At 45.9% G+C, this 144,179-nt stretch overlaps 1 protein-coding gene across 1 annotated transcript; it reads left to right on the forward strand.

Moving 5' to 3' along the window:
• The first annotated feature begins 25,499 nt into the window (after positions 1-25,499).
• Positions 25,500-96,025, forward strand: LOC138514511 (olfactory receptor 13G1-like). The gene is made up of 3 exons (XM_069629984.1): positions 25,500-25,668; positions 71,569-71,649; positions 95,052-96,025. The coding sequence occupies exons 1-3, from the start codon at positions 25,500-25,502 to the stop codon at positions 96,023-96,025; spliced, it is 1,224 nt and encodes a 407-aa protein (XP_069486085.1).
• The last annotated feature ends 48,154 nt before the right edge of the window (positions 96,026-144,179 follow it).

The raw sequence follows: 144,179 nt of genomic DNA on the forward strand, positions 1-144,179 counted from the left end.
TAGCTCTATATGCGTGCTAACCCATCAGTTATTGCTTCTTCACCTATTGTGTCTCTCCTTGTCCCTTAGGACTGTTAGAGATTCCATCTCTCTTAGTATCCTATTTGTAACACACTAGCTTTAAGGGAGACTTTAAAATCATCATTATGAAACAGCATCACTGTGGGGACTTTAATCTTATTCTCACAGAACATCTTTGGGAGAAGCTGAAATTCAGTGTCATGCCACATAACCTCTATTGGGACTGTAACATCACCAACATCACACAACATCTCTATGGGGACATTATTATCATTATCACACACCATCTCTGTGGGGACTATAACATGTACATCACACACCATCTCTGTGGGGACTATAACATGTACATTACACAGCATCTCTATGAGGACCTGCACATTAGTATCATGACATACAATATATATTGGTACTTCAGCATCACCAACATAGAACACCATCTCTCTGGGACTTTACAATCATGATAATCACACACTGGGCCTCATTCCGAGTACGGCGCTAACCAATGGCGCTATTAACGCCTTGGTTGACGCCGTACCCGGACCGGCAGCGCCTTGGTGGATGGCGGAATTACTGCCCCATTCCAAGGTTGGCGGGGCGGTAATTCCCCATTCACCAAGGCTCTTCCCCATTCCCAAATGAGCCCCCATAGGGCTCAATTGGAATGGGGAAGATGCAAATAACGGTGACCGTTCATTACGGTCACCGTTATTGGCTTGGAGGCCCCTTTGCGCCCTCGACTTTAACACCTGCTCAAAGCAGGCGTTAAGGGCGAGGGCGCAAAGGGAACTCGGAGTATGGCGGTAAGGGATCACCGCCACCGGTCTCATTACCGGTGGCCGCTATCCCTTACCGCCATACTCGGAATGAGGCCCACTATCTCTCTGGGGACTTTAATGTAATTATTATCACATACAATCTATATGGGGACTTTACCATCAAGATAATCACACACCATCTCTCTGGGGAGTTTAACATCAAGATAATCACACACTAGCCCTCATTACAGGGTTGCCGGTTAAAGCCGCTGGTAGGTGGCGGTTTACCGGCAACCCTGTAACAACATTGCTAACAGCGTCTGCGCTTCAGTGAGAGACAAGCCGGTAGTGGCCTGAAAACCCGGCAGGACAGGCCTGCCAGGAGTTCCATGGCCCCTACCGGCATTCTCATAGTTTGGCGGTATGGAAAGGGTGGCGGTATGTTGCTACTGGCACCCTTATTTTCTGACCATCAAACTTGTAATGAAGCGCCTTATCTCTGTGGGGACTTTAATATCATTGTTATCACATACCATCACTCTGGGGAGGTTATTATTAACACACACCATCTCTCTAGGGACTTTAACATCAAGATAATCACACACTATCTATCTGGGGACTTTAATATCATTATTATCACATAACTCTAGGGACTTTAAAGTTATTATTAACACACACCACCTCTGTGGGGACTTTAACATAAAGATAATCACACACTGGGCCTCATTACGATTGTGGCGGTACAGTGACAACGGCGCCGGTAGTGCTGCTGGCGCCGTTGTCACTGTACCGCCACATTACGAGTTCTGCTCATGGGTGCCGCTCTGCATGCCTGGTCAGAACAGGCGTGCAGAGCGGCACCCGCAAGCAGAACTGGATGGTTGCAGTGGTACCGTTATGAACAGTACCGCTGCTACTATCCTCCCCATTCCCATTGAGCCCATTGAGCCCTATGGGGGCTCAAATGGGAATGGGGACGTACCGGCTCCGGCGCAAGGGGAATTACCGGGCCCGCCGAAGTCGGAATGGCCCGGTAATTCCCCTTTCACGGGACCCCGAGCCGGACCCGAGTTTGGGGGTAGCCATGCCAGTAAAAAGGCATGCCTACCTCCAACCTCGTAAGGAGACCCACTATCTCTCTGGGGACTTTGATATCATTATTATCACATACCATCACTCTGGGGACTTTAAAGTTATTATTAATACACACTAGCTCTGTGGGGACACAAACATGCTCGCGGCCCCTAGAGTCAAAAGAGCCAGAGCAGGTGGGGCCAGCTTCCCATACCTAGCTGCACTACACTGGAATGCCCTACCACCACCCCTGCGAGCAGAAGTCTCTCACCTAGCATTCCGAAAATCTTTGAAAACCATGCTCTTCAACTGACGATTGACGATATAAATATAGCCCGCACCCCACCTTCACTGGAACGCTTGAAGGTGCCCCAAACATAAAATCGTTTTGAATGATTGTGTAACAAATACTGTGCAACAAATTCTCAATGTACAACAATTTACTGTCTTCTGACATTTAACCTATGTATGTAACCCTGCGTAACTAAGTCTGCCACAAGTAACAGTGCCATAATGCCTTTGGGCTGTATGTGCGCTATACAAATGTAAAAATAAATAAATAAATAAACATCAAGATAATCACACCCTATCTCTCTGGGGACTTTAATATCATTATTATCACATACCATCACTCTGGGGACTTTAAAGTTATTATTAACACACACCAGCTCTGTGGGGACTTTAACATCAAGATAATCACACACTATCTCTCTGGGGACTTTAATATCATTATTATCACATACCATCACTCTGGGGACTTTAAAATTATTAACACACACCAGCTCTGTGGGGACCGTAACATAATCATCACACACCATCATTGTGAGGATCTGGATATAATTATCATGACATACAATCTCTTTTGGTACTTCATCATCACCAACATCAAACAACATATCAATGGGTACTTTATCATTATATTAATCATGCATTATCTCTGTGTGGTTTATAAAACAACATAGGTGTAGGGTCTTTAACATGATTATTCATGCACACTATCTTCGTGAGGACCTGAAACCAGTATCATGGCATACAATCTCTATTGGGACTTCAACATCACCAACATCAAATACCATTTCAATGAGGACTGTAACATCTTCGTCATCAGACCAATCATAGAGCGTAGATGTGTTTCGGTGGACAATATGGTGACTGTGAAACAATGACACCTGTATTCAAATCACGTATTCCTTACCTGCCCACAGTGTGTGATCCTGAGCCCTTCACCTAATCATTCTGTGCCCAGTTCTCTTTTCTGACACATTTGGAGTGTTTTATAATATGGTATAATGCCTGATTGAGCATGTTTTTAAGTGTATTACCTATGGAAAATACAACACCATTACCATCCATCTATTGTGTATTCCTCTGGTGCGGGCAGGTACTCATATTTAGAAATAGAACTGTGTATCTTACAAAGGTGTCTATGAAACAAACATTTAGCTATTTGCATAGGGAAAGATTCAATTCTAAATAAGAATAATGAAGTCCTCACAAGGATGGTAACACGCGTTCAAGTCCCCGCAAAGATGGTACCGTACACGCGAGTAAAAATAAGCATTTTTGCAAATATGAAGTTGGATCCTGTATTATGAATTTTTTCTGAACATAGTTCTGCTATTAGCCAATTTCTAAAACATTGGGAAAGGATAGTCCCCACAAGGCAGGTCCCCACACATAGTCCCCACAAGGTAGGTAAAACGTGTGTGTGTGTGTGTGTGTGTGATAATTCTGAGTGCATGATTCACTGTGTGTATTGAATGAGTCCTTCTATTCGAGGTTCTCAATGTGAGACTCTAAGAGTCTGAATCCATCTTGCCAATTGGGTATCCTCTCCGATTCACTGCAGCTGCATCAGTATCCCTTTGTGTGTCTCCCCTTCTTCCCTCAGAGGCAGTGTGCATCCATTCATTGTTTTCCATGGTCCCAGTAATTGAACCTCTGAATTTTCGGGTCTGTCAATACCTTAAAACTCACCTCCCCGGCTTATGAACAATCAGGGTGCTCCCTTTCATTCCCCTGTATGTAATCACCACCCTTCCACACATCACCCCTACATTTACTACTTCAAGCCACAGGCCTTTCTCTTCCTTGCTCCCATCATCAACGGCAGCTTCACCATTATCCACCGGACCCATGCATCCATCACTCCAGACAACATCCTTATGTGTATGCCGTACACATTCTGCATACACAGTGGGCCAAAGTACATGCTTTCTATCTGTGCAGCAGTGCTGTTATTCACCAGTGTTGTTGTCCAATGCTGTTCAAATGTAATGAATGCCCTCACAGTTGCATCAGTTAAAGTGAGCAAACCAATGTTTAGACTTTATTCTGTTAAAGTGTCTGGTTATCTGAAAGAGCAGGGATCACAATATTCCATATCATCAGGCATCTGATGAGAACATCTGGTTGTAAGCTCGTGAATTAGTGCTTTAAGGTCAGCAGGAATTACTGCATCCTGGGGAGTGAATCATGTATATCAGTCTGGTCATATCATGCAATAGTGTATTATTTGAGCTGTGTCTGTAAATGACTGTTAGGGTGAATTCTCACCCAAGTGCTAAATTCCCTCTACCTTAGAGCCCTCCAGCTCTTTTACTATATTTTGGGACTTTGATCTTTTCATTTTCAATGTGTTTTACCTTTGTGTTCTTTGGATATGGAGTATTAAAACAACTCCATAGCATCATCCTGTTCTTGTGTATCACACAGCACCTTCAGTGCAGTGGCACAGGTATGTCTTTCAGACTTCCCAAGGTTTAAATACCTTCTGTGGGACTGACTACTGTCTCCCAGAGCATGTAAAGTTAAATTGACTTTATTAGTCTTTTTAAATGTACAGACCCAGCACACACTATCTTCCTATAGAGTGCTGGAGGGGTTGCCTAGCATCCACTGAGTCTAAATACTCATGTAACAGTGAAATGTTACCCTTTCCCTCTTGAAATCGCTGTTGGCAGTGGTTTAGAACAAACTACCATGATTGTTCCCAACCGCGAACACCGGTAGCTAAAAATCGAGGCAGCCATGTTTTTCAATAAGGCGCCCAAGACCTATCTGTTAAAACCGACTGTGGTCAACTTTTTTTGCTGTTTATTTTTGGAAAGGTCCTTCTAGTGTTTGTCTCTGCACGCCAAACCAGGTTTAGTCCCTTTGTTCAATGGCCTTTAGCGGGCTTCTGTGCTGAGCCCTCCTCTGGCGGCTGAGTGTCTGGGGTGGATAGGATGTGAGGGAGGTGCCCGAAACTCCATGTGCTTAGTCTCCTAGGAGACATGAATGCACTCTGGCGTGATTGGCCGGCTGGCTGTCCAGCAAGGACAGCCACCCTGCTGGGTGAATGACAGCTAGGCTGGAATGAATGGGGGAAAACTGTTTAAAAGCAGGCCTCTGGGACTTGGAAAGCAGAGTCGACTAATGGAACGAAAGAACCGAAGACGAGCCAAAGGAAGGAGACTGCTGCAACTCCTGGTCCACCGGTGAAGCCCTGCTGCAGGTCCAAATTGCCTGAAACTCCATCAACAGAGAAGCCCTTCAAGGTTAACTTCTTCCCTTGAGTTTGGTGGGAACAACCAACTAGCAAGTCCCCTGGACAGCGCCTCTATACTGGTCGAATTTTCTTAAGGATGCCGTTGAAAACTGGATAGGCAGTGAGAAGGATACCAGTTTGTGGTCTTTAAGGCACACACACCTTAAACCGACATTTTGCCAAGCTTGTGTCCTCTTACCTGGGCAGTGCAGGGACCTCCCGATGTCCTCGTTCTTGTCCCCACAACTGAAGCTCAGGAACAACGAGATCTGCAGGAACTGCCAGGAACAACTGCCTCAGCAACAGCTCTTCTTCATTAAAAAGGTACTGTGCAAGTGCGGTCAAGAAGTCCTTTCTGCCGCTGTGAAGGTTTGTGAAACTTTCCCAACTTTGAAGACTTGTCCTTCCCTAAACCGACATATAACTTTTCCTCTGACCAACTACTTCTAAAAACCGTTGCAAAGACTTAACCGTTTACTACCAGAACTGTGCTATCCTATCCAAGACTCTGAACGATTGACTTTGGGCCAGGCCTATTGAATTGAATTGCTGGTTGTAGTGAACTGAAACTATTTGCCCTAACTCTGAAAGTATTCGTGCTTTGATTCTTTTAACCTTGTCTTTTTACCCCTTTTTAAGTAACTGAAGTGCAATTTTGCTCCCACTTCAGGGGAGCTAAACTTGTTCAGAGATTGATTGGTTGTGTATTGTAGTATATTAGATTGCGATATTGAGCTGCTCTTACTAGTGGAATGTTTTCCAACTGACTGTGTAAATAAATGTATATTATTTTACCAAGAAACCTTGAGTGTTTGTTTGAACCACTGTGATTGCTGCCCCTTTGTGTAACCTCTTGTACTGCTCACTTTACTCTTGAGATAAGTCTGACTGCTAAGCCACTGCTATCACATTACTGTGTAGTGTAGGCTTGTACCAAAGGTGAATTTGTATTGTCACTTGTAGTCTTAATTGTGTATAGTGTTCCCAAAGCGTACTGCATGTCATTCTGCCTAACAATGGCCCTCATTAGGACCCTGGCGCTAAGTGTTTAACGGCGCTGTAAAAGGCTGCGGCGCCGTTAAACACTTAGGGGCCGATTCATGGAACAAACGTGCGCCGAAAATCTACGCGCAAGCAGGCGCAAGCAGGCGCAAGCGGAAAAAAAGAGGCGCACGCGCACGCGTGCGATTCATGGAAGTCCCTGCGCGTGTCTTCCTCGGGATGTGCGCCAAACCCGTGCATGGCGCACACGTCACTGCAACATCCCGAAAGACGTGCGCGACACGCACAGTGAAAGCGCACAACCTCTGCGCATACACTAGAAAGTGGGCGGAACACGGGCGTAACGCGCGGAATGGGGAACAACTTGCGAAAACAAGGGCGTAACTGGGGATGTACTGCAGGGAAGCAGAGGGAACGCCCACACGCACCCGAACCACACGTATTCATGGAACCGAATAGGGCAAAGCCACGCACAGCGAAAGACACGCACAAGCCGATACACGTCCGCCACACGAAGGCAGGCGGTAGCGTCCCTGCGCATTACAAAAGTGGCAACATACAGCAATAGTGCCTGTGCGAGCGGGGCACGTGTATTTCGGGGTTGCGCGGGAAGTTACACACACGATTGAGCGGGGTATGTGTATTTCAGGGGTTCGCGTGAAGTTTCTCACGCGATCGGGCCTGGGGGAGCGGTCTACGTGTATTTCAGGGGTTCGCGTGAAGTTTCTCACGCAATTGGGCCTGGGAGAGCGGGCTACGTGTATTTCAGGGGTTCGCGTGAAGTTTTACACGCGAATAGCCTGGGCGCGTGTATTTCAGGGGTGCGCGGGAAGTTTTACACGCGAATAGCCTGGGCGCGTGTATTTCAGGGGTACGCGTGAAGTTTTACACGCGAATAGCCTGGGCGCGTGTATTTCAGGGGTACGCGTGAAGTTTTACACGCGAATAGCCTGGGCGCGTGTATTTCAGGGGTTCGCGTGAAGTTTTACACGCGAATAGCCTGGGCGCGTGTATTTCACGGGTGCGCGGGAATAGCCTGGGCGCGTGTATTTCAGGGGTGCGCGGGAAGTTTCTCACGCGATCGGGCCTGGGGGAGCGGGGTACCACTCACCGTCTGCCTTGCGTGTAGTAGAACGCGTAGCCAACACCCGCTGTGAAGTAATAGCGTGTGAACCCCAACGGATGGAAAACACACGCACCGCACGAAAAGCACGTACAGAACATAAAGGCACGCGGGATCTCCAAGCCCTGCCAGGGCAACGCCCGTGCGCGAAACGTCACAGACGCGCTTACGCTGTAAGGGCCTTTGGTCCAATGAAATCGCGTATGCGTGCTGACGCGCTTACGCGCTAAGGGCCTTTCCTCGAATTACACGCTGACGTGCAGATTTTTCACGTGCCAAATCACTCCGTATCAAGCTGGCCACGCGAAAACACACGGAAGACCACGCTCCTGCACAGAAGGCCGAATCACTGCCCCCCAGTGCCCCGAGCAGCCACCCACGTGCCATCTGCTGCTGCCTGCCTGCCTGCCTGCCTGCTGCCACCGTGCCCTGCCATTTGGTGCCTGCACATCAGCCATCTGCAGGGGTCCAGTTGCTGTGTCCACCCCTGCTGGTACAGAAGACTCCCGACTCGAATAACATCGCTCCACAGCCCAGCCCCAGGACCCAGTTGCCCACCCACTCCTGCCCCTGGGGTTGCCATGTCGGGCACATCCACATCTGACCCCAGTGGCAACCCCCGGCCAGAGGGGCAGAGGGGCACCAGCTTCACTGCCACCGAAGTTGGTGTCCTGGTGGAGCAAGTCCTGGGGCAGTATGATGCCCTCTTCGGATCGTCCCGCGCCAACAGGGAAGGACGGGATAGGATCTGGGCCGACTGTGTGGTTGCCATCAACGCGGAGGGGGTGGCAACCCGCACCATCCAGAAGGTCAAGAAGCGCTGGGAGGACTTGAGGTCCAGGACCCTCATGAAGGCCCGGCGCCTCGTGGAGGGGGGCCGGGGCCGCATGAGTTCCATCCAGTTGAGGGTCCTGGAACGCGCACACCCAGCGCTCCACGCCCAGGTCCTTGAGAGGGAGACCCGTCTGGAGTTGAGCGGTAAGTGGCCAAGCATTGCTGTGTGAGACAGGGCATGTTGCAGTGTGCTGGTTGTCTGATACTTGCCTGCATGTGTGACATAGGCCATGTACGCATGTATGTGTGCAGGGACATCATGGGAATGCATGTGCGACCTGTAATGTGTGAACCGCACGGTTGTTGCATGTGTTTGAATGCGACATGGAGAGCCCTGTGCAGATTGCACACATGAGAGCATGGCGGTCTCTGTTCCTGGACCTGGGTGGGGGCGAGGGATGGGTGCTGATGCCAGATACATATGTGGTATCCATGTCTGTGTGCCTGACCTGCGTGTCTGTGACTTGTGAGTGCCATGGATGCATGACACATGTCTGTGACAATGTACAGATTCACTGATGCAGCCTAGTCATCCTTGTATGCACTGTGATTGGGGTGTACGGGGCCAGATGGATGTGACTGAGGTGAAGTGTGTGCATGTGATAGGCATGACCCATGATGCATGTGAGTCCCATTACATTGTATGATTCGAGAGTCCATTGGACATGCATTGAAATGTCCATGGCACGCACCATGACTGTCACTGTGTGTGTTTTGCCTGGACTGACACATGTGTTGTGGTGTGACATGATGGAAGTGTACTTTGACAGTGGCACTCATCTGCTATTGCTTCCTGTCTAGGGGACCATTGTACAGTGCCCTGATGCTTGTGTTCTATGTCTCCCTCTACGCAGCGGCTAGTGAAGGAGAGGGCGGAGACGGCGCTGTGGAGCAAGGCGGCGGGGATGCCCCCACGGCTGCAGCGGAAGGGGTGGGTGAGCCCCCACAGGGGCCTGCTACGGCGGTAGACGGCGAGGAGCCATCCAGGTTGGTGGTTTCCACAGAGGAGGAGTAGGCCGCCACTGAGGCGCACATGGGGCCTGGTGGGGGCATCCCTGCTGGTGCAAGTGGTGCAGTCCAGGGGCAGGGGCAGGAGACAGCACAGGTCACCGTGGAGGGGCCTGTGCATGTTGCTGTCCCTGAACCTGTGGGTGCACCACCTTGCACCAGCAGGGATGCCCCGTCCCAGGCCCGTCCGCAGGTAGAGGGGATGTCCATGTCATCTGACTCCCCTCCACCTGCGGACGAGGGGACCCCTGGCCGTGTGGAGAAGGTCCTGATTGGGGTCGCGATGCGCACGGCTGTGATTCGTGATGCCGTGCGTGCTTTCCAGGAGGAGCACGCACGTCATCACGAAGAGCACCGTGCCGACGTGGCCCAATTGGGATCGGCCCTGTTCGGGGGTTTCCTGCATGTGTCGGCCAATCTGGCGGCCCTCTCCTCCTCTGTGGAGACTATACGCCAGTCGTTCTCCTTGCCGTCTTCTGGCCCAGATGCCACCAGGGCCCCCTGTGAACCTGCCCTGACCAATGCAGCCAGCTCGGTGGGGATCCCATCCCTGCCACAGTCGGGAGTCAGAGGTCCAGCAAGGGTGGACAACACAGCAACTGGACCCCAGCAGATGGAGGATGTGACGGCATCATCGGGCAGGGCACGTGCACGACGGCGTCGGTGGTTTCCATCATCCTGGATGCCGTCGTGCTGGCAGAGGCAGTGGCGTCGGAGGCAGCAGCAGGCTCGACGTGGGAGGCATCATGGCTCGGGGCCATCAAGATCAGAGGGGCAGGCATCGGCCGGAGGGCAGGAGAAACCTGGGATGGTAGTGTCTTCCGTGTGGGAGCAGTTGGTCCAGCGGATAGGTGCGGAGCGGGCGGAAGAGGAGCGGCTCACCATGGTCAGGGCGGAGTTCTCCATGCGTCGGGCGTTGAGGCGGGCTGAGTGCCTCGAGGAAGCTCGCAGGGAGTTTGAGCTGGACATGGGGTTATCCCTGCGAGACCTCGGGGCCAGGACAGAGTCCCGCCTCCAGGACATCGACATGGAGTTCGATGATGCCCTGGCCGGCAACATCACAGAGTGAGCCGCAGGACTTGCCCGCTGCCATTCTATATAGTTATATAGTTAGTGGTAGGTTTCCTTTGAATTGTTTATTTTTTTTATTTGGTTGCGATTGGACAATGCGCAACTTTTTTGTATATAGTTCAGTTTTTAGTTAGTTGACATAGTTAGGTTTCATTTGGTTGGGCTCATGGACCCGGGATTGTCTTGTATATAGTTCTTCTATGGATTTTTGGATTTATTGGATTTTTTTCATGGACATTCAACTTCTTTTTGTTGTTTTGCTTTGTGGTTTTTCTTATTTCATTTCCATTCTTGTTGATTTTCAATACATTTTTATTTTCATCCTTCAATGTGTCGTATCATCTCATTACTTTCATGCATGTCATGTTGGGTGTTTTAACATTCACTTGCAGCCATTGTGTGTGACAGACATGTGTTCATTTGCATTATTTACATTGGGTGTGTAACATGTAATTGCCTTTGATATGTGGGTGGATGTGATAGTTGGTTGGGCCTTTTGGCAGGGGAGGATGGCCATTACGGACATGATTGGGGATTGTTGGGACCCAGGTGCAGGGGGGCATGGATGGGACATGGGTGGGGGCCTGCTGGCAGGTGCCCCACAGTGCTAGGGGGTGGGGGTGGTGGGGGACATGAGTTGGACATGGGTGGGGGCCTGCTGGCAGGTGCCCCACAGTGCTGGGGGGTGGGGGTGGTGGAGGACATGAGTTGGACATGGGTGGGGGCCTGCTGGCAGGTGCCCCACAGTGCTGGGGGTGGGGGTGGTGGGGGACATGAGTTGGACATGGGTGGGGGCCTGCTGGCAGGTGCCCCACAGTGCTGGGGTGGGGGTGGTGGGGGACATGAGTTGGACATGGGTGGGGGCCTGCTGGCAGGTGCCCCACAGTGCTGGGGGGTGGGGGTGGTGGGGGACATGAGTTGGACATGGGTGGGGGCCTGCTGGCAGGTGCCCCACAGTGCTGGGGGGTGGGGGTGGTGGGGGACATGAGTTGGACATGGGTGGGGGCCTGCTGGCAGGTGCCCCACAGTGCTGGGGGGTGGGGGTGGTGGGGGACATGAGTTGGACATGGGTGGGGGCCTGCTGGCAGGTGCCCCACAGTGCTGGGGGGTGGGGGTGGTGGGGGACATGAGTTGGACATGGGTGGGGGCCTGCTGGCAGGTGCCCCACAGTGCTGGGGGGTGGGGGTGGTGGGGGACATGGGTGGGGGCCTGGTGGAGGCTGCCCCTGGTGACTGGGGGGATGGGGGTGCTGGGAGACATGGGTGGGGGCCTGGTGGTGGGTGCCCCTGCACTGCTGGGGGGTGGGGGTGGTGGGGGACATGGGTGGGGGCCTGGTGGAGGCTGCCCCTGGTGACTGGGGGGTGGGGGTGCTGGGAGACATGGGTGGGGGCCTGGTGGTCGGTGCCCCTGCACTGCTGGGGGGTGGGGGTGGTGGGGGACATGGGTGGGGGCCTGGTGGAGGCTGCCCCTGGTGACTGGGGGGGTGGGGGTGCTGGGAGACATGGGTGGGGGCCTGGTGGTGGGTGCCCCTGCACTGCTGGGGGGTGGGGGTGGTGGGGGACATGGGTGGGGGCCTGGTGGAGGCTGCCCCTGGTGACTGGGGGGGTGGGGGTGCTGGGAGACATGGGTGGGGGCCTGGTGGAGGCTGCCCCTGGTGACTGGGGGGGTGGGGGTGCTGGGAGACATGGGTGGGGGCCTGGTGGAGGCTGCCCCTGGTGACTGGGGGGGGTGGGGGTGCTGGGAGACATGGGTGGGGGCCTGCTGGCAGGTGCCCCGCTCTGCTGGGGGTGGGGGTGCAAGGGGACATGAGTTGGTGATCATTGGTGCAAGGAGACATGTGCCTTTGCTGGGGGGCATGCCCATGTTGGGTGGGCTGCCCGCGGGACATGACCAGGGATGCAGGGTAGTCCCCTGTGGTGTGGGCTGCCTGCAGGGGCCGTAGAGGGTGTACAGGGAACACCTGGGAGGACCCACACTGGCAAATCACATGTAGGACTCCCTGGCACCCCTGAAATACACGTACCCTGCTGGAATCGCGTGTAAAACTTCGTGTGCACCCCTGAAATACACGCGCCCAGGCCAATCGCGTGTGGAACTTCCCGCGCACCCCTGAAATACACGCGCCCAGGCCAATCGCGTGTGGAACTTCCCGCGCACCCCTGAAATACACGCGCCCAGGCCAATCACGTGTGGAACTTCCCGCGCACCCCTGAAATACACGCAGCCAGGACAATCGCGTGTGGAACTTCCTGCGCACCCCTGAAATACACGCGCCCAGGACAATCGCGTGTGGAACTTCCCGCGCAACCCTGAAATACATGCGGCCAGGCCAATCGCGTGTGGAACTTCCCGTGCACCCCTGAAATACACGCGCCCAGGACAATCGCGTGTGGAACTTCCCGCGCACCCCTGAAATACACGCGCCCAGGCCAATCGCGTGTGGAACTTCTCACGCACCCCTGAAATACACGTAGCCCGCTCCCCCAGGCCCGATCGCGTGAGTAAGTTCACGCGTAGGCCCGATCGTGTGAGAAAGTTCACGCGAACCCCTGAAATACACATAGCACGCTCCCCCAGGCCCGATCGCGTGAGAAAGTTCGCGTGAGAAAGTTCACGCGAACCCCTGAAATACACGTAGCACGCTCCCCCAGGCCCGATCGCGTGAGAAAGTTCACGCGAACCCCTGAAATACACGTAGCACGCTCCCTCAGGCCCGATCGCGTGAGAAAGTTCACGCGAACCCCTGAAATACACGTAGCCCGCTCCCCCAGGCCCGATCGCGTGAGTAAGTTCACGCGAACCCCTGAAATACACGTAGCCCGCTCCCCCAGGCCCGATCGCGTGAGAAACTTCACGTGAACCCCTGAAATACACGTAGCCCGCTTGCCGTGCTGGTACAGGGTTAGCGCAGCCCTTTGCACTGGATTGGGGATTTTGATGGCTTTTCCCTGCGCGGAAGGCGTTCTTGGGGGCGTAACTGGCGCTGCTGCAAGGTCGCTGCGCCACTGTGCGCCACGGCTGGTTTTGGTGGCTGGAATCCATGAATACGCTGTGCGCGGAAATGGGTTTTGGCGCACGCGGCTGGCGCAGGAATTCGCACGCGCACACTGTGCGCCAGCCGCGTGCGCCACTTGTGCGCTTAATTCTATGAATTACCACCTTAGCGCCTTACTACGAGGTCCCTTTGCAGGACCCGACCTGAACGGCTGGTCTAGACGGTACCGTACTTAGCGCCTTCCCCAGTCCCATTGAGCCCTATGGGGCAAAAATGGGAATGGGGAAGGGCCAATGTTCAATGGGGAATTACCGCCCTGCCAACCTTGGAATGGGGTGGTAATTCCCCATTGAACATTGGCGGACTGATTATGATACTGGCACCAACCATGGTGCTAATAGCACCATGGTTTAGCGCCAGTATCGTAATGAGGGCCAATGTCTTTTAGTATAATTCTAAGATATACAAGATAGCAGAACAAGCTCAAAGTTGTTCATGAAAAGGTAAACATCCAACAGATATTGCTTACTGAGATCAATTACTTTGAGTTCTAGGACCATGACCCTGGCAGCCTTCTCTTTCATGCCTTTTGGCTAATTAATGAACGTCTCCCATGTTAGATATTAGAGCACCTTTTAATTACCTATTTTCTAATTGACTTAAACAGTAATAACAAAAGTACTGTATCTGCTGGAGCTTTACTTCTGGGACCACAACCTTCCCTTGCACTACTATAAAAATAATCTACAAAGTTTACTCGGTGAGATGCAGTGGAGGGAATACAGTGTTGGGGAAAGATCACTACAGGTGAGTAAATCTTCCTCTAATTGTTCATGTAGATTCCATCTGTCAAGCTTGACTCCTTCCACCAGGGCACTTATGACAACATGTTCAGATTTAAGCAATGGAAAGTGCTAAGCTTTCCCTTGCCTGAATGGCCCGACGTGATTGAAAATTGCACCCTTTACCCAATTATCTTAAGTCACAAATGATCTAACACATCACTGGGATGCATATGTTTGCACTGTTTAACAGCTGAAACACAGATATGAGCAGGCTAGTGTACATGTTTTTCTTAAAGTTGCTGAATAATAATAATGTTGTTTTAGGTTTTAGCTAGGGGTGCCTCCAAGGGACACCCAGTTTAAAGAGAAAGCTAATATTAAGAGAGTATGGCCTTTCCGAATGTGTCCATTATGTTGGTGATTGTCCCACACTCTCCACCCTCATGCTTTTTTTATTTTTGCATTTTCTATTTTTGCATTTTTGCTTTGAACGGATGACGGGGGCAGCTTCACAAGAGAGCATGCCATTCACTCTATATTCTGTTATGCAGATCTACAGTGAGTGATGTTTTGAAGACAGCTGTCTTTATGGACCTCAGCTTGTAAACAAACTGAGCTGTTTTGTTATCCCTACTCATCCTGCTGGTGGACTACAGACGATTTAAAGTTGACTTGATGGTGGGTGATGACAATTATTTGAAATGTAATAAATCTATTGTTGTATTGCTAAATGCATTGATCTCTGAGGATACTGCTCTGTCAGCAGTTAGTGAAAGGAAAGGAAACCTTAGACTTAGAAGGATTGTGTGAAAAAGTACATTTGCATCAGTTCTCCTACAACACAAATTCAAAGCCCCTCTAAATAGAGCGTAGCACTTCCACCACAACTCTTCCAGCTCACACTGGTTCATCCAAGCCACATACTTTTTAAAAGAAATTGCTTGAAGAAATTAGCACGATGGAAGCAACCTGAAATCACATGGTAGTAAAAAAAAACAACGTTTGCCTGCACGAATGCTGGAGGTTTTGTGTGATGTAGAGGAAGGGGCTAGTGCAAACACAAAACGCGTTCCACTCCTCCAAAATGAGGTGTGACGCTAATGGAAGGCATAACATCCTTAAGCAAGGCTTTTACACCTTCCATTACCAGTACGGAATCATCATCCAAAATGAGCCCCAAAGTCTCAAGCGAGAGGATGGTGCAGTCGCAGTATTTTATGCTGTACTTGCAATTCATAAGGGCACTTCAATGCTCAAACCCCTATCCAAATTGCAAGATGTCTACCTTAAACATTTTATCACACGTATACTATCATAGCTAAAACCTACCCCTCACACCATCACTATTGTAGAGAACAGCTATTTCACAAGAGACTATTACTTGGGTGTAATTAATGTAATTTGTCGATGCATGTCATAACATGAAAGAATCAGGTGAGATACATGTAGTAAAGTCAGGCTGCACACACCAAACAAAAACTAGTAACAGTGTCAACAAAGAAACGGTTGGACATGAAAGGGACAATATTAGTACCCTAACTATGTCGGAGGGACTGATAATGGGGTTAAGACATAAACACATTTGCAGTTGCAAGAAGCTAGAGCTGCATTTGAGACACAGAAGAGATAGATCTGCTATCATACCCTCAGTATGATACACACATTCTAGCCAGAAAGGGTCATCAGTCAACATTTTAAAGTTTTAGTGAGTAACAATTAGTGTGGCAATGCAGTGCCGCAGAGCATTTGCTGTACATGTTCCAACAGTGGTCATAACTTTGAGCGTCAGGTTTAAAGCATTTCATTTACTTATGACTACCCTTTTCTTAAATATGATACTCACCCACCAGCTGTGTTCAGATAAAGGGCGTTGTTTAAATTGCTTTAATTGATTGAACAGCTTCATTTATTAAACCTAAGCATGATCATTATATTCACAGAACAGCACTAAAATGTGCTAATATAACGTGGCAGCGCAATATATCCAACTTACCCGTCAGTGTTGCAACACTTTAAATCAACATGGGTCTCTTTATCACACCATCAGGATGTAATATATCAATACAATGGTCAGATCAGTTTCCTTTACAACCTGTCAACCTGCCATATTACCTATTTCCCGATACAGCCTTCTATATATGAAGTTATGATCTTTTGTCAATAAAGGCTCGTTGTTGTTCACTTGTGATCGCATATTATATACAGAGAATATATCCCAAATGCCTCTTGCAGTAGTTCTTGTAGATAGGATGATGCAATAGTGCCTATTAATCTCCTGAATGTGCATCATGGGCCAGATTCTCAAAACCTTTTTGGCGTAATTGATGATATGGGCGAGCTAATCTCTCATGCCAATAAAAGGAGCAGGCCTATTCTCAAAGATACATTTTTCACCCCTTTGCACGTGTGCGCATATACAGCAGCATTTATGCACATTTAAAAGCATAGTGAAAATGTATTCATATACGCAAAAATGAGTGTCATCCCATATGCCTGTTGGGAACAGGTGCAGAGGGAGGAGCAAATCAATGCAGGGTCATTTCCCATCCCGCCATGATTGTTTCTACAAGTGTTTGAACCATGGCTGTCACACTTGCATATCCGTCCACCAAGCAGATGGAAATTATTTTTTTCTGAGCATTTCAGAGAGACAGGCCTTTAGGTGCACATCTCTGTATGATGTGCTCCCAGTAGCCACGTGGTTGCTGTAAGCTTGTCATACTTCAGTGTCAGGAACAGGCTGCTGACATTGATGTATCCAAGGGGGCAGGAGAGCACGTCTTTGTGCCGCTGTATTTCCCCTCCTGAAATGTGCAGGTCACCTTTGGGAAGAAGCAATGCATGTAAATAAAAAAAAGTGCATCCTCTCTGTTTTTTTCATTTGCACTCCTTTTTAGAATCTGGACCAAGTCATTTAACCGATTATCCAGTGATGGCAGTTTACATTGCATCCAGTGCATAAGTGCTGGGCAATGCCGTAGGGCCGCCCAAGGCGAGGCAGAGTAAATTATGTTACCATCCGGCAGACTAGGAGAGGGGCAGCTCCTACCCCCATGCCTGCTTCTCTCCCCCACAAGCACAGAGACATGCAGTCTCTGTCACACAAAGCCAAGGAAGGGTGAGGTGTGAACAAGTCCCTCACCCTTCCTCCAAGCAACAAGGTGCTAAGCACCTACGGAAAACCAACAGTCACGCAGGGCCCAGGTTCAAAGTCCTGCCCCCTCCTCAGGGGGCCAGACATGTCAGCTATCCGGCCGGGGGCTGGAGCACAGCCCCCACTACTATACACATCAAAGCCCCAGGGCTTCCCCGGGTTTTATAAATAAGAGCAGCATGCTCTAAGAAAACACAATCTGTTTGTGGACCCCGAACGGGGACCCAAACTGACAGGAGCTTCGCTGTTCACTCAGCGTCTTCCACACTTTGCTTCCTTAGCAATCTTTAAAAAAAGTTCACTGCTTACGCAGCGTCTTTTCTCCCCTCCTTTGAACATTGTACTGTTCAGAAACTTTTAACTACAGGCGAACGGCGAGAAACCGCGCTGAAACAGAAGACACCCCGGGGAGTACGGATGTAGAAGCAAGATCCAAGGCCGGCACGAACAAGCATGGAGGAAAAATAAACAAAGCACCCAGACGCAGGTGGCTGTGTCAATTTCAGCTTTACAGACCTAAAAAAGCATTGGTCCCAAGCGAAAATCACGGGAACCTCCAACACGTCCCAGAAACCGAAATCACCCCACTTGCTAGCAGCCATGGAGGCAGCGGAGCACTATGGCTGGGCCTGGGTCAGAGAAAATATGTACGGCTTACCAAAAGAAGGGGTCCCCATACCAACCAGTCAAGAGGACGAGACAACACCGGCAAAGAGAAGGAAGTCTAAAGAAGGCATGGTAAAAGGTAACAAAAAACTGTCATTTCGGGTGAGGGTGGGGGTCGGCCTACAATTATGCATGCATATGGGTTCATCAGTTAATAGTAGTATGCCGTTGACCAACAGGAGTGTCACTCTTGAAAATAAGGAATTGTAAAATCTGTTCTCAGCATCGAATGCCAGCAGATAGCCTGACATAGCTAGTACCCTATTCACAATCAATATTTCACCAGCTCTTCAATAACCTCACCCCAGGGTTGAGCAATTTCACCACATTTCTACATAATTTGTGTAACATTATTGGAGGCATTTCCACATTTAGGGCACTCGTCTGATTTGGTGAGATTGTATTTTGTATGTTGAACCAGCATACTTTACAGCTTATGCATAATCCTATAGTATATCAATGCCAGTGTGGCGCTTATTCAAACATTTCTAGTCAGACCACAAATCTCTTTCCCTTGATCCTCTTCCAACACTTGCTGCAGGTCCTGATTCTGGAATTCTGGGAATTGCAGTGCCTGTTCCGCCATTTTGCTTGGTGACATAGGACTCAGCAGGTCCATTGCTAAATGTACTGACATGAAGAACCATCCTGACATCTAGGGACCAGCTAGTGGTTATTGTTAAGAGGCTCCGTGGGGCCTGTGCTTTTGTGTGCACTTTTTGCAGGGCTGGTGGCACCTAAACTGGATACCAGGTTAGGTATTTGGGGCAAACTAAAGGTTATGACATGTTATTATTTATTTGTTTGACAGTTGGCTTTTATGGGACATGTTAGGACATGCATGTCACATTGCAAAAAAGGCATTGAATGAGACGTTTGCAAACCGTTCCCTGTGCTGTTCTTTTTAGAAAGTCAAGTACTCAAACCTCTACACTACCAATGTCATATTCAGGAAATGGATGCATACAATGAGATATAGGAGCTGTGAAGGAATGCATCTTTTCAATGTTTTTTCTTACACTGACCTCCTCGTCTGTTTTACTGGAGGTGTGTTCTCAGCGTTTAAAAGCCTGGCAGGCATGGTACGTGCTGCGCAGTGAAGGAGAGAGGAACTCTGTTTCTTTTCAACGTTTGTTCTCCCACAGACCTGCTCAGCTGTTTTACTGGAGGAGTGTTCTCAGTGTTTAAAAGCCTGGCAGGCACGGTACGTGCTACGCGGTGAAGGAGAGAGGAACACTGTTTCTTTTCAACGTTTGTTCTCACACAGACCTGCCAGCTGTTTCTCAGTGTTCAAAAGCCTGGCAGGCACGGTCAATGCAGCAAGGAAGTGCACAGTCTACTAGAGTCCACCGAGGTTCAACAACACTCAAATTGTTCCTGGGGATATCGTCCAACAACCTGCAGTTTTACAAGTGGATAGTGCTGAATTCCATTGGAGATTGTAGCCTCATATTTGCTGTGGTTGCTGCGGAGGGTCATGGATGTACGAAGAAGGGTTGCAGGCTCGGGTTCATCCTTATCTACAGAGCTGGGAATCAGAAGAATATTCCAGGAGTTCATGAAACCAGTTTTAGTTACCAGTTGTAGTGCGAGCCAAGTGCGAGAAGTGCAGTTGGCAGTTCGAGAGTGAGGATGGAGCCTGCAGTAAGTTTGGAGTGTTATCTGGGAAGTAGTGTCTGTCTGATATTTGAAAAATGTTCACGTAAAACAGGATAAATGTCCCTTTTAAAATCTGAGCAGAGTGCAATGGTCAGTTGACCCAACAGTGTTGGAGGAAATTCTTCAGAGTCAGAGTGATTTATTTCCTGACATTGGAGAATATGGGGCAGGCTGACAAGATCCCTGTTGAACAAGTACTGCAAATGCAACCATCAATGGAGATTGTAACTATCCACTACAGCTTAGAGGAAAGCCGCTCCACACCCAGGAAATCTATGACTGGCCTGAGGAAAATAACAGGTTACTTTGCAGCTATGGCAACAATGTTGAAATCAGTTGTAGCCATGGAGCAGGCAGGTGCCAATATTGTGGAGTTACTTGTGCCTGAGGGCAGAGCCCTGGACGAGCTGGAAGAATTGTTTTTAAATGTGTGCAATAGTACTGAAAAGCAGACAGAGTCTCGTAAAAAGAGATCTATGTCAAAATGTCCTCAACTTTCCTCCTTTGCACAGACGCAAGCTAATGGTATAATGACAAACAGATCAGTTGCTACAGGTGCTACTAGGTAAACAAAATAAGTGTTGCATGCAAAGAAATGACTCAAATGTATCCATTTTGTACCCATTGTACTCTTTGCCAACTCTGCAAAGCAGTTTGTTGCCTGCTATACATCTGGTCCTACAATCTCTACTGTGCTTCTATGACTTAAAGTCGAATTGCACAAAAACTCAGCCATGATAAAAGAGCACATCAATAGATTGAGGCCCCAATTCATGGAATCCAGTGCAGAAGTAGCGCAAGCGCCGCATTCCAAGAAGGAGCGTGCGCCAGCCATAGTGCAAACCAGCAATTGCGTGGCACGTGTATTCATGGATTTTCCGAGGCATCAGTACCCGTGGCGCTATGAACATCAAGCAGTGTCAGTAACGCCCCCAACACTGAACCGTGAGCAGGAACAAGCCAGTGTACTGCCTAATACGGTGCAAGGCCCCGTGCCATCCGTGGGCCAGCACACTGCCCCCATCACAATCGCGTGAAAAATCAGCATGTACCCCGGTCGCACCAGCCAAATCGCATGGAAAGTGCCGTGTGTACCCCATCTACACCCTAGCAAAATAGCGTACCCCGGTCACACCAGCCAAATCGTGTGCAAAGGATCACATGTACCCCAGTCGCACCGGCGAAATTGCGTGGAAAGGCCCGCACGTACCCCGTCCGCACCCCAGTGACATCGCGTAACCTGGTTGCACCAGCGAAATTGTGTGGAAAGGCCTGCGCATAGCCCTTCCGCACACCAGCGTAATCGGTACCCCGGTCGCACCAGCCAAATCGCGTGGAAAAGCCTGCACGTACCCCGGTCGCACCAGCCAAATTGCATGGGAAGGGCCGCGCATACCCCATCTGCACCCTAGCATAGTCACATACCCCGGTCGCACTAGCCAAATTGCATGGGAAGGGCCACGCGTACCCCATCCGCATCCCACTGTAATTGCGTACCCCGGTCGCACAAGCCAAAACATGTGCAAAGGCCCTGCGCGTACCCCGGTTGCACCCCAGCGTAATTGCATACCCCGGTCACACCAGCCAAATCGCATTGACCCCGCCATCACCCGTGACCATACCCGCAGGCAGCCCACACCACATGTCCCCGCATCACCTGTGACCATACCCAGCAGGCATCCCGCACCACATGGTCCCCCCATCACCCATGACCATACCCCGCAGGCAGCCCACACCACATGGAGCCCCCCATCACCCGTGACCATACCCCGCAGGCAGCCCACACCACATGGGACCCCCATCACCCGTGACCATATGCTGCAGGCAGCCCACACCACATGGGCCCCCATCACCCGTGACCATACCCCACAGGCAGCCCACACCACATGCCCCCCCATCACCTGTGACCATACCCCGCAGGCAGCCCACACCACATGGGATCCCCTCATCACCCGTGACCCTACCCCGCAGGCAGCCCACACCACATGGGTCCCCCACCACCCGTGACCATACCCTGCAGGCAGCCCACACCACATGGGACCCCCCATCACACGTGACCATACCCCGCAGGCAGCCCACACCATACCCCGCAGGCAGCCCACACCACATAGGCGCCCCATAACCTGTCACCATACCCCGCAGGCAGCCCACAACACATGGAACCCCCCCATCACCCACGACCATACCCCGCAGGCAGCCCACACCACATGGGACCCCCCGTGACATACCCCGCAGGCAGCCCACACCACATGGGTCCCCCCATCACCCGTGCCCATACCCCACAGGCAGCCCACACCACATGGGACCCCCCAATCACCCGTGATGGCAACCTGCAGGCAGGCCCCCGCCTCATGTCCCCCCACCAACACCTGTGATGGCAACCTGCAGGCAGACCCTGCCTCATGTCCCCCCATCCCACCAGTGATGGCAACCTGCAGGCAGGCCCTGCCTCATGTCCCCCCACCAATACCTGTGACGGCAACCTGCAGGCAGGCCCTGCCTCATGTCCCCCCTCCCGACCAGTGATGGCAACCTGCAGGCTGGCCCCACCTCGTGTACCCCCACCAACACTTGTGACGGCAAACTGCAGGCAGGCCCTGCCTCATGTTCCCCCACCAATACCTGTGACGGCAACCTGCAGGCAGGCCTCGCCTCATGTCCCCCACCCGACCAGTGATGGCAACCTGCAGGGAGGCCCCGTCTCATGTCCCCCCACCCCACCAGTGATGGCAACCTTCAGGCAGGCCCTGCCTCATGTCCCCCCACCTCACCAGTGATGGCAACCTGCAGGCTGGCCCCACCGCTTGTACCCCCACCAACACCTGTGACACCCCCGACCCCAAAACACTTTGGGCTAATATACATTAAAGCAGCACATGTGAAATCAAATGCCACCACATGCTGCACACTTCCAGTGCACCTCAACACCCATCCATTGGTCATGCTCCCCAGTACATGCCCCATGGCATCGGAATCCTAAAATCACACATGCATGCATGTGTGCACATTCATGAACAACATTGGTCAACAGCAGGGACACAGAACTGAGTCAAGTAAGAGTGAAACATGCACTAAACCATCGAGACCAGACACCACTTTGATTCCAACCGGTAAAAATATATTAAAAAAATCAGTATTAAAATCATACAAAGTAAAAACAACATATAAAACCAGCATTAATTAAATTAAAAATCCAAAGAGCGTGGAAACTGAAATAAAATTGATGTTGAAAATGAAAAACTCAAACATGTGGTCCATGGCCATTAATGCAAGTCCAAATAAAAACACAAATGAAAAGAAAACCATTCCTCCATGGTGAACTAAAATTAATCCCAGAAAAATACAACTATTTACAAACAACCAGGGTCCATTGCCCCCAAAACATGTCTTAAAATCCTAAAATATGTACTTTAAAAAGAACTATGCACAGAATGTGGAGCAAAGTCCAGGAACTCCAAAAATGAAAAATAAATGAAACCTACAACTAAAGAACTATATACAATGGCAGCGGGCTAGTCCTCCTCCACGCCGTGCTCCCTCCCAGCCTCTGCCACGGCATCATCGAACACTGTGTCCACTTCCACTAGGCAGGCCTCCGCTTCCCCCTCGAGGGCTTGCAGGGATTCCACCATGCTCCTCTCGAACTCCCTGCAAGTCTCCTCGAGGACCTCCGCCCGCCTCTCTGCTCGACACAGTGAATTCTCCGCCCTTGCCATGGCGAGTCGTGCCTCCTGTGCCCGCTTGTTAGGCAGAATCACATGCAGTACCCTTTGGGAACACTACATGTAATTAAGACTACACATGTCAGTACAATTTCACCTTTGGTACAAGCCTGTACTACACAGTAATGTGGTAGCAGTGGCTGAGTAGCAGGACTTATCTCAAGAGTTGAGTGAGCAGTAGCACAAGTTACACAAAGGGCCAACCAATACAGTGATTCAAACACTTACTCAAGGTTTCTTGGTAAAAGAATATACATTTATTTACACAGTCAGTTTGAAAACATTACACTCAATTTCTCTGAGTTTAAGTTCTTGATGTTTGCTTTCAGTTTGAGCTTGGATTCTTTAAAATTCTAACTCGTCTCATTCTTTGCAAAAAGACACACTCAGGGCTTAGTGTTGGACCTGATGGGGTCCCTGTGGTCAAAGGTTGAGGCCCATGAGCAGGAAGAGGTAAAACTGCCTACATTGTGAGACTCGTCTGCCTCATCTAACTTATCCATAACATTAGATAAGACATAACATTACATAACATAACATTAGGCTTCAGCACTGAAGCCCGCCAAAGGCCAACGAACAAAGGGACCAAACCTGGTTTGGCGTGCAGAGACAAACACAAGAAGGACCTTTCCTAAAAGAAATGGCGAAGAAAGTTGACCAGAGTCTATTTTTACAGATAGGTCTTGGGCGCCATATTGAAAAACATGGCTGACACGATTTTTAGCTACCGTTATTCGTGGTTCGGAAAAATCATGGTAGTTTGATCTAAACCACTGCCACCAGCCATTTAAAGTAGGAAAGGGTAACACTTGACTGTTACATGTGTGTTTTGACTCAGGGGATGCTAGGCAACCCCTCCAGCACTCCATAGGAAGATGTGTGTGCTGGGTCTGTAAATTTAAAGAGACTAGGAAAGTCAATTTAACTCTACATGCTCTGGGAGACAGTAGTCAGTCCCAGAGAAGGTATTTAAACCTTGGGGAGTCTGAAAGACACGCCTGTGTCCCTGCACTGAAGGTGCTGTGTGACAAACAGAAAAAGATGATGCCTTTGGAGTTGTGTTAAAACTCCAAAGCCAAAGAACACAAAAGAAAAACACACATCAAAATACATGGAAGAGTGGGAAAAAAAGGCTTGCACATGTCCCAGGTAAAAAATCAAATCCTAGAAATCCAGCAAAGTTGCTGGGGTCCCAAAAGGTAAGGGAAATTAGCACATTTTGAGAATTCCCCCTAACACTGCTCTACCCCGATCTGCTGGCCCAAATGCTCCAACACGGAAGACATCCTTGTCGTAAGGTCCACGTTTGCCTCCTGCCTAATGGTCGGTACCGGCCCCTCTGCTGTTGAAAGCCCTGAGTTCTGTCGCCTCGTACTCTGAGCCTGCTGCTACCAATATGCCTGGTGCCTGTGCATCAAGGATAGCCTCTTGGATGATGACAACCCCTGGGGCTGTCGTGCACGTGCCTTTCTGCTTGGTGCCTGCTCTTCCTCCATTGCAATAGCTCCTGTTTCTGTGGTGACTACATCTGCTTATTCCACCTCGACTCCCGACTGTGGCAGGGATGTGATCTCCACCAGAGTGGCCGACGGGTTTGGTACAGATATACAGAGGGCCCTGGTGGTATCTGGGCCGGAAGACGGCAGGGAGGAGGGGGTCACATAAGTGGGCAGCCCACGGACCCATTGCAAGACCATGAACTGTGCTAGCCAGTTGATGAGACGACAGACCTCATTGTGATGACGTGCATGCCCCCGAGTGGAAGCCTGCACGTCATCACGGATGTTGCCTGTATGCCTCATGAGACCAACTAGCAACGGTTCCACCCGGTCCCGAATGGCTTCATCCACAGGTATTGGTGTATCCGTTTGCGTGGATACATCTGCCACCTGCGGAGGGGCCGGCCTGAGGCATGCCCGCAGGTGCATACAGATGCAGTCCCAGTCCCAAGGGCAGGAATTAGCATAGGCACCTCCACGGTGACCTGCGCTGCCTCCGGCCCCTGAGACTGGACTGCAGCAGTCACACCTAGGTCATCACCCCGCCGGGACCCATGGACTGGGCTGATGTGGCCTCCTCCTCCTCCACATCCCCCGCCAACATGGATGCATCCGCACCATCTTCCACAGTGTCTTGCCCCTGTGTGGGCTCATCTGTCCCTACCACTGCTGAGGAGTCCTCCAACACCTTCACCCTCTTGGACCTACCCACAGCAGCTCCGGCTGGTTACTCTGACATGGTAGCAACCTCCTCGCTCCCGGAAGATGACAGTACCTGGAAGGACGATTGGGCCTTGCATCTGTGGCTGGTGGAGGCATCCCTGCTGCCTTGCTCTACAGCACCTTTTCTGCCCTCTTCTCCCACCGTCGCTGTGGATGTGAAAACAGAGAACACAAACATCAGGGGACTGAAAATATGTGTGTTTGGCACAATGCAAATGTACATCAGTGGCACTGTCAAAGGTCAAAACCATCACCACTGTCCACTACACACTGGGAAGTGGCATTCACACTCATGCACAATCATGTATGTCATGCGCAACAGACATTCATATCCATGTACAAGGCACTGTGAACACTTCAGAATCATGTGCCCACCTCTCTTGCATCATGGTACTTGCACATCTCATTCACACACATCACCTGACAGTCATGCAACAGCCCATGCAGCTATCACGTCAGAGTGCACATGAGGCCAATTTGGCTGCATGAGTCAATCACACATTCAAATGCGCATGTGTCATACATCCAGGAGTGTTGGACAGTAACACACTCACTTCCCTGACACATGCACATGTACACCATGCATGGCCGTGATGTTGAGGAAAGCACACATGTGTAACACCACTCACTTTCCCTCAGTACAGACACATGTTTGTTTGTTTGTTTGTTTATTTATTTATAGCGCGCGCCAGACCCGGAGGTATCCGGGTGCGTGTTCAAGAACACTTTAAGCTTACAGGTTACAGTTGCAAATTCAAAGTAGTTACAGGATGCATTGCCAGCAAAAGAATGACAATATACATGGTTATATACACAGGTATTTGTACACAGAGGTGTATACACAGTATACACTGAAAGTCAAAGCATGCAGGCTTTAGGAAGAAATACATGCATGCAAACATGTGCATGTCGCTACATGCTTGCGCGTATCACGCATTGAAACCCAAAAACCATTGCTGTCACACATGTTTGAATGGACTCACATGCAGCACTGTCTGGGACATGTACACAGACATCTGTACAAAAGGCATGCCAGACATGAGGCCAAGGTGCACACTGCAACCACACATCAACATGCACATGCACCATGGTGTACGAGAACACATGGACACTTACCAGTCGACTCCAGACAGAGCTCCAAATCCCGGACCTGGGTGTACAGCACTGGATAGAACCTCTCCAGGACCGGATAGTTGTTGTTGGTCAACCGGCCCGGTGCCTCACTTGGTCCTCACCAGCCTTGAGGAAGCGCCAGGCCTTGTTGTGGGTCCTGGCCTTGAAGTCCTTCCAGCACTTGTGCACATGTCTGTAGTCGTGGGATGGCACCCACGATGTCCGCCCAGATCCTCCTCCGTCCTTCATTGCCGACATGCGATGGTCCGTGGAAGAGGGCATCATAATGCCCCAGGACTTGCTCCACCAGAATGTCAACTTCCCTGGCTAAGAAGCTGACAGCCCTGTGCCTTGCTGCCGGGGGGTTGCCACTTGCCTCAGGTGATGTTGGGTCAGACATGGCAACCCCTGAGGCAGATGTGGGTGGTCAAGGTGGTCCTGGGGCAGGGCTGTGGAGCAGTGGTATGGCACATCATCGTGAATCTTCAGGATCAGCAGATGTGGTCACAGTGACAGGAGCACTGGCAATGGCTGTACAGCAGGAATCAAATTGCAGGGCACGTGGGCAGCAGGCACAAAGAGTGGGCTGACAGCAGCAGATGGCTCGTAGGAGCCAGCTCGTGGCACTTGGAGGCAGGTAAATTGGCTGGTAGGCAGGAGCGTGTGTCTTCCATGCTACCCGCGTGGCCAGCCAGAAACAGAGTGACACTGCACGTGCGGAACCAGCGTGTTAGCGTGGATTCAGAGGAAAGGCCCTAAGCGTGTAACTTATGTGACATGCGCTGAACGTTGGGCGTGGCATTCAGGATTGGAATAAAGCAGTGCATAGGAGAGCATCATACGCTTGCCGAGTTATTGCGGACGGATGTATGGACTTCGTTTCCACGCAATCTCTTCTCTGCGTACAAGCCTCTTCTTTTGGTGGGGGATTGCCTCCACACACATGCGCGTGTACTTTTGAGGCTGGCGGTGAGTTGCTTATGCATTTTACAATCTGTGGGTGCCCCTGTGTGTCGCATAACCCCTTATTTAACATCACTGTAGTTTACGTGTCGTTTGTGTACATATTTTTTGTGTTGCTGGGTGACACAGCGTTCTGCGTTAGGTTATTTCTTTACACTTGGGCTGCAGAGGTGTCACATACACATTTTTTTCATATTTGGGGTGCCTGTGCGGTATGCAGCCCATTCATTTTTTTCCCAGGGGTTACATTGAGCCTTGCTGAGGCACACTTGTATGTTTGACATCACGTACACTGCCCCCTCACACAAATTGCCCAGGACAATTGATAGCTGCACCTCCCATTGCACCAATCATCTGTGCCATGACTGGGAGGCAACTAGTGGGAAGGGAGGCAAAGGTGGCCGGGGTGGTGGAGGTCTGCGAGGTGGCGAGGCGCCCGAGGTGATGGAGGAGTCCGGCCCTGTTCAGGGAGAGCCATGCCCCCCACCCAACAGGTTCAGGAAGCTGCAGGGGCAGCTGTAGCAACCACCACCCAGCCTCCAGGTCAGGCAGCCATTCCTGTGGTTCTCACCCCAGTCCACGGAGACGCTGGGGTAGATGCTATCCATGCATTGAAGGGGAAGGGACATGCTGTGCCGCATCATGGCACTGGCACCCAGCACCCAGGGTCCAGATGCAGCAGCACCCAGGATCCAGATGCAGCAGTATCACCTGCTGTACACACCCGCAAGGGTCAGGTAGCTGCAAGGGCAGCTGTAGCAACCACCAGCCAGCCTCCAGGTCAGACTATACTCTAGTAAAATAGTGTAAATTAAAGGGTTGGAAAAAATAGTTTCTATCATTTAAAGTTCCCTGATTGGATAACTCGGCCCACATACATGACGTGATCTCTACTCATAAGGGCGAAGCGCCTTACCATGGTAACGGTCGCCGATGCCTCAACGCGGAGCTTGAACTACTTTCTCAATCACACAGCAACAGGTAAGAGCGATCGCTCCTGCACTAGATAGAGAGCTCCGTTAGGGACGTTTCACAAAATAACTCCTTTATTCTATACGCTTGTTTATAGCATGCTTCTACTTACCTCTTACAATTTGGATACCGTAGAACTGTTTGATAACTGTGCCTATCCATTGATGAATTCTTGCCTCGCATCTATAACATGGCTTTCCCGGCTTTTACACCGGAATTTGGTTTAAACATGCTTGTTTCATCTTTCTGCACTATCTAGGTACGTACTCTATCTAGCCACTCTCACTCATCAATATAATCTCTCCTTACTCCTGCCCATTTACCTTTTCCACCACATTTATATTTCTATATTTCGTTTACAGAACCTTTGTTTTGAAGCTACTGTGGAAATTCAGTGTTAGCTGAATGGACGTCTACGACCATTCGGGATTAGCAAACGTTTTTCAAAATATAGTGTTCATTTCAGAAAGGATTTCTACAATGTAAGCTTCATATACTAGAGGGTTTTGCCATATTAGATGTAGAATTACTCCGTACCCATATATTGACCACGCTGTCCCCCGATTGGAGGACATGATGGCCATCCCTTATTTAAACTTTATGTGGAGTTATGATTGGACACTATAGGATATCTCTCACTATGCTAAATTATAGGGTGCATGCCAGGATCCTTTGACACCCGTTTACCACTATATCTTCATATTTTTCAGACTGAGCTAGCCGATGTTGTTGACTTGGTTGACCGCTACTGCGCCTATTGGGAAGCAGCTTTCCGCATCTCGATATACGCACTGACACCCCCCTTCCTTGAGGTGTTAGACATTGTACTCACATCATCATTTTCTTTAGAGTATCAGGTAAACAAGATTATTGTATTCTATTTATTTTCCACTTGCATGCTATTCTTTCATTACAATTTGGTTTGATGATCAGGGGTGATTTTTGGACCTCTATCCACACAGGCCTTGGGCCCATCCGATGAGCCACTACTGGCTGTTTATAAATCCAATCATTGCAAGATTGACTTTGTTCATTTGAACTATAGGTGACACAAACTAATGTGAATGTAAATACACTAACATGTTTATTATTCATATTTTGTAAATAGTACTATGATTTAACTGTTTTCTCTAACCTGTTAACTTTACAATCTTTCTATCATGAATGTACAAATACAATGTCTTATACACCATTTGTCTATTTCTTATACATTTGTTTAAAGTCTGTTTAGGCCTGAGAAGAAGGGGTTTTCAACCTCGAAATGTGTCGCCAAATGAAAAACAGACTACTAGCAACACTTCTTCAAATTGTTCCTTCTTTTGCAAGAATATTGTGACTGCTTTTGCCTTCAAGACTGTTTTTGCCTTCAAAAACATTTTTTTTGTAACCCTAAAACAAAATATACACATTTTTGTGTTTTACAAAATTTGCATTTGGTCTATTATTATTACCTACAAACTGAATTAATCATTTTGAGTTTACAGTAGTTGGTTTAGCCAACACACAACAGTGTGCAGGGGATGGGAGGGTTCAAAGCTATTTGCACAGACTGGCCATCTAAAAGCAAACTCAAATGCAAATCCAAGTTCAATCCATTAAGTGCTCAGAATGTCCACATCGAAGTTTTCTCCAATGATGTGATTGATGACTTCAAACAAGAAAGAAGGAGAAATAATAAACGCATCAAAAGTAATCTTTCCTGGAAACAATGAAATGCTTTGTCAGACATATGTAAAATGGACAAATATATAGTTAAACCTGCGGACAAAGGCTGCAATATAGTCCTAATGAACAAGCAGGACTAGATAAAAGAAGCTTATATACAGCTCAACGATGTCAAATGCTATGAAAAACTTGCGAGAAATCTCATCAAACAAATGGAAAGTATAATTTGGGATTTCTTAACAAAATGGAAAAACGTAGGTATTCTGGAGGAAGAAATGGTGAAAATGTTATTCACAAAATATTCAGTTACCCCCACAATATACTTCCTGCCAAAAATTCACAAAAACTCCACTAGACCTCCAGGGAGACCCATAGTGACATTGTGTGGCTCACTCCTCGAAAATATGTCCAAATTTGTGGACGAAATACTCTGGACCTTTTTTTCCACACTACCCTCATATATCAGAGACACCACAGATTTGTTATGGAAAATTGATGACTTGCCATGGGAACCAACATATTTATTGGCTACCATGGATGTGGTGCCACTGTATACATCAATCCAACATGAGGATGGCATAAAAGTTTGGGAAACCTTTTTGAAAACGCGATCCCTCAACTACTTCGATCATTCTACCATGATTCTTGAAATGGTGAGACTTTGTTTGGAAAACCATGTTTCTCTTTTCAATGATGAGTTGTTTCGTCAAATTAAGGGCACCGCGATGGGCACTAGATTTGCGCCTAAGTGTGCGAATCTCATGATGGGTAATTGGGAAAAATCAGTGGTATGGGCACAAGAAAATGAGATCTTCACAATATTGTGGCTACGCTACATAGACAATCTATTCATCGTGTGGAATGGCACAGCACAATCTTGGTGAGAGATTGTTAAACTCCTGATCATCAACAACCTGAATCTACAATTTACGGAACAACACAGCGTACATTCCATTGCATTTCTCGATGTAAAAGTTAAAATTGTAGAACAGAAAATTGGGTGTGAGCTCCATAGAAAAACAACATGAGCAAATATTCCTCTTCACGCAAACAGTGCACACCCTAAAAGCCTTTTGTGGAGAATTTATTTGCATAAGATGGAACTGTAGCGATGTCAAAGACTTTGACCGAGCAAGCCAAATTACTGCCCATAACTTTTTACAACAGAGATATCCCAAAAACGTCATTGAAAGATCTTACCTCAAAGTCTGGGATATGAACAGACCTGACCTGTTGATGACATCTAAATTTGATTCTCGGGATATAACAGAAGAGACTACTACCAGATTGATACTAACTTTTGGAAGCCATTCACCTACTATACGAAACATCATTACCAAATACTGGAAAGTTTTGAAGGTGGACAAATATCTAGGCAATGTGTTAAAAGAACGGGCTGATAAAACCTTCCACAAAATTATGTCTACAAAAGATCTGGTAGTTCAAAGTTATATGGTTTCAGACAGTACTCACAGAGGTAGTAACTGGCTCTTAGGGGGACGAAATGGCTTTTTTAAGTGCAGCAAATGCAAAGTGTGTAAATATGCAGTAGCTACATTCATGCCATTCTAAAGACACTGATACAAATTTAGGGCAAAATTACTTGTGAGACTGAATTAGTTTTACATGTCCTGATGTGCCCATGCCTCAAGTGGTATGTTGGCAGCACTAAATGTAAATTAAAAGTACGAATTATACAACATATCAGAGCTATTGTCAACAAGGATCATACATATCCCATGGCGGCAAAACACTTTTCTGAGTTCCATGATGGATACCCTAAGACTTTTACATTCTTTGGTGCCCACAAAGTTGCAACAGGCCCAAGAGGAGGTGACCCCGAAAAACTGTTGCGACAAGAAGAAACGAAATACATAATTGATTTTGAAAGTAAAAACCAGACAGGCCATAATATAGATGAGGAGTTATACACCTTTTTGGGAATGTAGGCAATGTATACTTGTTTCCCCCGTTTCCTCTCTCTTCTCCCTTCACCACTCTCCTTTGTTTTGTTCTGTGACATCATTCACTTACTTTCCTTGGAAAAATAATCCATTGATTAATTTCTCATTTGCTTTTTTTCTCTTCTCTTCTCTTTCCTCCCCCACTTTATTTACGTTCTCTTGCTTTTTTCTTTTTTTGCTCTTTTTGGTGGAGGCGTTCAAGTAAATTTTTAATTCTATCTTCTTATCACTAATTGGTGACACATACCCATACAGATATAGGTGACTTGGACTTAAAGTATAAATACACTACCATGTAGGCCACAAAGATCAAGAGGTGAGGACAATATTATCACCACCATATGTGAATATACATAGGCTTCCTTAAGAGGCATGCAACTAATCACTGAGCAAATATGTGGTATTGTTTTTTAGATGGTGCAATTTGACCTACATTTATTGAATATCCTTTACTATTGTATTGATTTATTGTATAGACTGTATAAGCTCCTTATTAGGGGTCATGGATATATAATTTGCATGACCGTCATTGGTTTTTTAAGGTATTTCTAAGGTATTTGTACCTCAATACATAACGGATGCACATGGCATCTGCCACAAAATAACGTAGTAGTACTTTGCTTGCACTATGCACTGATACTTTTCTTTTTGAACATATTGTGTTATTGGTTCCAAATATATTGAACAACTATTATGTTTGGGCCGATTGGTTATAGATGGTATCAATATGTAAGCATGAGTGAAACATATGTTGTGTACAATCATTGGTTTTATCTGAAGCACTTGCACTTTAATAAATGGCGGATATATTAGGATCCAGTCATACAATCATGCTGCTTATTATTCTTGCACTATGCATTAGCACTTTATCAATATTGTACCACACAAAATCATGTCACTATACATAACCATGCTGTCCATTACTTTAGGCACTATACATGGCCATTTTAACTATCTGGGACCAACATACATAGATATGCCAATATGCGAGCATGGTCACGGCATACAAGGTACAAAAAGTATGGAATAAATGCCTTAAGAACAGCAGATAAATCAGTATGTGTACGCATATTGGATAAATATCAGCAAAGTGCACCACAGCATTATAAATTGCATGACTCTCCAATTGTGGATTGAGGCCAATAATGGGAACAAGGTAAAATGTCAATTTGTGCAATGTTACAATTAATGGTGCAGACTCAGGCATTTCTACACAGAGAATATTTAAATTCTATGCATTTGACATTTATATATGCTGGACTAAATTTCAATCTTGTAGAAACTGTAACATGAGAGTAATATGACTCCTCTCAAAGATGGCCGACAGAAATAGTAGAAGTCATTTAAGTCACCTTTTTACTGTTTGTTATTATGTATATGGTTTAAAATAGGCTCCCATTACAGGGCAGAGTTACTGTGAGCAAGCCACAGGAGTGTGGCGAAACGTGTCAGTTAGCCTCTCGAGGCATTGGGAAGCCTTTTAAAACTGCAATTTGCTAATAAAAGTTTTTTGCGTTATACAATTTATTTTTTAGCAGTTTGTTGGTGTTTTGTTTCCCAACTATTAGAGTTTTTTCGGCAATTCGTGCCGTACTTTGGTGGAATTCAACGCAGATGCGAGTGCTGCTTCAAAGAATAAAGGCTTTGCAGTCTTTCTCTTGGCAAATATATATATATATATTACATGGCCACAGTAGTTATGGTTAAGTTGCTGTTTCCATAGGAAGAGCACTTTTTGGGCGGCTTATAACTATGCTCCCCGTGGACGAATCCTCACCAAACTTTGCAAGAAAAGTATATGGCCCCAATTGTTTTGTAAAGTTTGGTGAGAAATCGTCCAGGGGAGGGGAGTTATAGGGGGGGGTCCCAAAACATATTTTTTTCCCATAGACTGAATGGTGGAAAATCTTTGCGCACGGCTACAGGTGAAACTGCTGGACGGATTTTGACGAAATCTGGGGCAGGTACAGGGGCTTGGTCCAGAAAGCGTGCTTTTATAAATTTTGTCACCATACATGCAGTACGTTCATTTAAAATTATGAAAAAGTAGGTCTGAAATAATTAGTGATATCGATGTTCGCTCCGTGGTCACACTTCCCTGTTCGGTCGACGAACAAGAAACCGATTGGCTAAGGGGCTGCTGTCATGACCGCGTACACGCAACGTCTCTGTCCATTGGCTGCTGCGAGACGTCTTCTCCGTCAGATGGTTTGGATGCGTCTGACATCTTGGATCCACGGAAAGCGGAGTAACAAACGGCGGACATTATTTTCATTACCCTATTTTGCTGTGGGACAGAGCATTGGGAAAGGTTAACACAGTAGGAAATGGGTGATCTGTGCATTTGTTCCCCGGCCGTCATGATGTCATTTCTATGGACACCTTGTACGTACAGTAAATGTGGGGGATAATAACGATAGCATTTCAGTCCATATAGTGGGCAGAACATTTGTAACACTTGACTGCATGTAGGGGATAGGAAATGTGTACCTCTTGAAAGCACGCGGGTATAGGTATTATTACTTACCGAAGGTCTTACTTCCAAGACTCTAGGCCCTGGCCACAACCACCGTAGAATGTGCCAACCATGCATACACCCCTTGTGTTGCATTTTCATTGGCAAGTTGTGGAGAGTGTGTGCAAAACAAAGAGGTGGTGTGGGAACATCGTGCACTCTTGGGTACAAGGCCAAAGGCCATGCACCCAATAATACACTTATACATACTTTATGACGTATGTTCTGTGCCCTCCTTGTACGCACAGAAAATGAGGGGTCCAATAGGTCCAATGTTTCAGCCCGTGCAATGCATGGGGGAGTTGTAAGATTTGTAGGGACACGTGCATTACTGTTTCCAGTGGCTATTATTATATTCATTAGTACGCTGCCATGGTTGGCACATGCTACGGTGGTTGTGGCCAGGGCCTAGAGTCTTGGATGCATGGCTATCGGCCGAAGGCCGAAGGCCTTACTTCCAAGACTCTAGGCCCTGGCCACAAACACAGCTGCATGTGGCAACCATGCATACACCCCTTGTGTTGCATTTTCATTGGCAAGTTGTGGGGAGTGCGTGCAGTGTTGGGTCCAAGGCCAAAGCCCATGCCCCCAACAAGAAAGTGGTAAGTACTACACTTGGAAAACACTGCACACCCATCCCATATACGATCTACAGACATACACCTAGGAGGGAAGCCTCTGGGCAGAGGTACAGCAGGATAACACACCTATAGAATAACCCCCACTACCACACATCACCGAGGTGGTTGTGGGGAGACCCTGCAGTCATGGGTGCATGGCTAAAGCCCATGCATGCAATACTGAAGTCATAAGCAGTGGAGTTACAAGTTAATATGGGTGTGGTGGATTGTGCTCGTTGTTTTGATGCCCTAGTTTCTTCACTTCATGGCTGCAGACGATGGTCCGAAAAGTAAATTTATAAGCAGCTAATTTATAAAGACCATGTTTCAGATATGCAGTGATGGTTGTGGATAGGACCTGCACTCCTTGCAACTTGTTTGTAAGGCGTAGGTGGTAGGTTACTCATCGCATACGAAAGGCGAGCCTACAGGCACTGCAGCATATTACTACCACACATTAGGCGAGTACATTCACATGTGTAGAAAATGCCTGCCAATATACTTACTCCTTACTCTGTTCAGAATCCAGAACGTTTTTTTATGTTTGGTTTTCATACTTGGCGAAAGTATCACTTTTTCCATTTCTGTGATGAAAGAAAAAGGTGTGTTAAAGCTTTGAAGATTTTCCACATTTACCACATTGCTTAATAGACAGTACATTTTTTTTTAGACCCTCATTTTTACTTTACAAACCAGTGTACTGTACATTGCGCTCAGTTTCTGTGTTTGCTTTTCTAATCCTTGGGTCTGGGGAAAAAAATCCTTGTCGGATTAAAAAAAACCTTCATTTCTTATGCAACTAAGTACTTCATTTTTTCCTTTCAGTGTTTTCTTCATTTTCCTGATCAATGTTATGTTTGTTGCCTTCCTGCCCATTTTTATCAGCAGTTAGATACCTGTAGGCGTATTCAAACTGTGCATTTGTTCCTACACATTTTCGATACTCATTCATTTGTTTCGTTGTTACATCCTGTTTCCTTCATCTTTCCCATTAATGTTTTCTTTGTTGCCTTCCTGCCGATTTTAACAACACTTAGATACCGATAGGCATATTCTACCTGTGAATTTGTTTCCAACAATCTGTGATAATCATTTATTTGTGTCATTCTTCCATCCTGTTGGGTAGTTAGATACCTGTAGGCATATTCTAACTGTGCATGTGTACCTACAGATTTGTGATACTCATTCATTTGTGTCGTTGACATATCCTGTTTCCTGTATCTTTCCCATTAATGTTTTCTTTGTTGCCTTCCTGCCCATTTTCAACTACAGTTGGATACGTATAGGCGTATTCTGCCTGTACATTGGTTTCCAACAATCTGTGACAATCATTTATTTGTGTCATTCTTCCATCATGTTGGGTAGTTAGATACCTGGGGGCGTATTCTAACTGTTTGTAGTCTTTCACTTACTTTGTTCACAATTTTGAAGTGCACATTATTTCGTAAATTTTGGCTTCAAGAACATTAAATACCATTTGTTAGGTTAGCTGGCAACCTCTGCTTTAGAGTAATGGTGCTATCATTACATTCAAACCATCCACAATTCTTTTTAATGTATTCAGTGTAGTGACCTGCATTGGTGGTAACTCCTGCATGGTAGATTATTCCTACTGTTGTAAAGGTTTTCTTTCCAAGTGACACTTGACCGTGTGTAAATCCAGTTAGTTTGCAGTTGTTTTTGGTGCCATCTGCATTATAACGTAGAAGCATAAGTATTATGTAGGCATTATGTGATTGTATCAGTAAAGTAGAGTGATTGTCTGAATTGCAAATACTATATAATCTGCCATGGTTTGCATTTTGTACAAGTTGCTGAAAAGGAATGCTCTCACAATTTGGTATGGAAATATACACAAATCGTTCATTTGGGATTTCTTCCTGTATCACTTTGTTACAGAGAGTGCATGTATGTTTCCACATGTGCGAAATTTGGAAAATGTCATTTACAGGTATACTTTTGTTTTCCAATACTAATAGTATGTACATTAGAAATTCTTGTGGATCTTCTTGTGAGTTCTTAGTGAATCTCACCATTCCAGCACAGTCATCCAATTGTTGCCTTACTCCATAAACACTGTATGTGTTGTCAGGATTGCTTGTTGCATTTCTATGCAGTACTAACATTTGCAAACACAATTGGTCTGTGCTGTGCAGGTAAATATTGTTCACAATTGGTGGCAATTGAAATAGAATATTCATTGCTACATTTGCATAGCAACTTACCCCACTTTCATTTGTACATTTTAATGGGCCAGCAAGTTCTGTATCTGAGTGCAGTCGGTTTTTCTGTTGCTTCTTTGTGACGTGCCTGGTTTACATTCCCTAATAGGTTCTTCTATGTTTGCGGCAATAGCTTCTTTTCTTTTCTTTGCGGAATTTGCTGTTGCATTCTGTTGCATTTCTGTTTCATTTACTTTTCTTTTAACACGTTTCACTTTATCTGGAACAGGGTATTGTTTCAGATGAGGGGTGTACAGTGAAAGTCAATTATTGTATTCTAGAATGCAAGGAATATCAGCTTTGACTTTACTTGAATCAAAGTTTATTAACAAAAGACGGTCAAGTGTACGTAAGCGTGATAATGCTATGTAGCTCATGCCTTCCTTAAACACTGTCTTTCCTATATCTATCAATGCTTTAACTAGGGTAAGACCTTGGGATTTATGAATGATAACTGCATATACAAGAGTTAGAGAAAATTGCTCTTTACGTACATACATGTCTTTGAAGAGAAGGAATCAAGCCATTGAGTGCCCTATCCTTTTTACTCCTGAAACTTTATCAAAGCAAATATTTACAAACTGAATGCTGTTATCACGTGGGTATGATTGAAAGCCAACAACTGTGCCCAGTGCTCCATTAACTAGCCCTTGCTCTATGTCAAGGTTACGTTTAATTACTATGCAATTTAATGATAATTTCAATACTTTTTCTAACCCAGCTGTGTTGGAGATTGAATGTTCTAAACTATTTAGGGGCCAATTCATAGAATTCGGCGCACAAGTGGCGCACGCAGCTGGCGCACAGTGTGCGCGTGCGGTAGTCTGCGCCAGCCGCGTGCGCCGAAACACATTCAGGCGCACAGCGTATTCATGGATTCCAACATCCACAACCAGCTGTGGCGCAGAGTGGCGCAGCGACCCTGCAGCAGCGTCAGTTACGCCCCCAAGAACGCCCCTTGCGCAGGGAAAAGCCATCAAAATCCCCAATCCAGCGCAAAGGGCAGCAGCAAACGCAGAGCGGGGAGCGTGTATTTCAGGGGTGTGCGGGTGTCCCCACACGCGATAGGCCTGGGTACGTGTATTACAGGGGTGCGCGAGAAAATCTACACGGGATTGGGCTGGGTACGTGGATTTCAGGGGTGCGCGAGAAAATCTACACGCGATTGGCCTGGGTACGTGTATTACAGGGGTGCGCGAGAAAATCTACACGCGATTGGGCTGGGTACGTGGATTTCAGGGGTGCGCGAGAAAATCTACACGCGATTGGGCTGGGTACGTGGATTTCAGGGGTGCGCGAGAAATTCTACACGCGATTGGCCTGGGTACGTGGATTTCAGGGGTGCGCGAGAAAATCTACACGCGATTGGGCTGGGTACGTGGATTTCAGGGGTGCGCGAGAAATTCTACACGCGATTGGCCTGGGTACGTGGATTTCAGGGGTGCGCGAGAAAATCTACACGCGATTGGGCTGGGTACGTGGATTTCAGGGGTGCGCGAGAAAATCTACACGCGATTGGGCTGGGTACGTGGATTTCAGGGGTGCGCGAGAAATTCTACACGCGATTGGGCTGGGTACGTGGATTTCAGGGGTGCACGAGAAATTCTACACGCGATTGGCCTGGGTACGTGGATTTCAGGGGTGCGCGAGAAAATCTACACGCGATTGGGCTGGGTACGTGGATTTCAGGGGTGCGCGAGAAAATCTACACGCGATTGGGCTGGGTACGTGGATTTCAGGGGTGCGCGAGAAATTCTACACGCGATTGGCCTGGGTACGTGGATTTCAGGGGTGCGCGAGAAATTCTACACGCGATTGGCCTGGGTACGTGGATTTCAGGGGTGCGTGAGAAATTCTACACGCGATTGGGCTGGGTACGTGGATTTCAGGGGTGCGCGAGAAATCCTACACGCGATTGGGCCTGTGCGAGTGGGGCAGTGTATTACGTAGGTGTGCGGGAAGTTGAAGAGGTGAATTGCCAGTGTGGGTCCTCCCAGGTCTCCCCTCTACCCCCTCCACGACCTCTGCAGGCAGCCCACACCACAGGGGACTACCCTGCACCCCTGGTCATGTCCCGCAGGCAGCCCATCCACCATGGGCATGCCCCCCAGCCAAGCCACATGTCCCCTTGCACCCCCAGCCCCCAGCACCGTGGGGCACCTGCCAGCAGGCCCCCAACCATGTCCCACTCATGTCCCCTTGCACCCCCACCCCTCCAGTCACCAGGGGCAGCCTCCACCAGGCCCCCACCCATGTCTCCCACCACCCCCACCCCTCCAGTCACCAGGGGCAGCCTCCACAAGGCCCCCACCCATGTCTCCCACCACCCCCACCCCCCAGCACTGTGGGGCACCTGCCAGCAGGCCCCCAACCATGTCTCCCACCACCCCCACCCCCCAGTCACCAGGGGCAGCCTCCACCAGGCCCCCACCCATGTCTCCCACCACCCCCACTCCCCAGTCACCAGGGGCAGCCTCCACAAGGCCCCCACCCATGTCTCCCACCACCCCCACCCCCCAGTCACCAGGGGCAGCCTCCACAAGGCCCCCACCCATGTCTCCCACCACCCCCACCCCCCAGTCACCAGGGGCAGCCTCCACAAGGCCCCCAACCATGTCTCACACCACCCCCACCCCTCCAGTCACCAGGGGCAGCCTCCACAAGGCCCCCACTCATGTCTCACACCACCCCCACCCCTCCAGTCACCAGGGGCAGCCTCCACAAGGCCCCCCACCATGTCTCCCACCACCCCCACCCCCAGCAGGCCCCCACTCATGTCCCCTTGCACCCCCACCCCCCAGCACTGTGGGGCACCTGCCAGCAGGCCCCCAACCATGTCTCCCACCACCCCCACCCCTCCAGTCACCAGGGGCAGCCTCCACAAGGCCCCCCACCATGTCTCCCACCACCCCCACCCCCAGCAGGCCCCCACTCATGTCCCCTTGCACCCCCACCCCCCAGCACTGTGGGGCACCTGCCAGCAGGCCCCCAACCATGTCCCACTCATGTCCCCTTGCACCCCCACCCCCCAGCAGGCCCCTACTCATGTCCCCCTGCACCCCCACCCCCCAGCACTGTGGGGCACCTGCCAGCAGGCCCCCAATCATGTCCCCTTGCACCCCCACCCCCCAGCAGGCCCCCACTCATGTCCCCCTGCACCCCCACCCCCCAGCACTGTGGGGCACCTGCCAGCAGGCCCCCAACCATGTCCCCTTGCACCCCCACCCCCCAGCACTGTGGGGCACCTGCCAGCAGGCCCCCAACCATGTCTCCCACCACCCCCACCCCTCCAGTCACCAGGGGCAGCCTCCACAAGGCCCCCCACCATGTCTCCCATCACCCCCACCCCCAGCAGGCCCCCACTCATGTCCCCTTGCACCCCCACCCCCCAGCACTGTGGGGCACCTGCCAGCAGGCCCCCAACCATGTCTCCCACCACCCTCACCCCTCCAGTCACCAGGGGCAGCCTCCACAAGGCCCCCCACCATGTCTCCCACCACCCCCACCCCCAGCAGGCCCCCACTCATGTCCCCTTGCACCCCCACCCCCCAGCACTGTGGGGCACCTGCCAGCAGGCCCCCAACCATGTCCCACTCATGTCCCCTTGCACCCCCACCCCCCAGCAGGCCCCTACTCATGTCCCCCTGCACCCCCACCCCCCAGCACTGTGGGGCACCTGCCAGCAGGCCCCCAATCATGTCCCCTTGCACCCCCACCCCCCAGCAGGCCCCCACTCATGTCCCCCTGCACCCCCACCCCCCAGCACTGTGGGGCACCTGCCAGCAGGCCCCCAACCATGTCCCCCTGCACCCCCACCCCCCAGCACTGTGGGGCACCTGCCAGCAGGCCCCCAATCATGTCCCCTTGCACCCCCACCCCCCAGCAGGCCCCCACTCATGTCCCCCTGCACCCCCACCCCCCAGCACTGTGGGGCACCTGCCAGCAGGCCCCCAACCATGTCCCCTTGCACCCCCACCCCCCAGCACTGTGGGGCACCTGCCAGCAGGCCCCCAACCATGTCTCCCACCACCCCACCCCTCCAGTCACCAGGGGCAGCCTCCACAAGGCCCCCCACCATGTCTCCCATCACCCCCACCCCCAGCAGGCCCCCACTCATGTCCCCTTGCACCCCCACCCCCCAGCACTGTGGGGCACCTGCCAGCAGGCCCCCAACCATGTCTCCCACCACCCCCACCCCTCCAGTCACCAGGGGCAGCCTCCACAAGGCCCCCCACCATGTCTCCCACCACCCCCACCCCCAGCAGGCCCCCACTCATGTCCCCTTGCACCCCCACCCCCCAGCACTGTGGGGCACCTGCCAGCAGGCCCCCAACCATGTCCCACTCATGTCCCCTTGCACCCCCACCCCCAGCAGGCCCCTACTCATGTCCCCCTGCACCCCCACCCCCCAGCACTGTGGGGCACCTGCCAGCAGGCCCCCAATCATGTCCCCCTGCACCCCCACCCCCCAGCACTGTGGGGCACCTGCCAGCAGGCCCCCAACCATGTCCCCTTGCACCCCCACCCCCCAGCACTGTGGGGCACCTGCCAGCAGGCCCCCAACCATGTCTCCCACCACCCCCACCCCTCCAGTCACCGGGGGCAGCCTCCACAAGGCCCCCCACCATGTCTCCCACCACCCCCACCCCCAGCAGGCCCCCACTCATGTCCCCCTGCACCCCCACCCCCCAGCACTGTGGGGCACCTGCCAGCAGGCCCCCAACCATGTCCCCTTGCACCCCCACCCCCCAGCACTGTGGGGCACCTGCCAGCAGGCCCCCAACCATGTCTCCCACCACCCCCACCCCTCCAGTCACCGGGGGCAGCCTCCACAAGGCCCCCCACCATGTCTCCCACCACCCCCACCCCCAGCAGGCCCCCACTCATGTCCCCTTGCACCCCCACCCCCCAGCACTGTGGGGCACCTGCCAGCAGGCCCCCAACCATGTCCCACTCATGTCCCCTTGCACCCCCACCCCCCAGCAGGCCCCTACTCATGTCCCCCTGCACCCCCACCCCCCAGCACTGTGGGGCACCAGCCAGCAGGCCCCCAATCATGTCCCCTTGCACCCCCACCCCCCAGCAGGCCCCCACTCATGTCCCCCTGCACCCCCACCCCCCAGCACTGTGGGGCACCTGCCAGCAGGCCCCCAACCATGTCCCCTTGCACCCCCACCCCCCAGCACTGTGGGGCACCTGCCAGCAGGCCCCCAACCATGTCCCACTCATGTCCCCTTGCACCCCCACCCCCCAGCAGGCCCCTACACATGTCCCCCTGCACCCCCACCCCCCAGCACTGTGGGGCACCTGCCAGCAGGCCCCCAATCATGTCCCCTTGCACCCCCACCCCCCAGCAGGCCCCCACTCATGTCCCCCTGCACCCCCACCCCCCAGCACTGTGGGGCACCTGCCAGCAGGCCCCCAACCATGTCCCCTTGCACCCCCACCCCCCAGCACTGTGGGGCACCTGCCAGCAGGCCCCCAACCATGTCCCACTCATGTCCCTTTGCACCCCCACCCCCCAGCAGGCCCCTACTCATGTCCCCCTGCACCCCCACCCCCCAGCACTGTGGGTCACCTGCCAGCAGGCCCCCAATCATGTCCCCTTGCACCCCCACCCCCCAGCAGGCCCCCACTCATGTCCCCCTGCATCCCCACCCCCCAGCACTGTGGGGCACCTGCCAGCAGGCCCCCAACCATGTCCCCTTGCACCCCCACCCCCAAGCACTGTGGGGCACCTGCCAGCAGGCCCCCAACCATGTCCCACTCATGTCCCCTTGCACCCCCAGCCCCCAGCAGGCCCCTACTCATGTCCCCCTGCACCCCCACCCCCCAGCACTGTGGGGCACCTGCCAGCAGGCCCCCAATCATGTCCCCTTGCACCCCCACCCCCCAGCAGGCCCCCACTCATGTCCCCCTGCACCCCCACCCCCCAGCACTGTGGGGCACCTGCCAGCAGGCCCCCAACCATGTCCCCTTGCACCCCCACCCCCCAGCACTGTGGGGCACCTGCCAGCAGGCCCCCAACCATGTCCCACTCATGTCCCCTTGCACCCCCACCCCCCAGCAGGCCCCTACTCATGTCCCCCTGCACCCCCACCCCCCAGCACTGTGGGGCACCTGCCAGCAGGCCCCCAATCATGTCCCCTTGCACCCCCACCCCCCAGCAGGCCCCCACTCATGTCCCCCTGCACCCCCACCCCCCAGCACTGTGGGGCACCTGCCAGCAGGCCCCCAACCATGTCCCCTTGCACCCCCACCCCCCAGCAGGCCCCCACTCATGTCCCCCTGCCCCCAGGTCCTGACGACACGCAATCATGGCAGTAATGGGCAGCCTACCCAGCACAAACACCCAGCCAAGGATTGCATCCACCCACATAGTAGATGCAATTACATGATACAACCCCAATGGCAAGTATGTAAATGAACACATGTCCCTCACACACACATACACAATGGGTGCAAGTGAATGTCAAAACCCATATCATGACATGCATGAAACCAATGAGAAAATACCACAAATGTAAGTAATAAATAGATGTATTAAAGATGAAAATGAAGTAAAGAAATAAAACACACAACAATGGGGATGACAAAACAAATGGTCCATGTCCAAGAACTAATAGAAAAAATCAAAAAACAAAGGAATCCAAAAACTAATGTAGTCCAAAGCAAAATAATGGGGGGGAAAATAAGGAAAAACCATTGCCTCATGGTGAACACAAATATAAATCCAACAAATGTTTTCCAAACATCAAACTATGTACAAGAACATCCCAGGGTCCATGAGCCCAACACCATAAATTAAACCTACTACTACTAACTAATAATAAAAATATATACAGAAAAGTGGCCATTGTCCGAGCGGTCCAAAAAAAAGTTAAAAAATAAAGGAAACCTAACACTAACTAACTAAAGAACTATATACAATGGCAGCGGGCAAGTCCTGCGGCTCACTCTGTGATGTTGCCGGCCAGGGCATCCTCGAACTCCATGTCGATGTCCCGGAGGCGGGACTCTGTCCTGGCCCCGAGGTCTCGCAGGGACAACCCCATGTCCACCTCAAACTCCCTGCGAGCTTCCTCGAGGCACTCAGCCCGCCTCAACGCCCGACGCATGGAGAACTCCGCCCTGACCATGGTGAGCCGCTCCTCTTCCGCCCGCTGCCGCTCCGCACCTATCCGCTGGACCAACTGCTCCCACACGGAAGACACTGCCATCCCAGGGTTCTCCTGCCCTCCGGCCGATGCCTGCCCCTCTGATCTTGATGGCCCCGAGCCATGATGCCTCCCACGTCGAGCCTGCTGCTGCCTCCGACGCCACTGCCTCTGCCAGCACGACGGCATCCAGGCTGATGGAATCCACCGATGCCGTCGTGCACGTGCCCTGCCAGATGATGCCGGCACATCCTCCATCTGCAGGGGGACAGTTGCTGGTGTGTCCACCCCTGCTGGACCTTCGACTCCCGACTGTGGCAGGGATGGGGTCTCCACCGAGCTGGCTGCGTTGGTCGGGGCAGGTCCACAGGGGGCCCTGGTGGCATCTGGGCCGGAAGACGGCATGGAGCACGACTGGCGCATAGCCACCACAGAGGAGGAGAGGGTCGCCAGAAGGCCACACACATGTAGGAAACCCCCGACCATGGCGGCTCCCAAATGGTTCACGTACGCACAGTGCTCTTCTTGATGATGTGCATGCTCCTCCCGGGAAGCATGCACCTCATCACGAATGCCAGCCGTGCGCAACGCGACACCAATCAGGACCCTCTCCATACGGCCAGGGGTCCCCTCGTCCGCAGGTAGAGGAGTGTCAGATGACATGGACATCTCCCCTACCTGCGGACGGGCCTGGGATGGGGCATCCCTGCTGGTGCATGGTGGTGCAGTCACAGTGTCAGGGACAGTGACATGCACAGGCACCTCCACGGCGACCTGTGCTGCCTCCTGCCCCTGGCCCTGGACTGCACCACTTGCACAAGCGGGGATGCCCCCACCAGGCCCCATGTGTGGCTCAGTAGCGGCCTCCTCCCCCTCTGTGGAAACCACCAACCTGGATGTCTCCACGCCGTCTTCCGCCGGTGCAAGCCCCTGTGGGGGCTCACCCAACCCTTCCGCTGCAGCCGTGGTGGCATCCCCGCCGCTCTGCTCCACAGCGCCTTCTCCGCCCTCTTCTTCACTTGCCACTGTGTAGAGGGAGACATAGAACACAAGCATCAGGGTACTGTACAATGGTCCCCTAGACAGGAAGCAACAGCAGATGAGTGGCACTGTCATACATCACTTCCATCATGTCCCTCCACAACACATGGGTCAGTGCAGGCAAAACACATACAGTAACAGGCATGGCGCATGCCATGGACATTGGCATATATGACCAGGGGACTCATGATTCATACAATGTTGGTTTTAAACTCACATGCATCATGGGTCTTGCCATCACATGCACACACCTCACCGTAGTTCCATCCATCTGGCCTCATACACCACAGACGCAGTGGATACAAGGATGACTAGGCTGCATCAGTGAATCTGAACATTGTCACAGACATGTGTCATGCATCCATGGCAGTTACAAGTCACAGACACGCAGGTCAGACACACGCACATGGACACCATACGTGTACATGGGACCAGCACCCATCCCTCACCCCCACCCATGTCCAGGAACAGAGACTGCCATGCTTCCATGTGTCCATTCCGCACAGAGCCCCCCATGTTGCAATAGAACACATGCACCAACCATGTGGTTCACACATCACTGTACTCACATGCCTGACCATGATGTCCCTGCACACACACATACGTACATGGCCTATGTCACACATACAGGCAGGTATCAGACAACCAGCACACTGCAACATGCCCTGTCTCACACAGTAATGCTTGGCCACTTACCGGCCAACTCCAGATCGGTCTGCCTCCGAAGGATCTGGGCGTGGAGCGCTGGATCTAAGCGTTCCAGGACCCTCATCTGGATGTCACTCAGGCGTGCCCGTCCCCCCCTCCGCGAGGCGCCGGCCCTTATTGAGGGTCCTGGACCTCAAGTCCTCCCAGCGCTTCTTGATGTGCTTGATGTCGCGGGTTGCCACCCCCTCCGCGTTGATGGCAACCACTACATCGTCCCAGATCCTCTCCCGTCCTTCCTTGTTGGCGCGTGGTCTTCCGAAGAGGGCATCATAATGCCCCAGGACATGCTCCACCAGGACACCAACTTCCTTCTCACTGAAGCTGGTGGCCCTCTGCCTCTCTGGCTGGGGGTCGCCACTGGTCTCAGATGGTGCTTGCCCCGACATGGCGACCCCCGAGGCAGGCGTGGGTGGGCAACTGGGTCCTGGGGCTGGGCTGTGGAGCGATGGTATCCCAGTCGGGAGTCTACTGTTCCAGCAGGGGTCGACACAGCAACTGGACCCCTGCAGATGGCTGATGTGCAGGCACCAAATGGCAGGGCACGGTGGCAGCAGGCAGGCAGGCAGGCAGGCAGGCAGCAGCAGATGGCACGTGGGAGGCTGCTCGGGGCACTGGGGGGCAGTGATTCGGCCTTCAGGGCAGGAGCGTGGTCTTCCGTGTGTATTCGCGTGGCCAGCTTGATACGGAGTGATTTGGCACGTGAAAAATCTGCACGTCAGCGTGTAATTCGAGGAAAGGCCCTTAGCGCGTAAGCGCGTCTGCACGCATACGCATTTTCATTGGACCAAAGGCCCTCAGCGCGTGAGCGCGTCTGTGACGTGTCGTGCGAGGGTGTATCCCTCATTGCACGTGATGACAGAACACACGTGGATTTCAACCAATCGCGTGTGAAAGTTCACGGCACCCCGGAACACACGTACCCAGGCCAATCGCGTGTGGAACTACCCACGCACCCGGAAACACACGTACCCAGGCTAATCGCGCGTGTAATGCGCGTAATCGCGCGTGAAAAACTGCACGTCCGCATGTGACGTGACGCGCGCGTGCGTTTCCCTCAGCACAGGTTAAAGGTGAGCGGGCCCAGCAGTTCGCTGTACGTGCCTTCCATGGAGACCGACGTGTGTTGCTGCTTCCAGTTGTTTCGCGCGCCATCTACTTCACAGCTCTCAAGGACGTATCTCTTCTTTTGGCGGGGGTATTGGCTACGCGTGTTTTTCTGCATCGCGCTAGTCAGACGGTGAGTCGCAAACGCTCCTTTTCCCACTGCGGGTGCCCCTGTGTATTGCACCCATTTTCGATGTCATCGTAGCCTGCGTGTCCCACGCGTACGCGTTATTCGTGTTACTGGGTGCCACCGCGTACTGCGGGAGGTTAAATCCACGCACGTAGGCTGCAGGGTTGCGTGCACGGTTTTACTGCAGTTTTGGGGTGCCTGAGCGTTGCGTGACCCGTCACCACATCACCGGGTTCACATACAGCCTTGCAGGTGCAGGGGGGCTGTTAACATCTTGCTTCCCACCCCCTTCACCCCAATTGCCCAGGTCAATTGTGCTGTACACCTCCCATTGGCACCACTCCATCTGTGCCAGCACTATTACATCTGTGCCATGGTTGGGAGGCCACCAAAGGTGAGGGGCGCCTCAGCTGGGCGTACTCCACGTGGCGGGCGTGGTCGGGGACGTGGCCGTGGTGACCAGGGAGTAGGGGGACTCCAGGGTGTCCAGGGCAGCCACAGAGGGGGAAGAGGCAGGGGTGCGCCACTTGAGCACAATGTTGTGCCATGTGTTGGTGCAGCCATGCCACCACCCCATGTGGTTCCGGGGGATGCAGCTCCTGCATCTGGCACTGGCACCCGTATGACCCGGCAGTCCGTTCCATCGACTGCCACGGGCCCAAGGGTAGCGGTAGCTGCAGGTGCAGCTGTGGACACCGCCACTCAGGCTCAGGGTCTGCCAGCGCAGGCTGCGTTGGCACTTGAAGAGCCCTTGGTAGATCTCCAACAGGCCAGGGGGAAAACCATAGGGGCACGCCGGGCTGCTCAGACCAAGACGCGTGTCCCTGGGGCAGTCATGTCATCTGCTGCCCCGAACAGCCGGGTGTTGGCAAGTGCAGGGGCAGATGCACCCAACAGCACCCCGGTTGTGAGTCTGCCAACCAGGACCGTTGCGGTCAATGACCCTGCCACAGCTGATGTTGCTGCGCAGGGTCCATTAGTGGGCACCCAGCTGCCACTGACACAAGTCAGGCCTTTGGTCATCCCTCCACCTGCCACTCCCTCGGCTCAATCCACCGAACCCACTGGCCATACTGGGTGGGCGGCATTAGCCAGCCAGGGTCTGCGCCACAGTCCAAGAGGAGGAAGGTTGCACCTGCAGCACAGGCTGGGACCCCACACACAGCCACGACCTCCTGCACGTCGAGGAAGAAGACTTTCTGTAAGCAGGAACTGGACTTCCTCGTGGACTACGTGCGGGGACACAGCCGTGACATGCTAGTGAGTGCCAATAGTCAGACTATGGCTGCCCAACGTGACACCCACTGGAAGCATGTTGCGGAACATGTCAGTTCATTCGGCCATGAGGTGCGCACGGCGCAGGAGTGCAAAAAGCGCTGGAATGACATCAAGCGCAGCACTAAGGCTAAGCGTGCCTCAAATTACAACTTGACTCTGGTGACTGGCGGTGGGCCTGCACCAGAGGAGGAAGAACTCACTCCGCATGAGGCTCTCGTTGCGGAGTTCATACCACCAGAATTGGTCGAAGGTGTGGGAGAGATGCTGGACTTTGATGCCCAGTCCAGTGAGTGTTGATGCGTAGTTGTTGAGGACGTGTGTGTTTCACTTGTGGGATGTGTTGTGCATGATTGCTGCTACATGTGACGTGTACATGGTTCTGATGTGTAAGTAATGCAATGCTACCGTCATGCATGTCTCCTCTGCCTGCATGCGGGACTCCATGTGGGCATGCTCCCTTGCCCCTCCTCCGCCACTCTGCACCCCAGTTCCACCTTTGCACTGGTCTGCTACATTCTTGCCAATGTGTAGTTTCTTGTTCATGTGTCCTGTGTAGATGCTAACTTCCAGCTTAGAAACTGCCAGACATATGCCATGTGGTACAGCCTTAGTACTCGATGCAGGGTATCCCACTTGTACTGTGCATGGGTCAGATGTCCCGCAGGGACATGAGTGCCCATTCATGCTCCATGTGCATTGCACGCATGGCCCTATGTGTCCTTGACTGGATGATCACTGTAATATGAGTCCTTGGTTACATACATTGCCTGCCATATTATCGGCCTCCCCATGTCAACTGTGGCTCAGTCCTGCGTTGCACACATGTTTAGGCTCTGACAATCTGTGTGGCTCACAGGCCTCAGCCTGTTCAATGGCCAATGACTCTGTCCAACTCTTGTCGTGTCTTCTTCACACGTGGCTGGCCTCCGGATCTTCCAACATGTGTCCTGCCCACTGTCCCAGCATCATTTGCAGTGTTGTAATTTGAATCACATTAAGCTGTTGATGCCAGTCAACACTGCTTGTCAATACACAGGTGTATGGGCAGCCTTTTGATACCATGCTAGGCATCCCTGCTTTGGTACTGGGGTGGAGGGGTGCTTGGCTGCTAGACATGGTACACATTGAATACACAATGCACGTGATGTCTGAATTTGACATTGCACTGCCTTCACATTTCCTGGCACACACCATGGAGTGCTTGTATATGTAGGTAGTGAGTGGCGTACACATTTTCAGCACTGCATAGACCCACTTCCATGCAAACTGCCACCTTTCAACAGGTCTGATCACAGTAGCTATTCAAAGTAGACCCAGCATGCATGCCAGGTCATATGTTGTGTGTCACATGTCTGCCGGATGCCTTTGCTGTCGGTGTGTGTGTGTGTTGTGTGCTTCTGACATGTGTAGTGACCTTTTCCTCTCTATTTTTCAGGTGATGACGCAATGGATGCAGAGGATGGTGTTGTCATGCCAGACACAGGGTTGGTAAGACCACATCAACCCGGCACTAGTGGGGGTCGTGGGGTGGTAGGCCACGAAAACCCCCAAGTGCTGCAGTCCATCCTGTCTCTGGCTGCCTATGAGTCCAGCCTTGATGACGACTCTGACGTCCATGTTCAGTTGGATGAGCATCAAGTCCATGTGTCAGGGGTGAGTGATTCTGATGTGGACACTCCTCTGTCTGCGACACCTGCACTGAGGGATCAGACAGTCTTGGTTCCTCCGCCCGTGGTGGATCGGGACGCAGGGTCACCCTCCACACCAGTCACTGATGTGCCTGGGACATCACGTCGACGGGGGCATGTAGTCGTGCAGCCGCAGGCGGTGCCAACACAGCGAGGACCTCCGGTCCTTGGGTCCCGCAGGGGTCAAACCCGGCAACGCAGTCGCCGCGCGCAACCGCTGTATACTGAGTGGGAGCAAGACATGACTGCCAATTCCGAACGGCAGGGGGCAGCAATGGAGAACATCGCTGACAGCATGGAGCGTGTGGCCCGATCTGTGCTCCCCCCTGCTAGGCAGGTGCTTCTCCAGCAGCAGGCGGCACGGTCCACGGCCCGCTCGCTCAGACTGGGCATGGCGGCCTCACACAGGGCACGCCAGGCTGAAATGTCGTCTCTGCGTCAAGCAATTGCTGCTCACGCAGAGGCGCACATGGATGCCTGAGGGAGGAGTATGCCTCCCTCAGATCCACTCTGGGTGTCCTTATGATGTCCCAGAGGCAGCAGGCAGAGGAGAGGTTTGCACAGCTTGAGCGCACCATCTCGGCTGAGCTACAGGCTTGCCGGGAGGTGCAGCGGTTGTCCAGCCAGGCCTTGCAGGAGGAACTCCGTGTTACACGTGCTACCTTGCAAGAGGAAGCACGTGTATCACGTGAGGTTCTGCATGCAGACCTATGTAACATCGCCACACAGAACCAGGCTCACCTGTCCGGCAGACTTGCTGCCGACGAGGGGCAAGCTGCGGCTAGGCGTGGCCAGGCTACTGTGCCACGTCCTCCTTTCCGGGATGAGCCAGACTCGGACGACCATCTATCTCCCACATAGGTCGTGCTGTGCAGGCGTTGAGCCCATGGAGGTATTTTTTTTTGGCTCAGCATCATCGCATGTGGATGTTGAGCAGCACCCTGTACCTCCCCCCTCCTGGGTGCCTCCCATCCCCCCCGGGTCGTATGTGGCCATTTTTGATTTTTCGTTTAGTTTAGTTAGTTAAGTTTCTGTTTGATAGTTAGTTTAAATAGGTAATGTAGGTTTTCCATAGTTAGTGTAATTAGTTAATAGTTGAGTTAGTTTAAAATTTGTAGTCTATTGTGCTTTCATGTGACAGTGCGGTGCCTTGTGGTTTTTGAAGGCATCCACTGTCTGTTCCAGCTGGGCCCTTCATGGTTGTCTTGTGTATGTGTTTGCTGCTTGGGTTCCTTGACTCACATATGCCACTCCTGCCTCCCTTATCCATGGGCTCGCAAGGATGGTTCGGTGTTACAGAATTTTACACAAGGGCTTTGGACTGTCATATCTGTGGCATGTCTGGTGCTTTGTGACTTGTGTTGACACCCCTAGTGGGGATGATTTAGGTGTAATTGTCCACTGTTCAGCTTTTGCTAGATGGGGTGTGTCATGATTAATGTGGACATTGATTGCTATGCATTGTGTATTATGTCTCATTTCTTTCCTGTACACGTGCCTGTTGCAATTCATGCTGTAGATAGTGTTCCACACTTTGGAAGTCAAAGACGGACTGATGGTGTGATTTGTGATGTGACTCTCTGACATGGTCAAGTAATGAGATGCCTGATGAGACACACACAGATCACTTTGATGCATTAATCATTTGTTTCATGCACTTTCTGCAGGGGGATGAGGCACCAGAGCACCTTTGCCAGCAGACATGGCCCATTGGACGACGGATTTCCTGACCCGTTTGTTGGTGCCCACATGCACATGTGTGCACGAGCAGAGCCACAGTGATTGCAGACCCACATCCTAGAACTGCTGACATGTTCCAAGGAACTCCAGGCAAGGTGAGCATCACAGGGGGGCCACGACACAGCAAAGCTTGCACCACGCGAGTTGCACATGCAGGCTTAGTCACAGCACTGAGGGTGAGCTTAGACGAATATTGGTGTTGAAGCACACAATGCAGCTCAGATGTGTTTGTGGACTGATGGCTGTTGATAGTAGGGTTGTCTGGGACACATGCAGGGGCAGTGGCACATACCCTGCGGTACACCAAGGTTCATTGAGGCACTTGTATCAACCATGTAGCCTTCCGAGACATGGAAAGGGGCAGCTCACAGGGACATACAGCAAGGGACATACTTGGGTGCAGTGCATGTCTATTCCACGTACTTCATGATAAATGCACTGCCAACTTTGTTTTGGTCATGGTGGTACGCAACTTGCTCTGTAGTCATGGCTTGCCATATGGGTCTGTCTGCTTACCCAGGGAACATTGCATGTTGTGTGAATTGTGACACATTGGTGTTCCATTTGCCACGCACCCACCAGCGCCTGACTTACTGCATTGACTGTGTATGACCCGTCACAGGGGTGATGTTATATATGGGTACGAAGCATCGAGCACTGATTGGCTGTTTGTAGAGTAGTTTGTTGCTATGGGGCATGTTTTGTGTTGTGTTTTCGTGTAATTGGCACATACAGGTTGTTGACTGTGTCTCTCTTTGCAGCATTGGAGTGCTCCTGTAACCGGCCCTGAGAGTGCGCAGGCAGGAGGCCAGCACTCAAAACCAGAGCTAAGTGTCTTGTTGTTTTCCTTACAAACTGCCCTGCATAGGCTTGCTGGGGAGTGTACTGATGCATGGATGTATGTGTGGTCCTATTTGGTATGTTTTTTTCCCTATTCACCCGTGATCCTATGCAATTATGAAACCTGTACCCTCTACCCGGTGTTCCTGCTTCCCGTGCCTATCCAAGCAACGTTCCCTGACCCTCTTTCCCCACTGGGGTTGCGGATGCCTGTGTAAGCCCCGAACTTGCAGGCGCCAAAACCCTAGAGGGGGTGGTTGGTTCGTACCACTCCTGAGCCTGGACTACAGAAGGCCATGACAATGATGTCCAAGTTTGTTTGGATTGTGTATGTGTTCATGCAGGTTGTAAATTTTCGTGCATTCCCTAGTTTCATGTGTCATTCCTCCTCCCCTCACCTGCCACTCATTCCAGTCATCCAGTGTGTATACTGGAGGGGTGGGGGTGGTGGGAGACATGGGTGGGGGCCTTGTGGAGGCTGCCCCTGGTGACTGGAGGGGTGGGGGTGGTGGGAGACATGGTTGGGGGCCTGCTGGCAGGTGCCCCACAGTGCTGGGGGGTGGGGGTGCAAGGGGACATGAGTGGGACATGGTTGGGGGCCTGCTGGCAGGTGCCCCACAGTGCTGGGGGGTGGGGGTGCAGGGGGACATGAGTGGGGGCCTGCTGGGGGGTGGGGGTGCAAGGGGACATGGTTGGGGGCCTGCTGGCAGGTGCCCCACAGTGCTGGGGGGTGGGGGTGCAAGGGGACATGAGTGGGACATGGTTGGGGGCCTGCTAGCAGGTGCCCCACAGTGCTGGGGGGTGGGGGTGCAGGGGGACATGAGTGGGGGCCTGCTGGGGGGTGGGGGTGGTGGGAGACATGGGTGGGGGCCTTGTGGAGGCTGCCCCTGGTGACTGGAGGGGTGGGGGTGGTGGGAGACATGGGTGGGGGCCTGGTGGAGGCTGCCCCTGGTGACTGGAGGGGTGGGGGTGGTGTGAGACATGGGTGGGGGCCTTGTGGAGGCTGCCCCTGGTGACTGGGTGGTGGGGGTGGTGTGAGACATGGGTGGGGGCCTTGTGGAGGCTGCCCCTGGTGACTGGGGGGTGGGGGTGGTGGGAGAAATGGGTGGGGGCCTGGTGGAGGCTGCCCCTGGTGACTGGAGGGGTGGGGGTGGTGTGAGACATGGGTGGGGGCCTTGTGGAGGCTGCCCCTGGTGACTGGGTGGTGGGGGTGGTGTGAGACATGGGTGGGGGCCTTGTGGAGGCTGCCCCTGGTGACTGGGGGGTGGGGGTGGTGGGAGACATGGGTGGGGGCCTGGTGGAGGCTGCCCCTGGTGGCTGGAGGGGTGGGGGTGGTGTGAGACATGGGTGGGGGCCTGGTGGAGGCTGCCCCTGGTGACTGGGTGGTGGGGGCGCAAGGGGACATGAGTGGGACATGGTTGGGGGCCTGCTGGCAGGTGCCCCACGGTGCTGGGGGGTGGGGGTGCAAGGGGACATGTGGCTTGGCTGGGGGGCATGCCCATGGTGGATGGGCTGCCTGCGGGACATGACCAGGGGTGCAGGGTAGTCCCCTGTGGTGTGGGCTGCCTGCAGAGGTCGTGGAGGGGGTAGAGGGGAGACCTGGGAGGACCCACACTGGCAATTCACCTCTTCAACTTCCCGCACACCCACGTAATACACTGCCCCACTCGCACAGGCCCAATCGCGTGTAGGATTTCTCGCGCACCCCTGTAATACACGTACCCAGGCCAATCGCGTGTAGATTTTCTCGCGCACCCCTGAAATCCATGTACCCAGGCCAATCGCGTGTAGCATTTCTCGCGCACCCCTGAAATCCACGTACCCAGGCCAATTGTGTGTAGATTTTCTCGCGCACCCCTGTAATACACGTACCCAGGCCAATCGCGTGTAGATTTTCTCGCGCACCCCTGAAATCCACGTACCCAGGCCAATCGCGTGTAGCATTTCTCGCGCACCCCTGTAATACACGTACCCAGGCCAATCGCGTGTAGATTTTCTCGCGCACCCCTGTAATACACGTACCCAGGCCAATCGCGTGTAGCATTTCTCGCGCACCCCTGAAATCCACGTACCCAGGCCAATCGCGTGTAGATTTTCTCGCGCACCCCTGTAATACACGTACCCAGGCCAATCGCGTGTAGCATTTCTCGCGCACCCCTGAAATCCACGTACCCAGGCCAATCGCGTGTAGATTTTCTCGCGCACCCCTGTAATACACGTACCCAGGCCAATCGCGTGTAGAATTTCTCGCGCACCCCTGAAATCCACGTACCCCGCTCAATCGCGTATTTAACTTCCCACGCGCCACTTTTTTGATGCGCTGGGACTCTACCGCCTGCCTTCGTGTGGCGGCCGTGTTTCAGCTTGTGCGTGTCTTTGGCTGTGCGTGGCTTTGCCCTATTCGATTCCATGAATACGTGTGGTTCGAGTGCGTGTGGGCGTTCCGTCTGCTTCCCTGCAGTACATCCCCAGTTACGCCCTTATTTTCGCGTGTCGTTCCCCATTCCGCGCGTTACGCCCCATGTCCCGCCCACTTTCTGGTGTGTGCGCTGCGGTTGTGCGCTTTCACTGTGCGCGTCGCGCACGCCTTTTGCGATGTTGCAGTGACGTGTGCGCCATGCACGGGTTTGGCGCACATCCCGAGGAAGACACGCGCAGGGACTTCCATGAATCGCACGCGTGCGCGTGCGCCTCTTTTTTTCCGCTTGCGCCTGCTTGCGCGTAGATTTTCGGCGCACGTTTGTTCCATGAATCGGCCCCTAAGTCTTGTTGTGGCTTGCTCACACATGGGTACTGTCAAACCATGTACGTCTAGTTTGTCTGTGGCGCTAATTTCTATTATTGCTTGCATTTCTTTCTTTAGCATTGTTTCATTGAATTTGAAACAGCTTGCAAGAGTTGGTATTAAGGCCATACAATTGCCATTTTTGTGCGCTAGTTGTTCCATAACATCAGTTGCGCATGCATTATCACCATAAAGTGCATGTATATGCCACTTTTTCAATACAGCTTGTGCTTCTTGCGATAATACACCAACTCTAATACTTTTTAAGATGTTGGCATAATTGAGATCGGCAGATTGCTGCATGTTCTCAGTTAATTCTCTGTATTGGAAATGTTGCCAAAGGTTAAAATTACCTATGCTACCAACAGTTTTCCGGCAGAGTTTGTGGCCTAAGGTTTTAAAAATCGGTTCACCTTTTACTGGTGTCAAATGTAGAAAATATCCGAAAACGATAATGTGTTTCCCAGCAAAGAGTTCTTCCTTATTACTTTTAAGTACTTCTTGCAATCTGAAAGCAAATATTAGATTGAGACCATGCTCACTTCATCTATTAGTAGCATTTTCATTTGCTTCAATACACTCCGTAATTCCATTGCAGCTTCTGCAGAAAGTTTGTAGTAGTCTAATTTATTTTGATGCTCTACTGGAAGCAGTAGTAATCGGTGTAAAGTCACTCCGCCTATGTTGTAGGCAGCTAAACCTGTGGGGGCTGTTACAACAGCTGACAGTTTGTTGTTTGTCAATTGCTGTAGGAACTTGCTAATAATTTTGATTAAGAATGTTTTCCCTGATCCAGCTTCACCACTGACGTACAACAGTATAGGTTTGTAATTTTGGCAGGTACATTCTTTATTTTCGTGCTGTACGCCATGCACAATTTGTTTTGTTACCTCTTCAGAAATGGTGCGCTGATCATTGTGAAGTTGTCCTTGTTGCACAGTTAAGTCATCTGTATCTTCTTGATACTGATACATGATGTTCTCTACTTCTGCCATAGCAACTTCAGCCTCATTTGCTATCAGTGGTTGTCCTAATGGCTCTTGACTTCCTGTTACAGAAGGTTGACTACTGTCGGAAGAGTCTTTATCTAGTTGGGCCTGAATTTCTTCTTCTTGTTGCTGCTCATTGTGTAACATTGTTTTGTACTGCGTGAAGTTAACATCGGTGATAGTGCTTTCATTTTCTTTGAAAGCATCTTCATAGCACTCATAATTATCTAGTATGTCTTCCTCTTTTCTCCATGGTTTGAAAAGTTGTAAAAGAGACATGTAATGTAGTTCTTTCTGTTGAGGAGTTTTTAATGACAACTTCACATGATTAATTAAGCTTCGTTTGTTAAGTTTCACTAAGCTCCCTTCACAATCGGTCACTCTATATCTATGTTTACTTTCATCAGGTGTAACATTGTTTTTGTATGCAAAGTTTTGAGCTATGTGGTACAGACACATGCTTTCCAGAGTGGTACTCCTGTTCGGATAGTATGTGTCCAGTAAATTGTTTTTCAGACTGTCTTGGCTGTTGGGATCATTTCTGGCAATAGTTTCTATGTCCTCATATGATTTTAGCACTCTTTTTCTAGATTTTGCAGGCCCAAGACTGAGCCATACTATGTTGTCTGATTTTCCGTACAAAGCAGTGCTGGTTAAACAATCTGCTGCTTCATAGGCCCCACATTCTCTATGAGAGAGCATTTTTATGCCTAGGCTGTACAATTTCCGTGATAATGTTTTGTCTGATGCTAGGTCATCCCAGAGGTCTTGAAGCTCTGTTTTTTCTGCTTTTGTTAAGTAGGCTGTAACATATCGTGCAACAGCAGTTGAATTGTCTGCAATGTATTGCACATCTATGTTTGCATTCCATAATAGGGCAATAATTGCATTGTAATCATTGATATATTTTGATTCTTCCCTTCTTTTTATGTAATACGTGTTTTTAGGTGATTTACCTTTAACACTATGTCGAACTGAAGACATGAAGTTGTTTACTTCACCTGTTTCTGTCTCTGGTCTGGGGAAACCAAAGCAGCATTTGGTGTAGTATGTATCTTTGTATTTGCATTTACGGCGACAATATTTGCCACATTTGTGTCTTTGAAATTGTAAAATCTGCCCATGCAGCTCACTATGACTCTGTTGTGAAGGGATTTCACATGTGACATATTTTTGGATAAACTGCAAAACAGTGCTATCACTGTCGTGCCCAAATTTCGGTGCACCTTTGATCCATTACAACATGTGAATATGTGGTGCTCCTCTCACTTGATATTCTTTTCTCCAAAAGAAGTGTTGCACTTCTCCAAGGGGAGGAACACTTTTATTGCAAATAAAGTGTAGCATTGCAATGAAACGATGATGGAAATATCTTGAGACATTAACTGGATCTAGAGAGCAAAGTTCTCCAGGTGTTAATATATCTATGTTGTTTTTGTTGCTGTTTGCTATGCGTAGAAACTCATGCAAATCTTCCCATGCGTATTCTGCACAACTTAGCGTAACAAACCAAGTTGGGGGTCCAAGGTTTCTGATCATGCAACGCACGTCTCTGTGCCGTCTAAACCAGTATTCCTTTGAACCGCGCATGTTTGCAAACAAATTTGTTATACTTAATTGTAAAACCTCATCTTTTTCTTGTACTTTTTTTATTAACTGAGTAGCTGACATATTTTGAAAGTGTGTTCCAGATTTAAGAATGTGTGCAACTCCATAACATAGTGTTGCTAATTCACTTTCGTAGAGTAGGTGGAATATGTATTCCACATTTTGTCTAAAACTGGGATCTTGGGAATACATTCATAATGAGTGGTATTCTGATGCCCCAATCTGAGTGGGTCTATCATCGTACCTCCCACATTTGCCAGTAGGAAATAGCAGTGGAAAAGCACATGCTTGTATACTTTTTTCCCAAATACTCATTGGTGACCCTTTGGTTTGTCACATTTGGTATGTTTCTAGTGCATCATCTACACTTTCATTGAAATGCAATGGATGAATTGTGTAATGCTCTAAGAGAGTGAATACTGTAGCTGGATCCAGAAGTTTGAGTTGTCCAGTTTCTGATGGCTCTTGAATTATTTCAGTTATTTGTCTTAAGCTTTCATCAATATTTATTTCCTTGTAGTACTCATTGTTGTCGTTTAGATATTGCAATGCTTGTGTAACTTTGTGTTAGTCTACTAATTGTTGCCAAATTCTTTTGTCCTTTGTTGGTACTCCATTTACCAAGACTATTAAAAAATGCTCTATTGAACGTTCCACTCCTAGCATGTGCACATTTTCCGTTAGATCTAATGGCAAGTACACTGCTTTGCCACAAATGCCTTTCACCTATTCAGAGGGAGGTAAATTAGCTGTTTTTGGATGAAGGCGTATAATTGCTTGAAATGGTTGAACTGTTTGAATGATTATGCTCTCATACAAATTTAGCTGTTGCAGGATTTTTGGTAATGGAAACAATTCCAAATTATTTGTAATTGCACGTGAAGGAGTGTGGTTGTTGTCTAATTTTGCAGTACAGTAACTGCAACATATTAGACGTTCAGTTACTTCATATTTGCTTTCAGCTAAAAGGTACAAAGCTAATTCAAACCATTTAGAGTCTTCATTGTTTTCTATTTTGTATGCTTTGTCCACATTTTTTGTGTTCCTTTTGTAAAACGTTCTGCGGCAACATACACACACATGGTTTGGTACTTCAGCCGATGACCTTTTAAATTTTAGTATTTCTTTTCTGTATGTGTGTAATAGAAGGTTGCTATGTGCAGAATTGTCGCTACTATGCTCTAAAACTGTTGCATTTTCTACATGGCTCTCACTTGCAAAATACTTTTCTGAATATGGTCCATTTCATCTTGTAAGTATTTAGGTCTACCATGCAGAAGAGTGGTACTTAAATTGCCTAATTCTGAAGCTGAACTTTTTGCACAATATATTTTATAGACTAAATTTCTTACTTTAGAATGATGTACTGATATTCTTTTGATATCGTGGAAGGTACTTTTGCAAATAGGCATAGAAATGCAGGCTAGTGAATGTCCTTTTAGTCCTGTGTGTTTTCGCACTAAACAAATATCCATATTTTGCAGCACTTTAATAATTAGGCATTTATATAGCGCTACGAACCCTCAGGTATCTGAGCACTGCTTATTATTGCCCACGGTGTGTGGTGCTCATTTATCGACCTCGGAAGGATGAAAGGCTGAGTTTGGCCCTGCCGGGATTCAAACCTGCGTTAACAGGCTCTGTACGTATGTCAAAGCGAGCGCTCTACTCGCTGTGCCACTTGACCGGCTTAACTGAGCGTAACTGAGCATACTTTGATTTTACTTTTGTCTTTACCTTTTACATATTGATTGAGGAACACACGTAAAGACTTGAAAGCTTTATTTGGAATGGCACACATTGATGTGCACGGCCATTTGTATACTGGATGGTTTGGTTCTGCTGAATCGAGAGGTAATTCTGAGTTTTCAGAAGACAATTTTGTAAGCAGTGTTTCGTGTTCCATGATGGTAGTATTGATTTTCTCATACCCACGTCCACTGCTATGGATGGCAATTGTGTTTGTTTGATTTTGTTTGCATCTTCTTCATTGAAATATGGCTCTGTGGTTGTTCTGTGACTCCATTCACCACCACAAACACGCAAAAAAATATTTTTGTTCACATTCCATTTATTGCTGAGTTTCATTTGTAGTTTGGTACTTACTTTTGTTAGTGCTTTCATCCTTTTTAACACTAATATGAACAACTTCCTTTTGAGAAGAATTGCACTGTCTACGAGTGCTTACAGAATTAATTTTCTACGGTACGTTTTAAGGGGTGAGGATGACTTTGGTCCTCTTCTTAGAAGATTCTGAAGGACTCTGTGACAAAACATTTTTGCTAAAATACTTTTTTTACTATGGGTTCTTCTTACAATATCAGGATTATTAGGAACATTGTTAGCTGTACTGGCAGCCGTTTCTTTGACATCATTTCTGTGTTTTGTGATACTTTTTGATGGAGGATGTACCGTTTCGGTAGTTCAGACTTCTTTTATTATGTTACCCAATTGCATTAGGTGGTTTGAACCAAGAATCTCTGCTAACTCTACAACAGGTGGATGCTTACATTGGGTACCTTTATTTTTATTTGCTCTAATTCTGCGTTCATTTCTACGGAGCTGCTTTTTGGTAGGCATTCTTTGGTGTCTGTTGAGAAAAAAAAATATTCTTTGGTCTGTTGTCCAATGTATACGTGCTGTGTGCATGTGTGCATAAGTGTGATGGGGAAACTCTTTGGCACAGTGTGTCAACGGACAGTGACCTCTAACTATCATTTGGTAAGGCTACTTTACTGTTTCTATAGTAGTACAATGTGCTTTAGATGAAAGTACAGAGTGCCCTACTTGTGCCGAGAACCATTATTAATAATCAAAATGGCAAAAACGTGCTACCGCCACTTATTTTCACAATCTAAACTTCTACGGATTTCCTATATCATTTCAGTACCAGGCACACAGCCATTTGTCAGCCATACCACCTGTTAATCATTGTCCTATAAATGGATATTCGTAGGCTGAATGGTTTACCAATGAATGCTTCCTTTGGTGCCCAAAATAAACAAATAACCCACGCAGCCTCTTTAAGGAGAAGTTACAATATGAAGGTTGTACTGTACTTACTTTTTGGTGCAAGAGACAAGGTTTCTTCGGATATGTCATCTGCAGTGTAGATGTTGTTGCTTCTCAGGAGAGTAGTCTTCACTGTGAATTAAAAAAACAATATCAATTACTTTGTGTGTTTGCAGCCGTCATGATACTGCAGCCTTTACTTGTATTTCTTTCGTCATACGATTCAACTTTCATGTTTCAACCCAATCCACGTGCACATTTCACTTCTCTCTGCACACTCTTTGTATACCACTTTCAATATGGTACTTCAAAGTCCTTCAAAATATCAATATTTTTTTAGAGGTTTGGAAATGCCTTGTTCTTTACAAAGTGTAGTATGCATAGGAGAGAGGTTTGTAAACGATAGGGAAATGCAGTAGATAGACAAACATTTTGTACTTCTTAATGAAAACCACGATGTCCAAAATCGGGAGACCCTACGAAGGACATGTCAGCACCACAATCGGGAGCAATTACTATTCTCATACGATCACATTGCAAGTAGCATTACTGTTAGCAGTACAGAGGAGAGAACTGCGACATTTTCATATACAAAATTAAGGTCTGCCCTAAATTATACTTCTGAACTCACATGCTTTTGGCGGATGTCACCCGCCTTGTAAAGTATTTGTAACTGGAGGGGCAGCCCTGGTACCGGACAGGATACAGTTGGCTGAAGTTCAAAATGTATGTACACAATGGGTGGTCCTGTCCTCTGGAGTTTTGGGGTACTGCACGTGGTTTAAGGCAGTAAATTCTTTTACCTTCCTGGGTTACCCCTGTGAGGCTAAATTAATCCCTAACACGAGGGGAGAAAACAACCATAAACATTTAGTAGGTTTTTTGTGGTAGCCTTTTTATTTCTTAAGTGGCTTTTTTTCTTATTAAAGATTTTTTAAGAACAGATCAAACATTCAATTCAAAAAGTGAACAAGCATGTGAAAACATGTATAGTGAAGTGCCAGGATTTGACATTTACATAATATGTCTAAAGGCTGGTCTAGAACTGTGATTTTAGGAACAAAAGAGGAGGTATACAATTTCCAATTTCAATCTTACATAGATCGGTATACACAGTGTGTTCCAACTTCTTGTATTTTTAGAAAAAGTCGGTTGGAGATGTGTACATTATTATTTCGTAGCAAAACAAAAAAGAATTTACTGCCTTAAACCACGTGCAGTACCCCAAAACTCCAGAGGACAGGACCACCCATTGTGTACATACACCCGCCTTGTAAAGGGCAGACTCAACCGCCAAGCCTCCTGCACGGCCATTCATTCCAATGGGCGTGTCACCCGCCAAAAACAAAATCAGCTCATTTCACCCGCACTTCACACAAAAATGGTTGAGAGCTATGACTAAATAGCCATGCTTGCAACGTATGTACAGGTTATGCAGAAGAAATTAAGCAGTCGTGCAATTTGTTAATGGCGAATCGGCAATCTTGCACTTTACAAGGGGGAGCGTTGTTATGTGCTTCCTATGGAAATTTACTGGCATTATTTTGTCTATTTTAAATTATAAGGCTTCTACATGTACTCTGATTAGAATGAACATACCTGTACTCTATAATTATGCATGTGGTCATGCATGGAGATGTATGTAGAAATTCGCAATCCTTGCACAGTAGCCTGTGAAGTAGGTGCTTTGCAATGGTATGCGATTTCCATTAAGAATCATCGACAGTTATTTTGAAGTGCGCAATGTTGCTGACAGAGTTAAATTCTATGAGATTGGTGGCTGATTGTGCGCCCGCTTAGTTGTGTCCAATGATGGACTCGCTTTGGTACCGCTGTACAAAGGATGGAACGACTGGGTAAGAGTTACGTGCCGCACGTAGGCAACGCTTGTCCGCTGTTAGGGCGTGTCACATACGGGTTTCTACAGCTAATCCTGCATGGAAAGACAACTGTAGGCATCAGCCAATCAGATGTTCACATTACTCTTTTGTGTCGAAAGACGGTGCACACACTGAAAATGGCAGAGATGCAGAGGGTCCGGGTTTTGCTGCTCGGAGACATTTTTGTGCAATGCTTACAACACTATGCCGAGAGTAGGCATGTGGCACACCATTTTGATGTGCAAGGAGTGGAGGTGGTCTGGAGTGCTGACACTGATGCCAATGCTGCAGGAATTCTGCTAGTTTGCAGAGACATGCGTAGAATGACCACTCCTCATGTGGTAATTTTGCACTACGGTGCTTGCCACTTGGGATACCTGACTTCACGTACTTTGTTGGCAGATTTGGCACAGTTGGTTGAAGCAATCATGACCATCTTCCCAACATCCAAAGTTATTTTTTCTGGTTTACTCCCCAGACTACAATGGACCAACACTTCTGTTTTCTGTCCAGATCAAAGCATCGGGAGGTGCATCATCAATCACGCCATGCGTGCATTCATGCTGCGAGTTGGTATGTTTTTTTATAGCCACGATAATATTGCTCCCAGCAATGCGCATTACTTTGAAGGAGATGGCGTTGCACTATCCTCTTTGGGAAATGCGATGTTCTTTTGGAACATAAGGCTTGCTTTAGAGAAGGTTCTGTAATGTTTGCAAGAGTAAAGCAAGGACAAAAACTACCAAAAAATGCATAAAATACCACGTCTGTTCGATATGTGGCCAAACATTTTTTTAAAACGGCTCTTCTCAGAGCCTACCTTAAAGGGGAGAAAGGGGATTAGTACTTTAATGTACCGTCGTCACGCTCTGCTCCTCTACATGTACGCGAACATGGCGGTAGTTAACTACCAGCACATATCACCACCGGGGATTGAAGGGTGGAGCCGCATGTAAATGAGAATGAGCAGAGCTAGGGATTGGTCCATAAAGTTCAGTAGGTGTATTCTGACCGACGTACCTTAGTAAGACCATCTTCTCCCTCACAGGACTCCACACAGCCATGGCTTTCCATGGTTGAAAACAGATTGTCTGGATTGTGGGAGACTCATGGATACATTGATTGAAGGTGCATGCCGAAAGCTGTAGTTTATCTACAAATCTCGGATTTCCAAATGCAGAAGTGCACTGGCATGGCGTGCGCGGCATGAGATGGCTGGACTTGGTTCTTCTTTGTGTTACTTTACAGAGAGAGCGTCCTCCAGATATAATCATCATTCATTGTGGCAGAAACAGTTTAGGCCATGTATCTGGAATTTCTTTACAATTTGCCATGAAGGAAGGACTCGCGCAGCTCATGGACATGTTTCCAAATTGTGAAATCCTTTTTTCCCATATTGCCCAAAGACAAATATGGTTGCGTTCTTCTACATTTGGTCCACAAATGGAGACAGCGAGACACAATGTGAATAAGGCTGTGTGTGCCTTTTTAAGAGATGCTGCTATGTCCTCTTTCCACAATGAAAACATTTTGTTTCGTAGCAATTTCATTTTCCACAGAGATGGAGCCCACCTCACATATGCAGGCAATCAGATGTTTCTTCACAATATACAAAATGCATTGCGCCCTCTTTTGCAATCACACTAACCTATCTGACAATCCGTTTTACCCAATCCACTGCTTTTTAACCCACACAACACACCACCAAAAGGCTCTTTTCAGAGCCGCCACTTACTTCCAACGTACACTTTATTGCGTTTGCTCCGCTTGCACCGTCCCTTTTTGCCCTCTACGAATGTCCGCAAACTTTTGCTGAACTTCGCAGGGCTCTATGGCCTTCACTTCATAGTTCTATTGTTACACTGAGAAAGGCGGCTCTGAAAAGGGTCTTTTCTGTCATTTTTGTTGTTTTTGCGTTCATTGATTAACAGCACTCCACACACTAGGAGAAGAGGCGAGAGGAGGGTAAGGAAGGGACACCAGCTACGGGGATAAGAAAGGGCAACTGAACAGAGAAATATTAAGGGTGATCTTTATTTAGGTAAGGAGCAAATCTTCTGGTGCTCGCTGACTCCAGCCTCAAACGCACTTCGAAGACTCTCCCCCTGCAGAGTACTGCATCACAATACATGCACACTACTGTTACCTTCGAAAGGTAAGGGTCCACAGCATTGCAAATGACTTGTGAAGCAGCTGGAGGGAGGCGTTCCCCCACAGGAGTGTCTCTTGTGGTGGGAGGATCGGATTCTGAGGATGCTGTGGAGGAACTCAAACGACTACGCTCTTCACATGGCACCACCTTGCGAATGTCCGCAGTGTGGAACGAAGTGAGGTGGTGCTTCATGGTTGTCATACAAAAATGTATGCTCCAAATCTCCCGCGACTCAACACCACATCGCACTGGTTACACTTCACCAGGTTCGCACGTGCTTTTGGTACGTTCCCATAAATGGAAAACAACTGCCACACCCACGACTCCTGCCAAGTGCTCCTAGTGCGCAGTTCCTCCACTTCATTCTCTTCCTCCTCTACTTCCTCAATCTCTACATCCTCACCCAAATATCTCTCTGCAGGCCCTTGGTGAGTTCGTGATCATGGCGGGTTTGGGGTAGGTGCAGAGGCTAATAACCCAACAGCAGCCATGGAAGCCATAGTAATTTGTTTTCTTTTCGTCACTACAGGAGTAAAGGCAACGCACCTCTATCTGCTATAGCTAGAAGGACAATGAAGATGCGCTCCGGGGGTGTGGCCTTTTGAAGGGGTGCAGGGGTGTGCCTCATGACTGTCTTCATCCTTACAAAGCGGTACACTCAGGTTTACACAGCAACTCCTGAGGTTGCCTATTGTTTGGGATGTGTGAAATTACATTTTTCCACTCCACAATACTTTGCCTTGTGTCTACAAGTTCATTTTTAGTGTTGCGGAAGCACACAAACCGCGAAACTAGTCCCCACGCTCAGCATAGGTGCGGTCACAAGATGACGTCCTCAACACATCCGCCCCCTTCATGAAAGTCCCCTGGACAGCAAATGCAAAGAATCAAACATGCGCATGCGCATAAGTGTCCTACGGACAGTGTTCGGGTTCTCAAAGTACTTCAAAGTGCGACACAAGTGAGATGGACAGTTAGGAACTGGCGCAATGTTGGCAATCCTTTCGTTTGTACTGCGCATGTGCTCGCATACTATGTTCACTGTACGGACAGTTCCAGTGTCCTTAGGACAACTCCATTTTGTTTGCCTACGACCTTGCCGCCCACCGTGCCTGGTCTACGGACGGCACCATTTTGACTGCGCCCAATACAAACCGCTATACTGTCCTTCACACACTCACTTTCTACTCATTTACACCCATTCCAGACATCTTGTATGTTCTACGACCATGTATTATCTCGTTCCCAAGCGGTACATGGAGTTAGTATATCCTTTGGACACCCCTTTCTTTTTATGTACGCACATTGTGAAAAGATGTTGCAGTCACAAATCACATCCGTCTTACTTGCCATTACACATCACCCACATTGCAAGGCTTGCGGATAGGTCAAACAGGCGCGCTTTCGTGAACATTTTATGTCTTTAAAAAAAAAAAAAAACACATACTCTATCTCTACAACTACTGTACAAAACCATTTACTATACATACAAAAACACACATCAATCTAAAGAAACAACAGGGGAAGCGGACATGGAAACAAATATGGGGGAATTTGATTTAACACAGGCTGGTTATGAGGGGAAGATTTGGGAGGGGAAGAAGGGATGGATACTTCGTCAAAACGTCTATTTTCCTGTTGCAGGTTTGGGGATGGGTCACTAGGGAATGGAAAAGCAGGGCAGGTGCAGGTGGGGCAATGGTACTGAACTTTCCCTCTCAAAACGTCCTCCACAAACTCCCATAAACTTTGAAAATTGTCATTCAAACATCCATTTTCGCCTCTATCCTTCCTATTCTGTCTTCTTCTATCTCGTCTGTTGCCCTTTCCTCTTTTTTTTCCTGGTCTGTTGAAAAAAAAAACACCACAAGTTAAATGCCTATAAAATACTGGTCACTATTCTCCATATGCAGACCAATGTGTACCATTGTTGTCACTGTCTTCAGACATTTCCCTGTGCGGGAAATACTCCTCCAGCCACTCCAAAGTACTAGCCATTTCTAAATCAAAACAACAGAAAGAAATTATTATTTCTGCACCACATACCAAAAGAAACCACACCCACTTTAAAAAAATGACCTGCACTCACTCTTTTGCTGTAATCTCCCATCATCCAAATGCGTCCGTCCACTATCGTTCCAGGCTGCCGAGTTTCTGTGAAGTGATTACAGCAGTGGCATCCTTTCTTTTTTTATTGGTACCATCCTCTTCGTTCTACATGGTTATTAAATGTGCCGTTTCCATTTCCCACCTTCAGGTTTCCATATTTACTTATTACTACTGACAATATCTTTATGCCCTTCTTCACCATTTCCCACTTTTTGTGTAAGACAATAGTACATTTTCAGATACGCCCCGCCTCTTTTGGGTAATGGTGATCCTGTCTGCCCCCTCCGCAAACAGGCGCTCACTCCATCCCTTTCTAAAGTCAATAGGGAGGGGGTTCTGAATGTTCTATGTTAACTGTATGGCAAGTACATAGATTATATTACATATCTCTCAAAATCACATGATTACAGTGCATATTCTGGTCACCAACTTCATTGCCACAATTTCATGCTTAAGTTCCACCTTCCAAAAACCTGTACATTTCCCTACAAAACACACTTTGATAAGGGGACGTTAGAGTTCAGTTGCCCTCCCAAAAACCAGTGCAATTCACTACAAAAAAAACTTTGTTGAGGGGACGTTATGGTTAAGTTGTCCCAACAAAAACCTGTACACTTCACTAAAAAAAACTTTCCCCCTCCCCTTTATGCTTCAAATTAAAACCGAAAAACCCCTGAATTTCGACAGTTATGGTAAATTAAGCCCCCAACCCTGCCACCACCCCTGTGCACTGCTAACACTAACACCCAGACCATGAACGATGTCTTCTCAAATGTCAATGATGACATCAATGACATCACTTGTTTAGCCCCTTTCTTCACCTCCTCTGCCATAAATATAGATGTACATTCAGTAAAAAAACACTTCACAGTGCCCCATTATAGTAAGCTAAGCAACCATAACTCGCACCATCTACGCGCATTGCTAAGACTAACAGCCAGGACATCAAAGATGACATCACAAATAACATTAATGACAAATTTGCTGGAAATCCACCTACGTTTTATTTTTTTCAAAAACTGTCAAATGAATGCACAAATGATTCATCATATAAGCTGTGCACAAAATCCCAACAAACTTTGTAAACTCATTCGAAATCACGTCAGAAATATTCCACCCATCATCATCACCCCTCGCCTCCCCAAACATTATTTCATAAGTTTCACAAGTGCAATGCTCAGAAAATGTCATTGTCCCGAGGGTTCGACCATGTATTTTTGTACATACGTTGATCTATCGCAAACATTTCCAATTCACCTTACCTAATTTTTCCTCTTTTAGAAACATACGAAATCTGGCAGCAGAGCGCGTCCATCATGTGCTATTGTTATCCATTGCTGCATCTGCCTAAGGTAAACTGGCAGGACGTCACTTAATCATATGCCCCGCCCCTAACCCTCACATCACCAACCCTAGTGATATTCAACACCTTTCTCGGTGACGTTCCTCTTCAGCATAGCCAAACGCGCCCATAATCACCTACGCCACATGACGCAGACCCGAAACACACATCGACTAACAACATAGCACGTCACAATTTGAAATATTAAACCAGTCTTTAAAAGAAAAAAATAACACTGTACAATTTGTAAAGTACTTTTATTTCACAATAAACTCTCCGACAACATCTGACTATTCCTATATTCAATCAAATTGCAAATTTGTTTCTTCGCTTGTGATTCAAAATGTTAATCGTGAGGCACATGTTGTTCTTTTTCCATACACAAAGTGTTCATTTTCGATTAAGGAACCGCTTGGGTCGCACAGTGAATTCCAGGCCTTCTGCATCAACCTGGGCCTAGACCACCATAAAAGATGTTATGTTACTCCTAATCGCTAGAAGTACAGAGTTTCGGCGGGCACCACAGGGATTTCTGCTACAATGGTAATAATATTGCTTATTCCGTAATCTTTATAGATGTTTTGACCTGGAGCTTCCAGTCTGAAAAAAGATCCTATGGCATCCGTATCTCAATTAACAGTTTAGAAGGAAAGTAAGGTAGCATTACCTTACTAAAGGCTAGATCTCTCAGTTGACCCTTGGCAGCGTTGCGCAATTAAATTAAAAAATTCAATAAAGTATGTAATATTAATTCAAAGATATGAAATGGTTGTAGTGAATTCTTCAACAAGAAATGTTCTATTCACATTTCTAGGTTTAGTATCGCCAATTCAATTCTCATATAGTGAGGCAACTTCGAAAAACATAGGTTGTTTCATCAGTAAGCACATATGCCAATGCATTTCGGTCTATGACCATCGTCAGGGCCATGCTTTAGTGAATATACCTCTCCAGATCATACACAAATGAATCTTCTACTATCCATACACTAAGTTTGTGCCTCTCTCCAACACCAGCCATCTTCACTACACAACCAACAAAGCAATGAAAAAAAGCATTACTCTCCCTACCTGTAAAGCACAACCTAAATATCTGATTGGCTAATCCCACAGTCGCATTTCCATGCGAGGCATGCTCAGAAGCCCTGGATGTGGCACAACCTATCTGTGAACTACTGCGGTGTATGCAGACCCCGTAGCAGTGGGGCAGCCCTTCTTCCCTTTCCACTTAACTCTTTTCAGCACTCCCTCATTGGCTACTGTTAATCAGTCACACAACCATCCACCAATCACAGGCAAAAACTCTACATCTAACTCTGTCATCACAGTTCAACACTTTAGATGTACTGTTGAGCACTCAGAGTACAGATCTCCTGTAATTGAAAAGCACCTGCATCAAAAAATACTGCAAAACTCTCCAAGATTTCTGCTTCCAGATTCACCCACCTCTGCATCCATCAGTACAAACTAAAGGTATGCATATATTTTGTAGCATACTCTGTCATAAATGCATATGAACAGGCTGACTGCCACTTACCCTGCATAACCAACTGAATAATTGTACTCTCATTTATCCCATCTACTGGCATCAAGTGGCAGTTACTTACAATGCTGTCTGCTTTAAAACATTTTGTTTAATGCTCACTTGCAGAACAGCTCCAAACCACATATTTCAATTCTATGAGCACTCTCTCTGTTGTTGTTGTAAAACAGAAGAAGAAAACCACATTGGGAACATTTGCATAGCAAATTCAAGTGGCAGATCGTATGTTAAATGCCCAGAATGCACACAGAAAAGTAAACTGCACGTATATTAGCAAAACATGCAAGTACGTACATTGCAACATTACCACAATGCACCATTGCAAGTAAAGAAAAAAAAAACATGTGTACATTGGCAACAGTACCATCTGTGAATTTAAATGAATAAATGCAAGAACAGGAAACAATTTCTGCACTCATTTAGCAAGCATCTATGTGTGGGAAACTTAACAAAATTCCACACATGGTAACATTCCCCTTTCCAATCTGTACATCTTTCTGCCCTTTTTCTCACTCACCCTACTAGGACTTGCACTAATCCATTTCCAAAGCAAGTAGTGCAACATCATCTCACACACTTCCAAAAGTGCAGCCCCATAGGGCACAGTTATCACTACAGCACTGGCCCCCCATAGCAACAATGCTGATGCTCTCAAGTCCCCACTCTTATGCAGTGCTGTACAATTGGACACACACACTAACTCTTCCTGCCAACAAATCCTCCTACTATCTAAAATAAGGTGTTCTCCTAGTGCTATTGCTGTGCCATTAGCACACATACCCACTAACTTCCTTCTTTTGCAATTGTAGTGAAGAACCGCCTCCTAAAAGCCAGTGACCCTCTGCTGGAAGATAAAACCCAGAAGAAACCTACTCTTCACATCCAACAAAGTAAGTGCAGTACTGTAGTAGTGTTCTGCCTGTTGCTCAGACAGTGCAGTGTTGTTGTATTGTAGCCTAGACAATTCTATCCAACCCCACAGCACTTGCTTCACTCTTACTCATTACACCTTTGCAGGTCCACTCTTTGTATTATTAGCTCAACACCAGTATGATAATGCCCACTAGTTTTGTGAAAACATAATATCCTTACTTCTTCAAGCACAGTACACTGTCATGCACACTGAAGTAAACCTTTCACACTGGAACACACACAAATACCAGTACAGCCTATCCAACCAAAAGTAACAGCCCTTTCCTCAATCACACACCCCTCTACGTATGCCTACCCTCATATTCAGACATTCATGCACAGTGCACACAAATACACTGCACAACTTCCAAACCCACACTTCCCTTTTTTCTCCAACAGACACAAGAGAATGCCTACCAATAAGCAACTCTGTAGAAAACAACACAGAAATAGGGCAGATAAAACTCAAAGCAATCAAAATAGCCATCCACTTCTAGCAGACTTTTTATGAAAAGTTCAAACAAAACAGCTAATACATTTACTGAGCAAAACGGAACCAGGTAGCAGGAAAAAAAGTGTGACCCCTCTTCCAAAATATAAAAGTAAAAGTAAATGTATTAAGAAGAGTGCAACTACAAGTAGTGCTAACACTGCATCTACCAATGGTAACATAGCCACAGGTAAGCTTTCCAAAAAATTCATTTTTACAAAAAATGTTCCACCATAGAGTCCTTCAGAACCTTATAAAAGCAAGAGAGAAATCACGCTCAACCCTTAAAACTTACTGCAGAAAACCGATCCCGTAAACTCTCGTAGACAGTGCAATGCTCCACAAAAGGACATTGTTTATATTAATTTTAAACAGAATGAAACCACTAACAAAATGAATTAGTAAACTACAAAAAGTACTTTGCAACATATGCAATATGAACATAGATACCTTTGCAAACTGCTGTGCAGTTGAGCGGATTCACACAACCAGCATAGAGCCATTTTTCAATGAAGAGGCATACAGACAAGAGCAAACAAACCCAATTGCCATCCATAGCAGTCGCAGAAGGTATGAAAAGGTAGACAGTACCCTTATGGCAGAAGAAACACTGACTGAACGAATATCCCCAACAAACTTACAATCAACTCTCCATTCCACCAAACCAATCTGTCCCGTCTAGAAATGGATGTGCACCTCAATGTGTAATGTACAAAAACAATCCTTCAAATCTTTACGGCGATTCCTCAATCAGTATGTGAAAGCCAAAGACACATTACAAATGAAAATATTACAGACCATGGACTCCTGTCCAGTGCACAAATACACAGGACTGCAAGGACATTAATTAGCCTGCATTTGCGGGCCTGCTTGCAACAGGACCTTCCACCACATCAAAATGTAAGTAACACACCATTCTACTATACAAAATCTCGTTCAGAGACTGCACTATTCAAAAACTCCTGCTTTAGCACTGGTCATTTAAATCACATTCTCCTACATGGCACAGCCAAAGAACCCCTGGAAGAAATAGACCACATCCAGAGCAAATATTTTGGAAGTGAAGCGCACTTACAAAATTCAGTAACTTTAGAGAAGAGTAGCGACAACCTTGCAGATGCCGACCTTCTATTACAGACATACAAAAGAAAATAGCAAAGTTTAAAAGCACATCTGCTGAAGTACCAAACCAAGTATGTCTAAGGTTGTCACAGAATTTTTTATACAAAGAGCACCAAAACTGTAGATATAACATACAAAATAGAAGACAATGAGGAATCCCAACGGTTCCAATGAGCTCTCTACCTTATAGCAGAAAACAAATACGAAATTACTAACCCCTCAATACTTTGCACATACTGCACTACAAAGCTTGATAATAACCAAATGTCTTCATGGGCTATCACTAATAACTTGGAAATATTCCCACTTCCAAAACCACTCCAACAGCTTAATGTGTATGAGAGCATTGTAATCCAAACAGTACAGCCATTTCAAATGATAATACGCCTTCAATCGAAAACAGCCAAGTTGCCTCCTTCTGAATTACTGAAAGGCATTTTGTGGCAAAGTAGTTTATTTGCCATTAGATCTTAAATTAAATGTAAACACTCTGGGAGTGCAACAACCAATAGATCAATCTTTGATTATCCTAGAGAATGGTGTACCTACAAAAGACAAAATAAATTGGCAGCAACTAGTAGACTTAAACAAAGTTAGAGAAGCCCTGCAATATCTTAAAGAGGACAATGAATACTACAAAGAAATAAACATTGAAGAAAACCTGAGAGAAACCACCGAAATAATTCAGGATTCCTCATCAACTGGCCAATTTGAACTTCTAGATCCTACTACAGCATCTAATATGTTAGACCAGTATACAATTCACCCATTGCACTCCAAAGACAGCATAGACAATGCGCTAGAAACATATCAAATGTGGCAAGCCAAAGGATCTCAAATCATCATATGGGAAAAAAGTGTAGAAGCATGAGCCTTTTCTCTAGTCTTTCCTACTGGGAAAGGTGGAAGGTATGATGAAAGATGCACACAAATAACAGCATCAGAATACCACTCTTTACAAATGTATTCTGAAGACCCCAGATTCAGACAAAACGTTGAATACATATTCCACCTCCTGTTTGAAAGTGAACTAGCAACTCTATGTTACAGAGGTGCACACACATTGAAAACAGGTTCCAATGTTTTAAACATGTTTGCTATGCAGCGACTTCAAAAGGTGCAGGAGAAAAAATAAGTTTTACAGTCAAGTATTACAAATCTCTTGCCAAACATGCATAGTACGAAAGAATACTGCTCCAACATCATTCAGATGTACGGTGTATGCTGCACAACCTTGGCCCACCCAGATGGTTTGTCACTTTAAGTTGTGCAGAGTATGCATGGGTAGACTTGCATGTTTTCTTACACAAAGCAAATGAAAACAAAGCAGGAATAGACATGAAAATACCAGGAGAACTCTACTTTCTTGTCCCTGTAAATGTGTCAAGGTGCTTCCATCACAGCTTTATTGCCATACTGCACTTCATCTGTAATAAAACAATTCCTCCGCTCAGAGAACTGCAACACTTCTTTTGGGGACAAGAATATCAATCCAGAGTAGCACCAAACGTCCACATGCTTTTGTGGATTAAGATGCTCCTAAATTTGGTCAGGATATTGATGCCACTGTTTTGCAGTTCATTCACAAATATGTCACTTGCGAAATGCCTTCAGAAAGCGCACATAGTGAGCTACATGCACACATTTTGCGGTTTCAAAGACATAAATGTGGCAAGTATTGTTGACGCAGATATAAAAACAAAGGCAAATACTACACCAAATGCTGCTTTGGTTTCCCTATACCAGTTTCAGCAAAAGGACAAGTAAACAGCTTCATGTCTTCTGTTAGACACAGTGTGAAAGGCAAATTGCCTAAGAGCACATACTGTATTAAAAGAAGTGAAGCATCAAAGTGCATCAATTATTACAATGCAATCATTGCCCTCCTGTGGAATGGAAACATAGATGGGCAGTACATTGCAGACAATTTCACTGCTGCTGCACGATATGTCACAGCCTATTTAACCAAAGCTGAGAAAACAGAGCTGATAGACCTCTGGGATGACATATCATCTGACAAAACACTGTCACAAAAATTATACAGCTTTGGCATAAAAATGCTCTCCCAAAGAGAATGTGGTTGCTACGAAGCCGCAAACCGTTTAACCGGCACAGCCCTATATGGGAAATCTGAAAACATAGTCTGGCTAAGCCTTGGTCCTGCTGCATCCAGAAAAGGAGTTCTCAATGAAACAATAGCCAAAAACAATCCCAACAGCCAGGAAAATTTGAAAAACAATGTATTGGACACATACTACCCAAAAAGGAGTACTGCTTTGGAACCCATGTGTCTATACCACATAGCCCAAAACTTCTCATACAAAAATAATATTAAACCGGATGAGAAAAAAGGTAAATACATAGTTGTGAGGGCAGTCTGGTTAAACTTACCAAACGCAGCCTGATTAATCATATGAAGCTATCATTTACAACTCCTCAACATAGAGAACTTTACTACATGTGCCTACTGCAACTTTTTAAATCATGGAGAAAAGAAGATTTATTGGACACCCATACCTCCTATGAAGACGCTTTCAATGTGAGTGAAAGTACTATAACAGATATAAATTTCAAACAGTACAAAACATGTTGGACAATGAACGCCAACAAGAGGAAGATGTTCAAGCACAACTAAATGTAGACACTCCTGAGAGCAGTTAATCTTCTCTTACTGGAAGCCAAGAACCACTTGGAGAGCCACTCATAGTAAATGAGGCAGAATTAGCCATGACTGAAGTAGAAAACACCATGTGTCAGTATCAGCAATCTGAAGAAAACTTTGCTCTACTGAAATCACAACTGAATGAACAGCGTAGCATTTTCCTGGAAGTAACTAAAGAAATTGAACATGGGGTGCACCACGAAACTAAAACTTGTACCTGTCAAAACTATAAACCTGTACTCCAGTATGTAAGTGGTGAAGCTGGTTCAGGCAAAACATTCATAATAAAAATCTGCAGGAAATTCCTCCAAAAATTGACAAACAACAGGCTTTCAGCTGTTGTAACTGCCCCCACAGGTTTTTCTGCAGACAGCATAGGTGGTGTTACTTTCCACCGATTGCTACTCCTACAAACTTTCAACAGAAGCTGCTATGGAGCTATGCAGAATTCTGAAACAAATGAAAATGCTCCTAATAGATGAGCTGAGAATGGTCGCCAACCTAATGTTGGCTTTGATTCACCTCAGATTGCAAGAGGTCCTTAAAACGAACTACAAAGAACTCTAGAGGAAAACACGTTATTGTTTTTGGAGATCTTCTTCAATTAACACCAGTGAAAGGTGAATCTATTTTTTAAAACTTAGGACACAAACTGTGCTGTAACACACTTGGTGGCATAGGAAATGTAAATCTCTGGCAACATTTCCAATACAGAGAACAAACTCAAAACATGCGTCAGTCTGCAGACCTCATCTATGCCAACATTTTGAAAAGCATTTGGATTGGTGTGCTTTCTAAGGAAGCACAGTCCATCTTAAATAGAAGACTCATCCATGAGCTATACGGGCATAACACATCTGCTACTGATGTCATGGAACAATTAAATTAGCACACAAAAATGTAAAATGTATGTCCTTAATGCAAACCCAGCTGGTTTGGAGAAAATGTTAACATTATGTTTAAACTGTAGAGTAATGCTAAAGCGTAACCTTGATGTTGAGCAAGATTTAGTTAATGGAGCACTTGGTACAGTTGTTGGCTTCCAGACATACCCATGTGACAACAACATTCAGTTTGTCTACATCTACTTTGACAAACCTTCAGAAGTTAAAAGAATAAGACGCTCAACAGCCTGATTCCTTCTTTTCAAAGACCTGTATGTACGCAAACAGTTTTCTTTTTCTCCTGCATATGCAGTCACTATTTATAAATCGCAAGGTCTAACCCTAGATCAGGCATTGATTGACATTGGCAGCACAGTCTTTAAAGAAGGCATGAGTTACGTATCACTGTCATGCCTAGGTACACTTGAAATACTATTTCTAGTCAATTTTGATACAAACAAAATTAGGGCTGGCATTCCTTGCATCGTACAGTACAACAGACTAAGTGCACTGTACCCCATCTCAAAATGTACCCTGTTCCTCGAAAAGGTAAATTTGGTAAAATACAACTAGTGCAAACACAACTTATACATGATCTCCCAACAGTACCACTAAATAAATGGAAAGCAGATGCTACTTCATCACTCAGCACAACCACAGAAGGATGCAGTGAAAAGGCAAATGCATATCCAACTGCAAAAACAAAGAGAAGTACCTCTTCAAAAAAAGCAAGTCCAGTTCCATCAAATGACTCAGACACAGAGCTGGCTTTTCCATTCAAAGTTTCCAACTTAACTGGTGTAAATTACTATGCAAATGTAGCAATCAATGTTCTATTCCAATTCTCACCAATTGTTCAAAACATTTACTTGAACGGCACAGACCAGTTGTGTTTGCAAATGCTACCCCTTCATAGTGATGCAACAAACAATCCTGACAACACAGTGTCTCAGGAATAAGGGAGGAATTGGACTACTGTGCCGGAATGGTGAGATTCACTATAAACACACAAGAAGATCCACAAGAATTTCTAATGTACTTACTGCAAGTGCTTGAAAGCAGAAACATACCTATGAATGAAATCTTGCAGATTTTATACATGTGCAAACATACATGCACTCTCTGCATCCATGTGGCACAAGAACACATCCCTAATGAGAGCTTTGTGTATGTATTTATACCTAACTGTGAATCCATTCTATTTCAGCAGCTGGTGCAAAATGCTAATCATGGCATATTATGTATTGCTTGCAATTCAGACAATCGTTCCACCTTACAGATACTCTCACATAGCCAATACATAATACTAATGTTTTACAATGCAGATGGTACCAAAAAAAACGGCAAGCTCACTAGCTTCACACACAGGCAAGTATCACTTGGCAAGAAAACCTTCACAACAGTAGATATAATATACCACACGTGTGCCACAACCACTGCAGGTCACTATACTGCATACATTAAAAATAAATGTGGGTGGTTTTAATGCAATGATACTTCCATTACTATGAAGCAGAGATTACCAGCAAATCTTGCAAATGCCTACTCAATATTCCTCAAACCAAAATGTACTCCCTACCCAATAGTCACCAACAGGTATGTAACTGCAAATGAAAAATAACTTTCTGTCCTGTGAAACTGGAACAACTTAGCATACACCAATTGGCCGGTGAGTACATCAGTTGTGCTGCTATAAAGTTGTTTCCCCAATGACTCAATGATTATAGTCACAGAAGCAACAACTGTGGAAAACACACACTAATATTTTTCACCCATAGTACTTAAAAGAAAAGTACTGAATATGAGGGTCTATATACTGTCTTCACTGACCTGTAAGAATAAGACAACAGCTCTCTAACTATGCCCATACCAATGCAATAAATACGCAACTGTATCTATCTGCAATGGCACTTGGCAAAAGTGGAAAATGGAAATCCGCCAACAAGAATGATGGTGCTTGAAAACATACCCTGCAAAACCATGCAACTGTAAACAGAATATGCCAACTGGTATCTAACTGCAACCATAATACTGCAATATTACTTCCCATTATTACACAATTTAAAATCCACCATCATAAATAAATGTTATTTTCAGAAAGCCCTTCAAGACTTAATAAGTATCAACAACCAGAATATGCCAACTGATATCTTAGTACACCCACAGTACTTCAATGTTACTTCCAGCGGTCAAACTGCTAAAATCGACCTTCAGCAATCAAACTGCTACAAAACATACCCTCAACAACTGTCAAACTACCAACAGTTAGAATACACCAAAAGGTATCTAACTGCCCCCACATTATTGAAATAATACGTCTCAATCGTACAGTACTTAGAAAACACCAACAGCAATCAAACAGCATAAAGGCATACTGTTAAAAAGAGAAAACAGATAAACAGTTAGAATATGCCAACTGGTATCTAACTGCAACCATAGCTCCACCACTTCCAAAAAGCAAAACACATACACCATTTCAATTCCTCCTACTGCAACAGTGCTTGTAACAGCAAGCCACAGAGATGTGCACCTTAAACATTCCTGTAAATACTGCATACTTCAATGAAACTGAGTGTGACACATAACATCAAATGAATGTAGAAGGTTTAAAAAAAAAATTCTGCATGGATAATTTTTCCCACAGACCCAATGTTTATGCAAACAAACAAAGGAACTGAGCACATTGCACAGTACACTTGTTTGAAGCATAGTACTTTTAATGTACTAATTATGAGGGTCAACAAAGTACATACATGTCTGAAATTGTGTACAATACAACATTATGAAGTACCTTGCCTAACATGTTATTTTTTCTTATCACAGACAACAAAACAAAGATTTCTCCAGCATTTGTAAATGCGACAAAGAAAATATGTGCCCGCAGTGCCGCAATATACAAATACGCTATTGCCAGTTCAATGGTATTCTCTCACTGTGTTCCAAAAAGGTATACAGTGCCTCAACAAAATGTACAATGAGTGCACGCTTATTGGTGTTATTCTTCTTTGTAATGGGCAAATTGCATTTCTATACAGATGCTTTTGCAATGCTTGTGCCAGTGTGCACATTCTTGGGTACATGGCCATATTAGGCTCTGGTGGTTGGGCCCAGCCCCTAGAATTTTGGGTGTATGGTCTGCGGCCTATGGCCTTCGGACATGCACCCAAGAGTCTAGGGCCTGCCCATAACCACCTCAGCATAATCTGGCCATGCACCCAAGAATCGGTCCAGAACCCCCAACCCACACACATAATCCAGACACCCGAGTCCCTGGTGTCATGCTTCTTTGTAATGGGCAAATTGCATTTCTATACACATGTTTGTGCAATGCTTGTGCCAGTGTGCACATTCTTGGGTGCACATCCGTATTATGCTGCAGTGGTTGTGGCCAGCCCCATTCTCTTGGGTGTATAACCTACGGCCTATGGCCTCCAGCCACTCCAAGAGTCTATGGCCCGGCCATAATCACCATATGGCCGTGCATCCAAGAATCTGTCCAGCCCCCACATAATCCAGACACCAGAGTCCCTATCCACCTCTCTACACATACAATGGGCCTCATTCCGAGGCTGGAGCTATCCATGGAGTAAAGAGCACCATGGTAAGCAACCATGGAGCTATTTACTCCATGGATATCCGGCATGGTGAATGGAGTAATTACCGGTCCATTCCAAGGTTGGAGGGACCGGTAAGTCCCCATTCACCATACCGGTTCCCCATCCCCATTCCTGCCCCCATAGGGCTCAATGGGAATGGGGAAGGAGTAAATTACGGCACCGTAAATTACGGTGCTGTAATTTACTCCAAGGTCACTTTGCGGGTCCCGTTATTTACTCCTGCTAAAAGCAGGAGGTAAAGAGGGACCCGCAAAGGGAACTCGGAATACGGAGGTAAGTGTTAACGGTCACCGTTGCCATTAACGGTGACCGTTAACCCTTACCTCCAGCCTCGGAATGAGGCCCAATTACTCTTCTTGCAACCAGTGGACAGACTGTCATGCATCCAAAACTCTAGGGAGAGGCCACAACCATTGCAGCATAATGCACCCATGAACCCAAGAATCTGGCCACTGCCCACAACCCACCCACAAAATACATTCGCCTGAGGCCCTGTCCACTTTTGTACACATACTATTACAGTGCTTGCACCCAATGAGCAGACTCAAATGCACCCAAAATTCTAGGGGCAGCCCACAACCACCACAGCATAATACAGGCTTAAACCCAAGAATCTGGCCAGTGGCCACAACTCACACACATAAGGCAGGCGACCAAAAGCCTGTACAATTCTGTACACATACTTTTACAATTCTTGCACCCAGTGGGTAGACTCATACACCCAAGAATCTCCGGGGAAGTCCAATAAGGCAGCTGCCACATTCCCTGTCCACTTCTCTACACATACTATTGCAGTACTTGCAACCAGTAGGCAGACTCTTGGGTGCATGCCCTGCAGCCATGCACCCAAGTATCTAGTGACTGGCCACAGCCACCACAGCATAATACAGCCATGCACCCAAGAATCTGCCCAGTGGCCACAACCCACACACATAAGGCAGCCACCTGAGGCCTTGTCCACTTCAGTTCACATACTATTACAGTACTTGCACCCAGTGCACAGACTCTCATACACCCAAGAATCTGCCCAGTGGCCACAACCCACACACATAAGCCAGTTGCCTTACACCCTGTCCACTTCTGTGCACATACTATTACAGTACTTGCAACCAGTGGGCAGACTTGTGGGTGCATGGCCTTTGGCCATGCACCCAAGAGTCTAGGGGCTTGCCACAACCACCACAGCATACAGCCTTTACAAACATCAACATATCATCTACATTCCACTCCCCTACCCTAATGAAGCCTGCCTGCAGTCACCAGATAAGCTGCTCACCTGAGGACCTACCTGTGAACAGCTGCAGTTTCCGTGGACTGCCGCGGCCACTACACAGTCTTCTTTCACCTAAACAAATTACATCATATGAACCATTGTTCACTCCCCCACCCTTTCCAGCCCCTCTTCCCAACACCAGATGCCTCCAAACATGTTTTCCAGCCCTGTTCGCCACTGCGCTATCCGTGGATATCCGCAGAGTCAACATGGCAGGTGTTTCGGGAAAATGTGACGCACATCACTCTTCCGTCCAGCCAATCAGCAGACATCACGCAGACCCCCAAACCTATCAGAGCAAACAGGGAAATGGGTCTGCAAAGCAGACCCAGATATCACACATGTTTTTGTCACCTACGTTTTGCCTGTTTTAAAGAAAACTACTGAACGTATTAACACAAAATGTACAAAAGCATGCTTTCGGGACTGAGCCGCCACTCTAGCCGCATATTTGGTGAAAATTCATCCAGCGGTTTGGGCTGTAGGCGTGGGCAAAGTTTTTTTCCATTGCATCTATGGAAAAAAGAATTGGGACCCCTCCATCTCTTTGCCCTCCCTTGACGAAACCTCACCAAACTTACCAACGTGGTAGCGGCCGTGTAGTTATGGTTAAGTTGCTAAACCCAGAGGAAGACCACTTTTTTCGGTGGCTCATAACTTCGCTCCCCCTGGAGGAATCCTCACCAAATTTTGCAAAGAAAGTATATGGCCTGCTCTTAATTTTTTCAGCAAGTTTGGTGAGGTTTCATGCGGGGGGGGGAATGTATAGGAGGGGTCCCAATAATTTTTTTTTCTCCATAGACTGAATGGGCGAAAACTGCGCACGGCTACAGGCTGAACGGCTGGATGGATTTCCACCAAATTTGCGGCAGGAGCGGGGGCTTGAGTCACAAAGCATTTTGTGCAAATCCGACCAGTACTTTTATTGAAAAAAACTGAAATGTACATCTTAAAAAATTAGTGATATCTGGCTCTGCTCCGCGGACCCATTTCCCTGTTCGCTCCGCGGACAGAAGTCCTATTGGCTTGCAGTACGCCGTGCTGTCGGCAAACTTTAGATTCGGCTGGTGGTTGGCTGGAGGAAAGTGTGCTGTGCATCAAAGTTTTTGGGACACACCACCATGGTGTATCGGAGGACAGTGCAGCGTCGAAAGGGACTGACAAACATAATGTACGGCATGTGGTGTTGGGAAGAAGGGATGGAAAGGGTGGGGGAGAGAGAAGTGGTTCATCAGAGATATGTGATTATTAGATTGACAAAGACGGTGGTGTGCCTGCAGTATCCGTGTGTACTGTGCTAATTCGCTGGTTCCTGCACAGGTGACTACCATGTGTGGTGAATGCCGGCAGCCTTTGTTACAGCACAAGAGTTCGTGCCGCAACCTCTTACTGTGCTGACTGGTGGTACCTGAATAGCAGACGTGCATTGTAAAACATATATTACACCATGTGGTGGTGTGAAGAAGGGAATTTGCGGGTCTCTGCACAGCCGCCTACAATGTGTGCTGCATGCAGGCAGGCTTTGTTACGGCACGATAGCTGGTGCAGGGACCTCTTTCTGTGGTGACTGGTGGGAGCTCAACTGCAGAAGGGGAGTGCATTGCACATGAGATTCACATTGCAAGATAGGGTGTACTCCGGTGTGTTGCATGGATGGAGGCCTTGCAGCGACAACTATGTGACGTGGTTGTAATTAGGTTTCACATTGTTCCCTTCTGTTTGTGGTTCGTCAGCATTGCATAGATGGATGATTCCATGGGTGCAGTGCTTCTTAGCACATCCTACAGTGTTTACTCCATGGCTGCATGGCTGCAGCTACTGGAGTGAACAGTTGTGCAGTGAGTCCACTGAGTGCAGTATTGTAATACTCACAATATCATAGAGGGTAGGGTTGAAGTGCACCTTCTATGTACATGGATACTGCAGTGTGTGAAGTGGATGCAATTCTTCAATAGTGTGTGCATAGAAGTGGATACAGGCTAAACTGCATATCGCATAGGATTGCGTAGTGTCCATTGCGTGGAGTGGTGACTACTGTAGTGCAGTATGATGTATTGCTTTTGTGTACTGAATAGAGTGCTGGGAGACACACTATGTGAATGAACGTGGGTATGGGTGCCAGAGGCTGTGTTAGGTTTCCATGCATAGGTGTATTACGGTGTGGAAGTTGGGTAGTAGTGGCAATGGCTGTGGTGCGTGTGTGCAGTGTGGTACGTGAGCACATAATGTCATGCATGGCTACATTACGTTGCAGTGGGTGTGGGCAAGACCTAGAGTATTGGGTGAATGGCCAAAGGCCGTAGGCCATGCACCCAATAGTATTCTGGTAGAAGGTGAATCTTCTATGCATAGCTGCATAACGGTGCAGAGTTTGGGTAGGAGTGCCGGTGGCTGTGGTATGTGTGTGGATTGCGGTACTTGTTGACATGTTGCCATACATGGCTGGATTACGATGTGGTGGACTATTGGGTGCAATGCCAAAGGCCATAAACCGTAGGCCATGCACCTGAAAGCCAAGGCCTTCACCGCACCAACTGTAGCAATGCAGTTTTGGCTGCATCTCTCAGAGGGTGGTCATCTTCACAGAATGGTTGTGGAGCACATTTCACTCTTCATAGAGCACCAGAAGTGGGCTGACATGCATACATTGTTGGTTCCATGGGTGCAGTCATTTTTAGAACATCCTATGGTTTCGGGGTATGGCTGCAGTGCTTCTTAGCACATCCTACAGTGTTTACTCCATGGCTGCATGGCTGCAGCTACTGGAGTGAACAGTTGTGCAGTGAGTCCACTGAGTGCAGTATTGTAATACTCACAATATCATAGAGGGTAGGGTTGAAGTGCACCTTCTATGTACATGGATACTGCAGTGTGTGAAGTGGATGCAATTCTTCAATAGTGTGTGCATAGAAGTGGATACAGGCTAAACTGCATATCGCATAGGATTGCGTAGTGTCCATTGCGTGGAGTGGTGACTACTGTAGTGCAGTATGATGTATTGCTTTTGTGTACTGAATAGAGTGCTGGGAGACACACTATGTGAATGAACGTGGGTATGGGTGCCAGAGGCTGTGTTAGGTTTCCATGCATAGGTGTATTACGGTGTGGAAGTTGGGTAGTAGTGGCAATGGCTGTGGTGCGTGTGTGCAGTGTGGTACGTGAGCACATAATGTCATGCATGGCTACATTACGTTGCAGTGGGTGTGGGCAAGACCTAGAGTATTGGGTGAATGGCCAAAGGCCGTAGGCCATGCACCCAATAGTATTCTGGTAGAAGGTGAATCTTCTATGCATAGCTGCATAACGGTGCAGAGTTTGGGTAGGAGTGCCGGTGGCTGTGGTATGTGTGTGGATTGCGGTACTTGTTGACATGTTGCCATACATGGCTGGATTACGATGTGGTGGACTATTGGGTGCAATGCCAAAGGCCATAAACCGTAGGCCATGCACCTGAAAGCCAAGGCCTTCACCGCACCAACTGTAGCAATGCAGTTTTGGCTGCATCTCTCAGAGGGTGGTCATCTTCACAGAATGGTTGTGGAGCACATTTCACTCTTCATAGAGCACCAGAAGTGGGCTGACATGCATACATTGTTGGTTCCATGGGTGCAGTCATTTTTAGAACATCCTATGGTTTTCGGGGTATGGCTGCAGATTGTGCAGTGAAAAGTCTTGCAGTGTGCCCACTGGAAGCAGTGTTGGAACACTGTCAGCATAGAAGAGGGTAGGGCTGCAGTGAATCTTCTATGTGCTTGGACATTCTAGTTTGTGTAGCTTCCTGGGAGTAGGCCCAATGTTGTGAATATTGTGCGGTTTGGTTGCCAGTGACATAATACTTTGTGAATGGAAGTGGGTAGGGGTGGTGGAGGCAGTGGAATGTTTGTGGAATCTGCTAACTGTTACATGTTTCCATGCATCGCTGTGTTATGGTGCTGGGGTTGGATAGATGTGCTGCTGGCTATGTTATGTTTGTAGATTGTGCTTTATGGCCACATGTTCTCATGCATGGCTCCATTATGTTGTGATGGGTGTTGGCAAGCAGTAGACTCTTGTGTGCATGGTCAAAGGTGTGATGGGTGCCGCTCTGGACAATTTTGGATGCTGAAATCATGTTTTTTTCTCACACCTTTGTACGGAAGGTGCTTTGGAAGCACATGCGCCGTGTACTCAGAGTGTTGAACTGTAAATATGAAGTGCTGTACAGAATTGACAGTGTTGGATGCAGACTTCTTGGCTGTGACAGTTGTAAATATATTGCAAAGTTTTCATACCCCCATTTTGTGGTGATGGGTGCTCGTGTGGATGAATATGGATGCACAAATCTTGCAATCTTTTACTGAATTTTCTACTGGACGTGCTTTCGAGCGACAGGATACTTGCAGGCTGAATTTGTAACGGTACCTATGAAATGTTGTGCAGAACTGACATGTTAGATGCTAATGTCTTGGATGGTGGAATTGTGTGTGCCTATTTACCCATACTCAATGAGGTAGTGGTGGACAAAAGATAGTGGAAAGGAAAGAAGGACTGCTCCTGCTTTACTGGGGTGCAGCCCTCGCGGTAATTTGGGAAGTGCATGTGCCACAATCTGCGCTTCCCACCATGCTGCACAATGGACATGGGACTGTGGGGATTATCCAATCAGGTACTGTGGGTGTGGTTCACAGGAAGGGGCGATCATACTGTTGTACATTACTCTGCGTAGTGAGGCTGACTGACAAGGCGAAATGCATTTTGTTGACCTTGGGTGATGCCTTTGTGATAGATCTGCACAAGTTTGCCCTGGAAAGACACTTTTATGGAAATTTCGGTTTGGAAGGAGTGGACACATTGTGGAAAGCTGTTTATGAGTGCAGTTTTGTCGATATGCATGCACTTTGCAAATACCTGGCCACTTTTGTTAATGTCGATGTCATCATCATCCACTACGGCGGCATGCATATGGGTTACGTGGCTTGTTTAGGTTTGTTCCGTAGACTGAAGAGGTTGCTAAATTTATTGAAGTGGCTTTTCCCACTGCCAAGGTGCTTTTCTCATCCATAACACCATGAATAGTATGGGACAATGCTCATGGATGTTGTTCCGAGCCAGAGGCAGGAAGGTGTCTCATCAACAGAAGCATGTATACTTTTTTGTCTGCTGGTGGGATGTTCTTCTGCAACAATGACCTCATTAGTTGTGGAAATGCAGAGTTTTTCCACGCAAATGGCATTTTGTTGTCACCCATTGGTAATGCCGTCTTGTTTGCCCGTCTACAGGATGCGGTGAAGAGTTTACTGTAACAATGTGAGCACAAGAAAACAAAAAATCAAATAAAAAACAAAAAAAGGTGTTTCTCTAGAAGCATCTACAAAAAATAGGCTCTTTTCAGAGCCACCCCTTACAACAAACTCCCCCTTCCCTGGTTGCAATTTATTCCCCCCACGCCTGCACTCAGCACGTAAGGCACATCCGGGAATTTTCAGGATGGTGGTCATGGAAATGGGACTGTGGTGGCAGAGGGATTGCGCAATAACATTTCTGGGTGTGGTATGTACGCGGAGGACTGTTGTACAGAGCTAATACTGTTACATGGAGAGCTCTTCAATGTCATTGGTGGAATGTTTCTGCTTTATTGGGGCACGGCCCTCGCCGTCCTTGGGGAAACGCATGTGCACATAATCCCATTTTCAGCTTGCTACCCATGAGATTGGGACAGTGGGGACTATTGCACCTGTGGGTATGGGTCACAGGAAGGGCTGTTCATAATTTTCTCCATTATTGTGCGCACTGAGTCAGACTGACATGGTTGCTATTAGTTGCAAACGCAATGTAGCACATTAGATTTGGTACAACATCACTTACACAGCAACGCTATGTGGCCTGCTACTCTGTTCTGAAAAGCTGCAAACAGATTGCAGAGCAGCCCTGGGGTGTGGCCTTTTGTAGGGCTGCTGTGGAGAACTTGCACCCGGAATACAGGCCTACATTGTTCAAAAACATACATAATGTACAAAGGCACATTGTGGTGTGGTTGTAAGCATATACTATCTAAAAAACACTCAGTACATTGCTCAACGCTGTACTTAGCCACTTTGCAAGGGTCTGGATCGTGTCCCCGAAATAAGGGCGCGTGGGTGCAGTCGCATGGTGACGTCACCACTGTTCTCCTCTGGCACACCTGTCCGCAGGACACTTTTTGGGCGGAATCCATTGTGTCCCTGTGCATAGGTGTCCTGTGCACACCATTGCCACTTCTAATAGCGCTGACCATTTTGGGAGACGCTGGCTGTTTATATGGTATAGCAGGAGGGATGTTTATCTGTATAGCTGCCTGTAGGACGTGGGTGGGCACCTTGACCTAATTAACGTTTATTTGCATATGCTGCACACTGGCGGTGTTACCAGGACACAGAGGAACAAATACACATGTGTGTACTTGCACAACGGTCAAACGTCCGCTCCCACACGTAATTGTAGGTGGTGGACAACTTGTGGACATGCGGACATGGGGAGCATGCTGGCATCGTGCGAATGCCTCCATTGTCATTGTGGATTTGTATTTGTATGTTATTGTTTATTGGATAGGCTGGGCAGCTGCTGTGTCCCTAGGACAACTACCTTTCCCTTAATTGCTGTCATTCCAACGAGGACTGTGTGCCTCTGATCCAGAACGGCATTAACAAAATAAAATACCACATATACACTCAGCATCATTTTAATTATTAACATTTACTTGTACACATTCATACACACCATTAGGAAAGGGAAGGGGTAGCAGAAGTGGATACTTGTTGTGGGGAAATGGGGATTTGCACAAGTTGGTTGTGAGGGGAGGAAGAGATTGAGGTATCACCTTAACGTTTCCCATCACACAGATTTTGAGAGGATGGCGGGCTCTGACATGGGGAAGGGGTACACGTGCAGGTCTGCCTGTGCTGTTTTATTTTGTCCATAATATACCCTTGTACGCAACCTTTAAGACCGCACAATTGTTCACCAATTTTTCCACTTTGGCATCCAGGCTGTCCATTTTGCTATTCACAGAATTTCTTTCCTTTCCTATGGCTGTATGCTGTTGTGGAAGGGTTACCGCTTGTGCTGCCTTGCTTTCCTTCCCAATATGTTGTCTTACACAAAAGAAAATGTGTTTGGTGTACATGTAGTAATATATATTGCATAATTTACGCTTAAAACTACTGTGAGTACCAATGGGGTTAGTATCGTAAGTCATTGCGTCATGAGGGACATTTTCTTCCAGCCACTCTAAGGTGCTTGCCTTTGCTGCATAACAAAAGAAACGTTATCTCTACTATTGTATACTGCAGCACCTGTGCAATTATTAGACAAACTTTAGTGTTCTTACTACATTGTAGTGATGTTCTGGTCTTAGTACTTTCCAGTCCATTCATTTTTTGTTCCCATGTACAGTAGCAGTGCAGTAAGATTGTTGAAGGCAGATGTCACTTCTCTTGTTGGTGCATTCCGTTATGGTGTATTCCCTAGGCCTTTGTCCTGTTTGCTTGAAAAGTACCCAATTTGCAGGCCTACTCTATTTTCCCTTGCAATTCTTGTACATGGTGCAGTTTGTATATGTTCCCTGTGTTTGGTGATTGGTACCACTATGTAAGAGAGTACCTGCCTTCCTGAGCAGGTTGGATGCCACCTGATGTCCGCAACCAGATGCATAGCCCGCGACTGCTGTTCGTATTAGCATACATGTCATGGGTGTTAGTTCTTGCAGTGCACAGTGGTAACGTGAGTTATGGTTGCTTAGCTTACACAGCTTACACAGTGTAGCGATAGATACAAACTGCACTGCTTGGAACTGCTCAACATGTCACATTGTTTTCTGTCACACAGAAAAGTCATTGAGAACCCTCCCGAATATAGTGATGAGCGCATGGTGATGTAATTATCAACTCCAAGGTAGGGTCAACAACAACTCATATCTTTTTTTTTAAAGTAAACTTTGGTGGGTGTTGGTAATTTTATGAATTCATTATTTTATTTTGAAAAACAGTTCTTAATTTAAACAATTTATAATGTAAATCAAAGTTATATGAGTACATGTACCTATCATCAACATATACAAGACAGGCAACATAACATATGTGTAGACACATTATATCAGTCTAAACACAATCCTCCATATAACCTTACATATATACAGGAATGTACAGGTTAAATACCTGACATATTTTTATACATGACATATCATATGTATTATTACACTCCAATTCTGTCTAAGTAAATATAGACATTCATGAGGGCGAAAACTCCAACTAATGGCTCAGCTTTTAGTGTATAGTATTGTTTAATAATTGGGAACTCCAATAATTGACATTAAATATTTAATGTACATGTTTCATAGCCACAAACTACAACAGTGAAGACATTTGTTGCTTGTCTACACCTTCACAGGGGATAGACCCTACTATTAGGTATTCAAATAGTATCACACAAAAACAAGATAGGGCATGCGTCACTTTTAGAGCATATACATTTCAATTCAAACAATAAATGTGTCCCCTACATGCTATCCCTAACCAGAAGCATGCTTCTGGTTAGGTATAGCGTGCAGGGGGCGCATTGATTGTTTGAATTGAAATATATATGCGCTAAAAGTGATGCAGGTTTTGTAGCCACCATCATACAAAATGTGCTGCACAAATCAACCAAGAAATTGTGCACATTTTTGTATCAGATGGAAAGATAAAAACGAATTTTGGAGATATTTTTGATTATTACATAAAGAGAATGGATATTCAAGCGGCAATCTTTATGTTTCTGTAGTGGACCCCTGCTCGTCACATCAAAGAAAATGTGCCTTTTGATCCGTTTCTTAAATAAAAATGGAATAAAACTGACATATCCTTTTTCTGACATGAGACAGATATCCTGATCAATAGACTTGTTTCAAGTGGTTACCCCAAAAAGATAGTAAAATAATCTGCAACAAGAGCTCTATAATATGATAGGTAAGCACTATTAAATCCTCAACCAAAAATGACATTAACCGATCCTTCAAAATCAAAGGCATTATTAAAAGAATCTGGATTTTCTTTTTACAATAAGACCACTACTGGATCACAATTTCCCATATTTTCTTTTACAAAAAAGAATATATCAGAGACAAAATGACGCCCAAATGAATCACTGAATTGTGGGGATTTGCACCAATACAAGAAAATTATCCCTGCAGCAAATGTACAATGTGTGGATTGACCAAGAAACACTCTGTATCAATATAAGTCTGAAATACCCTTGGACTCAAAAGAGTTTTCGAATTGTGACGCACCATATGTTTTTATATGATACAATAGCATTGTAGCCTGCTTCATTTTGGTGCACCTACAAGTCAAACTACATATGATAGAACATAGAGGTTGTCTGAAGAACACAATTGTCACAGATCCAATGGCGAAACACTTTATTAAAGTTACACAAAAATATGATGAGTTTTATAGGACCTTTATCATGAAAGTTAGAGGCATACTTCAATCAGACATAGATGTCAAACTTGCAAAACTAGAACAGAAATTCATTTTTTTAACACAGAGCCATCTTTATTATCAATGAATATGTTGAATGGCAGAATGTTACACAATACACATATCAGATTTGTATACTTTAGTTGGTGATGTATCAGAATAATTCAAGTCATGTATCCAGGAAAATAATAAATTAAATAATTCCCACGATATGTGGGTAGCAAAATTATACATTTAAATGGACAGTGTTTTCCCCTTTTCTTCTTTGTTAAGAATTCAGATATTTGCCATCTAAACTGAAACAGAGTGTTAATATCATATATGTGCATTTATTTTGGCACGTTTGGCATGAAATCTAGGTTGTGCAATGACATCATCAGGTACGGCATTCATGCGCGATGATATCACGATGTACATCATTACGCACTATTTAATGGGCTACAAACCACATGCCTGACATTGCATCCTAATTTCTGGAAGCCATTTTTTCATCTGGTACACGCGGAATACCTTGCAACTGGTAAGCGCCATTTGCAATGCACAAATCCTGGGTCTAATGTTTTGGTTGGATTTCTGAGATGCTATAGAGTATTTTATGGCATTTTCATCTGTAATAATCATGTGCTGAAAAATCCCAAACCAGTTCATTATCTAAGGATACATCTATCCTGCATATCCTGGATTCCCTAGAGCAGGTAAATCATTTTTTATTTTTCAATGACACTATTGTCAACTTTTTTTTTCAACACTTTATATATACTGCCAACTTAATCATTAGAGTTGTTTTATATTATAGGTATTACAGTATTACTTTATTAAGTGACCCTGAGGAAGTTGTGAATACATTTCCTGCCCCCCAACATACAATTATTAAGATAATCATCCCTGTATGCTAAAATAATTGCAATTATTTCCATTGCATTTGCACTATTACCACCCTGATATCCATTTATGTTTTTTATGTTGCAGTGGTCCACCACACAAACTTGAAGATTACCTTTTAATTTTCCATTATATTCATGAAATGGTCAAGAACGTCTCCAAAATGAATTTTGATCTATCCATCTGATACAAAGAGGTACATGATTTCTTGGTTGATTTGTATCTCATTTGGAAATACTCCTGTACAACAAATGTTGTAAGATTGTGACTAAGGAATCTGTTCATGAGATATGCTATGCTGATTATTCGAGTTCACTATTGATAAACTGTATACCTAAAAGTGGGTCATTAATTAGAGTTGTCTCCCTGATGAATGTCTACATTTAATAAGACAGACAGAAACAAGATGGAGTGTGATCATTTAATTGAGGTATTTAACTTGTACGTTCCTGTATATATGTAAGTTTGCATGTAGGATTGTATTTAGATTGATATATTGTTTCTTCATATATGTTATGTTTCCTGTCTGTTTTGGTGGTGGACACATGGACTCATATATTGTGATTTAAATTGTTCATAAAAGGAGCAACCTTAAGAAGAGCATTCTCTTTATGCAATAATCAAGAACACATCACTGTTTACACAAAGCATTTGTTTAATATCATTTGCTATTCACCATAGCTCAGAGTTGATAATGATATCCTCATAATTCAGATTAAAGGGTGTGGTCCTAGAGTATTGAGTGCAAACTAATCCTGATGTACCAAAAATTGCTTAGGCGTATGAACAGTTGTAGGGGCCTCATAACTGCGGCATTAGTGGTGTTGCAGTTTGAACACTGTACATAGGAAAGGGTGTTACCTAGGAGCGGGGTTGGGACCTCTTCTTCAGTACCTTTTGTGAAATGTCCAAAAAGACCTAACATAGCATATAGTTGGAGCATAATGCTAATAATTATGTGACCAGTTATACAAAGCCTCATTTTTGATCATAAATGAAGGGATGGTTAACTAAAGAGAAGAAGCACATAACATCAACATCTTAACACAGCGGACATTGGAGAGTCGGTAATCTTTTTTATTGTACGTTTCTTATTATTGAAAGTTCAGCCTCATGGGTTTGGTAACCAAAGGCACACATATCTTCATGTGCATGGGCCAGTTAGAGGTAATCAATCCAGGGATGACAATGTTCATGTTTAGAATCGTTAAACGACCAATGGCATCTTCTTTTACCTTTACAAACATTACCAGATTTTTTAATTACTGTAATTATGAGATACTGGTTGATTGAAATGTGTGCTACCGTTTGGAGGCCAAATCAAGTAGGGAAGGAGGATATATCTCAATCCAGCAGAATTTTTCAATGTCTGTCATGTGATTTGTTTAGGACTAAATGGACACATGTTTAGAGGAGCACTTATCCTTATAATCCATTGATAGTAAATCACAAAAAAAGGTTTGTAGGATCAAAAGATAGGGGTCAGCAGTCGAGAACAATCCCATTATAACTGGGCTGCTGTAACTGGGGATCATGAGGTTGGTTAGTTGCTGGGGTTTTGTTGTTTGCTTTCTTGGGTGAGGAAGCAGTATTTGATGGGTGGTCTGTGGCTCACTATCAATGGGTGATTAGGAGAAGTGCTCGTCTAAACATGTACCCAACACTTTATCATAGAGGTCCACAGTTAGTTCAGAGTTTTAACAGAAGGATGTGTGAACTCTGGAATGTGTGATGCCTTCTTACTAGATCCCTTGTGAAGTCTGGCAAATAGGCTGCTTACATTTTCAGTGGGCGGTCATTTGTGAGAGTGTTTGAGGTACCACAGAAAATGTAAGCAGAACATCTCTTACAAAATTAGCAGATCTTATTTTCAAATTCATTATCTGCACACACTTTACAGCACTCCTTTTTGCAAATTGACATATCGATGTGCTCTCTGTGATGTTTGTCTCTATTTGTATGAGCCTATGCCATTGCAACATTTCATGTCTTAGTAAATGTGTATTTGGGCCTCATTACAACTCTGGCGTTAAGGGGTTAACAGCGCCGTAAAAGGCTGCAGGGCTGTTAAACCCTTAACGCCCGATTCACACTTTAACGCCTGCTTTTTGCAGGCGTTAAAGTCCAACCCGCTAAGGGACCTTGGTGCTAATTACGGCACCGTAGATTAGCGCCTTCCCCATTCCCATTGAGCCCTATGGGCCAAAAATGGAAATGGGGAAGGAGCCTTGGTGAATGGGGATTTACCGCCCCGCCAACCTTGGAATGGGGCGGTAAATCCGTAATAGCACCATGGTCCAACGCCAGGGTTGTAATGAGGCCCTTTGTGTCTTGAAATGGATCAATCTCTGGACCATTGTACTCTTTGCATTATGTATTTCAAATGCTTATGCTGTTATAAGGTCCACCTGCATGCAGTCAGGCTGAAAATGTCCTCACTGTAATATTCCCTCTTCCTCATCTGAGTCCCTGTACCATATAGTTGTACTTCTTGGAACCACACAGCCTTAACCAGGTGCAGGAGTCATCCATGCATTATTCAGTTTATCTATTATGCAATATAATTTTTAAATAGTTATTTTGAAGTCATATGTCCTAGTCCTGATGTAGAAAATTAAATCTCTAACAAGCTACGCTCACATGTTATCTAGAGTACAGCAGAATGCCCAGTTGGGTGTAATTATCTTCAGATGCCTTAATTCCCAACTAGAATTTTGAAATGCGAATTTCGATCACTCTTAGATCTCAGCAACTTCGATGTCGCATTTAAATTAAATGCAGTCAATAGTTTTGCAAATTCATATTTTCCTTGAATAACAGAAAAGGTGTGAGTGATCCAGAGAAAGATCAATCACATCTTGTTCAGTGCCAAGCAGGAAATTACTTGGCAAAGTGTGACAATATTTTGTCATGAGATAGTGCCTAGCTTTCCCCATACAGCAATGACCTACATCAACACCTGTGCCATTTCTTTCAGATCTTCTACATATGACGCCTCAAATGTCAAGTGAAGCGATGAATCAGACCCCTGCCTCTGAGTTCTTCATGTTGGGCTTCTCAAGTCACCCACAGCTACCGTCCACGTTTTTCACTTTGTTTTTTCTGGTCTACTTGATGGCCCTGTTTGGCAACCTTTCGATCATCATTACAATAGGTGCAGATGCACGCCTGCATACACCCATGTACTTCTTTTTGGCCAACCTCGCCATCCTGGACATATCTTGCACTTCCTCCACCATCCCCAAGATGCTTGACAACCTAATCTCAGAGACAAAGTCCATATCCTATGCAGGCTGTATCACACAACTTTTCCTGCTGTCATCGGTTTTGAGCGTAGAAGTGCTCCTTTTGACACTAATGGCCCTTGACAGGTATGTGGCAATCTGCATCCCTCTTCGATATGGAAGCATGATGAAAATGAGGTTCTGTGTCTTCATAATGGCTATAATTTGGTTGTGTGGGTTGCTGAATTCCAGTATCCACACTGGACTGATCACAAGGTTGTCTTTCTATGGCAGGATTGTACTGGACCACTTTTTCTGTGAAATCCCCCCAGTCCTCAAAGTCTCTTCAACTGACACCCATATAAATGATATTGTGATACTTGTTGCAGATGTGTTTCTTGGAATGTTCTGTTTTTGTCTTACTTTGCTGTCTTACATGAACATACTGTCCTCTGTTTTAAAAATTAGCTCAGTTGGCAACAAAAGGAAAGCCTTCTCCACTTGTACCTCTCACCTCCTGGTCGTTATCATGTTCTATGGAGGCATTATCTACACATATGTGCGGCCAGTTCTTAATATTGCAGGGGATAAGGACAAGGTGGTGTCTGTAATATATGCTGTAGTGGCTCCAGTGCTGAACCCATTCATCTACAGCCTGAGGAACCAGGAGTTACTAGAAGCCCTCATCAGAACATTCTCCAGAAAAATATGTGCTTCAAGAAAGTGACATGATATGGATGCAGGAATGTTTACAAAACCCACAGTTTCCTATTTGTATCCTTCTTGTGCTAATTCTGCCATGAATATTATTTTTTAATTTGTGATGACCTGATCAATGATAGACTGCACTGGGGTGGTGAAGTGTGAACCTGCCAAGACCCAAAAAAGTAATGCAAATACTCAGTTCACCATCTAACTTGCGCGCCTTATGAGATAGGCTGTGTGTGATTAATGTTTGTATATATAATCACTTTTCTTTCACCTTCTGTTGAACGATCAAATACACTGTATTAAGTTTGATGCATCACTGCTAAACATTAACTTTAAACGTTTAATTGTTTAATGCAATAGAAACCTCCATGATTGCCACCGATATTTGTTTATTGTGACATGTGTATCACTGCCATGTGAATATTAATTCAGCCACCTGCTCATATCACAAATTCCAAACTTCATTACATAGAATTGTATCACCACTTTCCTCTGAGATACCATATGCCCAAAACATGTTTCACTTAGGTTATACTTAATTTCCAGTGAACTCTAGTGAGCTTCCTCAGGGCTTGCTTTTCATCTTGAGAATGGCATAATACACATTGTTCATATCACCTGTCAATTTAAATCTTTTACCACAAATTAAGAATGACATACGCAAGAAATGCAGTTGTAGGCCGAAAGAACAGTAAAAGGAAATGTATGGTTGCAATCTGATTGAAATACATTTCTGTACTTAGTTAAACATCTTGTTATCCAGTTATCATGCTTATCTGAAAATGAAATTTGAGAAATACACGAGTTATGTATTCTTTATCTTAAATGTGCATATTGAATTAATTTTCTATACCTTATACACCACATTTTGGCATCTTGTGTTAAGCGGGCGCCATTTTGAAACCCTATTCATATTTATTGCAAGAAAGAGAGCAAGCAGACTTTCGTATGTCATGCCCACACTCTATATTGTATGCACCATTTTGAAGATCCTAGACAGAACACCACAACCATCTAGTCTATGCAATCGATTTCTATTTTAAACATATTTTTGTTTATCATTATTTTCCCATCAAACCCTCTAGTATATGCTCCAAACGTAATTTCTTCCCACATTTAACTATCCTTGCAAATCGCTATAATCTAGTCAGCGCCATTGTCCGAAGAGTTTATATTATGAAAAGTACAAACAAATAAAACAAAGACATTGTTTTTATACATTCTTCAATCCTTTACCTAAATTAAATATATGGGGATCTTACTTTTTGCAGCCACCATTTTGGAGCCCTAATTAATGTCTAATTTGATGGAGAAAAAAAATGAGCTGTTCTTTAACGGCCCTCTAGTGTACCAAATGAGCGCCATTTGGGAAATCATGTGCCAGATCCTTTCTCTCTTATGGATCGCATAATAATTGCTAACATTCTAACTTAGTATGTGAATTAAGCACTACTGCACCAGACACAATTGTACTGATGTTCCCCATGTCCACCATTGTTACATTTACCTTCTAATAATCTAGCGTGATTTGTAAATCAATTTGTACAGGCATCTTGCATTTTACAGCTGCCATTTTGGAGCCCTCATTAGTGTCTAATTTGATAGATAAAGAAAACTGCCTTTCTTCACTTGAACCTCTAATGTGTCGAGTAAGCACCATCTTGAAATTCTTGTGCCAGATCTGTTCAGTCTTTATAGATCAATGTTTATTGCTACAATTATGACTATGTGTATATTGAACATAACTTCACCAGACTTTTCAGGAATAACTAATTGTTATGTTTTTTCATCTGTTTGGAAGCCCTCGTTATGACTATTTTGATAAAAGTAGAAAACTAACAAATTTTCATTGTACATCTTGTATGTTTTGTGCGCACCACATTAAAGTTCTTGCACAAGATCCATTCATTCTTTGGGGATCACATATTTACTAGTTTGATTCTAGCTGTCATATAGTATTAATGACAGCTTCACCACATAGTCATTACTTGGATTGTAGCTGTATATGTGATATTAAACACAAATTATGTCTTTTACGATATAGCGAAAATGTTTACATTAAATTGATTAATTTTAAGCAAACACCATTGTGATTGTATTTAATTAATAGAAGTTTGGTAAGCACACACAAGGATCTTTTATGGTAAATTTGAACGTCCTTTGTCTCCATTAGAAAAACATTTCCTCACAAATGCAACATATGCATCAATGGACCCATTAGGTCTCTAAATCGCCTTAGAAGGCACACCAAAAGATGTTTTTGTTATTTATTACTAGCATTGCGCTATCATTATTGGAACCATATGTCATGGTTAAGAGTTGGTAAAGACCAAATAAGTTAAGTTTGCACTATCAATGTATTATCAAATTCATTAAGCCCGGTATTAATCAAGATCATCCTCAAATATCTGTTTGTATTTGTCTTCTCCACTCTGTATAAAGATGCAAGCTTGCCAGAGCCAATATTTTTCATATCTATCATCAATTATTGGTTAATGTATCAATGTCATTTACTGTTCTACTGGGAAATAGCCCACATGTATTATTTAAGCGCTTTAGTATTCTCTCAAAAAGAAATGCAGTTCATGATCCGAGTTTAACCCATTAATTGCAGTCCTGAAATGAAAAATCAGTTTTGCTTCTTGATGTCTTAAAATGAATTCCAGATCTCCTCCTCTTTAATTGAATAGGATTCTCTTAAATCCACAGAATCGGATTGCATTTAAATGTTCTTCTAGATGATTAGTTTTCCAATGTACTGCCCATGGATACTTATCATTGTTGGTTTTCACAGCCCTTAAATGTTCATATACGCGTTTCTTCAACTGTCTTTTCGTACTTCCAATGTACACCTTTCTGCAAATACATGTGATTGCATATACTACATAACAACTATTGAAATTGATAGATTCATTGATGTTGACACTTTTGTTAGTCTGATCTGAGAACGTGGCACAATTCACTGTGTATTTGCAGTACTTACAATTTGCAAATTTGTGGAATCCTTTGGGTTGACTAGTTAACCATTGTGATTCTTTTACACTCCCTTTCTTACCAAAACTCAGAGCTAATACATTCCCTCTGGATGGTGCTTTTGTATAAACAATGTATTCAATAAAGAGATATAGCTCCTTGTCTGACAACAAAATATTTCAATGTTTATTCAGTAGCTTTTATACCACATGTGCCATGTATTTTGTAATAAACCAACATTTATTAGAAGTATCTCTTTCATGAACCTGTGGAGTTAAGAGTTCTTGTCTTGGTCTACACTTTACTTTATGCCTTGCTGTGCCAATGATTTGTTCATCATATCCTATGTGTCTAAATCGTTGTTCTAGAATGTCACATCGTTCTTCAAATAATTTTGAATTGCTACAATTTCTTTTAGTTCTAAAACAATCCCTGTAAGGTACATTCTTGGTAATACCATTCTGATGACAGCTGTCTGCAAATAGCATGGTAAGCTTCAGTAGGTGTTCTAAAAGTTTTAGTTTCCACCAGATTGAATGTTTAGACCGAGAAATGATGTTTGTTTTACTATATGATGAAGTACATTGTATGCCCAGTTTATTCATATTGAGAAATTTGACAGTCCTTTAGATCATCTTTTGTACCTGCCCATATCATCAAGATATCATCTACATAGCACCAACACTTAATTACAGTTAAGGTTTGTTGTAAATATACACCATTTCTACATAGACCATGAATAAATTGGGCAGCGATAGAGAGCATTTCTACTCCCCATAGTTGATGATAAATGTGCCCTTTCGAACATGAAAAACGTATTCTTGAGAACCAAATTCGTCAAGCCTCTCAGCAGGTTTTTTTCACTGAAGTAGGTCACTGATTTATTATTGTTAGAGTATTCAATCGCTCAAATAGCTAGATAATGTTCTATCAATGTATACAAAGAAACAGAATCCAAAGTAACTAGCTAATATGTTTCCTGCAATGTCATTTCAGATGACAGTTGTAATACATACAAACTGTCTCTGATGTAAGAGTCTAGTTCTTTGACCACAAATGCTGGCGGCTCCCTACCATGTTCTTCTGCTATTGTGGCAACATACAAATCAACACACCACAGTTATAGGCATCTTTGGCAAAAACATATTTGAACTTGATGAATATTTTCCTCAATTGATCTTTTTATTCTTCATTTGTGCAAGTATCTGCAGCTTAAATCTGCTCCTCTACTATTTTAGAAAACTCTGGGAAATCCTCTAAAGGAGGAACTTCTGTACTTTCCTCTAGCCATGTGGCAGTGTCTCTTTGGGGAATCACTACTCTTAAATATTTTGCAATATTGACCTCCACTTCCATATGCAGCTTTTCTCTCTTAGACTCACCTAATTTAAATAGGATACAATCATTCCAATGACAGCATACCATTTCACATGGCTCATAAGGGTACACAGACTGAACTTTAAAGATTCCTTTAGGCCTAGACTGCAATGATTCTGGTAATTCACCCTGTGCAGTCACATAGCTTTTTGGGATTTTACCGGTGACTGGGTTACTGAAATCAGCAGTGTAGTACGATTTCTGTACTGCCATTCCTAATGCTGAATTCTCTTCCAATTTAATGTCTTGACACCCTTTATTATCCATCAGGATTTTAACGGGTCCATCCCCAATCTCTATCAGTGGTGTATATTCACATTCCAACCCTTGTTGCTTTATGGATTCATTTAGGCATACAAATGAATCAGAATCTTTTATCTGTTGTCCCTTCCTGTATTTTAATGCTATAGTAAATTGTCTGATGAATGCAGGAATAGTAACATCCTTTTTTACTTGAAGCTCAATTGCTTAGGGCACCATTTGTGCACAATGGTAGGCTTGTCTCTTGTCCTCAAATTCAGGAGCAGCTCCACCCAATCCTGACCAGATCTTTTGATTTAGAAAGTCTAATACCATACGCATTCTTCGCATGATGTAATTTCCGAAATAAGATTTGTTTTGTGTTCCGCTCACGATCCAACCAATGTGGTGAATGCTTTTAGAGCTAATTGTAATCTTTAACATGCATCTTCCTAGAAAGTTTTGTCCCAACTCGGGATCATCTAGGCCAAAGTTGTGTTGGTTCTTTATTTCAAACCTTGGGATCTCCTCTCTGTCAAGTATTTGCCGGTTTACCTTTTTCACTAATTAAACTCCTTTCATGCTCCAGGGCCAAAGTGGCTTCAATCATTTCAGAATGCCTATTCACATGGACAGAGATCCATGGCTGGCTTTTTCCCATGTGTATTTCTGAGATTTTTGAAATGCGTTTTTCCTGATTTAACTCTGGGGGTGATATTTGGTTTTCATTTTTCTTCATTCAGATAAAAACGCAATGTGTTTTCACCTCTTTCTGTTTGTAATTTTTTTTGTAGGGTCCAAATAAATCTCTAAAGACTTTCTCTTTTTCTCCTCGCATTTCATCCTGACTCATGAGAATGACAGTGACACTAGGCACACAACCATTCTGAAGATACACTTCCACTGCACTTTCTGATTTAGCAACGGTGTGGCATTCTTAAACACTGTTGCTTTGAGTGATTATTTTGTTAGCACTCAATGGCTTTTTAGCTAAGCACCACAATACCTAATTTACCCCGTCAATGAGAGGCGATAGCCTCCTGAGGCAATGTGTCCCTATGAGGAAGGGTATTTCATTAATGGGCGTGACCAGCACTTCCTGCCTCATCCAATGCTTTCCTATTGTAAGGAAGGCAAGGTCTTTTCAGACCCGCCTGGCATTCCCACATGAAATGGATCTCGTGTTTACCCAAATGGAGGAAGGTGCCCCAAAGTTTGTTTATCAATTGTAATAATCTGGCCTTAAAGTAAATTACGCAAAATACAGCAAACAAAGCCATTCGGAGAGATGTACAGACTCCATTTTCTGCTACCCTAAAAACGCCATCTTTACTCTAGGCTTTGTTATGATTTTGTAAAAGCCATCTCTCCCTCTGCCCAGCGCTACACACGGTGAGCCCAGCCAAACCCCCTCCTAATCTTTCCCCTGGCAGCTCTGCTCAGACCCATTTTTCATGGAAGCGCTTCTCTGTGTTTTGTTGCAAATACTCAGTATCCTTCTTTCTTCCTCCGAACTCATTGGGCCTCATTACGATTTTGGCAGTAGCCGTGCAGCTATTGGCGGCATGGCTGCTGCCAAAATCGGGTCCGGGATCCCAGAATGGGGAATTACCGGGCCATTCCGAGTTCGGAGGGCCCAGTAATTCCTCCCTCCAAGAACCCAGGCCCGGACCTTCCCCATTCCCTTTGCAGCCCCCATAGGGCTGAATGGGAAAGGGGGAGGGAGCAAACAAAGGGCCGATTACGAGTGGCCCGTTGTTTGCTCCCTCTTCCCCTCGCGGGACCCGGTAAGCACGCCTGGTTTGACCAGGCGTTACTTACCGGGTCCCTCGAGGGGAGCTTGTAATGAGGCGGAACGGGTTTAACGGGTCCGCCTCCTTTAGCGGAGCCCGTTAACCCGTTCTGCCTCACTTGTAATGAGGCCCATTGCCCTGTGTGTGACTGGAGCAAGCTCTGGCCTGTGTGCCCATCCAGCTCCACAAACCTGCCTGTGCGACCTCGACCCTCACCTTTAGGAGTTACAGCTTACAGACCCTTTGGCCACATTCCTCTCTGTCCCTCTTTGAAGTAACTGCTGGATGACACTTCCCCTCCGGACCTCCCTCAATTGCCCACCATATACCTAATCCAGTACGACCTTATATCCTTCGGCAGAAAGCCAACACCCATCCATCCACTCCTTTGAATCGTGAGGCACCAGGGAGAACAAATCATGAATAAAGGTCTTGAAGATAAGACACCTGAGAGAAGGGCCAAAGGTACCCTTGCCCCCATAAAAGCATGGGTTAGAATGTACATATATCGGTCCACATTTTATAGCCCCCTCCATCTAAATAATGGCTCTGTGTCTAACATTACTCTTTGCATGCCAATGGTCATTGTGTAGTTTAGATTAGTTAGAAGTATGACATCTTGTGAACAAGGTTTGACCTTCACCCTGTGAAGATGAGCCCAGCTGACCCATGTGCCAATGGAACCGACCCAGCCACAGCAACCAATTGGAGGCCAACATCGCCTATACCCTATATGGAACCGTACGGGCTGTCCAACTGAAATGATTGTACTGCACTATATGTCATTGCGTCACTCGTGACGATTCTTGCGTTCATAATGTGCTGTCTGTGTTTCTTTTGGCAGAGTGCTCTCAGGGCAGCACAGTTCTCTACGTGCACAACTTTATTAATATAAACTTTGTTCAACTTGCAATCTATCTCCTGGTCTCATTCCCTACAGGGGTGCATCCTTTATTTGGTTTTGTTTTGTATCATGTTGGGACCAGACGCCTTCAAAGTGGTGACCTGTCCGACGTGATATTCCTTGAAGGCCTCGTATTGTGGCGAGGTCCAGGGCTTCCCCAGGAGGACCAAAGGCCACCTACAGCTTGCAGATGTCTACAAAAAGTGTACGCTCCTGATCAGGTTCTGTGGGTCCCGGCTTTGCGAATACCCAACTGCTCGCTGGAGCCGGGCAGGTCCTGCCGCAGGGAGGCCCCCCTTCCTTCAGGAAAATAACAGTAGTTCTTCCTTTTAGTTATCTAAAATCTCTTGGGTAAAGGCCCAGGAGGGGCGGGAGTGATGTGAATGTTGGGTATTTGCAGGGAACAGATCTTTAATTAACAAAGGGCTTGGGTATATGGGACAGAACCTCTAAATGTTAATTGGTGAAATGTTTTTGTGCTTCTGTTGGTTTGTCATTGCAATGCATATGTAGTTGGCCTATTCATGAAAATTGAAATCACAAGTGTAATATCAAAGGTTTAAAGCTGGTGCTGTGAGCATGTAGCCGTACTCACTCTAAGAGGAGAAGAAAAATAGCAACACCATAGACATAGACACGCCACTCTCACATATTTGCAAGCACCTCCCTCTCTAAAGCAACAAAATTGCGGCGAGGTCCAGGGCTTCCCCAGAGGACCAAACGCCACCTACGGCTTGCAGACGTCTACAAAAAGCATACACTCCTGAGCAGGTTCTCTGGGTCCCGACTTTGCGAATACCCAACTTCTTGCAGGAGCCCGGCAGGGCCCGCCATGGGGAGGCCCCCCTTCCTTTGGGAAAATAGCAGCAGTTATTCTTTTTAGTTATCTATAATCTCTTGGATAAAGGCCCAGGAGGGGCGAGAGTGACGTGAATGTTGGGTGTGTGCAGGGAACAGATCTTTAGTTAACAAAGGGCTGGGGTATTTTTGTTCAACATTGTTAGTAAAATTTGTCGGTCCGTTATGTCTAAATGTTAATTGGTTCAATGTTTTTGTGCTTCTGTTGGTTTGTCATTGCAATACATAAGTAATTGGTCTATTTATGAAAATTGAAATCACAAGTGTGATATCAAAGGTTTAAAGCTGGTGCTGTGAGCAAGTGGGCGTACACAGTCTAAGAGGAGAAGAAAAATAGCAACACCATGGACATAGACACGCCACTCTCGCATATTTGTAAGCACCTCCCTCTCTAAAGCGACAAAATAAAAAAATATCATTGGCAATGGTTAATGGAAGTAAAAGGGGAGGGGCCGCCCCAGTGCTGGCCAGAAGTGGGGTCTTTTGATAAAGTAGTATTAGACCATGTAGATGGCCAAATATAAACGGCCACTACAAATAATAAACCAAAAGAACCAGAGGCCCCAGCAGTGCCAAAGGACAAGGGAGGGGAAAAGGACAAGGGAGGGGCAGAACTGAAGAAAGTGTACCCACTACTCACTAAACCCGCTGAAGGGTATTGTGACCCTTTGCATTTACCACAACCAAGTGCTCCAACCACCCCAGCAGCTGCACCACCTCCCCCATATGTCTCAGACAAGCCCACAGGTGCCCCAGACATAGAAGTATTAATGACGATCACACAGGGCGAGGCGCGATTGCGGACACTTTGCCCCCATTTCAAAGCTCCAGCGCACTGCCAGAAGATGAGTGGAAATCATTTTTTACTAATCTGCAAAAGGGGCTTTTCTTTGACCATACCGAACGTTTTGAAGTGACCATTGGACCGCAGCACTGCGAGTCAGCACGGACTCTTGCTGTGTGATTTTCGTTCCCTGGAGGGGGCGGAGCCAACTGGTGGACACGTGACCCATCATCTGACCAGAAGTTCTTTTAAATCGCGCCCGCATTCAGCCGAGCGGTGCGTTTTTACTAATTTGCAAAAGCAGCTTTTCTTTGACCATACCGAACGTTTTGAAGTGACCATTGGACCACAGCACTGCGAGTCAGCACGGACTCTTGCTGTGTGATTCTCGTTCCCTGGAGGGGGCGGAGCCAACTGGTGGACACGTGACCCATCACCTGACCAGAAGTTCTTTTAAAACGCGCCCGGATTCAGCCGAGCGGTGCGTTTTTACTAATCTGCAAAAGCAGCTTTTCTTTGACCATACCAAACGTTTTGAAGTGACCATTGGACCACAGCACTGCGAGTCAGCACGGACTCTTGCTGTGTGATTCTCATTCCCTGGAGGGGGCGGAGCCAACTGGTGGACACGTGACCCATCACCTGACCAGAAGTCTGTTTAAACTGTATGAGTCCCTGGATTATAAGATCACTAGTCTTGCTTCCAAGCTAGATCTAATTGGAAATGACCCGAAAGTTGGCTCTCACCTTGTTTCTAATACATCAAAAATAGAAAATATCATGCAAAGATTGTCTAAGTTAGAGACTCATTGCTTGTCTAATCACACTAGTCAAACTCATGATGGCTCAAGTATTGCGCAGAGACTCGTAGCATTAGAGTCTCTTCGTAACCTACCTATCATGACAGACTCAGTTTTGCCTTCATTTGCCAATATTATCCATCCTGTAGAAGGTATAGAGGTTGCAGCAGAAAGAAAAAAATACTCTTGGATAAGTGTCGACTCTCCTTAGAGAATTACTACCCAAGATCAGTCTGGTGCTAAAATCGCCAATAGAGCTACACAAAAAAAACCTCACCAACTGATAATAAGCAAAAAAAAGAAAACAGTACAAAATAAAGTTCCTTTAAGAAATATGAATGTTATATCTAAGCCTAACTTACAGCAAGAAAATATCACTGTAGTGAATCAGACAAATTCTGATTGCTCTATACCAGTGTCAATAGAGACAATTCGAGAATCCTTAACTAATAACGTGACTCCACATGTGGGTGTACATGTACCATTGAGATCTGTCTCCACTTCAGCTAATCACTCAGTGACTCAGGACTTGACTTTGGGTCATGCGCCACTGGATGACCTACTTGAATTATTATCTTACAGTTCAAATATAAATACACCAGGTCAGCCCAAAAAGCCTGCAGAATCCTTGACACACACACATTCAAGAGTGATGGTAGGTGGTGTTGAGAAACCTTCCACTTTAACTGCCATTCCACAACAAGGACCTGACAATTGGCTGAGCACTCTTAAAGCTGCAGTTGATTCCTATCCTTCAAAAAGATTGTCGGAGGTGTTGCCAGATTCATCTCTCGTCAATCTACAGTCCCTACGACCCAAAACAGTACATTTTAGCAATGAACAGATTAATACCCCATTTAAAGATGTAAAAATGCCAAACCCTAAGTCCTTTACAGCCTTTATATCTGGTGGCGGCTCTGGGCATAAGGTCTTTCAAAATTCAAGGAATATTGACACTCAGAAAACAGTGTCAAAAGTTCATGTAAGTGACAAAAAAGACTCTAATGCGATGAGATTTAAAGTTTTTCACACCTTGATTTTGAAATGCTGTGATGATGATTTTCCTAAATATGATCTATGTCGTGCTAGTGTGCTAAACATTTTTGGTGATGTCGAGGGTCTGGAGCAATTGCTTCGAGTGGTATAGATCAAATTGAATTTCTTTGCGATAAGAATCTATCTGTTGTTCGTTTAAGGGTCAAATCAGGAGTAGTGCGTAATTCATTATGGAATGCAAGAATGGAACTGTTTAATATGGGTTTTTTATTGGCCCAGGATCCAGTCCGACAGAACCTTCAAGAGCCTGATAATATAGAGGCACTCACAACTCCTCCAGTAGAACCAGTGTGTGTATGTAATTTCTGAGTCAATGATAACAGCCACAATTTAATACCATCATCAATGTCTAACACTCACTCATAACCACGAACGGGAGTCATAAGTATAGAAATTTCACTTGCTAGTTGGAACACGCGGGGCTCCTCACACCTTCAATGGACTGTCAATGATAATTTGAATAACTATTTTATCGTAGTCTTGCAGGAAATATGGATGTTACACGCTCCTATATGGGACGACCATGATCTTGTTTTATTACCAGCTTAATCTTCTGGTAAAGGAAGGCCTACTTCTGGTCTGCTGGTGGCAGTGAAATCCAGTAGAGGACTCGGAATATCTGCATGAAAATCTCCCAATAAGTTCATTCAGCTAGTCAGAATAACCATTGGCCTAGAAACATACGCCCTAATTAATCTTTATCGAAATCCAGTGGGCATTCTTGAAGAAATATTCTACAGTACTCTGTCGAATCTTTTTGAAATTATTGCTACAGATAAAGATATCTCTGGCATCTTGGGGTGATTTGAATCTCTCATGCCTTGAAACTAACAAAAAGGGCATGAATTCTGATAGTCAGAGATGGTCGCTATTTATGAATGACCTTAATTTAAGGATGGCGAATGGTGCGATTCTTGGCGATATTCCTCCGATGAACACTTGGGAGAGAGGAAATTCCAAGTCCACTATTGATTATATTTTTATGAGCAATAATATTTTTATGAATGCCACCAAATTTGCTGTTGTTAAGCAGGTACAAAGTGACCACCATTTATTATCTCTCTTTTGGTCCATTAAAAACCAAATTGTGCCGGTTACTAAGCAATGGTATAGACAACCTCTTACGGTTAATAAGGGTAGGAACCGTTTCAGCTGGTCCTACGATAAACTTTCAGCCCTAAACACTGCTATCTTGAATAGTCATGGAACGAGCAGTGTTGAATCATATGTTGATGTCTTAAATACTTTTAAGAATATTCAGTTAGTGAAACATAAGACCTCCATGATTCACACCCATGGATTTGACATAGCACTTCATGACCGTAAAAAGGCATATAGGAAAGAGATTAGAAGCCTCCGTAAATTACCCATGGCTGATCAACCAAAAGCTATTAAATCAGCCAATTGTCATTATCGTAATTGGGTTTGATCAAGGAAGGCTGCGCTTTTTCAAAATGATGGTGAAACATTTTTAACAGCTTGTTACAAGAAGAACTCTGCCCAGGTATGGGAATTATTAAATAATTGTAAGGCTGGCTCTCAAGTAAACACTCAAATTATTGCAGTAACAGAAGTGCAATGGATTAACCATTTCACCACACTATATGCTGACAGCAAAATGTGCAACTACACTCACAATACGAGTATGGTCGGAAGTTGGTGTTTGAAGTGCTCTGTAGCAATAGTTGAGGATTTCATTAAAATATCATCCTCCTCAAGGGCAGCAGGCCCTGATGGCCTCTCGAATTACATGTTTAAACAAAATGTAAATGAGTGGGCAAATATTTTAAATAATACCTTTCAACACAATATACAAATTAGGACCATTCCTAATTCATGGCGATCATCTATAATTGTACCAATATATAAAAAGGGTGACCGTAAGGACCCCAAAAGCTATCGGCCGATAGCATTGTTAGATGCGCCGGGGAAAATCTTTTCTAGGATGGTCCTAAGGGAATTTAATGAATGGACAGTCAAAGCTGGCCTCCGCGATCCTGCCCAGACCGGGTTTGTCGCGGGTTTGGGAACTACGGTAAACTTGATCACTCTAAATGCAATCAGACATCAAGATCAAACCAAGATATGTCCACTTTATTTTGCATTTGTAGACTTACACTCCGCATTTGATTCTGTTTCTAGACCAAAACTTATGGCCAAACTAATTCATGCTGACTGTCCTTCAACTTTGATTGATATTATTTTTTTGCTTCACTCTCAGACAAAGGTATTCATAAGATTAAATATGGAAGGGCTACTCTCAAGCGCTGTTGTTACAAATAGAGGCTTGAAGCAGGGATGCATCTTGGCATCAGCATTGTTTAACTTTTTTTTATTAATGATGTGCAATGGATTTTTACCAAGCTTATAGCTGATGCCCCAAAGTTAAATGGTGTGAAAATTAATGCTTTATGGTATGCAGACGATCTTGTTTTGGTATCGAAGACCCCAAGCAGTTTGAATAACTTGTTGAATTCACTTTGTCTATATTTTCGAGACAATGAACTAGTTGTTAATAGTACCAAGACCCAAATTGTTACATATGTCCCAAAGGGTATGCGAAGAAAGAGAATGGTTTGGCAAATAGAAAATACTGTTTTGCAGATAGTTCCAAATTACATTTATCTAGGCCTCATTTTTGATGGCCGGCCCTCGCACCATTCGCAACTACATAAAATAGAACAAAAGCTATCCACTGCTATTTACCAAACAAGGATAGTTCTCTCCAAGTATGGCAATTTTTCAATAAAGCCTGCCATTATTTACTGGAGTCAGAACGTAGCTGCTACATTTGTATATGGTCTTGAGACATATTGTACCATTTCAATGACTTTTTTGAATTCATTAGAAACAAAATTTTGGCGTGCTATTCTACACTTACCACAATGTATCCCAGGAGTGTTTATTCGCTATGAACTTGGGTTAATCTCATTAACTGCAATGTATAACTGGCGTTTATGTGCATTGTTACGGAAATGTTTGCTGTCTTCAAGTAATAATACCACACTAGCTACAGTTCCCAGCTATCTACTTAAAACCTCTGAAAGCTTTCCGAAACAATGGTTAAATAACATCTTTGCTGTTATGCTGCACGCTGATATCTCTATTGAGACCCTGTTATTCAATCCAGACCGGGCTAAAAAAAAAAATGTATCTGACGGATTGGATTGATACAAGGGAGAAATGTCTGCAATACAAGGATTTTGATGCCTCAGGATTCAGTCCTAAACGCTATATAGAAATGGATTCATATTTAAATCTAGCTCCATCAGCAGCCTCAAGATATGCCATATTGCGCTTCCGATTTAATATCTGGCCTACCCGTGAAATTAAAGCCAGAAGGAATCTGATACCTTTTGATGATAGATGGTGTCATTTTTGTAAATATAACAGTGTTGTTGAGACACTACAACATGTAATTATTGATTGTCCAGCACTCACAAATTTACGGAGGACTTATTTCGCAAAACATCTTGCGTACTTTGCACAGATGAACCCCGAACATCGATGGATAGCATTAGCTGCTACCAAATCTATGAGTATTAGTTTAGCCACCATTAATTTCTTGGCAGCCTTGAAAATGGAATGAATGGGAATTTATCTATCTGCACAGGTGCACTTTAAATCAGTTTAAATCAATTTTGGAAATGTTATCTAAATGGTTGTAGATTATATTCTTGTATTCTCTGATTTTTTTGTGATGGGTTTTTATGGTGAATTGTTGGAAATTGTAAACTGAAAATTGTAGATGTATATGTGAAAATTGTCTTTTTAGTCACTGGTATTAACTGATTGATTGATAAAATTGTAATGATTGAAAAAAAGTTGATTAAATTCAACTATATTCAATAAATAAATTAAAAAAAAAAGAGTGGAAATCTATAGATTTCCTGTTCCGAATAGACAGTACACCAATCAGAAAAGTCCAGGTACAACTAGAGGGCGAGACAATGAGTGTGGGGTATGACCCAGTAGCATCAGACGGGGAAGAGGAATGTTGGAGCGACTTTGATGAATTAGAGGAAGGAGCAGTGGGAGGAACACAACAGATAAAATGGGCAACTCCACAGGTGACAGAAGCAGGAGAAGAGGGGTGGGAAGGAAGGCTTTGCAATGGGTTAGATCGAATGGCAATAGCAAAAAAGAAAGGAGTAAAGGTAAGTAAAGGAAAAATGAGGTCAAATCTGCAAATGCCCCACATCCACAAAGGGACAGGGCGTTCCCCCCCATTACGTCCATTCGGCACTGATGGACAAGACTAATTAACTAAAAGCACTCCCTCCACTTTCAGGGGGGCGGGAAAATTGATATACGCCTTTGACAAAAACACGGTGGGGGTCCCCCTAGCAATTGGGGATATAAAAAACCTCTTGGTATTGGCAGTGGGTGACCAAGCAGATGGGGTGTGGGTGAACGCAGGGTTCTTTGCTGTGACAATGGGAAATGATTGACATGACGGGGCATCATTTAATAACATAAGAGGACAGGTGTGGGATGCACTATGGAGGACTTTCCCCGACACCCCAGATCTACACTCCGTTATGCAATGCACTATGGGGGACGAGGAAGAAGCTCCGCAGTTCATTCTTCGGATTTAGGATATGTGGCGGGCAGAGACGGGTACAGCGTGGGACCAATCCACCTCTCTATTTTATTTCATTATCAAAAAAGGTCTCCCAAAAGAAGTACAGAAGGCCCTTGATAAAATTGCTGGGATAGAAGCCAAAGGATGGCCAGAACTTTAGAGCGTTATAGTACACCACTGTAGTAGGATCAAAGAGAGAGAAAAAGAAATAGCACAAAGAAGATTAGCAGACGAAGCAAAGCTGGAACAGAGCAAGTTAGTGAAGGTCACAGCGTTAACTGCAGGACCCTCCCAAGAACGGCAGGGAGAAGAAGGGCAGGGAGCGGTAGCATTACAGGTCAGAATGGCATGTACATGGGCAGATAATGGTCAGGAGCAGTGATGAGGAGAGGAGCAATACACTATACCCAAGTGGCAGGGAAGGCCTGCAAGAGGAAGAAGTGGGTCAGAGGGTAGCGTGGATGAGGGTATAGACTGCAAGGACCAAAGGGAAGAGGACAGGGTGCATGGTGGTCGTGCGGGATCTGGGGTCACTTTGCTAGGGAATGTCTTACCCGTTTTATGGGCAACTATCAAAATAATCAGAGATACCAGTATGGGCACCCACATCCAGGGAGCCCCTATGGGTTGCTGATGAGTGGATACGCACTGGACGAACAAAACGATAGCAGATACACAGCATCACCCAATGTACCAAGATAACCACTGCAAAATATGCAGACACATCTCACACGTCAAAACCAAATGACACACACTCATGCCAACCGCTTTGTTACAACTGCAAATGCTGCACCGGCCCCATTACAGGGAGCAGGTGTGCTCGGTGACACTGCTTTCTCATTACTGGAATGGACACTTAGCCAGACTAGGACAGCCCACAGAGAGCCCTTGCATGTCCAGTCATATCAACTACCCTACACCCAGACGAGGAACCACTGGTGGGGGCAGAGATAGGAAACAAACAGTTCATGTTTATGGTGGACTCAGGGGCAGAGAAATCATGTCTATGTGAAGGCAAGTTTCCGCTATCTGGCAAAAATCTCGAGATGCAGGGATTCTCTGTGGCTGTGGTCACGGTTCCTTACACTAAAGATTTGGATGTAAAGATAGGGGGCAAAACAGTGAGAGTACCCCTACTGTACCATGAAGACTCACCTATATATTTATTGGGAAGGGATCTCCTCAGTAAACTCAACATGACCATCGCATTCACAGAGAGGGGCGTGGTATGTTCTACACCCGGCATGTGCCCCCACCAGGCGATGTTAATCATACAAACAATAGCAAACAAAACAGCGGTACGAGGAATTCCCACCAATGCAGATATGTTCATATATGGCATACAGGTATTGGCAAGAGTAGTGCCAGAAATAACACAGAACGAATGGGGAGTGCCTTCTGATTTTGTTTTCCGCCCTGTAGCAACACCTGACACACCACGTGGTACAGTGCTCTCACTAGACTTGCAGGGAGCGCAGGTGTCAACAGAACGTATTGTGGCGATTAGACTGGACATGCACTGGTGTGAATGGCGAACAGTATTATGCATAGACTCAAATAAGGCTTTGCGCAATTTGGCAGATGAGGAGTTGTTCACTGACCATGACAATGATGGAGAAATAATTACGGAACTATGCATGCCTTGTGACCATAATGGTACAAAACAGGCGAGTCACCAACCCCCACATGGCTGTCGTCAGTGCACCACCGTAATTTTGCAATACAGATTTACAGCAAATACCATCAAATGTATGGAGCGCTAATCCCCATGATGTAGGGTTATTACAAGAAGTGACCCCCCATGAGGTTAAAAATAAAGCCAGGAGCAGTGTTGCCTGGGGTAAAACAGTACCCTTTATTGAGAGAAGCAGAGGAGGGAATACGAGAAACAATACATGCACTACTACAGCAAGGTATCATTGTCCCCTCCAACTCCCCATGCAATACTGTGATTTACCCGATCAAAAAAGCGAAAGGGGGGGGGTCGTGGAGGACGGTGCAGGACCTTTGACCTCCTAATTACATTGTCTAGAAAGAATTCCCTCTTGTCCCAAACCGGGCATCCATCTTGTACAGTATCCCATAGAAGGCAACACATTTTACTTTAGTGGACTTGAAAAACTCTGTCTTCTTCGTGCACCTTGACCCAGACTCACAATACCTGACAGCATTTACATTAGGGGGGAGAAGATACCAGCATTGTAGATTGCCCAAGGGGTATTGTGAGAGCCCCAGTATTTTCAAATGAATACTGCACGAAGACCTTGGCAACATTGCCGTTCAAAGTACAATAATTCAGTACGTGGATGATCTACTAATATGTAGTGAGGGAGAAGACATGTGCAGGAAAGATTCCATCCAATTACTCACCCTGTTGGCCCACAAGGGGTACAAGGTGGACAAAAGTAAACTCCAATATTGTCTCACAGAAGTATTGTATCTGGGACAACTGATCTCGAAAGATGGAAAAAGAAGTATTCCTGATAGGGCCACAACAGTAAGAGCAACAGCAAGACCCCACACAGTGAAAGACATGCAAAAACTTCTTGGCATATGTAATTATTGCAGAGAGGGATATTAGATTACGCCACCTACACAAGACCATTACTACAAGGGCTCAAGGAAGCACAGAAAGAAAACAAAATAATAACATGGGCACCTGAGATGCACACAGCTTTCACTACACTAAAGGACCTGATTTGCACAGCACCCGTTCTTGCCACACCAGATTATGAACAGGAATTTTTCTTATTCTCCCACTTAGATGGGACACTAATGACTGCAGTACTGACACAGAACATGTCATTAGGACACAAGTCCCTCGCATACTACAGCAGTACTCTTGACTCTGTAATGCAAGGCAACTTCGCTTGCGAACAGGCTCTTGCCACATCTGCCGTTGCAATTGAAAAAAGTTACACCATTGTGATGGAATGTTCTGTCACCTTGTTTGTTTGTGGAACACTCCATGTTCACAAAACTAGAATGATCCAAATCCACCCTAATGCCCCAGAGAGCAACAGCATATACGATAATATTCTCAGGCCCAAACATTCATGTAGTTCATTTTAAAAGAGTAAATCTGGCCACTTTTCTCATGGAGCCATGTACAGTAGAAGACATACAGAATCATGATTGTGCCACATATGAAGGGGAAGTAGACGAAATTCCCAAAGCAAGCAAAATGCATTCAATGAAGGAGAAGGGTATTTTGTAGATGGATCAGCATTAATTTGTCTGGAAACAGGTGAAAAACCTGTGGGAGCAGCGGTGATGAGGTTGGAAGAGGGAGAATATAAAATACTGGCGCTTGCCCATGCACTATCCAGCACAAGCTGCCAAATTGGTAGCACTAATAGAAGCACTCCATGCAGCTAAAGGGTGTGCAGTGACAATATACTCAGACTCAGCATATGTGACCACGACGTTACATGCTGGGTTGTCTAGATGGATGAGACGGGGGTTTACAGAAGGCGTGCAGAAAAGCAAAGTGGAGGAACAAAAACAAGATGGGTATAATGCATTGCCAATAGCACAGGTGATAGAATTACAAAAGAGAGTCCCACCAGTAGGACAGGATGTATGTCTAAAAAGGGGTTTCACACAATTGCCAACGGACCTCCTTTGGAGACAGAATGCAATGGGAAAGGTGGTAATGCCTGTAGAATTATTGCAAATAGCGTTCCAACAATTGCATTTCCCTGCCCACACGACGAATTAGCACATAGCTGCAGACATTCAGGAGGATTGGTTAGTTCCAAACCTCCAAGAATATCTTACCAAAACGTCTATTGAATGTAAAACGTGTTAAACATTTATCTCAGGAATTACCCTTTGCACATTGCACGGAACATTACCTCGCCCCATTGGACCATTCCGTGAGCTGCACATTGATTATGCAGACATGGGAGAAAGGTGCAATGGAGCATGATACTTAATAGTGGTCTGCCCCTTTTCACGTTGGGTGGAAGCAGGAACTTGTGCACACCTGGACGTGCAATGCACAGCAAAATTCTTGGTGATAGAAGTGTTCCCACGTTGGGGTATATGTGACGCGGTTCGCTCCGATAGCGGAACACATTTCGTTAATTACCTATTTAAGCAAGTAACTGCACTATTGGGAATAAAACACAAAATGTTCTAATTTTATCACCTGCAAGCAAACTGGTTTGTCGAGAAGATCAACTGACTCCTTAAGAGCAGGTTATCAAAATTATGCACACACTCAAGAAACATTTGGTGTATTGCCTACCTTGAGTGCTGTTCCAACTCTGCACACAGTCTAGCAAAGACCACCACTTGTCACTGGATGAATAGTGTTGGGATGGCGCATGCAAACACCACTTCCCCCAGTATGGAGAGTGTCAGATGCACATAAAACAGCAAAGATATTGGTGGAAGAGTTCAAAGAGTACTTAACACAGTTAACGTGAGCAGTAAGAAGCATTGCTAAGCAAATATCGCTACCATTCACTAAGAATAATGGAACAGACACATAACAGCAGCAACAGATAGTCCTGCAACACAACTGATGCCAGGGGAATTAGTATGCGTCCACAGTTTTGCCAGGAGATGGAACTCAGATTTCATGGCCCTTATGAAGTGATAGATTGTATTGCTTCGGCGCTGAAGGTAAATGGCCTGAAATATTGTATCCATCTGTCTGACGTTAGAAAAGCGCATGACAGTGTGACACAACAGACGGTAGTGCCAGAGGAACATGAAGTGGCAGTGCCCTACTGAGAGAAATTTAACAGGGAAGTAAGGAAGAGTAACCCACATAAATGCCGATGAGGAGTACTGCACACTACTTTTACTTCTGCGATTATGAAAGGAAACTAAAGAATATAAATAATGAAAACATGTAATGTATAAATTAATACTTTCTCTCTCTCTCTCTCTCTCTCTCTCTCTCTGTCTCTCTCTCTCTCTCTCTCTCTCTCTTTTCTCTCTCTTGAATTAGGTGTCTCAATAAATATGACAGCAGTGTAACAACTGAATGTGTACTTAACCCACTTTTACTCCACTCTATAGGAGTAACAATGGCTGAGAGGAGCCCTCTGAATAGAGACAGTAGACAGTCAGATAGCAGTAGGGGCAATGTTAGTGCCACTACGGCTTACTCTTATGAGTGCAGACTTTACTTTGTAGCAATAGTGTTTTCCATTATATTGTTGTATTTGGGTTCCTAATGGAGTGTGTCTTTTATCGTTGATAATCTAAAAGAAGGGGGGACAATTAATACAAGAAGGCACTAAGCTAATATGCGATAGAGTATAATTGATATGGGACCACAATATTTCTGCCAATCCCACCACGTTACATAAGACCTGTACAATTACCCCTTTCCAGCATGATTTGTCTATGATGAACGCTAGTGACAATGTAATATATATGTATAATGATGACCATCCTGCCGTAGAAGCATTTGCAACACCACACACTCCTTTACATCCATCCTCAGGTGTCAAATTCATGCACGCTGTGCCCCAAGCTACCCCACTAGCTAGTGCCCCAAATGCACAGTATTGGAAATATAATAGCAATCAAGAGGAACTGTTGAACAGGGTATTTTTTCTATTTATTTTCAGAACGCTATGTATGTCCATGGTGGCCTAGGGGGGAAAGGGAGGAGGAAAAGGGGAATACAACTGCATAAATATGATGCCTATCATGGCTTGGGATTAGATGCAATTGAAGACCCGTGTCACCCAGAACAATCTAACAAATGGTACTCAGATATAAGCACCACCAGCAAGCAGGCCACTAATGAAAGTTCTTATGTGTGTTCTCTGATTCCCCATGAATCAGGAACACCTAAAGTTTTAGTGCCGCAGGAAACCCCCATAGTGGAAGCTCAGTGTCTCCTTCATCTCAAATTGTGTAGAATTCGAAGTACCTTCCAGGCACACACAGTGAAATAATAATGGCAACCTCCTGACGAAAAGCTATGCAAGAAAAGACAAGAAGATGCAGCATGTTTTAAGGAGCCATTTTTTTTAAATTAAGGGGACCATGTTTCCTTAAAGCAAATGGCATGATGAAACAGTAATGTGCAAGGATGAAGCACTACGCGAGCAGACAGATGACAGACTGAAGTGGAAGGAAGACACCTGTGCAGGAACGTGGTCGGAACACATCACAAAGCTTACTATGGTCACAGCTCTCGAGAAACCAACGAAAGTACAGCATGAAGACACATTCAAATTGTGCTTTTGTGGATAAAGAAAGGTGATCAAATAAACATTGCAATAGTACACTTATCATTCCTGATATTCGAAAAGGAACTGCTGCTTTGATGGGCAACTATTGGGTGTGTGGCAACCAGGCATATTTGCATCTCTCGCAATCATGAAGCAGCGGTTGTGCTCTGGCATCGCTGCATTCTGCCTTGATGGTGTACCCGGAAAGCCATGTCCAGGGGGAGAGGGTGCACACCGGGCTGTCGCCTGCACCCCAGTCATGAAAGAAGAACACCCCATCCATAATGTACTGACAGAAAACCAGCTGCAAGAACAGGTATTGCGCAAAAAGAGAGCATCCAACTACCTCTCTCGAGACTCTTCTGACCTCCTGGCACAGATACCAAGCATCCAAGCTCAAGCAAATGCCAAATGGCTACAGATAGTCAGATGGGAGCTGATCCAACTGGCCAACGATAATGAAGAGGGGTTTAATGTCATCAAGGTGAAACTAAGAGCCTTGCGGTTAATGACGATGCAGAACCGCTATGTCCTGTATCGCCTTACAGCAATGGAAGCGTGTTTGCCAGAAAATCGGGAACGCATGTTTCACTTTCATGCCTTCCTCAGATGCTGACAACGGGACACTATCACATGTGATTGCTGCTGTACATGACGTCGGGGTGAGAATGAAAAGGGAAGGAGGGGTTCAGCCCAGTGTCTGGTTTGATGCAGTATTCGACTGGGTACCAGCATGGTTTGGGACTGCAATGACGATGCTGGTCCCTATCATCGTTTTTCTGCTGCTGATTTTCTGTGTGTGCCAGGTAGGGGTTCGATGCTGTGCTAAAGTAATTCCTAGTAGTACTATGATGATGGTGAAAGTGGGTAACCCATTTAAGGTGCCTCACGATGCTAGGGAAGAACAAGTACAAACAGGTGAAAATAATGAGCCCAAATACGACATGGTCGCAGTGTATGACACAGGAGATATAGTGGATAATCTGTGGAATACAACCGTTGATGAGCCCCAAGACTTATAGAACCATCAGGAGGTATGGGTGGACCTGGCTGGGGATGGGGGCTGTATTTATATGACGTGCACTCCTAAAGAATATGCTAGAAGTCGTGAAAGCTTGAGACATGTATGTCGTGTATGGGTCCCAATAAAAGGGACTCCAGCATGGGATTCTACAGTAAAGAAAGAAGAAGAACGCAGAAACGCTGGTCAAAGGTATTCATTACTTTAGTAGTAACGAAGGGGGAAATGTAAGGAATGAAAGGTCTTTTCAGACCCCCCTGGCATTCCCACATGAAATGGATCTCGTGTTTACCCGATTGGAGCGAGGCACCCCCACGTTTGTTTATGATTTCTAATAATTTGGCCATAAAGTAATTTATGCAAAAGACGCTAAAAAAAGCCAATCGGGGAGACGTACAGACTCCATTTTGTGCTACCCTAAAAACGCCATCTTTTCTCTAGGCTTTGTTATGATTTCGTAAAAGGCATCTCTCCCTCTGCCCAGCACCGTGCACAGTGAGCCCAGCCAACCCCCTCCTCCTCCTCCTGGCAGGTCTGCTCAGACCCATTTCTCATGGAAGCACTTGGCCGTGTATTGTTGCAAATACTCAGTATCCTTCTTTCTTCCTCTGAGCTCATTGCCCTGTGTATGACCAGAGCAAGCTCTGGCCTGTGTGCCCATCCGTCTCCAAAAACCTGCCTGTGCAACCTCGACCCCCACCTTTAGGAGTTACAGTTTACAGACCCTTTGCCCACATTCCTCTCTCTCCCTCTTTGAAGTAACTGCTGGATGACCATTACCCTCCGGACTTCCCTCAATTGCCCACCATATACCTAATCCAGTTTGACCATATATACTTCTGCAGAATACCAACACCCATCCATCCACTCATTTGAATTGTGAGGCACCAGGGATAACACATCACGAATAAAGGTCTTGAAGATAAGACACCTGGGAGAAGGGCCAAAGGTACCCTTGCCCCCGTAAAAGCATGGGTTACAATGTACATATATCGGCCCACATTTTATAGCCATATGTGCCTTCTCCACTGTGTGGGCCTTCTCTGCTTACTTCCACATTGCAACCTATTGACTGGGTATTTTTGCAAGTGTCACCTGACAGGGTATTTTTGCAAGTGTCACATGACAGCATATCAGTTTTTGGTGTATAACACTTGTCTGCATTTTGTCCAGAGCCTGCTATTTCTGTCCCTTGGAATATCCGTGACTCGAAATACTCCTAAAATGACTGCTCTGCAGTTGCCTTTTGGGCAATTGTTTTCTCTGTGTGGGTATCAACTCTTCAGTTTGTGTTTCATTTTCCTATTGGATATTCTTTATAAATCTGCTTCTCTGTTCTTTGGGTTTTTCTTGTTCATTTTCCCTTTTTTTATCTTCATCTTCAGACACCTGAATGGCCTGATTTAACTCAAAATTGAACCACACTCCCTTTTTGTGTGTGTTATAACTCCCTGTCTCACTTTCATTCATTTTTTTTCTTGTTTTGAAACCAGCAAGTTATTTGTTACTTTTATTCAAAGGCGATTCATGGGCATCTGTGTTTTCATCAGGGCAGAGATGATTAGGTAGTCACTTATTGTCATTACGCCCAAGATCCCTCCTATGGCCTTCTGCACCTTCACTTGGCTGTTGCTTTTGAACTGCACATAATTTTCAGACAACATTTCCACTTGTGCCTCTAAGCATTGAAACCTGCCCATGTTCTGAATCCTTCTCTTTGTGGTCTGGGCCGGTAATGATTAAAGTCGCCCTGATTAGGCCTGTTCTGATATCTTTAAGGAGATTGATTTCTATTTATGTTAACTCTGAATTCATGTGACACAGGGGGTGGAGAAAGTGGAGTGACCATCCTTTGACAATGGCCGACCAGTGGTGGGGACTGATTATATTGACGATGTACATAATTCATATTTTGCCTTTCATTTGGTGGGTCCTGTTCCCTATGCTGGTTTCTATTTTCCATGAATCTATCCCCATATCTTGGTCTTTCTTCGTGGCCATATACCATTGTGTTAGGGTCAAATCTACTCTGGGCCCCTAGTGTCTGGTATGGGCCATTGTACATTTGATTTGGATTGTTATTTAGGCCTGGCATATCATGCCGAAATCCCACTCTGGGAGATCTGCCAAGATATCTAGGACTAATGTAAGAACCTCTATCACTGGGATCAATAGATTGGAACAAACAAGTTTGGGGTGATGTCCTCTGTGGAGGCACACCCCTTTGATTAGCTGTCATGTTGTTCTTTGCCTGAGTTTGGGGTGATTCTAGAGGCATTTTAACAGACTTTACCTCCAATAACTATGGTGTGGATTCCATAGACTTTGGTTTTGTCTCTTTATTTTTAGACCCCTACTCTTTCTGACCAAATATCACTTCATACAGTTTGGTCCCCTGTTCTATTATGGAGTATAGTGGTTTTTCCTTTTGAAATTCATAGATTAATTGGGAGACAATTTCTTTTTGGAGACCATAAAAGTATGCAGTTTTAAATTCTACAGAGTTAGGGTTAAAGGTCACATCAAAATGTGAAAATGCTCTCTATACGTTTTGAAAGATCTGGCGAGAAGGCTCATTTTTCCTTGCCATCGTAGTATAAGCGGCTTTCTTGACTTCCTGTATAGACTGATATGGTGAGAATTGGTGTCTAATCTCCTTCTCAATGTCTTACCATGGCACATTTTCCTGTTTATTAAGACGACGAATGATACTAGCAGATGCTGCATCTAGAGTGAGGTGAAGGTACCAGCTATGTTGTTCCCCAGGAATCTGGAGGGCTTTGAATATATCATGAACGGCCTCTTAATGGTCTTCCATACAACCATCTCCTTTTGAATGGTTTAATCACAGTCTTAATAGATTTAATAATTTTGAACGGACTACATGGTGCATTCTGGTATGTGTCATTTTGTCGCTCATTCCTGCTCGCCTGTGGGCAAGAACGTGTATGAGTTTTTGCAGGTCATTCAGACCCTAACATTGGGTTGTAACCAGGTCTGGTCATGGGGACAATTGCTGGTACTTTCCCTTGGCAAGTGCTGTGATTAGGTCCAGTACCAGTGAACGTAGTAGACTGTCTCTTTTCCTTACACATGAGATTAAATATTTGCTGTTCCAGGTTCTTGCACTGTCCATGAATCTGTTCTGCACCATGACAGAGAGCAGAATTATCATCCCTGATCTTATTGATTATTGCTTGCAATTTATTGATCTGTGTCTGACAATGTCAAGTGCTTTAGCTTTTTTTTCATTTTCATCCAGTAATTTAAATGTCTCCTGTTCCATAGAATGGGATTCTTTATCTTTCTCCCTGTTATCTTCTCTAAGGGTTTGAATTTCGGAAACTGCAACCTCTTTATATTGTCTTATATCGTCAAATATTGTTTCTAAATGGGTTTATTCCTGCTCACTCTCATGAAGTTGTTTCTCTCTCTGAGCCAATTGTGTAGCAAGGTCGCTACATTTGGCTTGCAGTTCTGTGCCTAGATCGCTCTGCTTTAATTCTGTTTTCATTTGCTGCACCTGATCACATTAATTGTCTAAACTGCACTGTAATTTGCATCTTCATTGTCTTTCCCTTGCATCTTTATGGATCTGTTTAGCAGCAACCAAAGTTTTGCGCAGAGTCTGATGATGCAATTCTTCTACTTCTGTGGCTCGGAATAGTTTAAGGAGACACATCTGCATAATACTTCCTTCATCAAAAATACCTTCAAAGGCCTCTTTTTCTACTTCTGTGCTAATCCTACTTTTCCATGTTGTCACATTTTCCGAGGACCAGTTTGCATGAGCATAAAGGTTTCCCTCGAGGTAATCTGAAAATTCAGAAAATTCAGCCTGAATCTGGGGCATGGTGGTACTATTGCCAATAACACTATGCCAAAAGTCAAGTGAGCACACAGTACTGCACTAACTCACAGCTCTAATTCTGATAATGAGTGCACAATATGGTTATGCTTTATGATGCAAGGCTACGCCCAGCAATTATTTTACAACTTTCTGGCCAAAGCACCAAAATGTTAGAGATCTTTTTGTGCTATATTTTTAGTATCTCGTGGTATTTTGGTATAGTGGTATTTTGTTAGCCCTTGGTAATATATTGTGGTAAAATTATTGGGGCACTTTTTTAGTGGTGAGACGGATATCAGAACACTGCCTAATAATTATTTTACAGGATCACTAATGGATCACTAATCGTAAACAAGTACTGGACTTAGAACACACTGAATAATTAACTTATGGCCTCCTGTGGTATCTTATGTACAATACCACCGTATGCCCTTTTGGCTGTGTTTCAAAACACATTGATAATTTCACATCACCAAATAGTTGTACTCACGCCTACGCATATCACTCCTCAAAAGCTCAAATAAAAAAATGATTGGTTTTATTCTTTACCACATGTGGTAATGTGAATTACCGCGTACAGTAAATTGGGCTTACCACCTGTTGGACCTCAGTCTATGTGCTAATTCAATAATTCAGACACATAATGAGAGTACTGAATCCAATTAGTTTTTCTCTTGTGTGGCTTTATATAATGTTAAAATGCATAAAATTACCAATCAGTTGCATTATGCTGTGCTACCTTTTTACAGTCATTTTTACTTGAACATGGATAAAATGCATTTAATTAGAGAGCTCACACACATTAAATAGCTAATAATAATAATAATAATAATGATAAGCTTCAATTGCACATTTGTTATTGGCTGGCTAACACACAGTCTGATGTAACCTTGAATGTTTCTCTCACAATCACGGGCAGCTATAAACCTCTTATTGTGACAATATCTTGCCTCATAAATGGGAATCCACGTACAATATAGCTTGTGAATTACTTTAAGAAAACAAACATATTTCTATCACACAACCTGCAAACATTTCTCACTTATACTATACGCTCGTCAATTACTGCATAATTGCCTAAATCTCTCTTTCGTCTACTGGACAGGACAGGAGAATTCTTATCACGTCCTCTCCCTTTTTCACCTGTAATGAACAAGCCAGCTTTTCAGCTCCCCAAAGTCAGCCAGAAATAAGTGCCCTGGAGTCAGCTCTCTCTCTGACAGCCCTTTCGGCTCCCTTTGTCAGTGAGTGAGTGAATGCCCCAGCCTTTTTTGTTTCAAGCCTTTTTGCAAAACCTCATGTGCCACTCCAAGAACCTCCCTTTGACAAACCTGCCCATTAAATAGCACATGATTTCCTTTGTGCCTTTGACTGAGATTCAAGCTGCAGCATTGAGTAAAAATGTTACATTTATCCGGCTCTGTTCCCTCATTTTTCAAAAATAAACGATGGATCCAGTATAAATAAATCAACTTGCATCTCACCCTGTCATGTATTCACTGCAAAACAAATCTGTTTCCACATTTCCTATAATTACAGTTGACTTTGCACAGCTCTAATATTTTTTACATTGTATGAAATGGGCCACCCTACCCCAATGCACCAATGTTTTGCACTCATAAGCAATGGTCTGAATTGCATTGAATATTATTAGGGGAGTAGGTCATTGGGTCCTGGAATGTTAGTAGAATTAGTATGTTAATTTTACTTTCATTGGGTTTAGTCCATTGATGTGTTATGGTGCAAATGATAACATCTGTTGTGCAGGGTCAAATTCAAATTGACTGACATGTATTTCATGCGTTATAATACTTACGTACATTAGGCACAGCTTGAGCCTCACAGATGAGTCTCACATCATTGGTCCTAGTAAAAATTCAAACCTTAGCTGAAATGTGGAGCCAACATTGTTGAAATTCAGAATAGGGAATAGTATATCCCGGCAGGACCAGTATTTTCTCACACGGGCTGTGCTAAAGGTTGGCCATGTTTCATGTTCAACAGGATCGTAATCTTGTTCAATGACTCCTGGCCCTACTTTCAGGGAATTTTCATGGGCCAATCATAGGTTCACTAGTAAACCAGTCAGAAACATTGCTTGAACCCTGGTTACCTCTTTTTACACAAATAAATCAGACTCTGCTGCTCCTGGGGATACTCTTGTGGGGATTCAGGCTGTATTAGGCAGTCTCACTACTTTTAACGTTATGGATGGCAGTGCGTGACCTCTGTGTTGAGGTCTATATGATCCCAGAACACACCATATGTCACGGATGGCTCAAGAAAGGATCCAAGTATTACAGACAGTTCACAGGTTTTTATTAAGATTGCAATGGGCCCTATAGCTGTACCTCTCTCTCTCTCATCTAGTAAATCAACTCACCCCTAACCCAGGCCACTCTAACCCCATGTTAGTAAATACTGATTATTGACCCCTTCTGACTTCCCCTGGAAGTGAAGACCTAAAGGCAGCGTATCGTTTCTATCTAAACTCCATCAAGGACTTCTTTGGTTGTCTACACAATCAAGTGGTTAATAATTCACAAAGGGTATTGGAATGTGCCTCACAGACACTCTGCATGACTTGCTCTCCTTTAAATCACACCTACATATTCCTCTCCCTTTCACTATCCAATGTTCTTCTCTCACTACTCTCCTCCTTCCAAATCCACCCACCTCTCACTATTTCTACTTCCTGTGGCTTTCTCCTCTCTCCCTATAATGTCTCTCACTCATTATAGACTTTGCCTCTACCATTTGATGTTTCTAATTTTTACCCAGTACTACTCCCTCCTCCACTCTATGACTCCCTCCTCCACACCACACCTCCCTCCTCCTCAATGCTACTCCCTCCTCCAAACTACTACTACCACTCCACCCAACCTTCTACTCAGATACCCTCCTTTCATTCAGACAAACGCTTCACATTCACTCCTTATACTTCCTCTCCTAACCACACTCATTACTCATCCACACACCCACAAAGCAGTACCACTAGCACTCACTAACAAATGCCACACCTGCTCCAGAATTCACATTTGCAGTCCACTCCTCTGTCTGTTCTCCTGCTGGTCTCTTGGTCTGCCACCTCCACCTCCTCTGGCCTCATCCAAACAACCCAGAACTTCCTGCTTCCTGGTTGCTTTTAACCCCCTCCTTATCTACTGGTTTACCTACTTTCCTTGGCCAATGAGTCCCTGTCTTTCCCACCTGGGAGGTGTACATACAGGAAAGCTTCATAAGTCTCCTTAAGCTCCACCCACGTCTTGCTTTGTCGTATCACTGTGGATTAGTAATAGCATCTGAACAGTGTCCCAGTTTGGTTTAGGGGTTCTGGCCTAGCGACCCCCTAATGTAAGTTCCTATTAGTTCGGTTGATGTTCCTGTGTGACTTAAGGGAGAGCCATGTAGGTGCTCTCATTCCTCCTTCTGCTGTTTGCCTGCCCCCAACAGCTTTTTTTGCAGGCTGCTCATGCCATGCTTTCAATGGGTGTGTCAGTCTCTGCTTCTCTCTGCACTGATTCTCTTTCTCTGGCAGAACTTCTAAGTGCTGCGAAATGGGGCACTTGTGTGTTCTCATTTTGTGCTGCTTTTCTCCCGTTCATCAGGGTATTTCTGAAAATGGAAAAAAGCAATGGGCTAGCACTTGAAGTCATAGGCATGGGGTGTTGCAAATGGGTATTGCACATGAACAAGCTGGCACTTGGTGGGGACGCTAGGAAATGGGGCCCTCTCAACTGCCATTGTAATCATCTGGAATGGAACGAGTACTGGATTACTCTCTGGTAGACTTCCCGCCTCAGGCTGAGGGGGATTTACATCCCCTCCTGACACGGTCAAGTTATTGACCTAGTCACACTTGGTGTCAGCAGTTTCCAAAGCGGAAAAAGGAAGAGTGGAAAAGGACAGGGCAATTACTGGAATGTGGAAGTTAAAGACCCATGTTAGGCGGAAACCTGTGCAGTTCCCCATGGGACCACTGCAAACGATTTAGGACTACAGGTGTTTGGCGGTGAACCCACTTGGTAGCAGTCTGTACCACACAGATTCACTTGGTAGCTGTGGCTGAGCAGTCAGACTTCCCTCAAGAAGAGTTGAGCAGTATGTGGAGTATACAAAATAGGGCAATTCTTCACAGCAAGACAAGCAAACACGCAACGAGGCTCAGTGTAAAGATATTAAGGTATTTATTTATAACGAAACATCTATCAAAAACACTATGGCACTTTCACGGCAAACAAATCAAACACAATTACTCTACGAAGAAGAAACGATCAATCCCCCTAGCAATATTTCGACAAGTCTAGGTTCTACCGGCACCACTTATTTACAGACAGAGGTGTATACCTTAACCTAGATGGCACTCTAACATTAGTTAGGACGGGAGAGAAAAAAATAGGCAGGTTACGAAATCAACACAGTTCAATACTTCACGGGTAAAATGCAAGGCAAGAAGGGAAGAACCACAATAGATCATAAAGTTCAGAGGCCAGGCCCACTCGGAGAGAGGCAAGGCGATATGTCCCAAAAAGTCTCCAGTGGAAATGCATTCGAGTCTTTGTAGCAAATTGGTATCGACAGATTGAACCAGTTCAGAACAATAAATGAAAAAGCTTGGAGGAGACCCAACGGAAAGGAGAGGATTAAGACACCTCACTCGAACCGATCAAAAGGGAAGCCAGGCAGACACGGTACCTTGTTGTGGAGGGCAGCTCCGGCGGGGGCAGTTGTTGCTGGTGGTGGATGCACGTCGGGTCTTTGCCAAGAGTAGCGATGATCTCGTCGTCGAAGAAAAGTGAAGTCCGGTGCACCACCAGGGAAGAGACCAGCCGCGGAGTGCTCCGTCACAAGGCACCACGTTTTGGTCGCGGTACAGGGGTGGTGGCTATCCGGTTGCCGAGGTGCGCTGCACGGGCAATTCGACCACTGCGTCCTGAGGCGAATAAAAAGCAAAGGGTTCTGGTTGTTCCCACCAGTAAGGGGAAGAGACTCTCCGGCAGGTGTCGTCGTTGCAGGTCGGCTCAGCGTTACCCTCGTCGGATTCTTAGGTCCTGTGGCGACTTCTGAAGATCCAGTCCCAAAAGCCCTGCTTTTATGCAGAAAACAAACCCCCATTCATTCAGCCTAGCTGTCAATCAACACACGCTAAGTGGTGAGCGGGGAGGCTCACCCCTTGGGCCAATCACTCCAGAGTGCGACCGGAGTTGGCAAGGAAACTCGGTCCAGGGTGCCTAAACCCCCTCCCACACCCCTGTGGTTACCCAGACAGAATGGCACCACTTTGGAGGGTCTCTGTACAGAGCCCGCCAAAAGTGGAACAAAGGGCTCAAGCTTTGGTTTAGGAGTCACAGAGACGAACACAGATGCCATTTTACAAACCGAGTTCTGGCAGAAAAATACCATCCGATAAACGTATTTAAGATAAGTAGACCGGTGGTACGTTAGAGATTAACGAGAAAAAGTATCAATCTCCAACAATGGGACGAATCCCATAGGGTTATGTTCGGGGTCGAACATAACAAGTAGTTTCCACTGCCACCAGCCAAAACTCGACGAGGGGGGACGGGACAGTGCCCCCTCGAGTAACAGATCCAGGAGTAATCGAATTACCCCTACTAGTACGTCCACAATAAGATGGTTTGTACTAGTTCTGTTAGTAAATTTAGGTCTAGTAAAGCCAATGGTGACTTTACATGCCCGGGGAGACAGTAGTCAGTCCCCGGGTATGGAGTCTATGGTGGGGGTCCGCTAGGACACCCCAGTGCTACGGCACGTAGGGTGCGGTGTAACACTCATAGAAAACCATATGAGACCCTATGGAGTAAAAGACCCCATAGCCCATAGAACACATTGACTTTCAAAGGAATTACACACATACATGTCCAAGAGTGGGAGAAAAAGAGTCTCACTCTTGGCAGGATGGAAAAAACAAACTCCAAAAATCCAGCAAAGCTGCTGGGGGACTCACTAGGTTAGGAAATTCAGCCTAAACAGAGAATTCTCCCTAACAACCCATAAGCATGTATGAGCAATTTTGAAGGTCTGTGTTTCTGATGGGATAGGTGTTCTGATTATCTGACAGTCTGTTGTAATATGCGTTTGTGTGCTACTATGTGTTTGTGTTTGAGTGGTGTGTGTGTCTGCTATTTATTTATTATATTTGAATGTTTAAAGTGCAGGAGAAACCTCAAGAGCATCAGAGCGCTATACAGGGTGTCGGTAGCCAGCGTTTGGGCTGGCATCTTTTAACAACTTTCATTACTGTGAGTTGCGGATTGTGTGTCGCTCTGTGCATCCATTCAGATTAGTCCTTGGTCAGGTGTTGTTAAAAAAGCAACCTTTTCAGAGATTTGTGAAATTGGAGAATTGTGGGGCCATTCAGAGCTGATAACAATAACAAATTCCAGAGGATGGGTGCGTTACAATAGAATGATTGCTTGTGGGTCCTCTCTTTCCACAAGAGTTGTGATTTGTACCAGTTTGTCGATTTGCTGCACGAGGAGCATGTGCCACCAGATATGAGGAGGTACGTCACCAGATATGCTAGTGTGCTACTTGTGACTGATTTGTAGATGATACAGACATTCTTGAACAGTATCCTGGCCTGGAGTTGAAGCCAACGTACTAACCAAATTTCCCCACACCCATAATAAGACATGCTGAAGTGTGGTGAACTGCTTTTAGGGGAGGCAAGTGACTAGCTGGGAGCCCCATCACGAGGGCATTTTCCCCATCAATGTGCAAGGCCACAAGGGCCTGCACTATGGTTCAGAAGTCCTGTGGTGGGATAAAGGATTTGATTTTGCAAAGGGTGGAGATTTGGAGGCAGGCTGTTCAGGCCTTATTGGCTATGTGTTCCTGGAAGGATAGGCTGCTGTCAATGGTAAGCCTAATGACTTTGCTGAATACAAGAGTTGTGGATCAAATCCTTCTAGGCCATTGAGCCATCGTTGGACAAGTGCTATTTTGAGGGGGGACCGATGAGTACAGATACAGTCTTGAATGGGTTAGGTTTGAGGTAGGCAGTCAAATTCCCAGACTCGATGATGGCTAGGTTATCATGGAGAGGACCGATGTTCTGTGACCTTTTTATTCTCATAGATAAATGGGTATCGTCCAGGTATTGGTGGATTGATATATCAGGCTCTTTGAGGAGTGTGTACAGATGGTTCATGTAAAGGTTTTAACGGATCTGTTAGATGATAGAGCCTTGGGGGACACCTCAGGGGTCGAGGAGAATACAACAAGTTCATCTGGATGACCTGGTGTCTGCCTGAGAGGTAACTAAATTGAGGGCATTGCCAAAGAATCACACCCTGTCAGAGTGCTGGGAGAAGAGGAAGCAGTGGTTGACAGTGTCAAATGCAGGAAACAGTTCAAGGAGGACGAGCCGTCCTTATCCACGATTTGGAGGGCATCAGCCACCACACAGATGGTGGCTGTCTGATGCAAAACTAAAGAGGTGATGGCTGGACGGTTTGGAATTAATCCTAGCCTCTGGCATTGCTCTGGGCAACCCTCCAAACAATTGTTCTTCAGCCTGCCAATCCATTACAGAAGGGAAGGACCAGATGCAAATCAGATTTGATCCCTCCCCAAAAGGGGCAGTCCAGCCCAAACTGCTAGGTCACATCCCTTCTGCATGAGACTGCAAGCAACTCCAGAAATGTTTTGGCCTCATTGAGCATCATAAGTGAGGAGTAGCTTGGGTCTCTACGCCCAGCAGTCTTAGGACCCACGTTTGGGCATACCGTCCCACTCAGGGTGACTTATACAAAACAAAAGAGGTGATGGCTGGACCCCTTTTGCAATGGCGCGGATGGGCTAGAAAACTGTGGTGTGGAAGGTTTCTCAGAGCAGTCCCAGTGGTTCAGATTAATTCAAAACCTTTCACCCATCAATTTTTTGGTTTGGTTATAGTTTGTCTCCCTATGTGAGCAAGGGTATGCCCAGACGTGGGTCCTTTGCTCGCAGCGCCATAGGGAACAAAGCTGCACCTCACTGATGAGGCTGCACAAGGCCGAAACATTTCCAGGCTTGCTTGTGTTTCTGTGAAAAGTGGACCTGGCCTAGCAGTTTGGGCTGGGCTGCTCCCATTGGTGTCAGTACCTGACTGATTTGCATATGGCGCAACCCCTTTTGCAATAGCGCAGACAGGAGAAAAAATGGTGGTGTAGGAGGTTGCCCAGAGCAGTGCCAGTAGTTCAGATTAATTCAAAACCTTCCACCCATCACATTTTTGGTTAAAGTTTCTCTCCCTGTGTGAGAGAGGGTATGCCCATGCATGGGTCCCTTGCTTGCTGCGCCACAGGGAACCAAGCTGCGCCTCACTGATGAGGCTGCACAAGGCCGAAACATTTCTGGGCTTGCTGGGGTTTCCGTGCAAAGTGGACCTGGCCTAGCAGTTCGGGCTGGGCTGCTCCCATTGGTGGAAGTACCTCACTAATTTGCATATGGCTGGACCCCTTTTGCAATGGCGCAGACGGAATAAAAACGGTGGTGTGGAAGGTTGCCTAGAGCAGTGCAAATGGTTCAGATTAATTCAAAACCTTCCACCATCGCTTTCTTGGTTATGGGCTGTGTTAATGCTACACTTATGGTGTCATGTAGGGGGTGTAGTCAGTTGATACTGTTGAGTACTTTTGAAGCAACTACTTTTTCCAAGATTTTGCCAATAAAAGGGAGGTTCATAATTGGCTGTTAGTTAGCCAAGTGTTCTGGGTCTAGGGTGATTTTTTCAAAAGTGGTCGGATAAATCCAGTCTTGAGATTGTTCAGAATGGCAATTCCGTGAGGGGGCATTAATGAGGAGTGCATTGATTGGCTCCATCATCAATTGTTTGATGATGGAGGCTGGGCTGATAACATCAGGGCAGGATGCATGTTTGAGGTAGGTGCTTGTTTTTAGGAGTTCTGGGGGAGAGAGAGGAAATAATTCATTCCAGATGGGCAGTGTATTAGTTGCAGTGCTTAAGGCTTAGTGCTGTGGGAGGTTTATTTGTTAAACTGACAGTTTTTGTCAAATTATTCAATAAAAAAGTTGGTGATTCCCTTAATGTCTACCTGAGTTGCTGGCACCTCAGGGTCGGGAAAGGGCTTGGCACAATGCTTTAATCCTTCAAAAAGGGCTTTGCTCCTATTAGAGGCTGTTGCAATTGTGGTGGAGCTGTAAGCAGTTTTGGTCTCTGTAAGCATTATCCTATGGTTGACCATGAACAGATCTGCTAGGGCTTCCTGATCTGCTGCTTCGAGCACGTCAAACCACATTTAAACTGCATTCACCCCCACAAACCAGAAGGACCTGTGGCTGCTGCTGTTTGCACTCAACCAAACCTTTGAACCAACATGCTTGCAACTTCAAGCCAGCTCAATGCTGCACTCTGTCCTTGCAGAGCCCATCAGCTGCCTTGCTCGAATAAACCATTGGAATTTCACTCATTGTTTCAAAGCAGACTTTACTGAGCAACTTGATCGGCTTGAGCTCGAATGGTTGCTTCATCGAACTGCACACTGGAACATCAGGATCACTGCTTTCAATCATTGCCGACCTTCTACTCGAAGCGCTGGGACATCGCACATGAACCCTACCCTACATTTCTCAAACTGGCTCATCCTCAAACTGATCATTGTGAGGACTCCGACCTGCAAGGCCGGTTTTACACCAGATTTCACCCCAGGCGGGAAGCATCGTTGGCACCCCCCCTCCCCCCAACTGGCTCACGTCAATACCAAACTACACCTCTGTCCTGCGACAAAACCTCTCCACCTCCACCATATGAATAAATAATTGCTACATAAATTAAGCTAGTTTCATTACATTGTGATTCAAGTACATTACAGAAGAATTCTAATGTGAAAACACAGCTGTTGCTGCCAAAGTAAATGTTTTTTTCTGTCACCTGCTCTTAGGGAAGGCCTTGCCTGAATGCAGTTTCAAACTGTCCATACTGGCACACTGCAGTGTGACAAGCCTACCAGGGACTGAGGGCCCTCTGACCACTGGCCCTGTGTTGCAGGAGTTCTGTTCGTACCACCTCACTTGTATTTCACAAGGGGCACTACTAGACTAACCATATGAATTCATTTCTGGTAGTAGGTTATCATTCCAAGATGGACAGACTGGTACATTCTTATTGTACTCTTTCAAAATACCTCTCTGAGAGTGGGAAAGGGAGCAAATAGCACCAATGAGGATTCCTGTATGCTTTGCATTAAATCACAGAGCATTTCAGGACTAGAAGAGTGATCAGAGATCTCTACATTTGATAAACAAGTCTGTGATAAAAAGATTGTAGGTGTGAATCTCTAAATGCATAACCGATGCATGGCTTGGTGCTCAAATCACGGTCCACAATACTCACCCTAATATTAAAATGTTTGTAACCATGAACCATGCATGCTCATTCGGACAGCTTACGTTTTTGGATGCGAGTATTACATGGCTGCAACATCAGTCACTCAAATGGGGTACAAGGGCTCTTTTGCTTCTTGTTTCTGAAGAATTTTAAAAGGAGGAAGGGCTGGGTCTTTGTATGGGCAGGCCCATCCCAATGCAGAAACATCTTTTGGGAATTATATCTTACAGACAGGACAGGATACAGCACAAGAGAGACCCAAAAACAATGCACAGAAAGGCTACACAGAAATGATTGTACCTCTTATAAACTTTAGCCTGACCAGTAATAAGCCGATGAAGCGTTTTAAACAAAACTGGTTTCTAATACATGGTAGTCTGACAAGTCGGCAAGCTGTGGAGTTTGGCAACATTTATACAAACCGTAAGGAGCGCGCACACTCGAATAATACAAAGACATGCATGGTATGTATGCATCATGCATTTGCTCAGGGTGGCAGAGGAAGCTCGGAACAAAAATATATTTTCTAAGTGGCATCAATACGGACATACTCTGAATTCCTCAATGTTATATTATATGTGCTTCATAACTACAATAAGACAACTGTAAGAGCGAAGGCTATTTCATCTAGCTTTTTCTGCTTACAAAACAGCTGCGTGCTTTAAAAAATATATGTTTTGGTTCACTGCCCAGAAAGTATTTTATTTTCATACTTGAAACGGGTGACACATTTGCTTTTCGAACTTCAGCGCCATATGGATGCCTGGAAAAGAATAACAGCCTCATGCATTGTCTTGTGTTGCGATCCGCTTGAGAGGCGGCTGATGACACCAGCCTTCAGAGGTCGCCGGGTGGCCTGATTGATGCATCGGTGGGGTGATCTCTGATAGGAACTGCAGCGCTGCTGCTGCTCTGCTCCGCCAGGGAACTTTGGAGCTGGGGTTCTTGGGAGGGGTCAGGCAGTGATGACATGGCTGCTATGTTCCGAGCCAGCAGAAGAATGAAGTTCTAGTCTGTTGTACAGAAGCTGGAAAGAGCAAGAAAAGTAACGCATGTTGTAGTGAATAGGAGCGAGAAAGTCATTGGAAATCAAGTTATCTTGCGGTCTGTGTTAGAGGGGAACCCAGTACAGTTATGTCACCTCCTTGAGTCACGTGCTGCTGTCGAGGCAAGCAAGGTTCTGTAACCTGTAAAGAATATGTTGGCATCGAGAGGGAGGACTGCCACACAGTGTGGAGGGTGTTTACAGGCAGCAAGGGGCAGGCAGAATGAGGTGGGAGTGCAGAATGGAGAGTGGTGAGGGCAGGATGAAGTAGTGGGGGCAGGATGAGGTGGTGGGGCAGGATGGACTGGTGAAGGCAGGATGAGGTGGTGGAGTAGGATGAAGCACGATACAAGTAGGTGCGTTCCATGCCTGGGGAAGGCAGGGGGCACTGTAATGTGCCTCCCTGGAGGGTTGAGGGTGTGGGGCGAGGAGGGAGCTGAATGTGAAATATCAAGTTGTGATGCACCACGGGTGTGCAGGCGCCAACAGGGGTAATTCCCCTATGGTTTGAGGCTGGACCTTGGGCCGGGAGCTCCCTGCACACCAGCAGCCGACAGTAAGCATCGTGGGTGGGGGCGTCTGGGGGCATGTATATTTGGCATTGGCAGCTCGGGTTCTGTTTTTGGAACTTTCGAGGGACATAGGTCCCTTCTCCGTGGGTTCTTCCCTTATCTAAGGCCATTGCTTTTGAAGAATATCAATAAAAATAGCTCCTGTGCCAGATTGATCCCACTTCTAAACACTGCTCCAGTGTGTAGTTCCATCACCCCAAGAGGCGCGGTTTCCTTTCTAGGCGAGGAAGCCACACAGTTCTGTGCCTAAAATGTTCCATGTTTTTGTAAGTCAGCCATGCCCATGATCCCGCAGTGTATGTGATTGAGAAGGTGACATGGCACTTCCTTACAAAAACACGGAACATAAAGCCCAGCTCACACAACGTAACGCAGCGACGGGGACCGGCAGGCCCCTCGCCTCCGCCACCTGCCCCGGTCATCCCCTCAGCCCAGGAGAACACACAGCACACCCCCACCCGCCCGCCTGTCACCACCAACCAACCATTAAAGGGCCAGCAGCAACAGCCAAAGGAGCTGCCAAGATCGATTCACGGGCCATCACCACATGCCTGGCAGTGCCCCCAAATACTTACCTGTGCACCCACTCCTCTTTTCTCATAAAGAGGCACGCCTGGCAATGCCAGCCCCAATCAATCCTGTGCCACTGTCAGTGCTCTTTGCACTGTGTGCGTGTGCAAAGCCTGTAGGCAGGCACGTGCGCCCATGGGCCTGGCCAGGCTGGCGCCAGCGGCGCCGGCGCCACCCAGGGGAAGTGAGCAACAAATGTTGCTAATTTGCCGATTGCTGCCCTGCCGAGGCTAGAGTGTGCTACTAGGCTAGCATTGCTATCCTAGCAATACATAACGTTATAAAAATGATGAATGTGGCTGGCTGGTGCGTGAGGCCTGGCCTGGCTTTGCAGGAGGACTCAAGGTGAGCTATAACAAATGCAGGATTAGCGCCGCAGACTGCTGGTGCGGCGCCCCCTGGAGGCTGACTGACATCAGGCAGCCGCCTGAGCAGCCTGACGCAAAGACCGGCCCTGTCGACCTGCATCACTCGACCGCCACCTTCAATCGACTCTGAGCCACTTCATTGAAACAAGTTTGATGCCTGCTTGCTGCTTGAGCCAACACGACTCCCTGTAACTGAACTCCAGTCCACTCACACAAAATCTTGAAGACTGGTTTGATGCTGTTGAATCAACATATATCTGAAAAAGGTACTATTGATCCATAACTGCCCTCCTGGTCCGTTTTTGGACCTAGAGACTGATTAGGTTACTTTTGCACCTTTTATATCAAAGACATGTCCTTTTCAATGAACATTGTGGTTGTTGAATTGCCTTCCACCCCTGTATTCTTACCCAGAATGCTGCAACTTTCTTTCCTTGCATATTCTAGGTTCTTTCCACATGGGTGGATTTTGTACAGTGTTTTTGTATTGAGCCCATCTTGCAGATGATGTCATTAATTCAAGTATATCTATTTGTATAGAACCTTGAATGGACATTCCCTTCACTTTGGACTGTTATATTGTTATACTTTGCTGTTTGGGTTGGCACTGCGCCACATTCACACACCTCTTGAGAGTATAACCTTCTCTCAGCCCATTTTACCACATATTGAGATCACTGTTGGTTTGTACAAAAGTGTGAGATCCGAGCAGGTGGCTTAGCCACTACTCATCCTTATACTCCTGCAGAGCAAAAGTGATTTCCATCATAGCAGGTGGGGGATGAGGTAAAGGTTAAGTTTAAGATGTTGCATTTGTTGTGCATGGGAAAGAGCACACATTGATTAATGATTCCGGTTAAGGTGAAAAGTGTGCATGAGTGAAGTTGTCAGCATGAGACTCAGGGATGTTACATTCTCTGAGAATGACAGTATTAGTGTGTGCTAATCTGGCAGGGAAGGGTAAGTTGGAGATGTCTGAAATAAAAGAGTCATTGCTGTGAGGTGGTCTGTAGATGAGTTGGAAGGTGATGGATTCCATGTGAGATAAAGGGAACTGGCAGGTGAATGAACCAAACATGATTTTTCTGGGAAAGGGGATGATGGAGCATGGTCAATACATTCTGTGGATGATTGCCTCTTTGCCTCCTGCCCTTCGGGCTACTTGGAATGTTGGATGCCGTAGCCTTGGGGTAGCAGGATGTCGAAAACATGGGGGAGGATGATTTAAGCCATATTTCAGTAGTGAAGGGGCCATCAAGGTTGTTGTACGAGATGAGGTTGGGGATCAATGTGGCATGAGTGACTGCTGAGCGGGCATTGGGGGGCTTGTCAATTAGCTCCATGGGTTTTGGATGGGGGCATGGTTGATATTGATGAGGTTTGCTGGGAAACCTGAAGGGGCTTCCTAGGGCACTTGGCCATTCAACCCATAGCAATCGTGGAAACAGGCTGTGGAAGGAGGAAAGACATGCTGATGTCTTTTGGTGAGTAGTAGTATTAGCGACTACTTTGTAGGTGAAATGCACGGTAGTGGGTCTAACCCTTGGCCCGAACAGGCACAATCATGTGAAGTCCATGTCTTCATCCATCCTTTGCTTAGGACTCCGGTTATGAGGACACCTAAGGAGAACTGGTGAAATAGGTGGTCGGTGGAACAACTCAATGGCAGTTACGCAAAGCCTCTTTGTGTGTGTTTGAATGTATCTTTACCTCGTTTTGAGTGCATTATTCACTGTGTGTATTAAATGAGTCCTGCTCTTCGAGGTTCTCACTGTGAGAATCTAAGAGCCTGAATCCATCTTGCCAATTGGGGGCCCTCTCCGATTCACTGCCGCTGCATCAGCATTCCCTCATGTGTCTCCCTTTCTCTCCCCCAAGGCAGTGTGCATCCATTCATTGATTACCATGATCCCAGTCAAGGAACTTCCAAATGGTGGCGTCCCTCCATACCTTCTAGCTCACCTCCCTGCTTGTGAACAATCAGGGGATGCCCCCTTTCATTCCCCTGGCTGTAATCCCTACTTCTCCACAAATAACCCCTACACTCACTGCTTTGGGCTGCAGGATATTTTATTCCTTGCTCACAACATCAACCCCAGCTTCCCCATTATCCTCCTGACCCATGCATCCATCACTCCAAACAACACCCTTATGTGTATGCCTTAAACCTTCTGAATAGACAGTGGCCCAAAGTACATACTTCCTATCTGTCCAGCAGTACTGCCATTCAGCAGTGTTGTTGGCCACTGCTGTTGAAATGTTTGGAATTTGGCGACTGTTGCATCGGTTCAAGTGAGCAAACCCATTTTTATACTTTTTTTCTGTTAAAGTGTCTGGTAATCTGAAAGAGTCTGTATCACAGTATTTCATACCATTAGGCATCTGGTGAAGATCTGGTTGTAAGCTCGTGAATTAGTGCTTTAAGGTGAGCAGGAATTCTTGCATTCTGGGGGGTGAGTCATGTATTTCAGTCTAGTCATTTCATGCAATACTGTATTATTTGGGCTGTGTCTGTGAATGCTTTTTAGTTTAACTGTGAGATAACAAGATAGCAAAAAAAGATCAACATTGTTCATGAAAAGGTAAACATCCACCAGCTATTGCTTACTGAGAAGAATGACTTTGATTTCTAGGACCATGGCCCTGGCAGCCTTCTCGGTCGTGCCTTTTGGTTAATTAATGAACATCTGTTCAAAGTCTCCCGTGTTAGATTTTGGAAAACCTTTTAATTACCTATTTTTCTAATTGACTTAAACAGTAATGCAAAGTAGTGCATGTGGTGGAGCTTTACTTCTGGGACCACAACCTTCCCTCACATAGTACTATAAAAATCATCCACAAAGTGTTCTCAGGTAAGATGTCGTGGAGGGAATACAGTGCTGGGGAAAGATCACTAAGGTGAGTACATCTTCCTCTAATTGTTCATGTAGATTCCATCGTTAGTCGTTTCAGCTGTCATGCTTGACTCCTTGCACCATGGTACTAATGACAGAAACCAAAAGATTGGCAACAGGTTTAGATCTAAGCAATGGAAAGTGCCCAACTTTCCCATGCCAAAATGGTCCAATTTGATCGACAATTTCACCACTTTCCCCAAGTATCTTTAGATACAAATTAGCTAACACATCGCTGGGATGCATATTTACACACTGTTTAACAGCTGAAACACAGGTGCGAGCAGAGTAGTGTACATGCTTCTGAATACTAATAATTATTATTATTATTATTATTTTTTTTTTTATTTGATTCAACTGTTTTCACAGTTTTTACAAAAGGTGCAACCCAAAGAATTTCTGATCCCGAAGAATTCTGTTCTGTTTTGTTTCATTGCGCTTCTGTGCTTAGACAGTTAAAAATGTAGTTTCCCAATTACTGTCAGATTGGATCTTCTTTTTTCAGGTTTATATTCTGAAAAAACTGACCGACTGCGATTACTGATTTTACATTTCCACCTGACATCAGGATGTTCCACCAGTATTCTTCCTCCCCGCATCTGCTGTTTTTCGATAGATGGCCCATATGTGTCATTCTTTTAGCCGCTAGTTCCGGGCATGACAGCAAGAGATGCCTCAAGGTTTCAATTGTGTCAGGTTTATTACAGAATCTACAGAGGTTGTTAGCAGCAGAGCCTCTGATGAATAGGATTTCTTTCGTGTGTAGGAGATTCAGCCTGGCCCTTAGAAATGTGTTTCTAATTTGCTTACTCGGTCCTTGTAGTAAATAGCTCATGGGTTCATTTTGTTTTTGATAATTGACTGGTAGGTCCGCAGCCAGTTTGTATTTAGCGGCCTCTTCCAGCGTTTTAATCCAGTCCATTTGTTTGAATTTTTTTACTGTTTTAGCGGGGTTGTTTTCCAGTTCTTCCCATGAGCTTCCAATTTCCTCGAGGGTTTCCATGTTTCTTTGCTCCCAAGAGGCTAAGGTGTTGTTCTCTCCTGTTTTAAGTTCTTCCTTTATAACCTTGAAGGTCTTCTCAGGGGATAGCCTTATTTTCCGATTCAGCATTAAGATGTTTAACTTGACTCTTCCTTTTAGGGAAATGACGTTGATTTCCCTACGAATGGATGCCATCGGAGTGGAGTTTGGGAGCGTAAGAATTTTCCTCCAAAATAAGCCTTCCAGCTTCTGCCAGGTCCGCTCTGGGATCATGGGCATCGCTTCTGCACCATAAGTAATGGCGGGTACCACTTTCGCTGTGTAGAAGTTCAGCACTGGTTTCAGTGAGAATTTTCCGTATTTTTTGTCCATGAGTCGAGCTTGTGTTATCATAATTTTTGTCTTGGCAATCAAGGCTTCCTGCATGGGGGTTTCAAAGCGATTTGCGCTTATCGTCACTCCCAGGTATCGGAATGATTTTACTTTCTCTAGTTTCTCTCCGGCCAAGAACCATTTAGATTTTTCTTTTTGTGTTTTTTATTGTTTATTATTATTATTATAATGCGGTTTTAGGTTGTATCTAAATGTGCCTCAAAGGTACACCCAGTTTAGAGGGAAAGCTAAGATTAAGAAGGGAGGAGTATGGCCTTCTCGAATGGGTACATTGATGCCAGTGCTTTGGTGATTTGTCCACACTCTCCACCCTCATGCCGTGAAGGCATTAGGTGGGCAACTGAACAACCAAACATGCCAACCACTCTTTATTCTGTAACGCAGATTTACAATGTGCGACGTTTTGAAGAGAGTTGTGTTTCTGTAACTTGACTAATTTTGCAGGTGGACTACAGACGTTTTTAAAGTTGACTTGATGGTGGGTGATGAACATGATTTGAAATGTAATACATCCATCCTTTATTGCTGAAGTGCATTGATCTCTAAGGATACTGTTCTGTCAACATTTCGTGAAAGAGGAAACATTTCATACTGGAGATTAAGGAATGTGTGAAAAAGTGAAATGTTATCCGTTCTCCTACAACACAAATGCCAATCCCCTCTAAATAGAGTAGGACTGTGTAACACTTCCACCACTACTCTTCCAGCTCACACTGGTTCATCCAAGACACATACTTTTAAAAATAAATTACTCGAAGAAATCAGCAGGATGGAAGCACCCTGAAATCACATGTCAGTAGAAGAGAAAGAGAATGATTGAGTGTCTATCAGAAAATGCATGAAAACGCATGCCTGCGGGAATGCTGGAAGATTTTGTATGATGTAGAGGAAGGGGGAAGGTGGAAACACAATATGCATTCCGCCCCTCCTGTCCGCCAGATAAATTATAGAAAATGAGCCGTGACGCTAACGGATGGCATAAAATCCTTACTCAAGTCTTTTGCGCCTTCTATTACCATTTCGGTTCATCCAAAATGAGCCCCAAAGTCTCATGCGAGAGGATGGTACGGTGGCAGTATTGTATGCTGTACTTTAAAATCATAAGGGCACTTCAATGCTCAAACCACTACCCACATTCCAAGATGTCTACCTTAAACCTTTCATCCCACGTGTCATAACATGGAAGAATCAGATGAGATGCATATTGTAAAATCAGGCTGCACACACAAAATGACTAACAGAGTCAACAAAGAAAGGCTGAGATGGTATAAGTAACCTAACAAAGTCAGAGGGACTGATAATGGGGTTAAGAAATAAACACATTTGCAGTTGCAAGAAGCTAGAGCAACATTTGACACAAAGAAGAAATAGATCTGCTATCATATGCTCAGTGTGATATACACATTCTAGCCAGAAAGGGTGATCAGTCAACATTTTAAACATGTATGGCCCAATTCATGGGATTATTTTGCACGGTTTAAAGTGACCTTGCACTTCTGAAAAGTGACTTTGCACTGCCGGCACAAACACTGATTCATGGAACTGTGCAAAGTGTAATTTTGCAGTGCAAAGTTAGTGCAAAGTTCATTTTGTACTGCAAACATGACTTTGCACTGCAAAAATGCACTTTGCACCGTTCCGTGAATCAGGGTTTGTTTCGGGAGTCGGCACCTTGTCTGTTCAGATCCTGACTTCACTAAATGTTATTCTCAAAGTTTCTGTAGCGTTACTGCCTAGGTTGCTTCATCCTGTTGCCTCTGCCTGGGGGCTTTCTTAAATTCTCATTTAGTTGTATAATTGATTCAGATCCGTGTCGCTGTCTTTGTTAGACTGTCTATACTGCTGCATTCTGCCTGGAAACCAAATTGCTATATCATTGCATTTCTGTTTAACCATCGGATCTAGCTATGATAGATTTGCCTGGCTGACTTGCTATAAACTTGTGCATCTGTTTAAAAATCAAATCTGGCTGTGATTGATTGTGACTGCTCATCTGTATACCTGATGTAACCCCCCTCCCCCACCATGTGGGGTGGCTCTGCCAGTTTATGCACCGACCTGATTGTGACCACTCGTTTGTATACCTGATGTAGCCCCCGTACCACGAGGCGTGGCTCTGCCAGTTTATGCACCGACCTGATTGTGACCACTCATTTGTATACCTGATGTATCCCCCGTACCATGAGGCGTGGCTCTGCCAGTTTATGCACCGACCTGATTGTGACCACTAATTTGTATACCTGATGTAGCCCCCGTACCACGAGGCGTGGCTCTGCCAGTTAATGCATTTACCTGAATGTGTCTGTGGGCCGTTAACCCTTAACGCCTATTCTGCAGCCGTTAAAATCCATGGCGCTAACCTGCCATGATGCTAATTACGCCACCGTAATTTACGGTGGCGTAATTAGCGCCTTCCCCACTCCCATTATGCCCTATGGGGCAAAAATGGGAATGGGGAAGGGAAAATGGGAAATGGGGATTTACCGCCCCACTCACCTTGGAATGGGGCGGTAAATCCGCCATCCACCATGGTGTAAACGTAGTTTACACCATGGTGGTAAAGTTGGCGCAATTAGCACCTGGGTTGTAATGACCCCCTGTATATCTTAAGATTGTCACTTTGCACTTTCTGTAACTAGCACCCTGATGCCCGAGGGTTTGGTGTGCTGCTATAAATGTAATAAATAAATAAAATAAATAAAAGTCACTTTGAACCGTGCAAAAAAAGTCCAGGAATCGGTCCATTTAATGCAGCAATATAGTGCCCAAGGGCGTTTACTGTACATGTTGCAACAATGGTCATCACGTTGAAAGTCAGTTTTAAAGCATTTCATTTACTTTCTACCCTTCTCTTAAATATGATATTCACCCAACAGATGTTTAAACTTGGTCATTACATTCATAGAATAGCATTAAAAGTGTGCCAATATAAACCAGGGCAGCAATATATCCAACTTCCGCTTTAGTGTTGCAACAATTTAAATCAGCATGGTTATCCTAAAACTTAATAAGACTTTAATATATTAGTACAAGGGTCAGATCAGTTTCCTTTATAACTTTCCCTGTCAACCTGCAGGTTCCAGCTCGCCATATTACACATTTACCAATACAGCCTTCTATATATGAAGTTATGAACCTTTGTCAATAAAGGCTCGTTGTTGTTCACTTGTCGCCCCATATTATATACAGGGAACATATCCCTATTGTTTCTACAAGTGTATAAACCACGACTGTTACACTTCATTTCCACCCACCATACGGATGGAAATGATTTCTTTCCTGAGCATTTCAGAGAGACCGGCCCTTTAGGTGCAGTCTCTGTATAATGTGCTCCCAGCAGCCACGTGGTTGCCGGAAGCTTGTCATACTTCAGAGTCAGGAACAGGCTGCTGACAATGATTTATGCAAGGGGGCTGGAGAGCGCATCTTTGTGCAGCTGTATGTTCCCTCCTGAAATGTGCAGGTCACCTTTGGGAAGAAGCAATGCATGTAAATAAATAAAGGTGCATCCTCTGTGTTTTTTTTTCACTTGCATTCATTTTTAGATTCTGGACCATAGCCCTTTGACCGATTATCCAGTGATGGCAGTTTGCATTGCATCCAGTGCATAGTAGTATGCCGTTGACCAACAGCAGTGCCAGTCTTGAAAATAAGGAATTGTAAAATCGGTCCTCAGTTTCAAATCCCAGCAGACAGTCTGCCATGGATAGTTACATATTCTCACTCATCATGTCGCCAGCTCTTTAATACAATCACCACAGGGATGGTGCAATATCACTAAAGTTCCACGTCATTTGTGTACAATTATCGGATGCATTTCCACATTTAGGGCATTCATCTGATTTGGTGGGATTGTATTTTTTCCGTTGAACCAGCATACATTATAGTCTATGCATAATCCTATAGTATATTAATGCCACATTTGGAGCTTATTGAACCATTTCTAGTCAGACCACGAATCCCATTCCCTTGATCCTCTTCCAATGCTTGCTGTAGGTCCTGATTCAGGAATTCTGGGAATTGCAGGGCCTGTTCCCCCATTTTGCTTGGTGGCATAGGACTCATTGCTAAATGTATTGTCATGGTGGACCATGAGCCTTTTCCTGACATTTATTGACCAGCTTTTGGTGTCATGGTTATTGTTGTGAGACTCGTGGGACATGTGTTTTTTGTGTGTTCTTTTTGCAGGGCTGGTGGCAAGTAAGCCGGAGACCAGCTTAGGAGTTTGGAGTAGACAATAGAGTATGACATCTTATTATGTATTTGTTTAACAGTTTTCTTTTATGGAACATGTTAGTCCATGCCAGTTCGCATTGGAACAAAAGCATTGAATGAGAGGTTTGGAAACTGCTTCCCGCGGGCTATTTTTCTTAAAAAGTCATATACTCAAACCTCTACAATACCAATGTCATGTTCAGGAAATGCATACAATGATTCAACCCTCCTCAGAAGTGTTCTTCCTTTCCTCACTTTCGCCCAGAAGCTCACTGTTTCCAGAGCTCTGGTTCTCTCCAGGCTGGACTACTGCAACAACCTCTTTCTAGATAT

The sequence above is a fragment of the Ambystoma mexicanum genome, chromosome 12 (assembly GCF_040938575.1).
Source record: "Ambystoma mexicanum isolate Mex_15411 chromosome 12, UKY_AmexF1_1, whole genome shotgun sequence".
Lineage (NCBI taxonomy): Eukaryota > Metazoa > Chordata > Amphibia > Caudata > Ambystomatidae > Ambystoma > Ambystoma mexicanum.

Coding starts and splice junctions, on each gene's coding strand:
- LOC138514511 (XM_069629984.1), top strand. CDS start 25,500: ATGGATGCATCCGCACCATCTTCCACAGTGTCTTGCCCCTGTGTGGGC. Junction 25,669..71,568: donor CTCGCTCCCGGAAGATGACA/GTACCTGGAAGG, acceptor TTGCAATTGTAG/TGAAGAACCGCCTCCTAAAA. Junction 71,650..95,051: donor TACTCTTCACATCCAACAAA/GTAAGTGCAGTA, acceptor CATTTCTTTCAG/ATCTTCTACATATGACGCCT.